Below are 144179 nucleotides of genomic sequence, written 5' to 3'. Positions count from 1 at the left end.
TTGCATTGATGCCCCAAAGGGGGAGATATTTTTTTTTTTTCTCCTAAGTAGTAGGTAAATTTTAAACAAAATATTGTATCATTTTATTATTGTCCAATGCATAGTATCCATGGTGATAAATACATCCCCATGTTAATAAGCCCCAGAAGTCAGTCGCCCTAGGAAAGGTCGCATATATAGTTTCACCTTCCGTGGTGCTCATATAAAAGGCTGATCGCACGGTGGAGTAAAGGAAAACTCTGAGAAAGCTTAGGATACCAACATCGCATTGAAATATCAATTGAGGGGAATATATATATTCATACTGTATGTTTCATCCAATAGGAAGAGATTAACCTTCCATGCCAGGTCGTTGATTGGTACAGACGATGATGTTTGCCAAAGACACCGCGATCGGATGGATCTCTCCCTAGAGCACAGCTCAGGACGGAACCTCTCATTGCATCAGGTCCCTCTTCAGGAATCAAGCTGCGAGACGCCACAGATTCTTGTTGAAGGAGAGGAAGATTTGTTTCTACAGATCTTTGTGCATTTGATCCGAGGAAATCCATTGAGAGAAATCGCACTACCTCCTGTATTCGGTTGAAGGAGATGTGAGAATGGTGCATTGCACATGTGAGCAAAACCTCAGTCTAGGTGTATGACACTCTAGACCATGCTGAAACCATTCATTATCCAACCAACATCCTAGGTTGAATGTCCAAACCGATTTCTCTGATTCCTGATTGCAAACATTGTTTTACTGCGCTTTGAATGGTAGTTGTCAATGCCATTGCAGCAGTTAATTTCTGTCTCCATCAAAACTTTGCAAGCTGGAGATGCAGATTTCAAGGAACATTTGAGTTTCTTTACCAGGAGATCAGAATTCAAAGAGACTAATAAGGAACAGTTTGTGACATAGCTAACACCAGCAAAGTCGCTACAAACTGACATTTTGAACTGATTTTTTTTTCCTCTCAAATTTTTTTTTTTATCGCTGTACTTAAGAGTTATGAACAATTCCCAATATGAACTATTCTCTTACAAAAAGAGAACAAGACATTTTTTTTTTCCACTACTCCTTAAAAAGCTTTCTTTCCAGATAGGCCTAAGTTGCTCACTTGTCTACTGGGAAGAAAGGGGGGGGGATATGTCGGGCCTGTTGGGGGTTGATTAAAATAATAATAGGTAAAAAGAAAAATGATTTTAAAAGCCATGTATATTTTGTACTATGCATATAAGAGATTCTGAACAGGACAGGATCCATCTTGTTTTTAAGGTGAAAGAAAGTTCATATATATTTGTTAAACAAAATGTCTCGTACAAGCTTACAAGAGAGCATAGAATTTCAACAATAGGGTCCTATACTTTCAGCAGACATTTCTATTTTCTTTTGTCATAAATAGGATTTCTTTTGACATCTCGATCAGATAAAACTTAGTCAGTCTGACGCTATGTTAAGGGGGGATATCTCAGTCTGTCTATAAGTATAGAACAATGGACAATACCCCAGTATATTCTAGCAGACATTTAAAGATGAACCATATAAGTTTTTATAGAAAACATCATCATATGTAAGATGTATATTAACGATAATACATTGTATTCTTATTAATATAGAAGTGTGAACTTGATACTTATATAATATTAGATATATAATATATATATATATATATAAGTATACTTTTCTATGATGTGTAAGGACTTGTGCGTCTTAAAAACAAATTACTTCATGTTAAGGCATGTGGTAGGAGTGTTTATATAAGGATTGCTTTGGACTGGTTTAGTGCTCAAGGTGTCGTAAATATTCCCAAACCTAGACTATGTCTGACAGCCCTATGTCACAATCCAAATAAGTAATTGCTTTTCACTAGCCGACAGGTCAATAGGTCATCAGATAACAAATTGTTTTAATTATATTAAATACAAAATCTAATGAACGGTACAATACTGCCCTCTGGAGACGAAATACCAGGTGCAGTCTTGAGATAATTTGAGATATTCCAATATAAAAATATTATATTGTGTTAAATAATATAATTATTGAAATGGCATTACTTGCCAAGATGAATAATGGAAATACAGGTGGACATTTATGTATGTACTGGGAGTCTGGAGAAAGTTTTATGTTGTGTTATATGATTAATCTCACATATAGAGAAATCATCCTTAATTTTATTAGACCAAATATGGGGTTAATTATAAAAAGGGGTGTGTCTCTGACCTCACCAGTTGAGGTATAGAATATCCCGACCAATTGGGATAATGTTTCATCCCTCTGGGTTTTACTTATGGTAATTTTTATAGCTCTTTGTTCTTACCATATAAAAGACCAACCCAGATGAGAGATGACACGACATCACTTTACACTACTGACAACACACCTCACACTTACACCACACACGCTATTACATTTTTCGAAAGACTCATACAGACATACTCCCTGGTCCATCATTCATCTGAAACTTGAAGGGAATCCACCATCTTAAGAAAGGCATCCATCTTAGGACTCTGGTAACGATTTGAAGCTAGCGGCTATCTTAAGTGTGGTAATTATGCCTTGCTATGTTATTTGATTTTATTCAACAATTGTTTATTCTTTCCTTATATATTTTATATTGCATATTTAAGGGTAATGAGATTACAATCCCAGCTGTATAAACCATGGTAGATTTTTCTCTAAAAAGCTGATTTTTGTTTTTATACATTTTTATTAATATCAGATTAAGTGCATTATTTGCAATTTTAAGTCTTCCGTTTTGCATGGCTTATTCTCATTCCTTCTGCAGTGGAATGACTTTGGGCCCTGTGATTACGCAGACCATTGTAGTCTGTTTATATAGAACATTAATTTATGGCTTATACTATACCTGGGAAGAAATGGTAATCTTGCTTTAGTTTTGCTTTCATTTTGTTTTGGTTTCACTTTGTTTCAGTTTCACTTTCATTACTGAGCTAAACATCACATTGCATTGATTATTTGAAGTTAGTATTTTTCTGTAGAAGTTATCTTTTTGTGTCATTTCATGTTTGATCATATATTGTGTTTACATGTCTGGCGAATAAATATTTTTATATATATTCCACACTGTAGACTGTACTCACTAAGATTGGTATATGCTTTTAAAAAGAAATTAATCAATTAAAAAGAATTCACGACATTGATTTATGGCATAAGTGGAGACTCTCCTTTCTCACAGATCTTTGCTTATTAACCATAAATAAATACACTGCTATATTCAGAGCAGTATAAATATTCTGACATAAGTACGAGCGCAAGATATTTATTATTAAATATTCTTACAGATAGTTGGTTCACAGAGAGACCTCAGGATGGAGGGGTGGACAGAGAGACCTCAGGATGGGATGGGGGGTGCACAGAGAGACTTTAGGGTGGGATGGGATAGTTGGTTCACAGAGAGACCTCAGGATGGAGGGGTGGACAGAGAGACCTCAGGATGGGATGGGATGGGGGGGTGCACAGAGAGACCTCAGAATGGAATGTCGAGGTTGCACACAGAGACCTCAGGAGGGAGGGGTGGACAGAGAGAGCTCAGGATGGAGGGGTGGACAGAGAGACCTCGGGATGGGGGGTGCACAGAGAGACCTCAGGATGGGATGGGAATAGGATGGGATGGGGGGGTGCACAGAGAGACCTCAGAATGGGATGTCGAGGGTGCACACAGAGACCTCAGGAGGGAGGGGTGGACAGAGAGAGCTCAGGATGGAGGGGTGGACAGAGAGACCTCGGGATGGGGGGTGCACAGAGAGACCTCAGGATGGGATGGGAATAGGATGGGATGGGGGGTGCACAGAGAGACTTCGGGATGGGATGGGATGGTTGGTACACAGAGAGACCTCAGTATGGGGGGTGGACAGAGAGACCTTAGGATGGGATGGGGAGGGTGCATAGCGAGACTTCAGGATGGAGGGTTGCACAGAGAGACCTCAGGAAGGGATGGGATGGGGGTGCACAGAGAGACCTTAGGATGGGATGCGATAGGGGATGCACAGAGATATGTCAGGATGAGGGGGGGGGCAGAGAGACCTCAGGAGGGGATGGGATGGGGGTGCACAGAGAGACGTTAGGATGGGGTGCACAGAGAGACCTCAGGTTGGGATGGGAGGGGGGGGTGCACAGAGAGACCTCAGGATGGGATGGGAATAGGATGGGATGGGGGGTGCACAGAGAGACTTCGGGATGGGATGGGATGGTTGGTACACAGAGAGACCTCAGTATGGGGGGTGGACAGAGAGACCTTAGGATGGGATGGGGAGGGTGCATAGCGAGACTTCAGGATGGAGGGTTGCACAGAGAGACCTCAGGAAGGGATGGGATGGGGGTGCACAGAGAGACCTTAGGATGGGATGCGATAGGGGATGCACAGAGATATGTCAGGATGAGGGGGGGGGCAGAGAGACCTCAGGAGGGGATGGGATGGGGGTGCACAGAGAGACGTTAGGATGGGGTGCACAGAGAGACCTCAGGTTGGGATGGGAGGGGGGGGGTGCACAGAGAGACCTCAGGATGGGATGGGATGGGATGGGGGGGTGCACAGAGAGACCTTAGGATGGGATTGGAAAGGATGGGGGTGTACAGAGAGACCTCAGGATGGGATGGGGGGTGCACAGAGAGACCTCAGGGTGGGATGGGATGGGGGGGGGGTGCACAGAGCGATGGAAGAAGGGGGGTGGACAGAAAGAGCCCAGGACTAAAGAGAATGCATAAACAGTGCAGCTCAGATTCAAACAATACAATATATTAGGCCCATTCTCAGCACACTCGCTGTTCTCATCCTGCTGCAGAGTCCTGTACAGATGAAGCAAACAGGAGAACGAGTGGTGCACTGTCTGTGACTGCAGCATCTGACTTCCAATGATCTGATCAGATTCTGGGCACAGACTAAGGCTGAGTTCACACTGGCATTAAAAGCAGACATTTGAGAGGCATTAAAAACGCCTCTAAAACGCCTATGCACAAGATACAATAGACAGCATATTGTGCTGTTCACCCTATCAAAAAATGAATCATTAGCATTGCTTCACTTCAAAATTAAAGTCTCATGTAAAGTCAGGAGGCATTTGAAGCCTTTCAATGCCTCCTATTCAAGATCTATGGTAACACTTCGCAAAGCTCTGGCAGGCCTTTGCGGCTAGCTTTTGGTGCCATTGCGGAGCAGTTTTAACACTTGTCAAATTATGCTGAAACCACGCATAGAGCATTTATAAAGCGTTTTTTAACGCTTGTAAAAGGCCTCATACTAAAGCTCATTGACGCCTATCTGATGCCCACACTAACACCATACAAACGCTATAGGAGTGTTTGTTAAGCATTAGAGATTTAATCAAGTGTGAACAAGCCCTAAGGCTGGCCATATATTATACAATTTTCTTATTCAATTTCCTTTAGATTTACCTTCAACTATGTAGTGAAAGGGCCTGCCTGATTACATATGAATTGAAAGTGTTTAGGTTTGACCTCATATTATATGGTTTTGGTAAATCTAAAGGAAAACTATAGAAGAAAATTGTATAATGTATGGCCAGCCTTAGTCTTCTCCTGAAATCATTCTGCCATCTGTCAGGGCACTGCCACAGTTTTCTATACTCCAGGCAACTTTTCTACCAGGCTCACTCACCTGCTCTCCTCCATTGGAAAGTGACTTCAGGACTTCAGCATAGATCTGCATCTGACCCCCCCCCCCCCCCCCCCCCCCACACACACACACACACAGTGAGTGGCCAGTGCAGGATGATTGCTTTGAAATTCAGCCAATCACCATGATGCAAATCAGCCAGAAGGTCCGATCAAAGAAGGTTTCCCACACAGTGAGAAAACCAGTCTGAGGGATTCTGCCTGCATCTACGGGACTGTGGGACAGTGGTCAGTTTCCGGGACGTTCCCGGTGGTTCAGGGACACTTGGCAGAAGTTTTTTTTATCCTAATGCATTCTATGCATTAAGATAAAAAAACCATCTGTGTGCAGCAGCCTCCTAATACTTACCCGAGCCCATCTCTATCCAGCGATGTTGCAGGAGAGACTGAGACACAGCAATGGCACCACTGGGTCCTGTTGCTGTTAAAGTCAGTTAGCCAATGAGGAGAGAGAGAAGGGTGGGCTGAACCGCAGCTCCGTGTCTGAATGGACATATGGAGCTGCAGCTTTGACAGGAGGGAGGGGCCAGGAGCGGCAGTGAGGGACCTGAGAAGAGGAGGATCAGGGCTGATCTGTGCAAAACCAACTGCACAGAGCAGGTAGGTATAATATGTCTGTTATTTTTAAATTTAAAAAAAAACAAGACTTTACAATCACTTTATTTGAACAAAATGAAGTTAGAAACCGATTGGCTACCATGCACAGCCGCACCAGATTTTGCACTCTCCAGTTTTACTAAATAAACCCCACTGTGCCCTGTATACTGTAATGCCACCTGCAGTGCCAGTCCACTTCTGTACTTCCTCAGATGAGCTATTTTGCATGCTTTCTGGAGGCTAAGCCAGAGGTCCCCGAGCCCAAGCAGGAGCTGGGACCCCAAAAAGAATTCCTTAAAGCTGCAGGTAGTCTCCTAAGAATGCCACAGCCCTCAGGCTAGGTCTTACTCCCTCAGGAACAAGAGGAAGCTGTTCTAGGCCCCAGCCTATTTATACACATTTCAGCCCCCTGCTGGTCACTCACTCTCCTGACTAGGGATGGGCTGAAGATTCATGAATATGCAGGCCAGGGTCAAAGCTCTCCCACCCACTATATCCCAGAGTTTAGTGGGATGCAGGGGAAAGTAGCTGAGCCGGCACTAGCAGAACCTAAAACAGACATTAACAAACAATAACTGCTCTCCCTGGTTACCTAATACTAGTAGCCTACTGAGGGCGCTACACTCCTTTCACTGTGTCCAAGTGGTTGCTTTTATAACATTATTTTTTTCATCTTCTTACTAATTATTTAGCTCTCCACTTACACTCCCTGCACATGATCGTTTAAAGGGGTGTGTTACTTTTTTGGTTTCTGCCCAGTGCTGAATGGCTCTGTCCATTCTTCTGTGTTTACCTATCATGTCTTAACACTGGGGTGCCACAAACGCTATGCCTGCCTATTCATTTGCAATGCTTAAAGTGATTGCAAAGCTTTGATTCATTTTTTTTAAATAGCAAACAGGTTTATACTTACCTGCACTGTGCAATGGAATTGCACAGAGCGGCCCAAATGTTCTCTTCTCGGGTCCCCCGCTAGTGCTCCTGGCACAGCAAGTGCCCCCATAGAAAGCCTCTTCTGATGGAGGCACTCATGTGGGCTTGCTCCCAAGCCTCGCTGTCTGAAAAAAGAAAAACACTTGAGCAAAGGAAATCGGTCAATTTCCTCATTAACACCTTCAGTGCTGATGGGGGGAATCCCTCCGGCTGCGCTATTTGTTTTCTGATGGCAAGAGGTTTCCCCGCTATCAGCATACAGTATTTACTGCTGCCGGCTGTACATAGATGGATCAAAATTTGTCTATGGCCAGCTTAAAGTAGGCCTCATCGCTGGTGATCATTGGGAATAGTAATAAACCCCAGCATTGATGATCAGTGGCAGTAACAGTAAAGCCTGGTACACACTAGTCGTTTGTTTTTTTTTTCATTCAACCTAGCGGGCTGAACAAAAAAAACTGAAGAGCTCAGGAGGAGTCACTTACTAACAATCTGATGTTAGTACAGTGATCTCCCCTGCTGAGCTATTGTGTTCTGACAGGGGGATAGCTACTCCGCCAGAACCCACCAGTCAGCGCTCTCAGCCAGCCTTTTTCGGTCATGCCCATCGACCGGACCAGCTACCATACATACATGCTGAATGCCAGCCAGTTTCTATTGCTGCCTGATATTCAGCCTGTGTGTACAGCCCTTTAAGCCCCCTTTAATTTGTTTTCAGTGGCAGTGTTATTAACGCCTTCTTTAATTGGTGGTCAGTAATAATTCCCTCTAACAATGATGATCAGTGGCAGTAAAATACAGACCCCCCCCCCCCCCCCACCTCCCTCCTGTCATTGGTGGTCAGTAAAATTTCCCTCTTTTAATGGTGGTTAGTTACAGTAATAATCCCCCCACCTCCCTCTTTTCATTGGTGGTCAGTAATAATTCCCTCTACCACCCCCTCATTTCATTGGTGGTCATTGGCAGTAGTAAACAACCCCTTCTCTTTTTATTGGTGGTAAATACTTTGTACTCCTTTCTCATTGACATAGTATGCTGGAGCAGGTATCTTGGGGCCCCCTTATTGTTGTAGTGACTTTCAGATTTCAATAAGCCCCCCCGACTCTCACAGCAACTGGGCCAGGGTTGTTGGGAAGTGGCCCTTGTCCTCATCATCATTCGGAGAAGGTCCTTTACCGGGGGGTCCCACCTGGCAAGGTACCCCCCTGCCATGTTGAAAGCATGTGGCCTGTTATGGTTTGGGGAGGGCTGCATGATCTCCCCCACCCTTCCTAGCCTACCAGGCTGCATGCTCAGATTAGGGTCTGGTATGGATTTATGGGAGAACCCCTCACTTTTTTTTCTTGATGTTTGCATAGGGCTTCCCCTAAAATCCATGCCAAACCCAAAGGGTATAGAATTTAAGGGGTTGGGGGACTGCAAACTGTTTGTTCTTGTTTTTTGGGTCCCACTCCATACTAGATCTGGGCAGCCTGGTACGAATTGTTGGGGAATTCTTTAGGTTCTTAGGTTCTACTTCATACCAGATCTGAAGGAATGTATATGAATTGTGGGGAACCCCCATGCTATTCTTTCCCACTGGGCCTAAAGGGTCTAGTATAGATCTCAGACCTTTTTTTCTTTTTCTTAAGGGCCTGGTATGAATTGTCAGGTAACCCCCATGCCCCCCCTTTGTTTACATACACCTGTTAGCTGAGAATCCTGTTTGACAGCTGAATGAGCTATGCATTAAAGTGGTTCAAGGCTGAAGGTTTTCACCTTCATGCATTCTATTTGCAGCAACCCTCCCCCCCCCCCCCCCCAGACCCCACTAATACTTACTTGAGATCGATCTTCTTCCAGCGATGTGCACGAGAGCCTTGGCTCTCCAGGGAATCTCCCTCCTCATTGGCTGAGCCATTGGCTCCTGCTGCTATCAATTACAGCCAGTGAGCCAATCAGGTTGGAGAGGGGGCGGGGCCATGTGAATAGACATGCAGAGCCACGGCAGGAGCCCACATTGGAAGCTGCTTGCTCTGGGGGCATTTAGCAAGAGGGAGGGGCCAGGAACTCGAGAGAAGGAGGATCAGGGCTGCTCTGTGCAAAACTGCTGCACAGAGCAGGTAAGTATAACATGTTTGTTTTTTATTTTTTTAATTGCTTTAATAATAAAAAACTTTCTGTGTGCAGCTCCTCCCAGCCCCCCTTTTTACTTACCTGAGCCCAATCTTGATCCAGCGCAGTGCCCGAGAGCTCTCTCCGCTCTCTCCTTTCTCGCAGAGAAGATCGGCTCCATAGATGCCTGCTGCTGTCAATCAGATCCGGTGATGAGGGAATGGGGGTGGGGCTTAGCCCCACTGTCTGTGTCTATAGACGCAGGGATTGTGGCTCGGGATTGAGCCCACCGGTGTGCCACAAAAGGAAATGGCTTCCTATAGTGGCACACCAAGAAGAGGAGAAGCCAGGAGAGGAGGAGCAGGGCGGCTCTGTGGAAAATGAATGCACAGAGCAGGCAAGTATAACATGTTTGGTATTTTATAATTAAGCTTATAATCATTATAAAAAATCATGTAGTATCTATCTCTTAGTGAATAGCACCCCCCAGTCACTGGGAGTCAATCACCAGAAACAGGATGACCACAGAGCTTTTACCTACCCCTATGGTGTTTCTCCTTGAAGGAAGCAGGACAGACGCTCCCTCATGAGCCAGAGAGCAGCCACAGGGCAATATTTCTCTATCCCAGCCAGCAATAGAGGACAGAAAGGGTAGATGAGCATTCCCGGTAACAATTTGCAAGCAACAGGGTCATTATCAAAAAAAGGTCTAAAGCTGGATACACACTATATAATTTTCTTTAGATTTTTTCCTTTAGACTAGTGGCGGCCGGTGCATTGGGGGCGCAGGGGCACCGGCCCCCCTATCCATGCATCCGGCCTCCTAATCTACATGCAGGGCGCCGGACGCATGGAGTTCAATGGGGTTTTTTTTTTTTTTGGCATGTGATTAGAGTCAGAGGCTCTAATAGGCTAAAAATAAGGGTGGACTCGGGGCGCAGAGCACTGCCCCCCGAGCCCACCCAGTTGTGTGACAATAGTGAATGAATATTCGCTATTGTCATGCAGATCCTCATCCTGGCCATTTAGGAAGTGGGTCTGAGACCTGTTTTCCGATTGGCCAAAAGGAGAAGCCATGCCATTGGCCATGGAGGAGGAGGGAGGAGATGCAGAAGACTGAGGGGGAAGAAGTAGAAGCCGCCGCTGCCATCTGCTGCTGCTGCCTACCCTCCCTCCACATATCCAGGCAGGGTGAGTGAGCCAGCGACTTGGGGAGGGGGGGAGTTGTGGGTATGATCTGCGGCCTGGTGTGGTCCGGGGGGGGTGGTATGATGCGGTCCGTCTGTCACCCCCCTGGCCCATGGAGCACCAGCCGCCACTGCTTTAAGCCTCGTACACACGCGTCGAAATTCGGCCGGGAATTTTCGTCCGATGACCGATCTGCCGATTTTCGGCTTGTTAGTATGATGCTTCCGACAACCGACTCCGACTTTTCGGTCGAAAAAATCCTGGTGTGCAGGCTATAAAATTTTTGTCCACCGTCAAAACACGTCCGATTTTCGTTAAGTCAGTACAGATTTCGACAGGGAAAAATCTTGTGAGCAAGACTGGGCATGCTCAGAGAAGAAAGAACACAAAGAAAGCAAACCAACACATGACATCACTTCTGAAGTAGAATTTTGTCATGCGGGAAAATTCGTGTGCAGTCTAGGCACATTCCAACCAACAAAACACCACTCTGGACAAAAGACGAACGACCGGTCGGCAGGAAATTCGTTGCGTATGTACTAGGCTTTAGACTCACCAAAACCATATAATATGAGGTCAGACCTAAACACATCCAATTTGTATGCAATCAGGCAGGCCCCTGCACTACATAATTGAAGGTAAAGCCCCATACACACGTACCGATCGTCGGCCGAACGATCGGCCGTCTTTTGTCCAGGGCTGTCTTGTCCGCTGAAAAGTGCAAAAGACTGCACACGAATTTTGTCGGCCAACAACAGCCGACTGCAGAAGTGATGTCATGTGATGGTTAACTTTCCGTGTCTTTTTTCTTCTCTGAGCATGCCCAGTCTTGCAAATCTGCTGATTGTCGGCCGAAATCTTTACTGACTGACGCACAATCGGCCGTTCTGTTGTCAGCCTACAAAAATTTTAATGCCAAATTTTCTACTAACATCTATCTACAAAAGCTCTTAAAAAAAAAAAAATTCTGAGAATGGTTGACTTGAAATCCCATCCCTTCAGACGACCATCTTACGTCTATTGCACCTAGCAGCTCTGTGATTTGGCCCATGGCCTTGTGCATTCATATGCTCACTGAGCTCTTTGGTGAATCCTTATTATTTACAGCAGGGGGGATGTTATCCCCTATAATATGTGCAGGGCTATTCGTTTGATGGTTTCCTATCTATTATAAAGCTATTAGACACCATGTACAGGTGATCGCTCAAGCTTGTTGCTGTTACAGGGTCACATTGGAGGCCACAGGTGCTCTTTAAATGATCATCTGAGGGCCTGGTACAGATATCAGCAGAGGAACTTCGGAGATAAACGAATCATCTCATTAAAAACAAGCTGCTCTTTGAGGAAGATTGATAACTTTCTTCCAGTGCCAGCACGGCGGGATCCCTGGATGGCGTTTCCGAGTGGCGCTCATCTCCGCAGAGAAGTGACAGTTGTTTCACTGGTAGTCATGGACAATTAAATCTTCTTCTCTTGTAGAAATAATTCTCAGCAGCTGAAGACAACAGCCACAATCTGGTGTGGAGCTGTCCCTATTAGAACCTTGCACATGCTATTTCCTGCGGTGTCACGCTTAACCCCTTCTTTGCTGGTGCAGTGGACGCAAGCTGCACCGTTTTATTCCCTACTGAGCAAAAGCTTCACGCTACCCAAAACTGACAGTTCGGTTTCAGACAAATGCTGACAGATTAAATCAGCCGCTGATTTCTTATATCTTCCAGGCAAGGTCTCTGCTTCTGAAGTCATAAATGTGTTAATCTGCCATAAGGAGGGTGATCTCACTTTCCTTTCTGGATTTTTGTATAGCAGGAAAAGCAGCATGAGGAGCGAGACTAAAGTGTTACTAAACCCAGGGCCCTGCATTCATTATATCTGGTCCCCCACAGTACACAGAACATGGAAATGCAATTATTTTAGTAAATATAAACTGCTAAATACCTTTTCCCATCAGCAGTATATAGCAGTCTTGTGACTTCTATCAGTGTCTGGTTAAAGCTTGTAGGAGGAGTTTTTATTCTCCTTGGACTGTCCTATGAGGCTGCATAGCCCCTGACCCTCTGTCTGGACAGTGCTGATTGGACTTGTGCTGATTACATGCATTCTCCCAAAAAAAAAAGACTCTCTAGCAATACACACCAAACTTAGCATGTGCAGAGTGCCCCTAAGGCTCTGTACTATCAGCAGATGTTCTGGGAACAGTAAAAGAAGGGGAGGATCAGAGAAGACAAGATCAAACAGCGTTTTTACACAATGTGCAGGATTAACCTCTTAGGTTCTACAGTGAGTTTAAAGCGGTGTTCCAGCCTCCAGCCTCCCCCCTCCAAAAATTAAAAGTCAGCAGCTACACATACTGTAGCTGCTAACTTTTAATATTAGGACATTTACCTGTCCTGGAGTCCAGCGATGTCGGCACCGCAGCCGATGTTTCCATTGGCTGTCGGGTGCTCCTTCCACCATTGCCGGTCAGGGAACCCGGCAGTGAAGCGGGGTGGTCCTCATTTCGCTGCTGCGCCGTTCCCAGAAGTGGGGAAGGGTACCTGTCAAAAACAGGTACCCGTTCCCCCCTCCCCCGAGAAAGGTGCCAAATGTGGCACTGGAGCGGGGGGGAGAAGCAAATGAGCGGAAGTTTCACATTTGGGTGGAACTCGGCTTTAACAAGCATGCTTTACTGCATATACAGACTGATTTTGCTGTTGTGGGTTTAGTAATAATTTAAAGTATAACTAAAGGCACATTTTTGTTTTTAATTTTGAACAGAGTAAGGGAGGGATATAACTCCTGTTTTTTTTTTTTTGCCATCCGTGTCCCATTTTTCCCTTAATTTCTTGTTCCATAGCTACAACAGGAAGTGAGAGGAAAGCCCTCCAAAGTGAGGGAATCCCTGGTTATCACCAGGGCCATCATTCAAAGATTTCCCCTCTATTGAGGCTCCTCTCTCACACTGGTTGATGGGGGACAGTAGAAAAAGGTGGCTGAGCCGTGGTTTTTACGCCCCCCTGGCAGCCCACCAGAATTCGAAGGCCCCTTTCACAAAGGTCGGGATCTGTTTTTTCTCAGCAGGGGGTCTGTCCGCTGATCCTCTGCTGAGCTGAGTGGAGCTGTCAGATGACGTGTCCGTTCCGGTTTTGCAGAGTTGACACAGCCCACTCTGCTCCATGGGCTATCGGATGTAAACAGACCGCCAGGCCATTTACACCTGACTGCCGTTCAATCTGATCCACCCAGAGTGAGGCGAACAAACCCCCCTTCTGTTGGTTTTTGCTGGATCAGATCAAATTGGAGGTAGCCGGGTGTAAACGGACACAAGTCCCTTTGCATTCAACTGCCTATAGAGAAGAATGGAGGGTCCGGTCAGGTCCGCCTGAAAAACAGACAGACAGACAGACCAGATCGGACGGCCTGCGTGAAAGGGGTCTAATATTTCAGCCTGACAGGGCTGTACATATACAAGAGAGGGCAGCGCCGATGCAATTTATGTATGACACAATGATAGTCCATATGAAAGGTCCATATGAAGGGTGAACAAGAAGAATTCTCCATACACCAGTGGGTAAAAAGCAGATGAAATCGTATCGCCAAGCACCACGTGAATATGAGGTAAACTGCTTACCAGATAGTGTTGATGCTCATGTTATAGAGAGGTCAACACCAACATATGACATAAGGATATACGTTGTTCCAGTAATGACCTAAAGAGGTCCGCCTCAATCAATGGGAATACAGTGATGATATCAAGAAACCGTCACACCTCCCCTCGGAAACAGGATCACCTCAGGATAGCAAACAGACTACAATGGTGCAGTATGTCCAAATAGGCCAATCATTTATTTAAAACATTATGCACTTACAGAATAAACAGATAAAAGGAGCGTGTGTACACCATTAAATTTGGGCTGCGGCTACGTCCAACATTCCATCCTGGCTTACGCGTTTCATCATCCAATGACATCTTTAGAGGGCTGTACATAAGCCACAGCCTCAACATTTTGCTTCACCACTGTGGCAATTTTGTGGCACTGTCAAACTCACCTGCATAGAGCAATAGGGCCATGCTGCAACCGTGGGTCAAAGACTTGGCTCAGCTGCACAGTTGCGGCGCAGCTGCACATAATGTAAAATTGGCAATTGAAAAAACAAAACACAAAAAGACAGGCACCAGGGGGTGGCAGTAGCTCCTCCTGAATGCCTGTCAGTCACTGCTCTACCACCTTGGGTTGTCCCCAGAACAGGAAGAGCTCTTTCAGACAGGAGGTAAGCTTACCGTCCTCTGAAAAGTGATCCACGGTGTCCAAAAGAGATCTTACTGTTCTGGGGACAACCCGAAATTTGGGATTTTCTTTCAGTTTAACGTTTGGTGATAATGGTAAAGAGGACAAATAGAGAGGGTGAATCTCTCCAATTGAGCATATACAGCAATAAATAACAAACTGATGTTTTATAGTTTTGGATAGTCTTGGGGAAGGTTAAAAATACTCTCCTCTCTGGTTTTACTAGAAATTCCTGGGTGTCAAAATGACAGCGGGGACTTGCTGAGTAAGGTTAATTCGAATGGTTAAACAAGTGCCGATCTCACCGCCACTGACCCGTCCCTCCCTTTGCTCTGGACAGTCTGTTCGCCACTTGCGGGGATTCCGGGAGGTAAGTCACCATTGGTTGCCTAGGTGGCCGCGTGATCACGCCCTGAGGCGTTTCATCATCTTCGGTTCGTTGGCTCCTACAAGCAAAATCACGTACCTGTACATTGCCTGTTATTTCTGGGTTTGCAGCACGCACGTGCGCTGCCGGCGACTAGCTCACGTAGTGATTGGACTCCGCCAGGACCCCCCCGATCTTTCCCAAGAGAGAAAAAACAGCAGTCTGCCTATATAAACAAGGCAGATTATCATTCTGTGGCAAGGAAAGACAGAGTCTTTCCACAGTACAAGCACCCCACACAGTTAGGAAGCATTCCCTAGGGACACATTTAACTCGTTGATCATCTCTGATGTTTACCCCTTTCCTGCCAGTGTCATTAGTACAGTGACATTTCTAATTTTTAGCAATGTATTGTGTGAGGGATTAGCTCGGTGGTAGGCGTATGGGTGACCCCTTTGGGGGTGCGTTTTCACAGAGATAGCCGATTAGAGGTTGAAAAACAAGACTGATTTATTCATGCAATTTACTTAACACAATTGCAAGCATCAAAACAGCCAAAATAAAATAAAAGACAAAATAAATCCTTGCCTCTGTGGGCGGCTACCTTCTCACAGCTGGAACCTACCTAAGAAGTCTTTCCAACCTACTGTTGGGCCGACACTGCTGATCCTACAGCAGACACTCAAATGTCCATTTGTTTGCTTTTCACACAGCACAAACATTGTCCATTGAACATGTCCCTTTGTTTTCTTTCACACAGCACATGTTCATTTATGACAGGATCCTTTACTCTTCAGATTCTTCACATGGAACACAGTTCATTTAACAGGTCCCTTTACTCTTCACACTCTTCACATGGAACACTTCTCTTCACACTCTTCACATGGAACACTTTGTCTTCTCACCTTTGAGACGTCTTCACTCGTGGTTACCCTCCTTAGCTTCACATCGCTTTAGGGGGTCTTCTCCCATGCTCACCAGCTTGTCGGGAGGCACACATCCGACTGTCCCCCTCTCCCAGCCCACACGGCGACAGGCGGCAGCAGTCCTTCTCCCATGCCCACACGGCGTCGGGAGGTACACGTATGTCTGTCCTCCTCTTCCCAGCTCACACAGCGACAGGAGGCAGCACTCAATAGATTTTCTCTGGACAAATTATAGAGTCCTTGATCTCCTCATTCTGAACAGCTGAATGGTTTTCAACTTCCTGCTGGCTCTCTCTGCAGCCAACACCCTATAGTATCAGTGAACTTTCAAAGCAGGTGGGAATGTGTCTCCTCTCAGTGACTACATTCCCAGATCCACCTGACTTCCTGTCACATACCCCCCCCTCTTGTTTCAACCCTAGGGTTGGGACACATATTTCCAGGCACGCATGTGTCAGGCACTGCTGACTCACTGATAAGCCTCCTATTATCCTCAAGCTTCCGGATGAAACTGTTTTGTCATCTTCATTGACAGATTTCTCATAAATGCCACACAGTTTGTCTCTCATCTCATATACACATTCTTCAACTGCATTTTTGGCATCATTTTGCTCCTTCTCGTTTCTGTCATCTTCATTGACAGCTTTCTCATAAATGTCAGACAGCTTGTCCCTCATAACCGTCTGTCCAATCCACCATGGAGGACCGTGATCCATAGGCAACTCAATTGGGCTAGTCTTAATGTCTTCAACATTCTTAAGACGCCTCTCTCTGCAATCCATAAATGTTTTCCACAAAACTTTGAGAACCTTTGCTTCACTAAGCTTTGTTCCAAGTAGGGACTCTTGACATCCCTCTGTGACTTGAGTTGCCTCTCCATACATCTGTACACAATCATTGACTTTTTGTTGTAAAAGGGAATGATCTTCCTTCTTGAGCTTTGCTTGCTCTAAGATGCTGTGCAGAGGATTTTCCAATTGAGACAACAGGCTGTCACACATTTCTTCAAAGTGACCCCTGTTCCTTTTCCCAGAGATATCAATATCATTCACCAAACATTTCATATTCATAGGCAGATCGGAAGCATTTGCACTCATCAACTTCTTAAACTTTTCGCCCTCCTGAGCGAGTCGCAGTAAAGGCCTACTATTTGATTTGATATTCAGTTTATATTTCTTGCCAAACTCTTCACAGAAGTAGTCAACCAGAACATCATCAACTTTCCTTACACCAACATAGGGGTTAAAGGCAACAACACAGTTGAACCCAGCGATCTGGGTGGTATCCATTATAGACCTCCTCTCTGCATCAGTGAAGAAGCATGGAACTGCAACACATTCTTTTACAGGTTTCTTCAATGCACTTTCTGCTGAACTATTTGACCGCTCAAGGTCACCTAGTTCTTTTTCTCTATCTGAATTCCACATGGAATGCATCTCAAGATCACGATCAAACTTCTGCCACCCGTCTTTCACCAGTTCCATTTTGGAAACACTCCCTGAAAGGCACTTATTCATTTGCTTCACGTTTTCACCAACAGCCTTAGTTTTCTCCACTAGGTTTTCAGCCTGAACTGAGAAATCACCACATTTCTTACTCAGCTCCTTTGTTTGCTGAAGTTCTAATGATACATTTTCCAATGCTTGAAGTTTTTGAAGGAACGGTTTATTCCAAAGGGGTGATTCAAGCCACATGTCATCACATTTCTGAGGCTCACTCAGGACAGACCCCAAAACACTGATCCTTTTAAAAACTGCATCAGGCACACTATCCCCTCTTTGGGACAGATCCTCTGTTGCCTGGAATTCCTCTTCCAGTTCCTGCAACGGAATCTTCATCTCTTCTACTTGCTGTTCTAAGGCTCGCTTAGACTTTTCTAGCTCCTGAACTCTTTTCACAACATCATCCTTGGAGCTGACCAATTCTTCCATTTCTGTACGCAGCTGTTTGTTAACACTTTCTAGTTCAGCCTTACACTCTAGAGCTTCCTCCAAAGAGCGAGCCAAGAACAGGGCTTTGCTCTCGTTATCACGCACCTCCGTTTCTGCACGGGCGCGTTCTTCTGCATATTTTGCAGACACAGTCTTCTCTTCACCAAGCATCTGATCAAACTTCTTTTTCACATCTTCAACACACTGTAATGAACCAACGCTTTCTTCCATGCGTTTTTTCATATCCGCTATCTGAGCTTGCAATGTTGCGACTTGCTCTGATAGGTTTTTCTTTGCTTCCGCCTCCTCTTTTAATTGTTCCAGGAAGCCATTTTTCTCATCTTCCATTTGTTTGAGCTTTGTGCTAAAACTCAGCCTTTGACACCTCTCTTCCTGTAAGAGTTCCTGCGTGTCTTGCAGCTGCGATTCCAAGATAGAAAAATCTTCCGCAATTTCTCTAGATTTTCTGTCTGCTTGAGAAAGCTGATTTGTAACATTGTCCAACTCAACCTGCAGTCGGTTTGCCTTCTCTGACAGCTTAGCACACAATCGGTCACCTTCTGACACCTTGACTTGCGATTCCAGAAGCTGTGCCTCTACTTTTTCCCTCTTATGTTCACAATCTTCTTTTCCCTGCATAAGAGCCTTCACCTCATTGGCTAGTTTCTGGGAATGAGACTGTAATTCTGCCACACAGGCTTCTTTCTCCTTTAACTGCTGCTGGAAACGTTGGGCTTCACCTTTCCAACTTTCACAGTCTGCACGTAATTCATCTACCACATTGCTCAAAGTGGTGAGCTCATACACAGTACTCAGTAATTTAGCCTCTCTTTCACTTTTCTCGTTGTCGCTGAGAGACAATGTCGCTTTCAGAGCAACATTCTGTTCCTGCGACTCCTGCAGGTCTATTTTTGTAACTTCCAAACACTGAAGACTTTTTTCCAGCTGATTACGCAACTCCAACATTTCACACATACTTTGCTTCTGCAAAGTCTGAATTTCAATTTCCTTTTCCATGAGGATGGTATCTTTCTCCTTTATAGTGTCTTGACATTTTTGCAACTCGACCAAAAGAAGAGCAGTGGATTCTTCCCACTGTAACACATGAGACTTGAGTAGTTCATTCATTTCCTGCAAGTTTCTATGCTCCATTTTAAGCAATTCCAAGGCTTGTTCCTTTTCTTCCATTTTCCGTTGCAAGGCATCCAACTCAGCCCTGCACACATACTCTGTTTCCTCCAAACCGATGGCCTCCATTGGCTGCTGGCGTCTCTGTTTCCAGCCTGCCATGCTCTCTTGATGAGCCTTTTGTTGAGCTGCAAAGCTCCGTTGTTTCAGCATCTCCCCCATTTTGGGTTTACTTTTCATCTGAGCACACTGCGTCTCCATAGCAGTTTCATCAGTGTTGCTAGGGACAACAACCTTCCTCTTTAGTAGACTCTCTTTAGGCATGGATGGGGCTGGTTCAGACGGTAACATCCCCTCCATCCATAGAATCCGGTCTCTCATTTCATCTATCTTTGCATTTTTCAGGCGTTTGGATCGCCCCATCTTCAATAACTCCACAAATTTTTCACAGTCCAGCAAAAAATTTTCAGACCACTGTCTCTTTAACACATGTAGTTTTTCTCTCTCTTGCAAGATCTCTTTTCCTGCACACACAGTTTGTGCAGTCACTTGCACCAGACACAACAAAGTTCATCAAATAATTTTGAGACCGCTGTCTCTTTAAAACACTTTTTTTTTTTTTTTTTTTTCTGTCAGGATCTTCTCTCCTGCACACATAGATTGTGCAATCTCATGCACCAGATAAAGTTCATCAAACATTTGCACTTCCTTGCAGGGATCTCTGCTTATGCCCGCATCCTCCACCATATGTGAGGGATTAGCTCGGTGGTAGGCGTATGGGTGACCCCTTTGGGGGTGCGTTTTCACAGAGATAGCCGATTAGAGGTTGAAAAACAAGACTGATTTATTCATGCAATTTACTTAACACAATTGCAAGCATCAAAACAGCCAAAATAAAATAAAAGACAAAATAAATCCTTGCCTCTGTGGGCGGCTACCTTCTCACAGCTGGAACCTACCTAAGAAGTCTTTCCAACCTACTGTTGGGCCGACACTGCTGATCCTACAGCAGACACTCAAATGTCCATTTGTTTGCTTTTCACACAGCACAAACATTGTCCATTGAACATGTCCCTTTGTTTTCTTTCACACAGCACATGTTCATTTATGACAGGATCCTTTACTCTTCAGATTCTTCACATGGAACACAGTTCATTTAACAGGTCCCTTTACTCTTCACACTCTTCACATGGAACACTTCTCTTCACACTCTTCACATGGAACACTTTGTCTTCTCACCTTTGAGACGTCTTCACTCGTGGTTACCCTCCTTAGCTTCACATCGCTTTAGGGGGTCTTCTCCCATGCTCACCAGCTTGTCGGGAGGCACACATCCGACTGTCCCCCTCTCCCAGCCCACACGGCGACAGGCGGCAGCAGTCCTTCTCCCATGCCCACACGGCGTCGGGAGGTACACGTATGTCTGTCCTCCTCTTCCCAGCTCACACAGCAACAGGAGGCAGCACTCAATAGATTTTCTCTGGACAAATTATAGAGTCCTTGATCTCCTCATTCTGAACAGCTGAATGGTTTTCAACTTCCTGCTGGCTCTCTCTGCAGCCAACACCCTATAGTATCAGTGAACTTTCAAAGCAGGTGGGAATGTGTCTCCTCTCAGTGACTACATTCCCAGATCCACCTGACTTCCTGTCACAATTGGTATTGTATCGTATTCTGTATTGGTGTTACTGGTCCTCAAAATGTGTCACTCGTGTCCGATTTGTCTGCCGCAATGTCGCAGTCCTGTTATAAGTCGCTTATTGGCGCCATTACTGGTAAAAAATAAATAAATAAATAAAAATTCCATAAAAATATCTCATAGTTTATAGACGCTATAACTTTTGCGCAAACCAATCAATATACGCTTATTGGCATTTTTTTTTTTTTACCAAAAACATGTAGCAGAAAACAAATTGGCCTAAAATGTTAAAAAATTTTGATTTTTCAATTTTTTTGGGGAATGTTATATAGCAGAATGTGAAAAATATTATTTTTTTTTTCTTTCAAAATTGTCGCTCTTTTTTAGTTTTTAGCGCAAAAAAAAAAAATCGCACAGGTGATCAAATACCACCAAAAGAAAGCTCTGTTTGTGGGAAAAAAAGGATGTCAATTTAATTTGGATACAGCGTCGCACGACTGTTCAATTGTCCATTAAAGTAACAAATTGCAAAATAGGGCCTGGTCATTAAGCAGCAAAATCCTCCGGGGCTAAAGTGGTTAAAGTAACACAGTGCCGTTTTACAAAAAATGGCCAGGTCATGAATAAACCTTTTGGAGCTGAAGTGGTTAAAATCATGCCACACCGAAACACATGATAGTTTAACCACTTTCCGACCGGCCCATTGTAAAAATACGGCCGCAAAGTGGTTGTATAGTTCTGAGAGGGCGTTCCTGAACGTCCTCCCAGAATCGCGCTCCTGCGCGCCCCCTGGGGTGCGCACATGGGAGTGTCCGTGCTCGCCGGGTCCCGGGGACCCGACACATCACGGATCGTGGTGAAGGGCCAATGAGAGCAGTCCTTTACCACGTGATTGCTCCGTCCAATGACGGAGCGATCACGTCACAACAAACCGGCGCATGTCCGGTTCATTTCTCTACTCTCCTCGGACGCTGTACACAGCAATCGGTACAGCGTGCGAGGAGAGGAGAGAAACTGCAGCTGCACTCCTCCTCTGCCTCAACTGTGCCCAATTAGTACCTCATCCGTGCCCTATCAGTGCCTCATCCGTGCCCCATCAGTGCCTCAGCCGTGCCCCATCCATGCATCATCCGTGCCTCATCCATGCATCATCCGTGCCTCATCCGTGTCACATCCGTGCCCACCCATGCCACCTCAGTGCTCATCAATGCCACATCCATGCCCACCCATGCCACCTCAGTGCTCATCCATGCCACATCCATGCTCATCCGTGCCACATCCGTGCTCATCCATGCCTCATCCATGCCTCATCCGTGCTCATCCATGCCTCATCCGTGCCTCATCCGTGCCTGCCCATGCTGTCTCAGTGCTCATCCATGCGACATCCATGCTCATCCATCCCCCATCTGTGCCCGCCCATGCCACCTCAGTGCTCATCCATGCCACACCCATGCTCATCCATCCCACATCTGTGCTCATCCATGCCACGTCAGTGCTCATCAGTGCCACATTCATGCCACTTTAGTGCTCATCCGTGTCTCATCCATGCCACCTCAGTGCTCATCCGTGCCACATCCATGCCACTTCAGTGGTCATCCGTGCCACGTCAGTGGTCATCCGTGCCACATCAATGCCACGTCAGTGCTCATCCATGCCATGTCAGTGCTCATCAATGCCACATCAGTGCACATCCGTGCCACATCAAAGCCACGTCAGTGCTCATCTGTGCCACATCCATGCCACGTCAGTGCTCATCCGTGCCACATCCATGCCACTTCAGTGCTCATCCGTGTCACGTCAGTGCTCATCCATGCCACATCCATTCCATGTCAGTGCTCACCAATGCCACATCAGTGCTCATCCGTGCCACATCAATGCCACGTCAGTGCTCATCCGTGCCACATCCATGCCACGTCAGTGTTACATCCGTGCCACATCAATGCCACGTCAGTGCTCATCCATGCAACACCCATGCCACTTCAGTGATCATCCGTGGCACGTCAGTGGTCATTCGTGCCACATCAATGCCACGTCAGTGCTCTTCCATGCCACGTCAGTGCTCATCCGTGCCACATCCATGCCATGTCAGTGCTCATCCGTGACACATCCATGCCACGTCAGTGCTCATCCGTGCCACATCAATGCCACATCAGTGCTCATCCATGCCACGCCAGTGCTCATCCGTGCCACATGAATGCCACATCCATGCCATGTCACTGCTCACCTGTGTCACATCCATGCCACGTCAGGGTGCTCATCTGTGCCTCATCAATGCCACGTCAGTGCTCATCCGTGCCACATCAATGCCACATCAGGGCTAATCAATGCCACATCAGTGCCACATCCATCCCACGTCAGTGCTCATCAGTGCCACATCCATGCCACGTCAGTGCTCATCCGTGCCACATCAGTGCTCATCAGTGCCACATCCATGCCACATCAGTGCTCATCAGTGCCACATCCATTCCACGTCAGTGCCACATCCATGCCACGTCAGTGCTCATCCGGGCCACATCCATGCCACATCAGTGCCACTACAATGCTTATCAGTGCCCTACAGTGTCTTACAAAATTGTAATGGGAAGTCAGGAAATGACAGTGCTCCCTGCATGTTGGGCCTCTGTATGTGGCCAGGCTGTGGAAAAGTGTCACATATGTGGTATCGCCATACTCAGGGGGAGTGGCAGAATGTATTTTGGGGTGCCATTTTCTGCTATGTACATGCTATGTGTTAGAAATGTCTAATAAATGGACAACCTTGTGTAAAAAAAAAAAATGCGTTTTGGTTTTCTTTCCACATTTTCCAAAAACTTGTGGAATAAAATGACATGTTCAAAAGACTCATTATGCCTCCTAGATCATGTGTTGGGGTGTTTGCTTTCCAAAATGGGGTAATTTTGTGGGTAATTCCATTGTCCAGGTGCTCCAGGACTTTCAAAAGTGTGATAGGTCGTCAGAAAATGATATGTGTAATTTTTGCTTCTAGAACGCCTGACGGTGCTCCTTTGATGTTGGGCCTCTGTATGTGGTCAGGCTGTGAAAAAGTGTCACACATGTGGTATCGCAATACTCAGGAGGAGTAGCAGAATGTATTTTGGGGTGTAGTTGTAAGTATGCCTATACAGTGTGTAAGAAATAACTTTGTAATATGACCATTTTGTGAAAAATAATTTTTTTTAAAAAAAATCTTCATTTTGCAAAGAATTGGGGGAAAAATTACAACTTCAAAAAACTCACCATGCCTCTTACTAAATACCTTGAAATGTCTACTTTCCAAAAAGGGGTCATTTGGGGGGTATTTGTACTGTCCTGACTTGTTAGGGTCTCAAGAAATGAGATGCCGTGCCCCATCCATGCATCATCCGTGCCTCATCCGTTTCACACCCATGCCCACCCATGCCACCTCAGTGCTCATCAATGCCACATCCATGCCCACCCATGCCACCTCAGTGCTCATCCATGCCACATCCATGCCTCATCCGTGCTCATCCATGCCTCATCTGTGCGACATCTGTGCCTGCCCATGCTGTCTCAGTGCTCATCCATGCCACATCCATGCTCATCCATCCCACATCTGTGCCCGCCCATGCCACCTCAGTGCTTATCCATGCCACATCCATGCTCATCCATCCCACATCTGTGCTCATCCATGCCACGTCAGTGCTCATCAGTGCCACATCCATCCCACGTCAGTGCTCATCAGTGCCACATCCATGCCACATCAGTGCTCATCCGTGCCACATCAGTGCTCATCAGTGCCACATCCATGCCACGTCAGTGCTCATCAGTGCTGCATCCATGCCACATCAGTGCTCATCAGTGCCACATCTATTCCACGTCAGTGCTCATCAGTGCCACTACAATGCTTATCAGTGCCCTACAGTGTCTTACAAAATTGTAATGGGAAGTCAGGAAATGACGGTGCTCCCTGCATGTTGGGCCTCTGTATGTGGCCAGGCTGTGGAAAAGTGTCACATATGTGGTATCGCCATACTCAGGAGGAGTGGCAGAATGTTTTTTGGGGTGTCATTTTTTGCTATGTACATGCTATGTGTTAGAAATGTCTAATAAATGGACAACTTTGTGTAAAAAAAAATACGTTTTGGTTTTCTTTCCACATTTTCCAAAAACTTGTGGAATAAAATGACATGTTCAAAGGACTCATTATGCCTCCTAGATCATGTGTTGGGGTATTTGCTTTCCAAAATGGGGTTATTTTGTGGGTAATTCCATTGTCCAGGTGCTCCAGGACTTTCAAAAGTGTGATAGGTCGTCAGAAAATTATATGTGTAATTTTTGCTTCTAGAACGCCTGACGGTGCTCCTTGGATGTTGGGCCTCTGTATGTGGTCAGGCTGTGGAAAAGTGTCACACATGTGGTATCGCCATACTCAGGAGGAGTAGCAGAATGTATTTTGGGGTGTAGTTGTAAGTATGCCTATACAGTGTGTAAGAAATAACTTCGTAATATGACCATTTTGTGAAAAATAATTTTTTTTTAAAAAAAATCTTCATTTTGCAAAGAATTGTGGGAAAAAATTACAACTTCAAAAAACTCACCATGCCTCTTACTAAATACCTTGGAACGTCTACTTTCCAAAAAGGGGTAATTTGGGGGGTATTTGTACTGTCCTGACTTGTTAGGGTCTCAAGAAATGAAATGCCGTGCCCCATCCATGCATCATCCGTGCCTCATCAATGCATCATCCGTGCCTCATCCGTTTCACACCCATGCCCACCCATGCCACCTCAGTGCTCATCAATGCCACATCCATGCCCACCCATGCCACCTCAGTGCTCATCCATGCCACATCCATGCTCATCCGTGCCACATCCGTGCTCATCCATGCCTCATCCGTGCTCATCCATGCCTCATCTGTGCGACATCTGTGCCTGCCCATGCCACCTCAGTGCTTATCCATGCCACATCCATGCTCATCCATCCCACATCTGTACTCATCCATGCCACGTCAGTGCTCATCCGTGCCACATCCATGCCACTTCAGTGCTCATCCGTGCCATATCCATGCCACCTCAGTGCTCATCCGTGCCAGATCCATGCCACTTCAGTGCTCATCCGTGCCACATCAGTGGTCATCCGTGCCACATCAATGCCACGTCAGTGCTCATCCATGCCATGTCAGTGCTCATCAATGCCACACCAGTGCACATCCGTGCCACATCAAAGCCACGTCAGTGCTCATCGGTGCCACATCCATGCCACGTCAGTGCTCATCCGTGCCACATCCATGCCACTTCAGTGCTCATCCATGTCACGTCAGTGCTCATCCATGCCACATCCATGGCATGTCAGTGCTCATCCATGCCACATCAGTGCTCATCCGTGCCACATCAATGCCACGTCAGTGCTCATCCGTGCCAGATCCATGCCACGTCAGTGCCACATCCATGCCACATCAATAGCATGTCAGTGCTCATCCATGCCACGTCAGTGCTCATCCGTGCCACACCCATGCCACTTCAGTGCTCATCCGTGCCACGTCAGTGGTCATCCGTGCCACGTCAGTGCTCATCCATGCCACGTCAGTGCTCATCCGTGCCACCTCAATGCCACGTCAGTGCTCATCTGTGCCACATCCATGCCAGGTCAGTGCTCATCCGTGCCACATCCATGCCACATCAGTGCTCATCCGTGCCACATCAATGCCACCTCAGTGCTCATCCGTGCTACATCCATGCCACGTCAATGCTCATCCGTGCCACATCAATGCCACATCCATGCCATGTCACTGCTCATCTGTGTCACATCCATGCCATATCAGGGTGCTCATCAGTGCCACATCCATGCCACGTCAGTGCTCATCCGTGCCACATCAGTGCTCATCAGTGCCACATCAATGCCACGTCAGTGCTCATCAGTGCCGCATCCATGCCACATCAGTGCTCATCAGTGCCACATCCATTCCACGTCAGTGCTCATCAGTGCCACATCCATGCCACGTCAGTGCTCATCCGGGCCACATCCATGCCACATCAGTGCCACTACAATGCTTATCAGTGCCCTACAGTGTCTCACAAAATTGTAATGGGAAGTCAGGAAATGACGGTGCTCCCTGCATGTTGGGCCTCTGTATGTGGCCAGGCTGTGGAAAAGTGTCACATATGTAGTATCGCCATACTCAGGAGGAGTGGCAGAATGTATTTTGGGGTGTCATTTTTTGCTATGTACATGCTATGTGCTAGAAATGTCTAATAAATGGACAACTTTGTGTAAAAAAAAAAAATGCGTTTTGGTTTTCTTTCCACATTTTCCAAAAACTTGTGGAAAAAAAATGACATGTTCAAAAGACTCATTATGCCTCCTAGATCATGTGTTGGGGTGTTTGCTTTCCAAAATGGGGTCATTTTGTGGGTAATTCCATTGTCCAGGTGCTCCAGGACTTTCAAAAGTGTGATAGGTCGTCAGAAAATTATATGTGTAATTTTTGCTTCTAGAACGCCTGACGGTGCTCCTTGGATGTTGGGCCTCTGTATGTGGTCAGGCTGTGAAAAAGTGTCACACATGTAGTATCGCCATACTCAGGAGGAGTAGCAGAATGTATTTTGGGGTGTAGTTGCAAGTATGCCTATACAGTGTATAAGAAATAACTTCGAAATATGACCATTTTGTGAAAAATAATTAAAAAAAAAATCTTCATTTTGCAAAGAATTGTGGGAAAAATTACAACTTCAAAAAATCTCACCATGCCTCTTACTAAATACCTTGGAATGTCTACTTTCCAAAAAGGGGTCATTTGGGGGGTATTTGTACTGTCCTGACTTGTTAGGGTCTCAAGAAATGAGATAGGCCGTCAGTACTTTAGGTGTGATCAATTTTCAATGATTGGCACCTTAGCTTGTAGACTCTATAACCTTCACAAAGACCAAAAAATTTATACTTATTTTGGTTATTTTTACTAAAGATATGTAGCAGTATAAATTTTAGTCAAAATTTATGAAGAAAAATGACTAAATTTGCAAAATTTAAAATCAAAACGAAGAAAAATGCATTTTTTTTTACAAAATTTTCGGACTTTTTTCATTTATAGCGCAAAAAATAAAAAACCCAATTATGATTAAATACCACCAAAAGAAAGATCTGTTTGTGTGAAAAAAAAGGATTAAAATTTCATATGGGGACAGTGTTGTCATTCAAAATGTGAGAGCACTGAAAGCTGAAAATTGGTCTGGTTAGGAAGGGGGTTTAAGTGCCCAGTGGGTAAGTGGTTAAAGAAGTACTGCCATCGTTCATGTCTGCACGATTTTGTGTGATTTTGTGCACGCTCCGCCACAAATGTGAATCCTGCCTATTAAAGCAAATGCTGCAGTGGCCGTTATCAAATATGGAACTTTTAAACAATGTTTGTAATTACAGTGCAGAAGAATGAAACAAAAATACAAAGTAACATTATTGTTGCATTCTATTAAATATGAAAGTCAATTAAGGTGATCTTTAGGCCTCTTTCACATGTCCAGTTACACATACTTGGGGCAGGAATGCCCGGGACATGCAATTAGCAGTTGTTCACAAGTAACCACACACAGAGTTAGGGAACAAATGTCCGAGCCAGGATGCAGCTGACTACATTCAGGCTCGGACAGCCATCTATAACTGGCTACATACAAACAGCAGCAGCCACTGTCAGACTGCTATTAGTTTAACCACTTTACCTCTGGAAGGTTTTACTCCTTCATGACCAGGCAATTTTTTGCCATTCAGCACTATGCCAATTTAACTGGCAATTGCACGGTTATGCAACACTGTGCGTAAATGAAATGTATACATATTTGTTACACAAATAGAGCCTTCTTTTGGTGATATTTGATCACCACTGTTTTTTTTTTTTTTTTTTTATATTATTATTATTATATTATTATTATTATTATTATTTTATATATATTATTATACAAAAGAATCCAATAAAATCACATTTCTTCATAAACTTAAGCCAAAATACACTCACTTCATTAGGTACACCTTGTTAGTACCAGGTTGAACCCCCCTTTGCCTTCTGAACTTCCCTAATTCTTTATGGAATGGATTCAATGCAAGGTGTTGGAAACATTCCTCAGAGATTTTGGTCCATATTGACATGATAGCATCACGCATTTGCTGCAGATTTGTCGGCTGCACATTCATGATGTGAATTCACAACATCCCAAAGGTGCTCTATTGGATTGAGATCTGGAGACACTGGAGGCTATTGGAGTTGAACCGTTGATACAAAGCATGATAGATCCATGCTTTCCGGTTTACACCAAAAGAGTCTGACCCTACCACGTGAATGTTGCAGATGAAATTGAGACTCATCAGAATAGGCAACATGTTTCCAATCTTCTATTGTCCAATTTTGGTGAGCATGTGCAAATTGTACCCTCAGTTTCCTGTTCTTAGCTGGCAGGAGTGGCACCCAGTGGGGTCTTCTGCTGCTGTAGGCCCATCTGCTTCAAGATTCAATGTTTTGTGCATTCAGAGATTATATTCTACATACCTTGGTTGTAACAAGTATTTATTTGAGTTACTGTTGCCTTTCTATCACATTGAACCAGTCTGCCCATTCTCCTCTGACATCAACAAGGCATTTTCATTCAAACAACTGCCGCTCACTGAATATTTTCTCTTTTTCGGACCATTCTCTGTAAACCATAGAGATGGTTGTTTGTGAAAATCCCAGTAGATCAGCAGTTTTTGAAATACTCAGACCAACCCCTCTGGCACCAACAACCATGCCACGTTCAAAGTCACTATAATCCCTTTTCTTCCCCATTCTGATGCTCGGTTTAAACTTCAGCAAGTCATCTTCACCAGGTGTAGTTGCCTGAATGCATTGAGTTGCTGCCGTGTGATTGGCTGATTAGCAATTTATGTTACCATGCAATTGAACAGGTGTACCTAATGAAGTGGCCGGTGAGTGTATATTCTGCTACATGTCTTTGGTAAAAACCAAACTGCTTTTTTGGGGGACACTGGTATAGTTCTGATTGTGATCAAGATACAGATCCATACAGACACTATACCATACCTCCTGTCTGGATTTCGGCCTCAACACTCCACTGAAACTGCTCTCCTAAAACTGACAAATGATCTACTAACGGCCAAAATCAATGGACACTATTCTGTACTCCTACTCCCGGACCTTTCTGCTGCCTTTGATACGGTTGACCATCCCCTCCTCCTCAAAATCTCCATGCCTTTGGTCTCCGTGACTGTACTCTTCACTGGTTATTTTCCTACTTATCCAACCGCACCTTTAGCGTTACTTACAATTCTACTTCCTCCTCTTCCCTTCTCTGTTGGGGTTCCCCAAGGCTCTGTTCTCGGACCCCTCCTGTTTTCAATTTACACCTCCTCTCTGGGTCAGCTGATAGCCTCCCACAGCTTCCAATACCATCTCTACGCTGACGATACCCAAATCTATCTATCCACCCCTCAGCTCTCTCCCTCCGTCTCTTCACGTATCACTAATTTACTATCAGATATATCGGTCTGGATGTCTCACCACTTCCTCAAACTCAATCCATCCAAAACCGAGCTTATAATTTTTCCTCCACCACGTGCCCCTTCCCCTGATTTCTCTGTCAATATCGATGGCATTACTATCAGCCCATCCCCGCATGCCAAGGTCTTAGGTGTTGTCCTGGACTCTGAACTCTCCTTCAAACCCCACATCCAATCGCTTTCCAAATCTTGCCGCCTCAGCCTCTGCAACATCTCCAAAATACGCCCCTTTCTAACCAAAGACACAACAAAACTCCTAGTTCACTCCCTGGTCATCTCGCGCTTCGACTACTGCAATTCCCTTCTCATTGGCTTACCTCTACACAGGCTATCCCCCCTTCAATCCATCATGAATGCTGCCGCCAGACTCATCCACCTCACCAATCGCTCAGTGTCTGCTACTCTTCTCTGTCAAGCCCTCCACTGGCTTCCGCTCACCCAACAAATTAAATTCAAAATACTAACATCATCTTACAAAGCAATCCACAGCTTAGCCCCCAACTACATCACTAGCCTAGTCTCAAAATACCAACCTAATCGCTCTCTTTGTTCCTCTCAAAACCTCCAGCTCCCTCGTCACCTCCTCCCATGCTCGCCTCCAGGACTTTACCAGAGTCTCTCCAATCCTATGGAACTCCTTACCCTTATCTGTCCGATTATCTCCTACTCTATTAGCTTTTAGGCGATCACCCTCCTCTTCAGAGAAGCCTATCCTACCCACACCTAACAACTAAACCTCCATTTTCTCCATCAGCTCATCCCCCACGGTTATTGCCTTTTGTTTCACTTGACCCTCCCTTCTAGATTGTAAGCTCTAACGAGCAGGGCTCTCAAATTCCTCCTGTATTGAATTGTATTGTAACTGTATTGTCTTCCCTCACATTGTAAAGTGCTGCGTAAACTGTTGACGCTTTATAAATCCTGTACAATAATAAAAATAATAATAATACCTCCCAACTTTCTGAGATGGGAATGAGTGACGCCTATTGACAAAAGTATGTAGGCATAGGAAAGACCTCTGCTAGTCGCCCCCCCCCCCCCCCCTTAAAGGAGAATTGAACAAACAACTATTTATTAAACCTACAAGTGCTTCCTTTATTATGGTGGATAGACGCTATTCCAGAGGGGTCTAAAAATACTAATGAAAATGAAGATGGTAGCTAAAAAAAAAAATATATATATATATATATATATATATCATTATAAAGTAGTCTTGATGAAAAACATAAAAATGCAATAATAAATCACATATATCCAAATAATGCGTCACATCTATAATAAAGTGCATATAGTAATTTGGAATCAATAAATGTGAATCATGCTGAGTGAAGAAACACAATTATAACATGCACAGCAAGTGCATAAAAAATATAATAACCCACATAAATAAAAAATCAGTATAAAAATAGAAAATAAAAAATATTAAATCTGTGCAAAAAAATCAAAAGTATTCAGCAAATCTTACTAATATAAAATGTCCATAGGGCACAGCGTGTGTCCATTACCAGAAATTCCAGTGTAAGGAACTGCAATAATAAAATATCAAAACATAGATATACTATACATAAAAAAGTGACAAAGTGCTTAATGTCCAATCCAAAGTGCAAAAAATTCCATAAACATAGATGAGTGGGTGTCTTCTGTGGAGTGGAGAGAAATCCGAGGAGGACCAGCGCAACTGTGAACACAAACTATGTGCAATGAACAGTTGGGAGGTATGCTATACTGGTAAAGGGGCAATTTGTGATAATTCTGTACAGTGACACTATACTAATGACACTGGCTGGGTGACAGGGCAATCAAAGGAATAACTGTGGAGGAAAATGAAGGGGTTGAATGTGCCTAACAAGTGTATGCAAGTGTATATGTGCTGCTTGTACCCATACTGAAGCTGGCTGGCTTCTTCCTCAGGGAGGAAGAAACAGGCCAGATCCTTTGTGCTCTGGTTACAAACACACAAAGGTCTGTTCTGTGATTGGCCACAGCCGATCAGCAGGTATACAGCCCAAATCATTGGCTGTAATCTGCTAAAAGACTCATGTTGTGCCCAGTCACAGCAGAGATCAGCAGGGGGCACACACACAGCACATCTGAAAACCATGAAGGAAGCCATGATGTACCTGTATGTTGCTTAGCCAGGAACTGCCGTCCGTCCACTGTAAATGTACTGTTGGCGAGTGGCAAGTGGTTAAATAGGCTGAGCGGCCGCTGATAAATGTATGCCCCAGTCATTCCAGCTGCAAGAATATGCTGATTCTTGATGCTAAAACCCAGTGGCCGCATGTAACCGGCCGTGTCAATGTGACCTTAATCTACTTTTACACTCCGTTCAGACAGGGGCGACACGACTTGCTGGGGCGACCTGTGAAGTCGCAGTGCACAGCGTGCACCGCGACTTGCACGGACTTCATATAATTGAAGTCAATGCAAGTCGCCTCCAGGTCGCCCCAAAGTAGTACAGGACCCTTTTTCTAAGTCGGAGCGATTTGTGTTGCTCCTATTAGAACGGGTCCTGTACTACTCAATGGCAGGCGAACGATTGCGACTTGTCAGGCGACCAAGTCGCCTGACAAGTCGCGCTAGTGTGAATGGGGTCTTAATGTCAGTTACAGCAACTTTACAAATTCAACTTTTTTTTTTAATACAATGTGTTCCTAATTAAGCTTTTTAACCCTTAGTTAACCCTAATCTGTCTTAAATGACTCCTCTTCATAGCAATTTTTTTTGCATATTTGTCACATTAATATTACAACTTTTTATAGTCTCAGTTCACACTATAGCGATGACAGACATTGTATGTGATTCGGAGCGCACTGCTCTGAAAATCAGATGTGATGTCTGTGTGATGCAAATTCAGCCATACAGATTGTATGGCTGAGTTCGCATCAGATTCGGACAGAACACGCACAGGACCCTTTTTTGTGTCCGCAGCAGAATCGGATTGCATGGTGGTTCACACCAATGCGATCCGATTCATGTCCGAACTGTCAGTTCACACTGCGATATGCGAACTGATCTGAGGATGTCGTTAACTTTGTACTGACACCTCCAGCGATTCGCATATGGAAGTGTGAATTTGAATGCGATGCGGGAAGCTGCAATGGATTCGCAGGGTTCCCCCATTGCATATATGTGAACTGGGAATAACAGTCCACACAGTCCTTTTTGTATCACTTGCTCCTTTCTTTTAGATTGTAAGCTCTCACAATCAGGCCCTACTAACCATGTGTCTTGCATTGTATTGTAAATGTATTGCCTACTTTTATTTTGTAGTGTGCTGCACATCCTGTTGGCGCCATATAATTTTGCTATATGAATAACAAAGTATTGTATGTTACAGAGGTTGGCTTTAAAGTGAACCTGCATGGGTTTGCTTTAATAACTGCAAAATAAGAAACAAATATGCTTTCAGTGAGTTTGTGAGCATCATATGGGGTTGGATCCAATTCCAAGCCATTTGTTGGCTGCCCTCGGTAACACAACACCTGCATAACAAGTCTTCTTTCAGTATACCTTCCTGTTTGTCTCTTCAAGGATGGAAATAAAGAAGTCCAGCAAAGTCCCTCAGCAGAAGCAGCACACAGATCCATCGTGGCGTCAATACAATAACCTTTCCAGTATTCATGGGTCAGCATTCATGGGCCCTTCCCCTTTCCTTCCCTCCTGTGATTCCGTCATCTTGCTGGACCAGCTTACTTCAATGTTTCTCACCACTTATTTTTGAGATTGAAGGAAAAAAATTGGAAAAATTCCATTTTCTTTGTCTTCTTTATCCGCTCCAGCTCTCCATTTTCCAAAAATACCTGGCGCGTGTCCTTTGCAGCTCCAGGAAAAGATGATAATAGTTTGGAGGAAGCAGAAAGATGGTTCCTGAGGTCAGGGGTCACTTCCTCACTCACCTGGTCTCTGATCACTCTTGGCGTTAACTGCCACTTTTTTTTCAGTTTCTCAAGCATTACGTCCCTCCCTTCCTCCCGCACAGGAAGGATGATTTTGCAAAATTCACGCTATGGTGGCTAGTTTCTGAAAACTGGACTATGCTATCCAATCAAATGTTAGTTTTTGTTTTCTTTCCAGCTCTGGAAAAGTGGAACATGGAATCTGATTGGTTGCTATAGCTAGCGGTAGCATGGACTGGTTATTAAACACCCTAAAATTACACAAGGAAAAGCAACAGGTCCAATTTAAAGAGTAACTCCACTTTTGTTAAGAAAAAACATTCCCCTCTGGGTGATCTCTGTACATTGCAGGTATTTTATCAAACTTTGTTTCAGATTCCTGCCTTTTGTTATGCTGTTTGTCTGTGCCCAGTGAATCTGTATGGGAGCAATTTTATATTTATTAATCAGCTGCTCCCGCAAGGCTCTAATGAGCAAAGTGTCAGGGTCTGCATCCCTTCAGACGTGGTTTTCTTTAGGAGTATTCCATCAACAATAAGCCAATCACAAGCAGGAAATTACATTTTCAGGGGGTGTTCTGGACGTAATCTGTGTGCAACACTAATTTGCTTTTTTATCCCCCACAAAAATGAAGTTACCCTTTAAAGCCACCCTCTGTGGCAGTTTATTATTACCATTCCATAGTGCTCCTGTGACTCAGTTTGTTGCTAGAAGTTAGGAAAACTAGCTCTGTGTAAGTTCTAAGTTGATCCCAGTCAGAGCTTAAATGGGGCTGAGGACTCTCTCCTTGCCCATATGTGATAGTACTGGGTGTCTGAGCAGCCAACTGTCATTCACCAGTGCTGTCACAATGAAAGGGACCGGAATGAGTCACATGATCCCCCATAGCTTGCATTTTCTTTGATGGGGCAGTATGTTTAAAAACTAAACTTTTGCTTTACAATGCAGGGGAAAAAGCACAGCCCCACTTTAAAGGAAACCCATAATGGCGAAGCATAGAGGCTGACATTGTTGAATCCTCCTTCTATTCCTTTTCTCCTTCTAAACATATAAGATATGTTTCCCTGTCATTCTTAGCCAATGGCATTAGTACTGGCCATACACCATGAGATTTTTTTTTTCCAGATTCCTCCATCCTTGCTATACAGTGAGCATGGAAGAATCCCCTGATTGTACTGATAACCCGAACAGCGGCTGCATCTGATTGCACGCCGAAAAAACAGCGTGAGGTCTCCCCCAAAATTCATACCAAACCCTTATCCGAGCATGCAGCCCGGCAGGCCAGGAAAGGGGAGGAGACAAGCGAGCGGCCCCACCCCCCCTGGACCATACCAGGCCACACGCCCTCAACATGGGGGGGTGTAGGTGCTTTGGGGCGGGGGGGGGGGCTGGGTGAATGGGTAGGGGTACAATGTACCGGTTGGCACTTAGATTCCGCACCTCGGGTTAGCCTGCATCTACTGCCTGGGTGACTCGTCTGTGCTCCATCCCTCAGTGAGCTAGAGGCTACCCTCTGCACGTCAGGCTCGCCTCCAGAGTGCTACACCCCACCAGCTGTAGAGTATAGCAGACAAATTTCTCTGCCCAGCTGCTGCAGCGAAAAAAAAAAATACAGTCCCTGCCACCCACATGCCCAGTGTCTAAATTCCAGCTTGTCCAAGCTACTTACATAGTTACATAGTAGGTGAGGTTGAATAAAGACAAGTCCATCCAGTTCAACCTGTGTAGGTGTGTGTGGCTGTAATCATCTCACATAGCCCTGAATGTTCTGATCCTTGAGATGTACGTCTAAGAGTCTTTTGAAAGCCACCATACTACCCGCAGAAACCACCTCTTGTGGTAGAGAATTCCATAATCTTGTAGCCCTAACAGTAAAGAACCCCCCACGTTGCCTGAGGTTAAAACGCTTCTCCTCTAATCGCATTGTATGCCCTCGAGTCCTCATGCAATCCCTTCGACTGAACAGCTTTTTTTCTAAGCTGAGATCCCCATTGAGATATTTATAAATTGCTATCATGTCCCCCCTCAGGCGTCTCTTTTCCAGGGTGAATAAATCAAGCGATTGCAGACGCTCTTCATAATTAAGGTCCTCCAATACCCTAATCAGTGTAGTTGCCCTTCTCTGGACTCTCTCCAGCTCCAACACATCCCTCCTGAGGACTGGCGACCAGAACTGGACAGAATACTCCAGATGCGGTCGGACCAGAGTTTTATAAAGTGGAAGGATTATAGTCTCTGGAATACATCCCTTTCTTTATGCATGTTAATATTCTGCTGGCTTTGGCAGCTGCCGCTTGACATTGCATGCTATTGCCTAATCTATCATCAACCAAGACTCCCAGATCTTTCTCCATTTTTGATTCCCCCAAGGGTTCCCCTCCTAACGTGTATGTGCTTTTATGTTTCTAGTCCCCAAGTGCAAAATCTTACACTTCTCCACATTAAACCTCATTTGCCAAGTTGTTGCCCACTCCGTTATTTTGTCCAGGTCATTCTGTAGGATATCTGCTTCATGCTGTGCAGTTATTGCCCTGGCCAATTTTGTGTCATCTGCAAAAACTGATATTGAACTCCTGATCCCGACCTCAATGCTGTTTATGAATAAATTGAACAAGGTTGGTCCCAGGACTGAGCCTTGGGGGACCCCGCTTACTACCTCAGACCAGTCTGAGTATGTGCTGTTTATTACCACGCTTTGGACACGCCCTTTTACCCAGTTCCATATCCAAGAGCAGACCTTGCGGTCGATGCCTGCAGACCTTATTTTATAAATTAAGCGCTTATGGGGAACTGTATCAAACGCCTTAGCGAAGTCCAAGTACACCACATCTATTGGTCTGCCCCTATCTAGCTCACAGCTCACCTCCTCATAGAATGTTAAGAGATTGGTTTGACAAGAACGCCCATTTGTAAACCCGTGCTGATTGCTGCTGATGATGTTGTTGTCTTTAGCACACTCTACGATATAGTCCCTTATCATCCCCTCCAGAAGTTTACATACTATTGATGTCAGACTGACAGGCCTATAATTTCCTGGGATATGCCTCTGGCCCTTTTTGAATATTGGAAGCTTTCCTCCAATCCCCTGGTACATCTCCTGTCCTAATGCTGTCAGCAAAGATCAGGAACAGTGGTCTAGATATAACCTTGAGTACTCTCGGATGTACGCCATCCGGGCCTGGTGATTTGTTTGTGTTAAGTTTATCCAGCCTTTCCCTGATTTCACCCTCTGTTAGCCATAGTGGCAAGTCCTGTGTATTACTACTAAGCATACAGTCATGGTCAGTGTACCCCTCTGTTTCCTGTGTAAAGACTGACGAGAAAAAAGCATTCAGCACGGTTGCTTTTTCAGTGTCCTCTGTAACCATCCTCCCATCATCGTTAATTATGTGTGCAATATGCTCTGCCCTAGTTTTTTTGCTGTTGATATATTTAAAGAATTTCTTTGGGTTTTTTTTACTATCCTCCGCTATTTGTCTCTCAAAATTGATTTTAGCCATCTTGATTTTGTGTTTACTTTTCTTATTTGCCTCCTTGTATTGCTCGAAAGCCGAGCTACTGCTACTGGCTTTGCGTCTCCTGCCTTTCGTGAATTAGCAGAATGTGCTGTACTACAATGGCAGGTTCCCAGTTGCTATTTTGAACGTAAGGCTATTCCAGCACTGGACCATCACCTGGAAGGCAATGTTGTGGCACAGTTGGGCAAGGCAGTCAGAAGCAAGGTCCACGTTACTGCTGACAGCTATTGGAGCCAGGAATGGTGGTGTGATAATGGCACTAACTTCCTGTCCGCCCTTCGACAGGGAAAGTCCTCAATTTGGTGGTGCAGCTTTTCTTAACCGGTTGCCGACTGCCGCAAGTACATATACTGCGGCGGTCAGCCCCGGCCAGGCAAAGTGACGTACCGGTATGTCACTAGCCTGGGAGCCAATAGCGGGTGGGCATGCGCCGCCGGCGGCGCGCTCCAGCCTCGGCTCGTTCACGGACACCTCCGTGCGTGTGACCGGCAGACCCGATGTCCGCCGGTCACTCGCGACCGTCTGCTTTGAAGGGAGAAAGGCAGGCGGCTAGTGTAAACAAAGCCACCTGTCATTCTTCCCTGTGTAAAAGCACTGATCTAACGGTCCTGCTATGTAGGACCGTAGATCTGTGCTGTTACACACACAGCCACATCCCTGCACAGTAAGAAGCACGCCCCTAGGGACACACATAGTCACTGCATCTCTAATAAAGTTAACCCCTTCCCTGACAGTGTAATTTTTACAGTAACAGTGCATATGTATAGCACTGATTACTGTAGTAATGTCACTGGTACCCCCAAAAGTGGCAAAAATGTCAGTCAAGGGTCCGATCTGTCCGCCGCAATGTCGCAGTCCCGCAAAAAAAACCGCAGATCGTCGCCATTACTCGTTAAAAAAAAAACAACAAAAATGACAAAAATCTTTCCCTTAGTTAGTAAACGCAATAACTTTTGCGCAAACCAATCAAAATACGCTTATTGTGATTTTTTTTACCAAACATAGGTAGCAGAAAACAAATTGGCCAAAAATTTTAAAACATTTTGATTTTTACATTTTTTTTGGGGGGAATTTCATATAAAAAAATGTGAAAAATATTGTTATTTTTGCAAAATTGTCGCTCTTTTTTTGATTACAGCGCATGATCAAAAAATCGCACAGGTGATCAAATACCACCAAAAGAAAGCCCTGTGTGTGGGAAAAAAAGGACGTCAAAATTCGTTTAGGTACAGCTTCGCACGACCGCGCAATTGTCCGTTAAATTCACGCAGTGCCGAATCGCAAAATACCCCCTGGTCAGAAAGGGGGTAAAATCTTCCGGGGCTTAAGTGGTTAAACAGGTACTCAGGGTTGCAAGATCTTATTAAGCAGGCCAGAAGAGTCTGTAGCTATTTCAGGTGGTCGTACACAGCCAGTGTTCGGTTGGCTGAAATTCAGCAGCAATTCCACCTGTCCATAAATTGCCTGATTTGTCACAGGCCCACCAGGTGAAACTCAACCTTGGCAATACTACAGTGGCTACACATGCAGCAGAGGGCCGTGTGTGAGCATGGCACAAGGACAGGCTCAGCGTGGCTCTGCTTTTTTTCCCCCACACCAATGGCTGCTGATAAAGGATGCATGCACTGTACTGTCACTATTTGAGGAGGCGACAAAGATGGTGAGCCGTAACAATGTATACATCAGTTACACAATCCCTGTTGTGTTCCTGCTGGAGCAGACTCTGCATGGCATTGTGGACAGGGCACCCGAGGCAGAGCAGCTGGAGGAAGAGGAGGACTTCCTCTCCTTCTAAGGCCCGCTTTATGCAGACACCATTCTTGCGATGCCACAGTACACACAAGAAGAGAGGGAAAAGGAGGAGGATTATGGCAGTTTTGGAGGCATTGAAACAGAGGAATACATAAGTCAAACCTGAAATGGTTTTCCATTTCAAGAAACCTTGGGAGTAGTATGTGGCTGGGAACAGGCAGTTCCAGATACTGTAACCCTCAGTGACCCAGAGGACTCTGCTTTTCATGCCTCCGCAAACTTGCGGTGCATGGGCTTACTTTGTTCTTCAAAGCCTGTGAAAGGACTCGAGAATTTGTGGCATCAAGGAAAAGGATCAATATTGGTTGGCAACCCTCCTTGACCACCGTTACAAGGGAAAAGTCTTAGAACTCATCCCATTCCCACAGAGGGAGCAGAGGATGCAATATCTTAAGGACACCTTAAAGAGGAGTTTATGTAACACCTTTACAGATTCTCATGGAAAAGCAAGTTTTGAGGCTTCTGTTGGTCAAAGGAGGAGTGTTGAAGAAGGGGGCCATCTCAGTGATGCATTTTAAAATGTTTTTAGTTCTCGGCGCCCAGGGCTCTCAGCTTCCACATCCCATCGGCATCTGCATCATATGGTGGAAGATTATCTAGGGGTGAAAACAGAGATGGAGAGCTTTCCAGTTGATGATCCACTGGGTCATGAGAATAGACCACTGGCCAGAACCTGCCCAGTATGCAATTGAGCTGCTGGGCTGCCTTGCATTCAGCATGCTTTCTGAACAAGCATTCAGTGCTGCCGGAGGTTTTGTGACAGTTAAAAGAGCACGTCTGTCCACAGACTCTGTTGACTGGCTGACATTTATCAAAATGAATCCTTTCCATTCCTGGATTAGCAGCAGCTTTGAAGCTCCTGATGCTGATGTTGCTGATTGTTTTTGGGATGTGGAATCTCTGCAAGACTGTCTAGGCTGCCTAGCTTTATGGTGTTAATTTTATTGTGAAGAAATTTTTTGGTGTAGGTTTCATGGGCACAATTAACAGCCAAGGACCAATTTGTCTGCACCTTTTTGACAGGTGCATATATTTAAATTGTTGATAGGAAGGCCAATTCTTGCTTTCATCAAGAGTACCTCTTTAGGGCTACGGTGTGAAGGCACCTCCGACACCCAAAACCCAATTTTTCCGCACCTGTTACTTCTATCCAAAGTCTACGAAACAGACACCAGAATTTATCCATAAAATCTCTAATCTTGTTCCGAGAGCACAGAATTGTGGACTCATCATACAGACTGGCTCCCCAAGCCGTTTACAAAATAAATGGCACTTTTGATTTCTCCAGTTCGGGTCCCATAGACTTTAATAGGATTCGTTGTTCGGCTCCGAACTTTTGCGATGTTTTAAAGTTCTGACCTGAACTGAACCAGGGGGTGTTCGGTCCATCTCTGTGGCCCAATCTGGGTGACAATAGCTGGACAAGGAATGGTATCATGGGCCTTTTAGGGACATGCTGCAAGAGAAATACCATTCCTTCTTCTTATCTGCAACTCATGAGATAAGGAAGCACTTCTACATTCCCTAATGTTTATATTTAGCCTGATACTAAGAGAACCTGTCCCTGCACCATCCAAGAACTTCCATACGGCGATCATACAGGACAGTGTGCAGTGCAGGTACATCCACCTGGGGGGCCCCTAATTTGGGGTGTTCTCACTATGGAGATGACAGAACTTATGTCCCCTACATCCATAATATCTGGGACCCCACCCAGTGACAGACATCTGTATCATAGGGGTGACATGAAGCCGTGATTTGATGCAGTGTCAACACTTTACACTGTATTGTATAGAGGAATTCCATGACAAGGAACAGTCAGGAACTTTTAACTGACCTTCCTGACTACTACACTGATTGCTCTACCTGACTACTAGACCTCCCTGGCTGACTCGTCCCCCCACCCTCGGTGCACAGGCACAGTGCAGTACACAGATTGCTCAGCAGGTGATGAGCCGGCACTAGGACCGCCCGGCCCCCCGCTCCTCCAGCTGTCTCCCTCTGTCTGTCTGTCTGTCTGTCCCGGGCAGACATTAATAGTCGCACACCGATCTCTCCGCACACACCGGTGTTCACAGCGGGCTCCCTTCTCCACAGCCATGGGACCTTCTGAAGGCATCGAGCGATTCGACAGCCCGGGGAAAGGCCGAGGCATGCGGGCCCTGCGGCACTTCGGTCTGGGAGAGCTTCTCTTCACCTGTCCGGCCTACACCTGTGTGCTGACCGCCCAGGAGCGAGGAAACCACTGCGAGCTCTGCTTCTGCAGGTACCCCGCCCCGGAGTGCGCCGCTATTCTGTGCTATACGGCCGGCACGTGGGGCCACTTCCTCACAGTCCTGAGAGAGATACATTGTATGTCAGGGGGAGGGGAGCGGGCCTCACACTCTGTATCACTGACCCAATGCAAGAGCTGGGCCCCTCGCTGCGCCCCCTGCTGTATTCCCTCCCCTGGAGCTGTGCCCCTCGCTGCGCCCCCCTGCCGCCGGAGCTGTGCCCCTCTCTGTGCCGCCGGAGCTGTGCCCCTCGCTGTGCCCCCCTGCCGACAGAGCTGTGCCCCTCGCTGTGCCGCCGGAGCTGTGCCCCTCGCTGCGCCCCCCTGCCGACAGAGCTGTGCCCCTCGCTGTGCCGCCGGAGCTGTGCCCCTCGCTGCGCCCCCCTGCCGCCGGAGCTGTGCCCCTCACTGCGCCGCCGGAGCTGGGCCCCTAGCTGCACCCCCCTGCCGACGGAGCTGTGCCGCCGGAGCTGTGCCCCTCGCTGCGCCCCCCTGCCGCCGGAGCTGGGCCCCTCACTGCGCCCCCCTGCCGACAGAGCTGTGCCGCCGGAGCTGTGCCCCTCGCTGCGCCCCCCTGCCGACGGAGCTGGGCCCCTCACTGCGCCGCCGGAGCTGGGCCCCTAGCTGCACCCCCCCCTGCCGCCGGAGCTATGCCCCTAGCCGTGCCCTCCTGCCGACAGAGCTGTGCCCCTCGCTGCGCCGCCGGAGCTGGGCCCCTAGCCGTGCCCTCCTGCCGACGGAGCTGGGCCTCTAGCTGCGCCGACGGAGCTGTGCCCCTCGCTGCGCCCCCCTGCCCCCAGAGCTGGGCCCCTCACTGTGCCTTCTCCCCTGCCTCACCGTCTAAACTGGGCCCCTCACTGTGCCTCATCCCTCGCTGTCGGCGCTGGGCCCTTTCCTCCTTTTTACTGCCAAAGCTGGACGCTTGCAGCCCCCCCCCCCTTCCCTTTCCTCTGCCAAAGCTGGACACTTACAGCAGCAGCCCCCCCCCCCCCCCATGCTTTCATTGCCATAGCTGGGCCTCTGGCTTTCTTTCCTTGGCTTTCCATGTGCTCCAGTCTCATGCCCAGTAGTATAGGAGGTCACATTGGTAGTAATCTCAGTGGAGTCCTCCTAGATCAGCCTTTCTCAACCTTTTAATCCCAGAGGAATGCTGTGAATAATATAGAACCCCCGCTAAAATGAATGGTGCCTCCCTAGCCCCCTCCCCTATAGTGATCTCCAGAATTATAAATTTCCTGACAGCTAAAAATACCATCGGTGTCATGCTGCTGGCTCTGGCATTGGACCCAAGGCTATCCAGGAATCATCAGATGGGTGGCCAATTGGCAACATCTCAAGGACCCCCCCCCAACCTCTTGATGAACCCTGTTTGAGAATGGTTGCCTTAGTTAGACCCTCATTATTTAAAAAGAAATGGTCACCATTTCTAACCTCCTGTATTGCAGACAGACAAACCTCATCCCAGTCTGATACTTCTATATCTGCCCAGGGTTTCCCCAGCTCTCACGCAAGGCCTCTGCCCCGTCCATTGGCAGGCTGTGAGGCAATGATTGGTGCTGCAGGAACAGGTGATATGAGACTGACATCCCCCACACCCAGAGGTGTCAGATTGGGGGGATTGTGATGGTATTTGCACCCCAGCAAAACGGGAGAACTTTGATTCACTGGAGAGGATAATTGTGGGGGTGATCCTTTCCATTTCCAAAGCACTGAACAAATACAGATGTTAGAAGTGGTGACGTGGTCTCTTCCAAAATGTACGATTTGTATAGAAGTGTGTGGAAGGCTGTGTGTGGGACTAATGCATGTGGTGGTGTAGCCCAGCATTCTTCTATCCAATAATTGAATGGGTCCTCTGGCCATGGTTTACTGTATTGTGGCCCCTCCACTGCTGGTATTTGTCTTCCATCAGAACTGCAAAACACCAACCCGTACCTCTGCCTATGGGGGGAACAGGACTTTGGTCTCATACAGACTAGGCATTTAGCCCTGGTGCATGAGATTCTGGTGTCTTGGTGCAGGCAGAGGGCACAGGCAATCTGTCTCTGAGAGGCTGGATGGTGCACCAAGTGGTACTAACATTTGGGCAGTATGGGCCCAGGGACAAATGACCTCAGTTGAACAGTCAGTTTTTTTATTTTTTTTTATTTTGGTCATCTGTACCTGGTTGCTTAGCTTCTGGCCTGGAAGGTTTTACACCCCCCCCCCCCTTAATGACCAGGCCATTTTTTTGCGATTTGGCACTGCTTTACTTTAACTGACCATTGCACGGTCGTGCAATGCTGTACCCAAGTAAAATTTTTGTCCTTTTTTTTTCCCCACAAATAGAGTTTTTTCTTTTGGTGGTATTTGATCACCTGTGCAAGACTGCGACATTGCAGGGGACAGATCGAACACCTAACTGATATTTTTGGGGGGACCAGTGACCTTATTACAGTAATCAGTGCTAAAAATATGCACTGTTACTATACTAATGACATGTACTAATGGCAGGGAAGGGGTTAACACCAGGGGTGATCAAAGGGTTAGATGTGTCCCTAGGGGGTGCTTTCTAACTGTGTGGGTGATGGGCTTGCTTGATAAAAACAGAGACCTGTGTTCCTAAATAGGAGGAACACAAGAGCCCTGTGGTCATTACTGACAAAACAGTGGTCTGCTGTATTTAGATCGGCAGACCGCCGTTCTGTCTCTACGGGGGAACAATCGTGGGTGCCTGGAGGACAACGCGGCTGCCGGACCCACTGATTTGCTCCCCCTGTTGCCAACGGCGTGTACACACGTGCCCCCACTAGCTGTCCCGTGAAACGACGTACATGTACGTTGTTTCGAGGGACAGAGCTGACCTGCCGCAGTATAAGTACGGCGGCTGGTTGGCAAGTGGTTAGAGTGATTGTAATGTCTTGTATTTTTTTTTTCCTTAAACATGTTCTACCTCCTCTGTGCAGTTGGTTTTGCACAAAGATGCTTCGATTCTCCTCTTCTGGGGTCCCTCTTCTGTGCTCCTGGCCCCTCCCTCCTCCATAGCAGCTTGCTATGGGGGCATCCGAGCTGAGTCACAGCTCCCTGTGTCCATTCAGACACGGAGCTGTGGCCTGGGCCCCACCCCCTTTCTCTCCTCATTGGCTGACTGACAGCAGAAGGAGGAGCCAAAGCTGCCGCTGCTGTCGTAGCCAATTTAGGAGGGAGAGTCCCAGGATGGCTGAGGCATTCATGGATAGAGATGGGACTCAGGTAAGTTTTAGGGACACACACACACACACACACACACTTTTTATCCTAATGCATAAGGATAAAAAAAAAACCTTCTGACTTTACAACCACCTTAGGGCCCTAAATGTTTGTACCACAAGGTGCTCGGTCCAGTAACAGCAGCTTTTAGCCTCTCGTAGCGTTTTGCAGGGTTGGATGGGTGTGCCTTCCGTCCGCACCGAACGTCCAGATCGTGTGCATTAGGCCTTGTTAACATGCATGCTCTGCTAAGAAATGGGAAAAGTAGGAGGACATCCCTGTCTTCTCTGTGGGGAAAACATAGCTGGCCTATGGCCCGCTTTGCCCAATTTCCTCCCCTCCATTCATTGTAATAGGAATAAAAGTAATTAAAAAAAAAAATGTTTAAGTGCGCCATCCATCTGCGCTCGCGTGCAGAAGCGCATGCTAATGTACACGGTATTTCGTGCATGCGTGCGTCATATTGATGATGCGCACATGCGCGAAAATGCTTTGAAGCGCAAGCTTGATATGCATATAATGGAGCCATACCTGCTGCGTCTTCCTTTGGGTGGAACGCACGCCGAGTCTGAGGGAATGACGGTGCCGGGACTCACTGACCGGGAAGTTGCACGTCTTATGCCTCTAATTCTGTGTTCATGTGAGTGTATAATTTTGTGAATTTTATTGTGCTGGTCTCATTGTAAACATACTACACTATAAACGCCCCTCTTGTGGTTCGCCCTGGAGCCTTTATTCACAGTACTCCAAGTGGGAGAGAGGAGTGAGGAAGCTCATTGGAGAAATTGCCCTATATCTATGAGAAGGGGAACTGGAGAGAGATAGGCTTGATGGTTGGCCGAGTTTCTGGTGGGCTCCTATCGATTTTTGGCACTTTGGGTGGAGCACTTTTTTTGGAGGTTGAAGCACTACTATCTTTCATAGAATCTCAGTGATTGGATACAGATTTCTGGATATGTTTTGTTTCTTTAGCATGGACTAACTTTAATATTATGGACTCTTGGTCATTGGAAGAATTTTTTATGTAATTATTTTATGTGCACTTCATTTGGAATTTTTCACGCATTTGTTTTGCTATTTAAAGGTAGCGCATATTTTTTCAATTACAATAGTTTGCACACCTTGACATCTTGCTTTTTGACAAACAAAATCTTCATTGCACAACCAAGAGCTTTAAAAACATTAGCCACATGGTTCGGGGCCTTATCACATTCTGCAGTTATATTCAAATTATCGGTCTTATTAGCGGTCCAGTTTAAGATTGGAATGTGCTCTTACACAGAGGGTATAGTGCAATCACATTGCAAATGCTAAGCTGGGTGAAGGACTGATTAGCTGACCACAGGGTCCTCTAATGCCGGAGCTTCATGTTCCCATATTGAGCTCATTTTGAGATTTGTGAGACCAAACATTACATTACTTGTGAGGCCCGGGAAAAGGATCAAGTTGCCTTCCACAGCCCAGCTCCTTTCTAAAGCCTCAGCAGACGTATCGGGTTTACCCTGGGCAGTCTGTAACTTCTGCTGGCATCCTGAAAAGCTGACAGATCAGGCCGGGCATTTCTTAGCTAATGCTTCAGCTGTCATTCTGGAGGAATTCTTGTAACTCTGGGAATCAGTTTGGGTACCTGGGGATAACAAGGGCCCTCCTGCAGCAAAATGTGTAAGGGTATCTACTAGTAACCACTGCAGTTCTTTCAAGATTCCAGTGTATATAAAAGGAAGAATGGGTCTGGTTGCCAAAGTAAGGACAGACATACTACACTGAATGCCAGGCAATCTGCTAAATGCAGCTTAAAAATACATAGCTGGTAGCTGATTTAGGCCCCTTTCACACAGGTGGACTGTTCAGATCCGCCTGTCGGGTTTTTTTGGCGAATCTGAACGGTCACCCCATGCATCTCTATGGGGCATCAGATGTCAGCGGAGACATGTCCACTGACATCCGATCCGTCAAATCTGGACGGATGGAAACCCTATTTTCCATCTGTCGATCGGATCGGATGAGAACAGACAGACGGTCCGTTCCCTTTCGATTCCCCCATAGAGATGCATGGGGACCTGACAGCTGTCTCCGCACACAGCGCAGAGACACAGCTGTCATCCTCTTGCTCGGCGGGGGATCTGCGGATCGATCCCCCCCGCTGAGAAAAACGGAGTCCGCCTGACAGACTCCGTGTGTGAAAGGGCCCTTACAGTCCTGGGATCTACACAGCCCTACCGAAATAATGAAGTTCACTGAGAAGTGGGTAATGTTGTTTATTCAATAAATACAGGCGTGTCTCAAAAATTAGAATATCATCAAAAAGTGAAACTCTACTATATTTTTATATAGATCCATTACACACAGTGATATATTTCAGGTATTTCTTTCTATTAATTTTGATTATTATGCCTTACAGCTAGTAAAAAAAAAAAAAAAAAAAAAAATCTCAGAAAACTAGACTATTGCATAAGGCAAAGGATTTTTAATACAGAAATGTTGACTTACTGAAAAGTATGTCCATGTACAGTATAGTATGCACTCAATACTTGGTCGGGCTCCTTTTGCATGAATTATTGCATCACTGCGGAGTGGCATGGAGGTGATCAGCCTGGCACTGCTGAGGTGTTATGGAAGCCCAGGTGGCTTTGATTTTTGCCCTTGAGGTTGTCTGCTTTGTTGGGTTTGGTGTCTCTCCTCTTCCTCTTGACAATACCCCACAGATACTCTATGGGATTTTGGCCAGCAAACTCCCCTGACCTATCAAGCACAGTGATGCCATAATCCTTAAACCAGGTATTGGTGTTTTTGGCAGTGTGAGCGGGTGTCAAGTCCTGCTGGACAATGAAATCGGCATCTCCATAAAGCTGGTCCGCATTGTAAGCATGAAGTGCTCTAGAATTTCCTGGTAGAGGGCTATCCTGACTTTGGCCTTGATAAAATCCAGTGGACCAACACCAGCAGATGACATGGCTCCCCAAACAATCGACTTTGGAAACCTCGCATTGGACCTCATGCAACTTTAATTCTGTGTCTCTCCACTCTTCCTCCAGACTCTGGGACTTTGATTTCCAAATGAAATGCAAAATGAATTTTGATCCGAAAAGAGGACTTTGGACCAGTGACAGTCAAGTCCCTTTTTTTTTTTTTTTTTTTTTCCCTTAGCCCAGGTAAGATGCTTCTGATGTCTTTGCTTCAGGAGTGGCTTGACACAAGGAATGCGGCAGTTGTAGCCCATGTCCTGGATACGTCTGTGTGTGGTGGCCCTTGAAGCACTGACACCAGCTGTAGTCCACTCCTTGTAAATCTCTCCCAAAATTCTTGAATGGCCTTTGCTTCACAATCTTCCCAAGGCTGTGGTTAGCCCTGTTGCTTGTGCACCTTCTTTTTTTCTTTTTTTTTTTTTTTTTTCTACCACACTTTTTCCTTCCACTCAACCTTCCATTAATATGCTTGGATACAGCACTCTGTGAACAGTCAGCTTCTTTAGCCACTTGACGTCTGCTCACTAGAGCACTACTGCGGCAAAGTGGCTCGATAACGTCTGGCGACGTAGACCTACGTCGCCTGACATTCCCCTTTCTCGGCCGCGCGCACCGCCGGAGGCTCGCTCCCGCTGCATTCAGTCGCAGCGGGAGTCGGGCCAGGGGAGGAGCAGCGGTGATCGCCGCTGCTCTTCCCCGATCGTCGGGGAATTTAGTGTGGAGATCCGCCTGCTTGTGTAAACAGAGCGGACGGATCTCCTAAGTGACAGGCAGGGTCAGATTGCAGGGTTCAGCATAGCTGAACATGCGATCTGTCCCTGTGTCACTCAGTCACCTCCCCCCCCCCCCACACACGTTAGTAAGCACCAGGCATACATTAACCCCTCCCTCTCCAATAAAATTAACCCCTTCCCTGCCAGTGTCATTTTTACAGTAATAGTGCATATTTATAGCACTGATTACTATAGAAATGTCACTGGTACCCTCCGTTAAAAAAAAAAAAAAAAAAGTGCCGGAGCGGATCAAAATACAATCCGCTCCCATGTGAAAAATAGGGTTCTGTTCCGTTCCAAAAAACAGAACAGAACTGAAAGGAAGAAAATTGGATGTCAGCGGATGGTATTCCGCTGATATCCGCAATGCCATTGACTTACATTATGTCCGCAAATCATCCGCAAAAAAATAGGAGGGCCTGTGTGAAAGGGCCCTTAGACTTTTAACCGCTTGCCGACCGCCACAAGTAAATTTACTGCGGCGGTCAGCCCCGGCCAGGCAGAGTGACGTTAATTAACGTCACTAGCCTGGGAGGGTCTGGGGAGCGATGTCCGTCGGTCACTCTGCGATCGGCGGGGGAGAGGGAGAAAGTCAGGCAGCTTGTGTAAACAAGCTGCCTGTCATTCTCCTTGGTGTAAAAACACTAATCACACGGTTCTACTATGTAGAACCGTTGATCAGTGTCCTTACAACTCAAGCCACAGCCAATCACAGTAAGAATCACGCCCCTAGGGACACACACAGCCCCTCTCTCTCAAATAAAGTTAACCCCTTCACTACCAGTGTATTTTTACAGTAACAGTGCATATGTATAGCACTGATTACTGTAGAAATGTCACTGGTAACCCCAAAAGTGTCAAAAATGTCAGTCAAGGGTCCGATCTGTCTGCCACAATGTCGCAGTACCGCAAAAAAAAACGCAGATCGCCGCCATTACGCGTTAAAAAAAAAAAACAACAAAAATGACAAAAATCTTTCCCTTTGTTAGTAAACGTGATAACTTTTGCGCAAACCAATAAAAATACGCTTTTTGCGTTTTTTTTTTTTTTTTTTTACCAAACATATGTAGCATAAAACAAATTGGCCGAAAATGTTAAAACATTTTGATTTTTACATTTTTTTTTTTTTTTTTTTGGGGAATTTCATATAAAAAAAAATGTGAAAAATATTGTTATTTTTGCAAAATTTACGCTCTTTTTTTTGTTTATAGCGTAAAAAGCGCACAGGTGATCAAATACCACCAAAAGAAAGCTCTGTTTGTGGGAAAAAAAATACGTCAAATTTGTTTAGGTACAGCGTCGCACGACCGCGCAATTGTCCGTTAAAGTCACGCAGTGCCGAATCGCAAAATACCCCCTGGTCGTTTAGCAGCCAAATCCTCCGGGGCTTAAGTGGTTAAACAAAGTGCCTCAGAAAAAGCCTGGTTGGCAAGTGGTTAAAGCGTTTTTTGTTCTTGGTCTGTGTACTATTGGTGACTTTTTTTTTTTTTTTCTTTTTTATCTTCGCTTCCTGTCCTAGAGACTCATCAAAAAGTGAGATCAAATCTTTACCAAAAAAAGGAGATTTCTCTTTGAAATCTAACTATTCATCATGCCGTCCAATGCCAATAGTTGACTTTCAGTTGACTTGTTACTTAAAGAGGAAGTAAACCCTCCTCAGGAAGTTGTACCTATAGGTAAGCCTATGATAAGGCTTACCTATAGGTACTGTAAATATCTCCTAAACTTGCACCGTTTAGGAGATATTTACCTTTAATGGAGCCAGTGACGTCACTGGCGCATGCGCTCTGAAGGAACGGCTGATCGTGCCGTTCCTTCAGAGCCCCGTGCCGTGACCGTCGGCTCCCGCGCGCGTGCGCGGGAGTGACGTCACCGCGGCTCCGGCCAATCAGATGGCCGGATGCCGCGATCCCGGAAGACGGGCGACATGTCATGTCGCCCGTCATACAGGTAAGAGAGCGGCACGGCGGGGGCTCGTTCTAAGGTAAGTATTTCATAATGAGCTAGTATGCGATGCATACTAGCTCATTATGTCTTTCTCCTGCAGGTTGTAAAAAAAAAAAAAAATTTTTTAAACAAGTTTACAACCTCTTTAAAGCCCATACACACTTGACGGAAATCAGACAAAATATCCTACGATTTTTCTCTCTTGCTCAGCCTTCATAACCGTTTTTAGTTGACAGTGCATAAATGTTCACGAAATTTCTCGTCTTTTTTTTTTTTTTTTTTTTTTTTTTGGGGACATTTGTTCCTAGACTTCCTGGTTGTCAGCAACTTCAGATCGTGCGCGGTCTTTCGTATCCGATTTTTCACGGACGTACTGCATACACCTTAAACGAAAATTGGTCGTCTGGGGACGGATGATAAAAATTTTGGTGTTTGTTCCTCCGTTTTTTTTTTCGTTGAAAATGTCGGTATCGGCTGCTGAAAGTTATGTACACACTTGCCGAAAATCGTACGATTTTCTACTACAGGGTTCGTACGGTCCTGGAAATCCTGGAAAAGTTTTGGAATTTTTAGATGACACTTTCCAGGCCTGGGAAAGTCATGGAAAATTAGGTAACATAGATAACACACTAGGTTTTGGAAAAGTCATGGAATTACTGTGGGGGAGCGGCGGGGAGCAGATGCTTAATTATTTTATGATAATTATATTGCCACATACTGTATTTGCATTTCGCTGTATTAGTGTCCTTCTGTGTCCACGGTATGCGCGTGCTGTCATTGGCCAGCAGCAGCCGAGGAGATGAACCAATCAGGCAGCGGGGAGGGCCGGCCGCGGTTTGCCTGGAGACACTGTGACTGGCCAGCAGCAGCAGTAACAGCCGGGAGATTACAAACCAATCAGGCAGCGGAAGCGTCACTGGAGGGTGGGCCGGCCGCATGAACGTGATGATGACGCGGAAGGGGGCGGTAACCGTTTCGGTTACCCCCGCGTCATCACGCCAGTGACTGACAGTAAGGGCAAACTGCGGACCCGGAAGGACACCTACCCGTACCAGTGCTATACGCTGAATGTAAAAAAAATAAATGTCAATAAAATTATTAAGCTTCCAATCCTGAGTGGCGCCTTTCTGTTATCTCTTTTCTGCCTGTTTGTGGGCTGTAGGTTCGGCCTAAGAGTAGTAAGCGCCGCATTTTGTGCATTTAACTGTGCCATCCATATCAGTGTCCAGCTGCACCTTCATGACTGCCTGAACTGCTTTATTCCGGCAAGCAGGAGCACCCATTACTGTTCTTTCTCCAAGAGTAAGTGCCGCATTTGTGCATCAGATCTGTGCCATCCATACCAGTCTGCCTGCACCTCATGACTGTGGCTTGGGCCTAAAAGATTAAGTGCTGCATTTTGTGCCCATACTGGAACCGCATTGATTCCAGAATCGCAATAGTGTGAACTAGTGATCGACCGATATTGTTTTAGTACCGATATTTTGGTAATCGGATATTGGTATTGTCCGATATTTTCGGACATTTAAAAAAAATATATATACATTTCTTTTTTTCACAGGTACAGTTGTGGAGGGATCTGGGGGTCGTTATGTCATGACATCACTTCCGAGTTTTTTACATGAAGACCCAATCGGAGCCGAATGCGGCTTTGATTGGATCTTCTCTTTGGCGGCCACGGAGTTAGGATACCCACATCGGTTGTCCATTACAAGACAGCCGACCGTCAAATATGGATGCCGGTACCGGGGTGATGCCTCTAGCTTCAGTCATCACTCCGGTATAAGCACTTTCCTGGAATATCGGTAACCTCCAGGGGCCGATTCCGATTTATCGGGGAAAGTGCATATCGGTGGAATTGCCGATAATCCGTCGATCCCTAGTAAGAACCCAGCCTCCCTGTTCACACCAGATGCAGTCCATTTTAGAACAATGCGGTGTGCAAAACAATGTCCTATGTACTACCACAAGACCCTGTGAGGTGCATCCAATGTCTTCTCGGTTACAACTGATGCAGCTGTTAGAAGTTCTCCAGGCCGGGTAGCAGTAAAAATAAACTGGTCTGCAAAGCGAAGCACTGCTATTCATATTCATCTTGATGTGACAGAATGCAAAGCTCTCCTATGTATTGAGTACTTCTTCTCAGTATGGGTTTTAACCACTTTTAAGACCGAAAGGAATTGCCCCCTTAATGACCAGGCCCTATTTTGTGATTCAGCATTGCGTTACTTTAATGGACCATTGCACGGTCGTGCGACGCTGTACACAAATAAAATTGATGTCCTTTTTTCCCCACAAATGGAGCTTTCTTTTGGTGTTATTTGATCACCTGTGCGTTTTTTTTTTTTTTTTTTTTTTTTTGCGCTATGAACAAAAAAAGAGCAACCAATTTTGAAGAAAAAAAACAATATTATTCACATTCTGCTATATGACATTCTCAAAAAAAAAAAATAAAAAAAAAAATATATATATATATATATATATATATATATATATATATATATATATATATATATATATATATATTATATATAAACAGGGTTCGTACGGTCATGGAAACTTTGTAAACCCCACTAGGTTTTGGAAAAGTCATGGAACTCGCCACTGTGAAGGAGCGGGGAGCGGATGTTTATTTATTTTATTGCTTAATTATTTTATTACACATATTTAATTTGGTGTAAGCGTCTGTCCTTCAGGGTCCGCGGTTTGCCTTACTGTCACTGGCCAGCCGCAGCCGAGGAGATGCACTAATCGGGCAGTGGGGAGGGCCGGCCACGGTTTGCCCTGAGACTGACCGGCCAGCAGCAGCCGGGAGATTACAACCAATCACGCAGCGGAAGCGCATAGTCACTGGAGGGCGGGCCGGTCGCATGAATGTGATGGCGGGGGGGTGCGGTAACCAGAACAGTTACTGCCCCCTTCCGCGTCATCACGTTCATCCAGCTGGCCCGCCCTCCAGTGACTATGCGACATAGACCTACTTTATGTCCGTTTATCATCCGTTAATGGATGGGATGATAAACGGACATACGGAACGGACACTACCAAAGTGTCATCCGTGTCCGTTTTTAAAATAAGTGCCTGAGCGGATGAAAAAATGGACCATGGCGTGTGAAAGGACCCTATATTTTGCTAGAAAATTACTTTTTTTTTTTTTTTTGTATAATGTAAAAGATGTTACACCGAGAATTGTGAGAGAATCGTGATCTTTATTCTAAGCAAAAAAATTGTGATTCTCATTTTATCCAGAATCGTGTAGCTCGTGTGTGTGTGTGTGTGTATAAATAGATAGAAAGGTGACCAGCAAAAATTACAGCATTTATAGCCCTGTATTGCCCACTAGTGATATAAAGTGCATATGCTAACTCGCTAAATATTATACTTTAACAAATATAAGGTACAAACTATTAAAAGAAAAATAATCTTGTCAAGAAATAAAGTAGTGGAGATTCCTCCTAAAGTCTAGACAGACCACATGCATTGGGGGCGGAGCCTGGTGATGTCACAGTTGAGGTTGAGATCACGCACATGAGCCACAATGTGCTGTACCCTGGGAAAAATGTTGCCAGGAGATCAGCAGAGAGCATGCAGGTGGGGAGCTCTAATTTGCCTTCCGCTTGTATAGGAAAGGGCTAAATTTCTTACGTGTCACATTTTGTATCACGAGGACTTGACAGGATTCATTGTAGCAGCTCAAGATTTAGTACACGTATTTTTAAGTTTTTTTTTTTTTTTTTTTTTTTTTTTTTTTTTTTTTTTGTGGGCAATTTTTATGATTGTGTAATATAAAAAAAAAAAATAGTGTGTGTGTGTGTGTGTATATGTATGTGTGTATATATATATATATATATATATATATATATATATATATATATATATATATATCCTATGTTTCTCTTTCGTTCATTGACAGACACCGCTCCTGATTCTTCTTAACCATTGGGTTATACTGCCCCCTACAGGAGTAGGACACTAGGCAGGAAAAAGCTTAAAGCGGAGTTCGGGCACAAAAACATTTTTTCAATGAACATACCCCCGGGACAGTCAGGGCTAGTACATTCCACAATGGCTAGCCTCTGATCTGTCCCGGTTCGCACTTTACCTGCAAGAAGAAATACTCACTTATAAAATTTCTTCTACAGCGTTGCCATCTCTGTTGTGGGCAGCTGAAGCCAGCACACGGAAGTGACGAGCGGGGCCGGTGCCGTCGCATTGATTCCTGGGAGCGATGACGTTCAGCTCCCAGGAATCATTGCAAACCGGAAGGGCCGCGGCCACAGAGGGAGGAAGTGGAAAATAGGTGAGTATTTCTTTCTACAATTACAAGGTGAGTAAAAAAAAAAAATAATCCTAACTATCCAATTCCTTTTCAGGTGAAGAAGAGCAAGCGGATGGCCACAAAATCGATTAGGTCGATTTTGTGCCCGGAACTCCGCTTTAACTACGCCTATAGGCAGTCCCAGGGGGTATACACCCACTCTCAACTATAGACACTTTGTTTTTTTTATCTGCCTTGTCAGGAGTAAGGACCTAGTTCCTTCTTTTTTTTTATTATATTGTTCCTGTGAGAACTACAAGTGCCGGACTGGGCAGCGAACTGGATAAAATAGATCTTTAAGGTCCCCCCAGTCCAGACCAGTGAGTGCGGGCAGACGGCAGCTCCGCGCTAGGTCAGCCTCGAAATAGCCCCACCGGACAGGGGCTTGCCTGCGAGTTAAACGTCTCCTGAGGACGCATACGTACTGGCTTTGGCCTGAGTCGCAGCGTTTCCTCCTGGCCGACAGCACCCACGTTACAAGTGGAGTGGTGTCCTGTTCAGAGTGGTGCCCACCCTGTTCCTGGTATGATAAGTAGCTGCCCCCCCCCCCCCCAACTTTTTGCACTATAAACAAAAAAAGAGCGACAATTTTGGAAAAAAAAAAAAACATTTTTCATTTTATTTTATTTATTTTTTTATATGAAATTTCCAAAAAGGGAACGAGCGGGGGCGGGAGAGTGCCGGCAGGCGCTCGCCCCCCCCACAGGCGACTGAGCGAGCGACGTTTTAAATGTACGGTGGGCGGGGCTGAAGTGGTTAAGAATACATACTTAAACAGAATTATCTTAGTTTTAAACCCAAATTTAGTGTCGCTTTAAGAACCTACATTATAGAGTAAACCTCGAGCACACTGATCAGTCAGATACATAGGGAAGCTATATATGTTCCTGGTAAACAATTAACCAACCGACTGGTGATATGGTGTGATGTTCCCAAAATAATATTTTATTCAATCATTTTCTTTCTAGTGAAAGCTGTTTCAGCTGTTCACACCCTGGAAAGCAGTTGACTTATTTAGGGTGGACACCTGTTGTCACTTAACTACAGAGTCATGGCCCACATGTCATAGCGTCTTTTTATAACCCGCCCCAGTGAGTGATTTGTTAGCCCTACAACAATTATCTGCATGGCACATTAGCTCTTCTAAGTGCTAATCCAATTCATGTAAACGTCTCCGTCTATCCTCACCAGGCTAATTATTGTACACTGGTCTATTTATGGAGCCATTCTTCAGGGTACCATATTCCTTAGAATATTAGTGCTTGGGAATTGGTGGGTATACTGAAAGGGATATCAGAGACATTTGTTAGGGTGGCATATATTTTAACCACAAGATAGCCCACTAACCCTAAAACTTCAACAGAATTCTTCATTATCATGGCAAACGCGTGCTGTCACAGCAATACTAGCAGCAAAAATACATCATGTCCACATATTTATCAAAAACTAAACCATTTTTTAATGTTTACATATGCAGCATTTATTTTGCTGCCCATATTTATCATCGCAGTTGGTGCTAAAACCCCGCTCCAAAATTAAGATTTTCCTAGTGATGGCACCATCTGGGGAGCTCCTGGTGCTTAGGCCTCCCTGTAGGGACAGGCTACCTTTGCTGGCCATTGGAAGATACCTTGGGGGTATGGGAAGCCCACTGTGTTTATAGCCAGGACTGAAAGAACACATGTACCAACCTTTGTCTTGCAGCCAAAGCGATTACTATTTATGTACTATACAGGCACTCCCTCACCCCGAATAATGAAAAGGTTCTAGAGCCCTGCTATAAAAGTCGGGGGGGGGGGGGGTTGGCATTTGGTTTCCCCCTCTACCCATAGTCTCCTTTCAGGGAAGCCCTTGCCTCAACAAGTCCCTGAGGAAAAGGGTCTGCCTTCTTTTGCCCAGTGGTCCAAGAGTACTCTGCCCCTGTCTGGAATCTTGTACCCCAGGGTTCAGGTTTTAAGGCCCTTTTTTTGGGAAGAAGGACCAACTGATACTCTGTGCAATATATATTATTTATTTTGGTTTGTGTGTGCCCTGCAGTGTGGAGGGAAAAAATGGCTTTATAATATTAGATGGTACTATAAACTTGCCCCAAGGGGGTGTGCTATTGCCACAAGCAGATGCTTTCTAGGAACACCAAGGTACAAACAAAAGGAACTGGGCTAAACAGGTGCAGTACAGAAATATCTGGCTTAGAAAACCAGACTCCCTAAATATATCTCAAATATTCAAATTAAAATTTTGACTTGTGTATTTGGCTGTTTGTAAACAAGTGTATTAAAATAATCCCTTTGGCCCCGTTCACACTGGGGCGATCCGACTTGCTTGGGCGACCTCATAGGTCGGTGCGCTGCTCGCACCGCGACCTCGGAGGGGCCGGCACGGACTTCATGACATTGAAGTCTATGCAGGTCACTCCGGGTCGCCCCAAAGAAGCTCCGGACCCTTTTTCTAAGTCGGAGCGACTTGTGTCGCTCCTATTAGAACGGGTCCATAGCTTCTCTATGGCGAGTGACCTACGGCGACCTGTCAGGCGACCAGGTCGCCCCAGTGTGAACGGGGTCTTGCGCTGGATCTTTCTGCCAGATGCTAGCAGGAAAAAAACATTAAAAAAAAAAAAAAAAAAGCTTGATCTGGCCCGTATTTACACATGTTAATATGTGTAAAGCAGGAGAGGCATGTCCAAGATGGCGCTTTGAGAAGATGCTCTGTAATGGGGCTCCCTGAGACCAGATTTTTATCCTGCTGTTTATTGGGTGTGGCTCTTTGACTCCCCTGCCTTCACGCTGCCTCCAGGACATTACTAGGGGGAAATCAGTCTCTTTCTTGCAGTACGGCTGACTCCGCAGATTTGATGGGAGACTCTGACTCCGGCGCCATTACCATTCATATGGCTACACAGAGGAGTTGGAACATTTCTCCCACCACGGAGGTGGATCTTGCTGCAGTCACGCAAGCCACCACTACATGCCAGTCTGCCCTGACTGAAAAAATCAACCATATACAAACTAATATTGAATTTATTTGAAAGGATCTGGATTCCTCCAGTGGCCACGAAACTGAGGTGAAGCAACGGGTCTCTAATGCTGAAGATACTCTGCAGGACCATAATGGAGACCTTCACACTGTAAATTTTAAAGGGAAATACCTGGAGGCCTTGGCTGAAGATGTGGAGAACCACAGTAGGCAAAACAACCGGATCCTGGGTCTCTGAGGACACTGAAGGTCTACTGCCCTACTGCCTTTACTAAACAACTATTGACAAAGTTATTTCTTAATGCCTGCTTTTCGCCATTCTTCAGTTGACGAGGCGCATCATATACCAGCTACCAGGGGAGCCCCCTCTAACCTTTAACCTCTTTCACTTCCGGGATTGGGATTTAGTTCTGAGGGAAGACAGGGCCCTAGATGAGTGTTTGTGAAAAACGCTAAATTATTGATATTTCCAGATTACTTAGTGGTAACCCAACGTCAACGCACGTCCTTCGACTCAGTCCAAGCCAGGCTTCGGGTGAAAGGCCTCTAGTATGCTCTTCCTGGCCAGGCTCAAGGTTGAAGATGGTAAGACTGTCTGGTTCTTTACATCACTTGAAGACTCCTCTGCCTGGTTGGACACTATAGGTCACCTCTAACCTGAGCCTCCACTGCAACTACTAACCTAGTGTTGTGCCTACTTTCCTGGTCTGACCTCTGGAACTGCTCCTATAGATATGGATTTAGGCCCTTGTTGCTCCTGTATCCTGGAATGTCCACCCACTGTGGCCTGTTGTTTGCTAATGTAACCTGGGCCAGTATATTTGCTTTTGCTTTGTTCTGGTGGATTTTTGTAACTGGGCCGGTATGACTTCCTATAAGTTACCTTACCTAGACTTCTTCTTTATCATCGCCTGAACATTTTTGATGGGTCGTATTGCTGTTTTACCTTTTTGTGCCTGCCTCTCCTTGGGGTCAATATTACATTTTTTTTTTTTTTTTTTTTTTTTTGCCCCCGCTGCTGGGTGACCGCACCTACACTTATCCCTGGACTCCTGGATAGTTGAATGTGTATTTGATTTTTTTTTTTTTTTTTTTTTTATACTGTTTATGCTTTTTGCACACTGTGCCCCCTAGTTGGTTTTTCCTTTTTGTTATGGTTTAGATCTGAGACCTCCTCAGATTTGGGGGTTTGGTGGGGGGGGCGGGGGATCTTTTTGGGTTTTATATTTATATAATTTATTAGGGATCGACCGATTATCGGCAAAGCCAATATATTGCGGGGCGATCAGCACTTTCCCCAATATATCTGAAACGGCCCCTGAGCTTACCGATATTGCAGATATTTCGGGAAAGTGCTGTACCGGAGTGATGCCTGCAGCTAGAGGCATCCCCCCGGTACCGGCGTCCATAGCCGAAGGTTGGCTGTCTTGTAATGACAGCCGATGCGGCTGAGAAGCCGCTCGGCTGTCATTACAGGGAGCGGGAGAGGACATTCCCCCCCCGCCTCCTGCGTTTCGCCCGGGTCTCCCATCTCACCAGGAGGACCCAGGCAACCAGCCTGAACGGCCGCCGAAGACCCGATCAAAGCAGCATTCGGCTCTGATCCGGTCTCCATGTAAAAACCCGGAAGTGATGTCATGACATCACTTCCGGGTACTCGGCGCCAAATTAAAAAAAAATGACCGCATTCAAAACAGCCAAACTTGGCATTTTGCATGCTTTTAAGTGCAGAGGAGGGGTTTGGGGGTCTTTTAGACCCCCAAATCCTTCCACAAGAGTACCTATGTTAATTTTTTTTTTTTATTAAATGTCTGAAACTATCGGCAGATATTGACCGATACGTGATGACCAAAATATCGGTATCGGCAATAAAAAAAAAAAAAAAAATATCGGTCGATCACGAATATATAATTTTTTTTTTTTTTAACTTGTTTTCTGTTTTTTAACAGGCGGAGTAGTGGTGGTGTCCATGTGGTGCTGGTTATTGTTTCTTGTGTACATGCGGTGGTCCGGGTCCCACTTCTGCCTCTCCTTCCCCCTCCTGAATTCATGTCCCTAGGCAGTCCATAATAACTAATTGTACAATGTTGGCATGAAGTATCTTGGGTTAAGTCACTGGTTTTTTAATTCCTTAAACAGTATCACCCTGAGATTTTCAATAGACCCATCTGATTGGGTTTGAATCTCACTTCTGACACTATTTTGAAAGGTAACGACAACTATCATATAACAAGTTAATAGTACCTTTCTATCCTAAATATGTACTCCCTATATATTACCCCTATACTAACTAAAATGTTATCCCATATTTGTAATTAATGGTACCCATCTGTCTAAGGAATGTATTCCTTCCATATACTAACCTATGCTGGCACTCTCCATTCCACACGCCCAGACACACACATAAGGTCCAAGTCAAAACACGGACACAGGATGATACACTACTAGTCTTTATTTCCTCGTTAAGTATCTTAAATACAATATATTATCAGGATATGACCAGGTAATGTTTACAACGTTAAACCAGTAGAAAAATGTCCACCCATTGCTTGTCATCATTAACCACTTCCCGCCCGCCGTATGCAGAATGACAGCCGATGGGTGGGTTGTATTATCCTGACTAGGCATGTCATCCAGCAGGATAAGCCACATCTCCAATCTAGGTAAAGAGCCTATGACTTGGGCTCTTTACCACGTGTTCAGCTGTGTCCAATCACTGCTGATCACATGGTACCCAGGAAGTGCAGTATACCGGCTTTCCTTCATTCTCGCTGACAAGGTGTGGGTAGAGGAGAGCCTATCAGTGGCTCTCCTGGGGGGGGTCTGCGCTGATAATTAGTGCAGACTCATCAGTGATGTACATCAGCGCCCCATCAGTGATGCCCACCTGTGCCCATAAAGGATGCCGGTCAGGACCCACCTGTACCCATAAAGGATATTCCAAAAACAGTATCTCTCCTGCACTCAAGTGGTATGCGAGAAGGTGAGTGATCTGAATCGTCTTTTTGCACAAAACTAGCGGTCTTGCTGCCCCCTCAGGACCAAGGGTATCCAATTACACTGAAAAAAAAAAAACACCCCACAAGAGAAGGGTGCATCAACCTTGCGCATACATTCTACTCACAAACGTAAGATATTTATATATATATATATATATATATATATATATACACACACGCGTAGGAAATAGGGACCAATCGCCTCCAGGACACTTCTATGCTGCTGGATGGTGTCCGCAATTACCTGGTTGACACGTTTCGAGAGAGAGCCCTTTTCTTCAGAGCCAAAACTGCCACAGACCCACCATCAATTCCCAGAATGTTATGTAGCCGGTCTACACCGCCCACATTACCTTGCCCCACAAGGCGCAAAAGTCAGGAATGTGGGTCAACAAGTTGGGGTATATACAGTATCTCACAAGTGAGTACACCCCTCACATTTTTGAAAATATTTTATTATATCTTTTCATGTGACTACATTGTAGCAAAGTGTAATTTCTTCAGTGTTAAGTAGTGAGTGTACAGCTTGTATAAATTTGCTGTCCCCCCTCAAAATAATTCAACACGCGCCATTAATGTGTAAACCGCTGGCAACAAAAATGAGTACACCCCTAAGTGGAAGTGTCCAAATTGGGCCCAAAGTGTCAATATTTTGTGGGGCCACCATTATTTTCCAGCACTGCTTTAACCCTTTTGGACATGGAGTTCACCAAAGCTTCACAGGTTTCCACTGGAATCCTCTTCCACTCCTCCATGACAACATCACGGAGCTGGTGGATGTTAGAGACCTTGCGTTCCTCCACCTTCCGTTTGAGGATGCCTCACATATGCTCAATAGGGTTTAGGTCTGGAGACATGCTTGGCCAGTCCATCACCTTTACCCTCAGCTTCTTTAGCAAGGCAGTGGTCGTCTTGGAGGTGTGTTTTGGGGTCATTAACATGTTGGAATACTGCCCTGCGGCCCAGTCTCTGAAAGAAGGGGGATCATGCTCTGCTTCAGTATGTCACATTACATGTTGGCATTCATGGTTCCCCTCAATGAACTGTAGCTCCCCAGTGACGGCAGCACTCATGCAGCCCCAGACCATAACACTCCCACCACCATGCTTGACTGTAAGGCAAGACCTATTTGTCTTTGTACTCTCCACCTGTATGCCGACACACACGCTTGACACCATCTGAACCAAATAAGTTTATCTTGGTCTCATCAGACCACAGGACATGGTTCCAGTCATTCATGTCCTTAGTCTGCTTGTCTTCAGAAAACTATTTGCGGGCTTTCTTGTGCATCATCTTTAGAAGAGGCTTCCTTCTGGGACGTCAACCATGCAGACCAATTTAAAGCAGTGTGCGGTGCATGGTCTGATCACTGACAGGCTGACCCCCTCACCCCTTCAACCTCTGCAGCAATGCTGGCAGCACTCCTAAATCTATTTCCCAGAAAGACCACCTCTGGATGTGACGCTGAGCACCTGCACTCAACATATTTTGTTGACCAAGGTGAGGCCTATTCTGAGTGGAACCTGTCCTGTTAAACTGCTGTATGGTCTTGGCCACCGTGCTGCAGCTCAATTCCAGGGTCTTGGCAAACTTCTTATAGCCTAGGCCATCTTTATGTAGAGCAACAATTTAGTTTTTTTTAGATCCTCAGAGTTCTTTGCCTTGAGGTGCCAAGTTGAACTTCCAGTGACCAGTATGAAAGGGTGAGAATAACACCAAATTTAACACACCTGCTCCCCATTCACACCTGAGACCTAGTAACACTAACTAGTCACATGACACCGGGGAGGGAAAATTGCTAATTGGGCCCAATTTGGCCATGTTCACTTAGGGGTGTACTCACTTTTGTTGCCAGCGGTTTAGACATTAATGGCTGTGTGTTGAGTTATGTTGAGGTAACAGCAAATTTACACTGTTATAAGCTGTACACTCACTACTTTACATTGTAACAAAGTGTCATTTTCTTAATGTTGCCACATGAAAGGATATAATATATTTACAAAAATGTGAGGGGTGTACTCAGTTTTGTGAGATACTGTATATCCTAGTGTACAATATCCAGCTGATAGACTGCCCCTCAGTGGCAGCAATTGTCGCTTGATGTGAATACTGGCCACAAACAACTGCGAGTGGTAATAGTGACACAGAGATAATGAGAGAGAAATATATTTTATATAAATATATGTATAATATAGTATTTATAGTAATGATAAAAATGTTAAATAGCACTAGAGCCTGAAGAATCAAAGACAGGCATTAGAACTCATTAATTATACCATCAGACAAACACAATGCCCCAGACTCATGAGCAGCCTCTCATGTCTCAGGTTTGTCACTCAGAATAACCCCTGTTAATAAGTAACACACTTCCGCTGATCCCCGCTGAGCAGGCAGGTGACTGCACCCTCTCCGCTCTGTGTGCGGAGAGGGAGGTGTCAGAGCCCAGCTGCTCTCTATGGGGGAATCGGATGAGAGTAGACCGCCTTTCCGCTCTCATCCGATCCCCTGGACAGATGGAAAATAGGGTTTCAAACCTTCCAGATTTGACGGACAGGATCGGATGCAGATGGCAGTGGTGTCAGCGAACATGTCACCGCTGACATCTGCTGACCCATAGGGATGCATGGAGGATCCGATCCGGTCTGCCTATAAAAAAACTGACTGGCGGATCTGATCTGATCGTTCGTGTGAAAGGGGCCTAAAAGTATACATTTTGTGTATTATTGTACAATCTTAAAGTCTGTGCCGGTTCACACTATTGAGATGACAGACATCGCATGTGATTCAGAGCGCATTGCTCCTAAAATTACATGCGATGTCTGTGCGGTGCGAATTCAGATATACAGTTTGTATGGCTGAATTCGCACCGCAAGCGCAGTGAACTCGCGCAGGACCCTTTTTATTTGGTCCGCAGCAGAATCGGATCGCATGGTGATTCACACCAGTGCGATCCAATTCATGTGCGAACTGTCAGATCGCACTGCGATATGCGATCGGTTTGGGGGGTGTCGTTAACTTTGAATTGACACCCCCAACGATTCGCATATGGCAGTGAACTGCCTGTGCTGAGAATGCGATGCGGGAACACGCAGCAGATTTGCAGCGTTCCCGCATCGCAATAGTGTGAACCGGTGTTCCGTGAAAATTCCCTACCCTGTTCACTTCCGATGCACCTACGTCATGGAACAGCTGAGCAGCTTAGCAGTGCGCATGCTCGAAGCTCCGGAGGGTAGGGAATTTTCACGGTAGTGTGTTGTAACGTTACACCGCATCAGCTGTTGCCGCGGTTACATTAAAACATCTCAGCTGCAACATGAAATCATCTCCGCTCCTACCCCTGTGACTTCCCTGATCTTGGCTACAAAATGTAAAAGCGGCGGCGGGTGTATGAAAATATAAATCATGGAGATCTCGGCTCTGTGATTTATATTTTCATACACCTGCTGCCGCTTTTACATTTAGTAGCCGAGATCAGGGAAGTCACAGTGGTAGGAGTGGAGATGATTTCATGTTGGGGTGGAGATGTTTTAATGTAACCGCGGCAACAGCTGATGCGGTGTAACGTTATAACACACTACCGTGAAAATTCCCTACCCTCCGAGCCTGCGCACTAGTAAGCTCCTCAGCTGTTCCATGACGTAGGTGCATCGGAAGTGACGAGGGTAGGGAATTTTCACGAGGTAGAGTTTTCAACGTTACACCGGGACTCGGTTCCAATTATATTCCACACATATTTATCAGTATTTACAATTATATACTATAAACATTTTCTGGGCAAATTGCCAAACTATCTACAATTCTCTTTTTTCTCAGGCTTCTCAGTATCATAACATAGGAAATTCCTCTGTCTTGTCACAAAGACTTGTCAGCTAAAAAGCCAATGTTTAAAGAATCACTCTTAAAGCGGAGTTCCACCCAAAAGTGGAACTTCCGCTTTAGGGAGTCCTGACCCCCTGACATGCCACATTTGGCATGTCATTTTTTTTGGGGGGGGAGCGGTTACCTAGTTTTGACAGGTACCACTCCCACTTCCGCTCGGAGCGCCGCGGCGCCCTGAACGGAAGTTCTCCTCTCCCCCCTCCCTCCCTGCAATCTTCTGGGACACGTCAGAGGTCCCAGAAGATTGCCGGCCAATCACGGCGCGCAGCGCGACTCGCGCATGTGCAGTGGGTACCCGGGGGTGAAGCCGCAAACTGTTACAGCCGGGTGCCCACAGCAGTGATGCCGGGGCCGAGGGAGAGGATCGAGGCTTCGGGCGGCCGCATCGCTGGACCGTTGGACAGGTGAGTGAATGGCTGGAACTCCGCTTTAAGTTAAATTATAGCAAAGAACATACTGAAGCCAATATTTAGGGGTGCATCCTTACAGTGGGTAAGCTCCTTGGCCTGAAAAAGCCCTGGGTGGGTCATCCTCACTCCACCCATACAAATCCCGTGGAGTCAGGGTTCCGGTGCCTACTTGGAGGGTATTGACCTTCCATGCCTGACCGCTTCTTACAGAGATAGCTTGGCTAGCCCTATTACATTGAAGGAGCTGCAAGTGGCTTTGACTTCTCTCCAAATGGGGAAATCCCCCTGGCCTTATGGCCTCCCTGCTGAGTTTTTAAATCTTATGCAGAGGAGCGGCTTTCCATGTTTCATACTATGTTGATGAAGTCTTTAGAAGCGGGTTCTCCCTCTATGGCTGAGGCAGTGGTGGTAGTCCTTCCTAAACCTGGCAAGGATCCGGATATTTGCTCCTCATATAGGCCCATATCACTTATAAATGTGGATGCAAAAATTTTAGCTAAAGTATTGGCCGGCCGCTTAAACAGGTTTTTTTTTTTTTACTGCCTTGGTTTATGCTGACCAATCCGAGTTCATGCGGGTAGAAGAATGGATGTTAACATGCGCAGACTTCTTACTTACATTGCCACAGTGGAAGTGGACAGTCCTTGGTCCCCGCTTTTTTTTTTTTTTTTCCCTTACCTGGATTAATGTGCAAACTCACTCTGTCCTTTCTGTAGTATCTCAGACTCCTAAGTTTGGGCATCTAGGGTGGTGGTGGGACTAAAGCACATTGTTACTGCTGGTAAACTGCGTACATTCTTTGACCTTAAGTCTGCTTTTGCCCTTCCAGATTGTATTTTTTTTTTTTTGGGATATTTGCAGTTACGACATGTTTCATAAACCGTTTTTTCTTCCCCACTTACCCTGGAGTCTGTTCCTGTGGAGCGCTTACTGACTTCTAAGATGTTAGATACAGTTACACTATTATCTCTCCTTAGCTTATAGTGGTTAGCAGCACTTTCACCTAGCAGCAAGAGGGACGCTGGTTCGAATCCCAACCACGACACTACCTGCCTGGAGTTTGTATGTTTTCCCTGTACCCGCGTGGGTTTCCTCCCACACTCCAAAGACATGCTGATAGGTTAATTGGATCCTGTAAAAAAAAAAAAAAAAAAATTGGCCCTACTATGTATGTATGAATGTGAGTTAGGGACCTTAGATTGTAAGCTCCTTGAGGGCAGGGACTGATGTGAATGTGCAATGTATATGTAAAGCGCTGCGTAAATTGACAGCGATATATAAGTACCTAAAATAAATAAATATACTTCCAAGCTCCCTAGAACTTTTTGTAAATGGCAGACTGACCTTCCAGACCTGTCAGAGGATTGAGATGGTTGCCTGTCATCTTATTTTCCTACTGTGATCCCTGCCAGAGATCGTTTCATCCAGCTTAAAGGGTAACGCCGTGGGGGAAAAAATTGCAAACCGCTACTACTGTGTGTGTGTGTGTGTGTATATATATATATATATATATATATATATATATATATATATATATATATATATATATATATATATATATATATATATATATATATATATATAAACAGTGAGTACCATACCGATACCTATCGCCTAGGGAGGAAGGGCAGTAGAACGGTAAGTGAGGGTGGGGTACAATAGGGATTGTGGGCAGGGAGAGTTGGAATAGAAAAGGCTGTTATCGCTGGGGGGGGGGGGGGAGGAGCTGAGGATGGGCGAGTCATTGGGAGACACTGGGTCAGAGGTGACAGCTGGTGGAGGGAAGGAGGAGGCAACGGGCAGAAGTGACATTCAGACTGCAGACATGGCACAAGGGTTGTGGTAAGCTCTAGGGAAGCCTGTCCTCCCTCCCTCTGGAATACACCTGTGATCCCTGCCCCCTCCTCCCTCCTCAGTGTGCAGCCATTTGCTGGAGTTCTGCTCACTTACATTAGCATCGGCCTGTCCAGATTGCACTCGGGTCGTCTCAAACTCCTGGCCATCCAGCTCCACAGCAATGTCCCAGTCCAGATAGAAATTACCTGAAAGCAGACACTCGAGAAAATTGTTGTAGTTCCAATTTTTTTTTTTTTGTCACGCAATATTTGCACAACAATTTAAACTTTCAGAAAACATACACTCAGTGCCGGTTCACACTTGTGCGGATGCGCTGATCGCATGTAATTCGGAGCGCACTGCTCCTTCATTACATGCGATCTCCTGTGCGGATGTGAGTTCAGCCATACACCTTGTATGGCTGAATTCGCAGCGCATCCACAGCAAACTCGCACATGAGGCATTTTTTGAGCCGCCTCAGAATCGGATCGCACAGTGGTTCACACTTGTGCGATCCGATCCTGTGCGAACTGTCAGATCGCACTGCGATATGCAATCAAACTGGGGGTGTCGTTAACATTTAATTGACCCCCCCCTGCGTATCGCATATGGCAGTGTGAACTGCCAGATGTGCGGATGCGGGATCACGCTGCATATTCGCAGCGTTCCCGCATCGCACAAGTGTGAACCGAGCCTTAAAGTATAACTAAAGGCAAAGCTTTTATTTTAGTTTTTGACAGAATGCAGAGGGTTAGAACGATTGTCAGGTTTTTGTGTCCACATTAAGAAGATTCCCCCTCTCTATCTGTTCTATTTTTACTTTCGCTTTCAATGACCATGGTAAAAGAAAATCCCAAATTTTTGGGTTGTCCCCAGAAAAGTAATAGAGGGGAAATCGTCCAATGGGTACACTAGTTTCCGGTGACCTGGGGTCCACAAGAAATTCCCCTAATTTGCAATGATTTTCTCTCACTTTGTTTGGCTATGGGGCAGGAAGTGAAGGAAAATCTCCGCAATGGGACTCAGATGGTAGGGAAAAAAAAAACCATCTGGGTTAACTTAAACCCTCCCTTATGCTATCCAAAATGGGGGGGGGGGGGGTTTGCCTATAGTTTTACTTTTAACCACTTGCCGACCAGCCGCCGCAGTTACACAGTGGCAGGTCGGCAGGTTCCCTCCAATTGCCGTTCCTGTACGGCGGTTCGCAGAAGCGCTCCTGTGGGTGCGCCCATTCGACAGCGGAGAATCCCAAGCGCGGGGCTGCGATTGCCGCCAGGCACCTGCGATTGCTCCCCGTGAAGAGAGAACTTCGGTCTGCTGTTGTAAACACAGCAAACCATTGTTCTCTCTGGTATCAACACAGAGCCCCTGTGTTCCCACTATTTTGGAACACAGGTCTCTGTTTGTGATATTAAAAGCTCACCCCTCACAGTTAGAAAACACCCCCTAGGCTCACACTTAACCTTTTGATTGCCCCTGAGTTAACCCCCTCCCTGTCAGTGTCATTATTACAGTAACAGTGCATATTTTTAGCACTTATTACTGAAGTAATGTCACTGGTCCCCCCAAAAGTGTCAATGTCAGTTAGGAGTCCAATCTGTCCGCCACACTGTTTCAGTCCTGCTAAAAATCACTGATCGCCGCCATTACTAGTAAAAAAATGAATAAATAAACAAAATTACAAATCTTTCCCCTAGTTTGTCGATGTGATAAACTTTTACGCAAACCAATCCAAATTGGGATTTTTTTTTTTACCAGAATACAAATTGGCCTAAAATGATGAAAAAATTAGATTTTTACTTTTTTTTTTTTTTCTTTTTTTTTGGGGGGGGGGGGGGGGGAGGAGAATGTTCGTTTTATATAGCAGAAGGTAAAAATATTATTTATTATTTTTTTTTTTTTTTTGTTTATAGCGCAAAAAAAAAAAAAATCGCACATGTGATCAAATACTGCCAAAAGAAAGCTCTATTTGTGGGGAAAAAAGGACATCAATTTAATTTGGGTACAGCGTCGCACGACCGTGCAATTGTCTGTTAAAGTAACGCGGTGCCAAATCGCAACAAATGGCCTGGTCATTAAGGGGGAAAATCTTCCGGTCCAGAATTGGTTAGGTTGATTTTAGGGCACACAAATGCAATATAACAAATACACTATATATTACTGAAAACAAAACATTTTAGACAATACTCCATTGAACTTTGTATTGCTTTGGACATTTTGTTGAATTTTTTTTTTTTTTTTAGCAAATTTTTGATGGTGTATTCTTTTGTGATTGTGATATGCATTTGATATGCTTTCATTTGAGTGAACTATGATAGCACTGATTTTATTTAATATGTTTTCAACACTGTATTTTGTGTCTTTGATACTAAATTGTGGGATTTTTTTTAGACATACAGCAGCTGTGTCTCTTTTCACTTTTTTCTTTTCCTTTTTTTTTTTTTTTTTTCACAGTGCAGAAGGGTAAATTCAGTTAGGGTGTGTGTGGTATGTTTTTTTTCTTAATGTAATATATTGGTAAAATGTATAAAAGATGAGCTTGTGCTGAGTAAATAGACCCTTGATGTCTCCCCTGCCCTCCATTGAAGCTAAAGAGCAGATCGCGCTCCATTATCTTCTTCCCTGGCCCTTCACCAGAAACTTGAAGTGACATTTTACATGTGACTTGCCTGTTCCTTCGGGAATCAGTGAATGGACACTCGCTGGTCTCCCTCCCCTCCACCCAACAACACCCGCCATGCAAGTCATGGGCCTGCAGGTGGGACAACAGAGCCTGGAAAGCATGGTGGAGGAGCCGTCCCAGGTAAAGTGCACTCTGAGGGTCACAGAAAGCTGACCTTGTTTTATAATGCTACCATTCGGAATTGTTGCATCTGTATTAGCACTTTAAATGACACATGGGTCCACAGAATGGAGCAGTGCCAGAATGGGTCAGCACAAACCTTTACCTACCTGAAAACCTGCCATGCTCTTTTGCTTTTTGACTATAATTTTTGTTATTCCCCACAAACTTACTATTCATTAATTTGTTTTGATTTTAGGAAGGAAGGTCTTGCAAAATGCGGCAAATGCAAACAGGCCTTTTACTGCAATGTGGAATGCCAGGTAAGATCCTAAAGTTCTTTGTTTTATGTGATGATTAACAGGCAATAGGCAGCAGATACATTCTGCAAAATAATTTACAGCCAAAAAAGTACCAATCCTATATATTTTACATGTCTTTCACTGTGGGAAATTATTCAGATGTTTTCTTCTCAGCATATTATAAATAAGTAGGTCTGAGCCAGCTAAGAGTATTGTTCAAAGTGAAAAATCTCGTAGTAAACTAGAGCAGCCAAACGGATTTTAGTGTATTGCAGTCACTATTACAGTGAAATATGTATTCCGATTGGCTGTTGTAGGTATTAAGTATATTTAAACCCAAGAACAAAAAAATGTAACGGCTAATTGAACCCCTGGCATTTAATAATAATAATAATAATAATGCAAATAATAAATATTCAAGGCAAACCCTTACTCGTTTTGAAAATGCTCTCCTCACCCCCAACACCCATACTGACAAATGTAAAAATATGTATATCCTTATTTTCAGTCCGCTCCAGTCTGGTCTTATGATCCCCTCTGTCATTCAGTGGCAGCTGCAGGAGAAAGGAGAAAGTGCTACATAAGGATTGGAATGCCTGGGAATGTTGACGTCACCCATAGGCTCCTATGGCCTATCTGTTTTCAGTGCTCCATCCTTTCCCCTGCAGCCGCTGCTGGCTAACACAGGTGAGCTGGGTCAAGTGACCGAACCAGAGCAGGCAGAAAATAGGCAGGTATATACATCTTACACAGGTTGGTCAGCATAGGTGTTAGGAGGAGGTAGGGAGCAGTTTTAAGGCTTTTTAGGTTTTGCCTGGAATTCTATTTGAAGGGTAATCAGGCCACATATACAGTAATATATATGGAGCCCTTGTACTTTTGAGCTTTCTATATTGCAGCATACCAGTCCTTAGATGTGGTGTCTGCATTGGTTTCCTTTTTTCATATACATTTTCTGCAGGTTCTGAACAAACCTGTTTGTACTGCTGGAGATTCAGTGTCCTTGTAATTTCCTCTGCACTGAGCTGAACTTTCACACAGTGTTTGTCAGCCTTTCCTGTTCTCCTCTGTGGTCAATAGAACACCTCCCTCACTGTGCAATGGACATGAGGAAGGTGTTTGTCATCCACATTAAAAGGGAAATCTAGGGTGACAATGCTGTTCCTCCATAGCTACAAGTGGTGATCCTGCGTTATTGGCACAATCACCAGTTGAAAATGTAGGAAACAAAAGCCTGGCAGAAGCAGACTAATGCAGCCACCACATCTAAGAACTGGTAAGCTGCAACTTTTTTGTTTGTGGGTTTAGGTTATAAAGTGGTTCTAAAGTCAAAAGATTTTTTATACTAATGCATTCTATGCATTAAAATAAAAAGCCTTCTGTGTGCAGCAGCCCCCCTAATACTTACCTGAGCCCCATCTCTATCGACAGATGTTGTACGATAATCTAGGCTGTCCAGGACTCCCCTCCTCATTGGCTGAGTCAATGCCAGTCAGCCAATGAGGAGAGGGAGCGGAGTCAAACCTCAGGCTCCGTGTCTGAATAGACACACAGCAGCAGCAGCCGGGCACGGGTGCCGCCATAGCAGGTTGCTTGCTGTGGGGGCACTCTGCAGGAGGGAGGGACCAGGAGTGTGAGAAGAGGAGGATCTGCACAGAGCAGGTAAGTATAACAGGTTTGTTTTTTCTAAATAAAAAAAAAAAACGAGACTTTACAATCACTTTAATGCTTGTTGCACATCACTGGATATCTTGGGTTTCTTTCCAACTGGGTGGCTGAGGGAGTGGTAAAAACAGGCAGTGGAGCCATGCTTTTACCATCCCCTGACCTCCCACCTAAATTCTACAATACAGCTAAAGGCGATGTTCACATGCTGCGCCCGCAGTGAAATGAACGCAGCATGCTGGCAGGCGTCATCGGCATTTATGTTTTTATGGGGCCAAACAGCAACTGCAAGCTAATGATTGCGGCTCATTGGTGCCATTGAAAACTTGTTTCGCAAAAAGGAAGAGTAATCGGAAGTCACCAGGGCCGCCTCCTGAATGCCTGACAGTGACTGCTTAGCCACTCTGAAAAGTAATCCTTCACTGATTGCTTTTCAGAGAAGCGTCAAATGTGAACTTAGACTTATTGAATAAGCATATTTGGTGTAAAAACTTCATTTCCTATACGTCAAATCAATTGGCAGATAAAAACATGAATTAAAGCCGGTCATTAATCCTTAAAAAAAAAAAAAGAAAAATTGAAATGCTGGTCACTTTTCTTCCACTTAGCGTGATCCTGCCTCAGGATAGGTTTTAATTAGCAGTGCCTACAGGGAGGCAAATTTAGCTATAAACTGTGATGCAGGTTTTTTTTTTTTTTTTTTCCTCACTCTTCCCAAAGTTCTAATCTTACAGATAAAATTATACAAGGACAAATATAATGTGCTGAGATAGGTGTTTACTGTTCATATAATGTCAAGTTTACATTCTCTGACTGGAGAGTAGAGTCCTCAGTGCTCTGTAATCATTTTCCTCTGTTAGACCAAAACACCGATCCTTGTTCTCATCATGAAAATTCAGGCTTTGTGTGTGTGGTGTTCATGGGTTGTTTTGTTTTTTTGTTTGTAGAAGCTCTTGAAAGTATCCACCAAAGTGCCGGTTCACACTTTTGCGAGTGCGCCGATCGCATGTAATTTGGAGCGCACTGCTCCTTCATTAGTGCCGGTTCACACTTTTGCGAGTGCGCCGATCGCATGTAATTTTGGAGCGCACTGCTCCTTCATTACATGCGATCGGAGGTGCGGATGCGAATTCAGCCATACACTTTGTATGGCTGAATTCGCACTGTATCCGCACCAAAGACGCACATGACCCTTTTTTCCAGCCGCATCAGGATCGGATCGCACAGTGGTTCACACTTGTGCGATCCGATCCTGTGCGAACTGTCAGATCGCACTGCGATATGCCATCAAACTGGGGGGTGTCGTTAACATTTCATTGACACCCCCAGCGTATCGCATATGGCAGTGTGAACTGCCAGGGGTGCGTTTGCGATGCGGGAACAGGCTGCGAATTCGCAGCCTCCCCGCATCGCACAAGTGTGAACCGGCACTTGGATGTGATCAGGCTCTGCATTTTATAAAATAAACAAAGTAAGCACATGTGGGGGAGTTTAATAAAACTGGAGCAGACCGAATCTGTGAATAGTAATTAATAAGCTTCTAACTTCACCTTCTGCAGTTCAGCTTTTAAAATTAAAACTAGAAGCTGGTTGGTTGCCATGAACATTTTCCTGAATTTTCCTTATGGAATGTTGAATTTATATAAATACTCCATCAGTAATTGTACAACACTGTAGACCCACCTTTTCTCAGCCAGAATTTCATGGAACCCTTTGGATCCTCCAGAGGTTGGTAAGGATTCTGTGAGCAAGGGACAATTTCTGCCTCTGATAAGTCGTGACTGAAACCAATTCTCTTTTTAGCTACTGTATCTGTAAAAGGGGAATTTTTCCTACTGACCACAAATGTAGCGGGCATGCTTCTCCTTGACCATCACTGTAATGTACATTGAGCTGTAGTTGCGTGTTGTGTGTTTTTTTTTTTTTTTTCCCCAGGGTTTTCTTGAGGCTGAAACATTGTTTCAAGGGTTCACCTGTATTAAAATATTTGGTAAAGGCTGCTATAGACAGTTAAAGCTCAACTCAAGATTCTATGGTCGTCATTGACCCTCCCCGCCCCAAGTGATACACCCTCCCCTTGTCTGTAAGATATCCTCTTTGGCTAGTTCTCGTAGATGCAAAGAGCAGCGCTGACATATATATATATATATATATATATATATATATATATATATATATATATATATATATATATATATATATATATATAATGTGTGTGTGTGTGTGTATATAATATGATCCTTAGCTTTGTGAATTGTGCATAATGTTAGTTTTTACGGAGATTGAGACCATTATTTTACCACTCATGCGCTTTCTTGTAGATTTTTTTTTTTTTTTTTTTATTTAGCTTAAACTTGTCATGGCTACATGTGTGCATCACAAAAAAACAGTGCTGCCCCAGATATCTACAATAATCAATTAAACAGTGCAAAATGAAGTGAAATATAAAATAAGTGTATATGTATGTATGTACAGTGCCTTGCGAAAGTATTCGGCCCCCTTGAACTTTTCGACCTTTTGCCACATTTCAGGCTTCAAACATAAAGATATAAAACTGTAATTTTTTGTGAAGAATCAACAACAAGTAGGACACAATCATGAAATGGAACGAAATTTATTGGATATTTCAAACTTTTTTAACAAAAAACTGAAAAATTGGGCGTAAAATTATTCAGCCCCCCTTAAGTTAATACTTTGTAGTGCCACCTTTTGCTGCGATTACAGCTGTAAGTCGCTTGGGGTATGTCTCTATCAGTTTTGCACATCGAGAGACTGAAATTTTTGCCCATTCCTCCTTACAAAACAGCTCAATCTCAGTGAGGTTGGATGGAGAGCATTTGTGAACAGCAGTTTTCAGTTCTTTCCACAGATTCTCGATTGGATTCAGGTCTGGACTTTGACTTGGCCATTCTAACACCTGGATATGTTTATTTGTGAACCATTCCATTGTAGATTTTGCTTTGTTTTGGATCATTGTCTTTTTGGAAGACAAATCTCCGTCCCAGTCTTAGGTCTTTTGCAGACTCCATCAGGTTTTCTTCCAGAATGGTCCTGTATTTGGCTCCATCCATCTTCCCATCAATTTTAACCATCTTCCCTGTCCCTGCTGAAGAAAACCAGGCCCAAACCATGATGCTGCCACCACCACCATGTTTGACAGTGGGGATGGTATGTTCAGGGTGATGAGCTGTGTTGCTTTTACGCCAAACATAACGTTTTGCATTGTTGCCAAAAAGTTTGATTTTGGTTTCATCTGACCAGAGCACCTTCTTCCACATGTTTGGTGTGTCTCCCAGGTGGCTTGTGGCAAACTTTAAACGACACTTTTTATGGATATCTTTAAGAAATGGCTTTCTTCTTGCCACTCTTCCATAAAGGCCAGATTTGTGCAGTATACGACTGATTGTTGTCCTATGGACAGAGTCTCCCACCTCAGCTGTAGATCTCTGCAGTTCATCCAGAGTGATCATGGGCCTCTTGGTTGCATCTCTGATCAGTCTTCTCCTTGTATGAGCTGAAAGTTTAGAGGGACGGCCAGGTCTTCGTAGATTTGCAGTGGTCTGATACTCCTTCCATTTCAATATTGCTTGCACAGTGCTCCTTGGGATGTTTAAAGCTTGGGAAATCTTTTTTGTATCCAAATCCGGCTTTAAACTTCTCCACAACAGTATCTCAGACCTGCCTGGTGTGTTCCTTGTTCTTCATGATGGATCTCTGCGCTTTAAACGGACCTCTGAGACTATCACAGTGCAGGTGCATTTATACGGAGACTTGATTACACACAGGTGGATTCTATTTATCATCATTAGTCATTTAGGTCAACATTGGATCATTCAGAGATCCTCACTGAACTTCTGGAGAGAGTTTGCTGCACTGAAAGTAAAGGGGTTGAATAAATTTGCACGCCCAATTTTTCAGTTTTTTTATTTGTTAAAGTTTGAAATGTCCAATAAATTTCGTTCCACTTCATGATTGAAAATTACATTTTTATATCTTTGTTTGAAGCCTGAAATGTGGCAAAAGGTCGAAAAGTTCAAGGGGGCCGAATACTTTCGCAAGGCACTGTATATATGTGTGTGTGTGATATATATATATATATATATATATATATATATATATATATATATATATATATATATATATATATATATATATATATATTATAGTGGGTCAGAATTGACAATTGACACACTAGAATCCTCCACCTTCAGTGCTTTTAAACAAAAATTCAGTGCTTCTCTGCCAGCCGTGCAATTAAGCCTCTCACCTTACATTCTGACCCCTCTCTCACCAGCGGGTCAGAATAACCAGTTCCCCTCTGGGGATAATAGCAGTCTAGTGGGAATCTTTAGCTGTATACTCTAAAGCTGGCCATACACTAGCAGAAAAATCGTTCTAATTTATTTTCGAAAAACAAAAAATTGGCTGTGAGAGCAGACGATCGTGCCATCGTGTAATGACCGAATTTCAAATGATAAATTGTTCAATGGACATTTTTCGTTCAGTTTCTCACATATGCCGAGTGCAAACAGTTTGGGCGAGAAACTCATTAACCTTTTAAATTTATTGTTCATTCGGCAGAATTTAACTGTTTCGGCTCTGAAAAGTTAAAACTGATTTTCTATTTGTGCCCATTAACTGGACCAAAAACGAACGAAGTGACCAAATGACAGATTTTCGAACGAGTTTTCGGCTAGCGTATGGCCAGCATATTAGGCAGGGTCATCAAGGAATCCATCTCAATTCATATTGTGCCATTAATACATTAGAAAGGATAAAAAGACAAATCTAGTGCTCTCCATTTGGGATCCAAAAAGTTTATTAAAGTCAGCAACTTACACTGCTGAAGTGCTTGTCTTGTAAGCTGCTGACTTTAATAGACTTTATAGATCCCAAATGGAGCGCACTAGATTTGTCTTTTTATATTTCTAACCTATTTTATGGCACAATATAGATTGAGATTGATTCCTCGATGGCCCTGCCTAAAGAAGAGTATACTGCTAAAGATTCCCACCAGACTGCTATTATCCCCAGAGGAGAACTGCTTATTCTGACCCGCTGGTGAGAATGTGAGGTGAGAAGCTATATATATATATATATATATATATATATATATATATATATATATATATATATATATATATATATATATATATATATATATATATATATATATATATATACATACATACATACATACATACATACATACATACATACATACATACATACATACATACATACATACATACATACATACATACATACATACATACATACATACATACATACATACATACTTTTTTTTTTTTTCATTTCTGATTCTCTTGCTTAGAGGGTTGCGCTGATTGATTATTTTTTGGTACACTATTTGCACATGTGTGCATCACCTGTATCTTTTTTTGCTAATTTTTAATTCTGTGTATGAAAATGAGCTTGAGTTTTGCTCTGAATATTTCTATTTAAGTATAACAAAAGAAAACCTATGTAATCCAATGAATTCAGCTTTTCATTGTCCAGCTGGAGAGCTTCATTCTTGGATTTGCAGCGATTTTTTTATATTTTTTTTCCCTCTCTCGGGATCCTTTTGTGTCTTCCCCCTATGTAGAAAGGAAACACATTTTACTCGACCTTTGTGTGCCGAGAAGGCAGTTGTATCCTCATTTTAATGCCTCTGCTGTTTTTCTGCCCATACAGAAAGGCGACTGGCCCATGCACAAACTAGAGTGTTCTTCCATGTGTGCCTACGGAGAGAAATGGAATCCTTCGGAAACTGTAAGACTGACCGCAAGGATAATAGCCAAACAGGTGAGGGTGGGGAGGAAACCAAAATGATACATCTCTGACTCTTTCCTGCTTGTCCATAATGATAGGCATTTATCTATTATCAGGATTCTTTTTTTATTTTTAGTGAAGTATGAAAAAAGTATTTAAAATTACTGGGCTCTATAGTGAGGCAAATGTGTCCGTCTGTGATGGTATATGGGTGTAGTACTTGGCAAAGTGCACCCAGGATTTTACATTAATTGGGGTATGAACATGACCAGTAATCCCAATGTTGATGATCCTTGCATTTATGCTGTCAGACAAATGCATTGTTCTTTCAGGTGCATTCAACTTTTATATGAGATCAGTTTCAGATGCTTTTATTATTTTTTTTTTTTCCAAATATTCTTTATTGAAATTTTAGCAAATAACAGACAACAAACAATTGAGCGTTAACAGTCGCTCGCTCGCATAATGCACAAAGGGATGAAAGAAATTGAGCAATGGAGTACATACAACAGAATTTCAGTAGCATACGGAATCTATACAGACTTATTTAAGTATACCATACAGCTTCCTAGTATTAAGTAACAAGGCTTCCAATAGCAGATGCTCATTAAATTGGGTTTTTAGGATACCAGGACACCCCCGCTGCCCACTGCTTGTCGAAAGAGTCAATAGACGACGACGTCCTTGCCGCTAACAGACGTTCATATTGGTGATTGAGGTTCACCTGGATCAATACCTCACTATGACTAGGGGCTGAGCTGTCTTTCCAATGCCTCGCTATAATCGGCTTTGCTGCAAGTAGGATGTGGGTAATTATGTTACGGTATTCTCTCGGATAGTCTTGAATCCCTATTTGAAGAACCGCGAGAGAGGGAGACGGTTGTTTAAGTATTCCTGAGACTTCCGCCATAATTTGGAAGATCTTTTTCCAGTAACTAGAAATACCCACGCAAGACCAGAACACGTGGTAAATGTTTGCCGCTTGGCCACAGCCACGCCAGCAAAGAGGTGAACAACCAGGTATACATTTTGCCAGTATGACTGGGGTTTTGTATCATCTGGCTACTATCTTTTGGGATAGGTCCCAGTGGTTCACACAGTGCGTCGCGGTTGCAACCGCCAGGAACGCTTGTGTCCATTGTCGCGGTGAAAATTGTATACAGAGGTCCTGTTCCCACCACGCCATCGGATGAGTTTTAGTGAATGTGGACTTATCACCTAAGATGTTGTAGAACAAAGATATACCTTTGCTTGTTTCTGCCGGGGAGGTGAAGAAATTCCGAACCCGGTCGTCTACTGTTATTGTTGGGGGAGGGTATTTTATTAAGAATGTTCAGATTTGTAAGTATGAGTAGAGGGTTGAAGGGGGCAATGCGTATTTTTCGGCTAGATCCGCCTAAGGTATTACCTTCTGGTTGGAGACTATTTCACCATCCAGCAGATACTGTGGTCCTTCCAAACCTGAGATTTCAGTTAGGGGATTAAAATTTAGAGGGTTTGTATGGGAATTCGTAACGCACCGGAGTGTTGCATATTAGTAGATGAGGTGGTTATCTTTCTCCAAGCCAACATTCCTCCAGGAGCAGTAGGTGCAAGGAAGGAGCTTGGGACATCGCTGCCTCAAGATGTACCCAAAGTGCCTCTGGGGACTCAAGAAACCACTTCTCCGCTTGCGACAGGAGTGAAGCAGTATAGTAGTCTTCTATCACCGGCCAGCAGGAACCGCCAACCTTTTTGTGCTTAACTAAGTGGGACATGGAGCATCTGGGTTTCTTTCCCAGCCAGACTAAATTTTTTAGGATAGTGGTTAGTTCCTTCAGGTGTTTATTATGGATAGGGAGGGGAATGGTTCTAAAAAGGTATAATATTTTGGGCAGTTCCATCATTTTAAACTATGTAATCCTGCCTATCCAGGAGAGGATTTGCCATGCGTTGTAGGTTCTGGCGAATCTTTGCAGTAAGGGGTTTGAAATTGAGGTCAATGATTTTGGAGATGTCGGCCGCCAAGTTGATGCCCAAGTAAGGGATCGATTCCTCAGCCCATGTGTAGGTGAAACTGCTTCATCAGGTGAGATTTTGTATGGGTGTTGACCCCAGTTTCAGATGCTTTTGAGATTGAGTTCATTAACAGGTGAATTTGACCTGCAGTTGATGTCCTCCTAAGCTCCATCGACCTCCTGCATGACATTTTTACATTTCCATCAACGTGTTTGTAGAGAAGCAGTCTTGATGCAAACGGAAGCCGTTAACACAGCCCGTAGTCTGATACATTTTGCATTTTCTCACATTTATTTTATTATATTTTTTACGAAAGCTAGGATTTGTTTTCATAATGCAGTATTAACATGAAGCTATCGATGTTGCCTAAAGTTTTTTTTTTTTTTTTTTTTTTTGGTTAAAGAAAACCTGCTGTGAAAAATTTGACCATCCTAAATTCATGGCTCAGGGGCCGCAATATGTAACCGACCTAAAAAAAAGTATGTGACTCCAGTTATCAGAATAAAGGGAGAATTCTTGATTGTTCCACTAGCTCCAAAGCACTGAATCCATAGAATAGTCGTGACAGCCAGGCAATGAGCATTTTCAGTAACAGCTGTGGCAACTACATACTTGCTGCTTCCGTCTCTTGCACTGCAGTGCTCTTTATTGGCATAGCTGAGTAACAGCCATACCCCTCATCATAGGACAAATGGCCTCACACAGACCTTTTTTTGCAGAGAAAGGTGGAGAGACATGTTTGTCCTGATCTGTTGCTAAGTACTGAGTGCAAGGGGCTAACTCTGGTTCCTATTGAACAGTGCAGTCACTCTGTACAGCTTCTATAACAGGATAGCAAAGATATGACTCTGAAAATGAAATTTGACAGTACAAAGTCTACCTGATTGCATATCTATTTCTGTGACTTCATTAAAGCAATGTGTTTTTAAGGGTGAGGAAATGTAGATTAACTAGTACTTTTAGTACTTCTTCCCCCCCCCCTTTTTTTTTTTATTTTTATGGTCGGGGCAAAAAGTTAGTTTTTCCAGTCGGGTGACGTTAATATTATGCAGTCTGCTAGCCACCCAGCAGGTGGAGCTGTAGTCTCATTATTCCCTACATTAGCATGATTTCTTTTCAGCTATGCTGAAAGAGGCCCTTGTCAACAAAACTCACTTGGACAAAGGGAGCTGAATCCTACTTCCGTAGGTGGATCCCACACCAGCTCTAAGTCTGAGAACTGAATAATCAAACACCACTCAGTGCTAAATTACCAGAGAGCTGGTAACTCAGTCACCACTGTCTGCTCTGAATCCCCAACCCAGCCCCCCACCCCTCCACACTCGCCTGAGTGCTGGGCTGTGGAGGGGGCGGGAGTGACTTGCTCAGGCTCCCAGCGGCTCGCTGAGAGGCTGAGCCAGGTGCTGGTCCAGGTTCCTGGGTGGATCCCAACCATATGGTTGCATTCTTTCTTGAGCCTGGACTGGCTCAGTGATGTTACCCAACAGTGGGCTTTGGCTCACTGTCTGCTGAAAACGGGTCACAGGAATGCAGAATGAACTGCACTCCTGTGATGCACAGCAGAAGTACAGCTAAACGAGCTTTGGCTGTACTTCTCCTTTTTAAGTTAAACTTGAACAGACTGGAGGAAGCACAGAATGTTTGGGTCAGCAGTGGGGTCCTCCTGGGTCTCCTATCAGTGGCGTCCCATCCATACAGGGTGCAGGGGCGCCACCCCCCTAATCCATGTGCCCGGCCCCTAATCTACATGCAGTGCGCCGGACGCATGGATTACAATGGGTTTTTTTTTTTTTTTTTTTTTTTTTTAAGCACATTAGAGCCTGAGGCTCTAATTGGCTTAAAAAAGGGTGGGCTTCGGGCACGGCTCACAATGCCCACCCAGTTGTTTGACATTAGCAAATTAATATTCGCTAATGTCTCTCTGTTTTTCCTCAGGGCCAATTGGGAAGCGGGTCCTGAGTCCCGATTGGCCACAGGTTTTAACTCCTGATTGGCCAGGAGGAGAATTGACTGCCAGGACTCCAGAGGAGACGCAGGGGTGAAGACACCACCTGCATGGGGTAAGTGCAGGGGCTGGCGAGGGGGCCTGACAGACGATCAATCAAGCGATGGGGGATTATGTGGTTGGCTGGCTGGGGGGGGCTGTGCCCCCCCCCCCCCCCCCCAAGTAAATTAAGCACCAGCTGCCACTGCCTAATATAGCGTCCTTTTTTCATTGAGATGGCAAAGTTTAGTGCGATCTAACACAGTTGTACCCTGTGCCTAAAGGTCAGCTTGAATTTGTCTGGAAGTTGATCAAGGTTTTTTTAGCCACCATTCAAAAAAACCTTTGTTGCAATCTTTGATCAATTTATCCTCTTTCATGCATGTCCCTGGAGATTATTTACAGTGCCATGGGCTGTAAACTTCTTGCCAATGCTGCGCACAGTGGATACAGGAACATTAGGATCTCTGGAAATGGACGTGTAACCTTGAGATTGTCCATGCTTTTCCACAATTTTTGTTCTCAAATCTTTAGACAATTCTTTTCTGCTCTTTCTCTTCTCCATGCTCTGTGTGGCACACAGACATGCATCAAAAAGGTTGAGTCAGTTTTTCACCATTTTAACTGGTTGCCGGTGTGATTTCTATATTGTCAGCACCTGTTAATTGATACAGACGAGTTTAATTACAAATTACAGGAGCATCACAAACTTGGAATGCAATTATTTCTTACAGTTTTGAGAAGGTGTCAATTTTGTCCAGTCTATATTTTTGAATTTTTGCGTGCAATGTGTCTGTGCTTTTTTGTGTCCTGCAATACAAACAAAAGAAACAAACCTGAGAATGCCTAAACATTTGTAACTGCAGCAATTTTCTGGGGGAAGTGCTGCAGTGTCTGACAGAAATGCAGGGGTGCCAATATTTTTTGTGTATGTGTTTATATTTATATATATATATATATATATATATATATATATATATATATATATATATATATATATATATATATATATATAATATATATATATATATAGTGGGTACGGAAAGTATTCAAAGTATTCAGACCCCCTTAAATTTTTCACTCTTTGCTATATTGCAGCCATTTGCTAAAATCCATTTAGGTTCATTCTTCTTCCTCATGAATGTACACATAGCACCCCCATACTGACAGAAAAACACAGAATTGTTGACATTGTTGCAGATTTATTAAAAAAGAAAAACTGAAATATCACATGGTCCTAAGTATTCAGACCCTTTGCTGTGACACTCATATATTTAACTCAGGTGCTTTCCATTTCTTCTGATCATCCTTGAGATGGTTCTACACCTTCATTTGAGTCCAGCTGTGTTTAAATATACTGATTGGACTTGATTAGGAAAGCCACACACCTGTCTATATAAGACCTTCCAGATCACAATGCATGTCAGAGCAAATGAGAATCATGAGGTCAAAGGAACTGCCTGAAGAGCTCAGAGACAGAATTGTGGCAAGGCACAGATCTGGCCAAGGTTACAAAAAGATTTCTGCTGGACGGAAGACGTTTGGGACGACCAGAACCCTTCCTAGAGCTGGCCGTCCGGCCAAACTGAGCTATCGGGGGAGAAGAGCCTTGGTGAGAGAGGTAAAGAAGAACCCAAAGATCACTGTGGCTGAGCTCCAGAGATGCAGTCAGGAGATGGGAGAAAGTTGTAGAAAGTCAACCATCACTGCAGCCCTCCACCAGTCGGGGCTTTATGGCAGAGTGGCCCGATGGAAGCCTCTCCTCAGTGTAAGACACATGAAAGCCCGCATGGAGTTTGCTAAAAAAACACCTGAAGGACTCCAAGATGGTGAGAAATAAGATTCTCTGGTCTGATGAGACCAAAATTGAACTCTTTGGCCTTAATTCTAAGCGGTATGTGTGGAGAAAACCAGGCACTGCTCATCACCTGTCCAATACAGTCCCAACAGTGAAGCATTGTGGTGGTGGCAGCATCATGCTGTGGGGGTGTTTTTCAGCTGCAGGGACAGGACGACTGGTTGCAATCGAGGGAAAGATGAATGCGGCCAAGTACAGGGATATCCTGGACAAAAACCTTCTCCAGAGTGCTCTGGACCTCAGACTGGGCCGAAGGTTTACCTTCCAACAAGACAATGACCCTAAGCACACAGCTAAAATAACGAAGGAGTGGCTTCACAACAACTCCGTGACTGTTCTTGAATGGCCCAGCCAGAGCCCTGACTTAAACCCAATTGAGCATCTCTGGAGAGACCTAAAAATGGCTGTCCACCAATGTTTACCATCCAACCTGACAGAACTGGAGAGGATCTGCAAGGAGGAATGGCAGAGGATCCCCCAAATCCAGGTGTGAAAGACTTGTTGCATCTTTCCCAAAAAGACTCCTGGCTGTATTAGATCAAAAGGGGGCTTCTACTAAATACTGAGCAAAGGGTCTGAATACTTAGGACCATGTGATATTTCAGTTTTTTTTTTTAATAAATCTGCAACAATGTCAACAATTCTGTGTTTTTCTGTCAGTATGGGGTGCTATGTGTACATTCATGAGGAAGAAGAATGAACCTAAATGATTTTAGCAAATGGCTGCAATATAACAAAGAGTGAAAAATTTAAGGGGGTCTGAATACTTTCCGTACCCACTATATATGTGTATGTATGTATGTATATGTGTGTGTATATATATATATATATATATATATATATATATATATATATATATATATATATATATATATATATATATATATATTATGTGTGTGTGTGTATATGTATATGTATGTATATGTATGTATGTGTGTATATATATATATATATAATATACGCACACACTTTGGTAACAGGGTCTCTCCTTTAAATTTCTGCATGTCTTAACCTTCCAGCAGCACCATTGTGCAGGTATCTTTATTTTTCCCCACCTCCATTCATGAACAGAAATTTAGCACATTGTCAAGGTTACATAAAAGACATCACTTTGCCATAGATATATTGCACGCCTATTACAGTTAACATTTTGAATCTGATTTCTAAAGCACTGTTGGACAGTGGAAGCCTTAAGATTTTTTTTTTTTTTTTTTAAATCTTTCAACAAAAGACACGGCCGTGGAAAGACTTTAGTTGGTCTGCCTGAAGCTCTATCTGAAATAATAAAGGAGAAAAAGCCTAACGGAGCACAAACAAACGCTGTTCTTTTAAACATCGCAAAACTGACTGGCAAGAATGTATAATGGCTAGCTTGTAGGAATAGATAAACACCCTATACTCTATGAAAGCTTAGTATGCAAAATACAGTCCTCTTAACCTCAGCTGCTGGGCCACCTGCAAACCCATATTTAATGGCCAAGATTACAAAGTAGTGGCCCCAGGCCAACAGCTGAGCTATGCGTTTTATACTCTGTCAACAGCGAACGGATCCACTTACCTCAAAGTCCAACTTGCATGTCTGCCTTATTTGGATGCGAGAGAAACAAAGGGAAATTACATATTTAAATGAACCCTGCTATTTTTCTGATCTTATGCTACATGCAGATGGAGGATGTTCAAGATAGAGCCTTATGGCAATGTGGGTTTAAAAGAGAGAGAGCGAGAAAAAAAAAAAAAGCAGAAACTTAAACGGACAACCACTAAGCTAGATGGTAATTAGAAATGGTGATCTTTGTCTTTCTCTGTTCAGTGTTTATTCACCATTTGGTGTGTTTTTTTTTTATTTATTTTTTGGTTTTTCTTTCCCCTCCAGAAAACTTGCAAAGAAAGAACACCGTCGGAGAGGTTCTTGACTGTTCAAGAGTTTGAATCTCGTAAGTATTGTTTTCATTGAAGCCAGTTCTAGTTGTGTGTTAAAATAAATAATAATAATAATATATATAAATAAATATATGCCAGTATGGTGGCCTGAATTTATGTGAGGAGCTTGGGGGAGGTGGGGGTAGTTCCTTGTCGGTTCCAGTGCACGATACTATACGTCACGAGGCCGACTCTCCGCAGCTCACTCTGTGTTTGTGAGTCTGTGCATTCAATTACAAGTGTGTTGCGGCTTCTCAGTTCGTGGTCTTCGTCAGTGGTTCTCGCTCGCTGTTACAGGTAGGATTTTTCGTTTCATATGCAATGTTACGATTCGTTATGTTTCCTATCCTGCATCCCTTCGTTCTTAGCTGCCTCCGAGTTTTTGTCGGTCGTGTCCCGACATCGTTCGGCACAGGCGTAGTAAATTTGTAGGTTCCCTCTGCCTTGCTTGTCATCCAATCCACAAACATATGATTCGTTCATAGATCCAAGCCTCTGAGCTGCTGTCGGTCGTTGTCCGATATCACTTGACACAGGCTTCACTGGTTATGAGGTTCCTGACAGAGGCTATCGGTTACCTCATTACCACTCCTTACCCGTTTACAGGCACCACAAAGCTTCTGCTACATGGCCTGCTTCTTGAGGTTCTTTGCCACAAGCTCTGTCGCCACTCATACCACTCATCTGTTTACAGGCACTACAAGCTTCCACAAAACTGCCCCCCCACCCCACGAGGTCCCTGCCACAAGCTCTTAGTCGCCACTCATACCACTCCCTACTCATTCACAGGCACCATGAGCTTCTGCTACAAGGCCTCCTTCTCAAGGTGCTTTGCCACAAGCTTTGTTGCCACTCATACCACTCATTTGCCTGTTCACACTTACAATTCATGCGACTTCTTAGGTCCCAAACGCTGACATGCAACATTCTTACTTGGTCCACTACCAGACTGCAGCTTCCTACCATAGTACGCCCTGGGGCTCTGGTTCACAGGTCCATGCATGACACTGACCAGGCACCCGAGCTATTGGGTATTTGGACAGTGACCACCTGGCTAACCTCGTTGCCCCGCACTCTTCGAACTTTCAAAATTTCCACTCTTAGCATTCGCCAAAACGCATTGTGTTCTTCACTACGCCCGTTTTCTTTTTTTTCTGTTCTTTCTCTCCCTTGCTTCTTATTCTTACGTACTCTCATTTTCCAAAACTCTTCCTGAACATACACACTCCCTCCCTCTCCCCCCTCTTTTCTCATTCCAGCTGGAGTCCTGTCACGGTCCGGCAGTGAGGACCTTGCCTCCGCCCCTCTGTCGCCCACCACGGGTTCAGAGCCAGGCAGCACTCAGTCCCTCAGGGGATGGACTAACCCCAAGCTCACGGCGGAGCTTGGGGTTAGTCCATTCCCCACCCTGCCAGGGCCAGGAAAGCCGATTGATTTACTTGCAATACGTTTTTTTTATTGAAATTTTCAGAAAACAAAAAATAAACCAACAAAATTAGTTTAACGTATGAGCCGTACAGGGTAAAACATGTGAACAGTATATATAGATGAACATATAAACAAGTGGGTAAATGCCACATGAACATTGTCAGAAGTTGACCAAGGAATTACAATAACATTAACATTAACATTAATATTAGCCGGGTGTTGAAAAGTATGTAACCAAACTTGCCAATCTTTGTGGAATTTATGTCCTTGGGACGTCGAGTAAGCAAAAGCCTTTGCTAAGGAACACTGCAAATTCACCAGACGGACAGCTTCCATATGGGAAGGCACAGTGGACTGCTTCCAATATCTTGCAATTATAGTTCTAGCAGCTGTCAGGATATGCACAGAAACTGTCCTCATAAAGGGTGGTACTATTTCCAAACCTAGTGAAAGGAGGGGTAAAGCAGGATTGGGTGGGATGAGTATACCAGTAGTGGTAGATATAACCTCAAATATCCTTCTCCAGAAGCTAGATAGTCCTTTGCAGGACCATAAATTGTGAATGAGAGATCGGACTTGATCACAGTTGCGCCAACAGAGAGGGCTCTGAGAGTCCTAAAGTTTAGATAGGCTGTATGGCGTTAGATACCAACGTGTAAGGATTTTTTGTGCCTGCTCCCAATGATTAACACATTGAGTAGATTTGTAGGCGCTACGAATGGCCAATTTCCACTGTGCTTCGGAGAAGGATGAGTGAAGCTCCCCTTCCCACGCGATCATGTGTGGTGACTTATAAAACGACAATTTTTGTCCAAAGAGATTATAGAATAAGGAAATGCCTTTTTCGTAGATGGAGAGGGAGTCGCAAGGAATTTCCATATCTGCAAGGGAAAACATACTGCGTGTGGAGGTTGTTTGTTGAGAAAACAGGACACACCGTTTATATGTATATACTGCTTATGCAGGAAGTGTAAATTCGCGTCTCAGTGCCTCGAAAGGTTTAATGGAGTTGTCATGGTAAAGTTGTTCCACTGTAACAATGCCGGCCGACCTGAATCTGGATAGGTTGATACATGGGAGTAGAATTGATAGTGTGGTAAGCGGGAGTGGAATCGGCTTAGATAGAGGGGCTGTAGAAAAGTGAGCAGTGATGAGTCTCCATGATAACAGGGTAGCTTGCGTGGGTAATGGCAGAGAGTGTAGGATCAATGGTCTCCACATGTCTGCCTATAATAGGGCAGAGAGGTCATTTGCTTTTGATAAGGTGGATTCTATAGGAAGCCATGGTAGGGTAGGGTGTTCAGAAAACCAGTGTTGTAAGGGGGCTAGGCGAGACGCGTTATAGTAGTCGGTGAGATCAGGAAGTCCTAGGCCGCCTACTGACTTATGTCGACTCATGTGGAGATAGGCGCATCTTGCCCGTTTTTTTTTTTTTGCCAGACAAACTCGCGTAGTAATTTAGCAGTAGGAAGTACGTATTTCTTGGGGATATGTATTGGTAAAGTGCAATTTATATATATATATATGCTTTTCGGTAAGCATACCATCTTGAATGCAGCAATCCTACCCGTCCAAGACAGTTCGGACGCGATTGTCGATTTGAAGAGGTTTCATGTTTGCGGCTACCATGTTGGAGGTAGGAAAGGTCAGGTTTATGCCTAAGTAGTGTAAAAGTTGTGTGGTCCACGTGTAAGGCAAAAGCGTCTGTAGGTGTGTGTGAGCAGTTGAGTGGACTCCCATATTGAGTATTACCGATTTGCTAAAATTGACCTTCTAGTACGAAATGTTGCTAAAGGATTGAAGGATGTTATGGGCTGCCGGTAAAGAGACTGTAGGGCTAGTGAGACTAAGAACAACATCGTCTGCAAAGAGTGTAATGATATGTTGGGAGTTGGAGAACTTAAAACCAGAGATTAAGGGACTTTGTCGGAATGTCGCAGCAAGGGGTTCGATTAGGAGATTGAATACAAGGGGGGAAAGCGGGCAACCCTGACGCGTACCATTAGAAATGGAGAAAGGTTTAGACATTGTTCCCGCCAACAGAACCCTAGCGGAGGGGTTGGAATATAAAGTGAGGATGGCAGACAGAATGTGACCAGAGAAGCCAAACCCCTCCAGAACGGCTCGCATATAACCCCAATGGACGCGGTCGAATGCCTTCTCTGCATCAGTAGACCGAAGCAGAGAAGGCGTTCTAGTGCGCTCTACATAGTGTATCAGGTTGATTACACGTCTAGTGGTGTCAGGAGCCTGGCGGCCCTGGACAAAACCCATCTGATCTTCACCAACTAAGGTTGGTAGGATTGTAGCAAGACGGTTGGCGATGATTTTAGCATAAATTTTAACGTCAGTGTTTAATAGAGAAATGGGTCTAAAAGTTGGCTGGGGTGTCTGGGGGCTTACCAGGTTTAGGGAGGGTAGTGATGTTGGCTTGAAGCATTTCATTGGGGAAGGTACCTACAGTGACGGATTGAGAAAAGAGGCCCAACATGTGGGGGGGACAGTATATCCTGCATGGCACCATAATATTCATTTGTCAAACCGTCGGGGCCCGGTGATTTGTTCAAGGGTTTGCTTTAAGAGTTTTAGACAATTCTGGAAGGGTAAAGGGACCATTAAGATAGGATAGCGATTCGGTAGATAGGGACAGTAGACGGAGATGTTTAAGGAAATCTTGAATGTCATTGTTGGGGGGGTGGAACTGTCTTGATTCAGATTATAGAGAGCACTATAATAGTCCGCGAATGCGTCCGCGATTTTTTGGGGATGGGTAAGTTTCTCGTTAGTGTGCGGGTGAGTGATAGTCTATTTTGGTTTTGATTCTTCTGGCTTTAAGACGGGAGGCTAAGAATTTGCCCGCCTTGTTATGAGAGTAATAGTATTTCAAGCGGAGGCGTGCTAACATTTTATCGTGTTGTTCAACTAACAGCCTGCGGAGGTCCGCACGGAGAGATGTAAGTTTGGAAGCCTGTGCAGGGGATGGGGAAGTTCTGTTGATCTCATCAAGAGAGTGTATCTCCTTAGTGAGGTTCTGAAATTTACTATTATGTTTCCTTTTGAGGCGGGAGCCTAACTGAATAAGAAGGCCCCTGATATATGCCTTCTGTGTGTTCCATAAGATGGAGGGGGAGGTCTCTGAGGTATTATTGATTTGAAAGAAATCCCGCAAGCAGGTTCGCAGGTGGGTTAGAGACTCTGTGTCAGACAGGATAGAATTATTACACCGCCAAATAAAGGAGGATGGGGCAGACGGGCTAGTAGAAATTGTCATATAGATCGCAGCGTGGTCTGACCACATAATAAGGGATATGGAGGTATCAACAAGAAGTGGTAAGGTAATGGAGTCTACTAGGAACATGTCAATCCTGGTGTAGGTATTATGGCTTGCAGAGAAGAAAGCGTAATCCCTCTCCTCCGCGTGTTGGTACCGCCATACATCGTGGAGCCCCCTCAGAGTGTAGGAGTGCTGCCAGAGAGGGCACGTTAGATTTGATCCTAGCTTAGAAGTCCAAGGCATGGTTTGCTACTAGATTTAAGTCCCCACATATGATCAGTCTACCCGTTTTGAATTTCGTGATTTTTGAACAGTTTTCGCATAAACCGTAGTTGGTGTGCATTGGGGGCATACACATTTACAATCGTGTAAGGACATTGATCAATAACACAGTTAATGATATAACGGCCCTCCGCGTCTTCCACCACCCTAGAGTAGGAGAAAGACACAGAGTTCCGAAACGCCAACATTACTCCACGCTTTTTAGCAGTAAAGGAAGCCTGAAAAACATGCGGGTAGTCTGGATGAGAACAACGGGGGGTATGTCCTTGCTCAAAATGAGTCTCCTGTATTGCCAAAACGTCTGCCTTGGCGGAGCCAGCTTCTTTGCACATTGAGTAGCGTTTCGCGGGGTGGTTAAGCCCCTTAACATTTAAGGATAAAAATTTAAGAGACATGACAACAAAGGACTATAAGGATGCAAGGACACCCCAATAGGGGGGAATTTGGGCTGGTAGAGCCTGAAGAGGGGAGAACACTGTTCTGACTTGAGCAGTGCATGTCAGTTCTGGTGGGAGGTCATGGGGTAAAGAAGAGTACCTGTTGGATATTCTATGCAAAGCAGGGAAGGTGTGGATTCCAAGTCTATAATGTGAAGGTTGGTGGAAGTCCTGTTGGTTACCTGGATGGAAGAGCATTCGGAGCCTCGAAAGTAGCACAGGGGATGGTCCCGGCACTAAAGTAGAGGGTACATACTGCGGAGGAAGTAGGAGAGAGTAAAAACATATGTACGGCAAAAAAGGGGAAAAGGGAATAAAAAGAAAAAAAAAAAGAAGAAACGTTCAAGAGATAAAAAAAACATGGTCCTCCAGGACCAGTTGAGCAGCTGGAGCTACAAAGGCAGCGGAGGGTAAGGAGCACGGTGGAATGTGCTTCTTCAAAGTAGCGAGGGCCGGGCGAACCCGGTGAAGGCTTGTGGTGATTGTCACTTAGGACGGTTAGAGGATTTGGAAGGCCTGGACACGACTTGCCAGTCTGGGTGCACACGAGGAGGCGACAGCGGAGGCATCTCTCTACTGTGGGGAGGGTCAGAGGCTTCAGGAACAATACCCCACTGTCGAAGCATACGTATCCCTTGGTCAATATTAGTCATTTGAGTTGAGGTGCCCTGGTGTGTTGCACAAAGTTTTGCAGGGTACTTCCACTTGTACACAATTTTGTTGTTGTGAAGTGCCTTGGTGATTGAGTTGAGATTACGTCTCTGTTGCAGGGTATACTGAGAGTAATCTGGTAGGACCTGTATTGTCATGGCATGTTCTGGTAGGCGATCCCTACGTCTAAAGGTGTCAAGAATTTTTTCTTTTGCCTGAAAGAAGTGGATTCTGAGCAAAATGTCCCTAGGTATTTCTTGCGGAAGGAACGACAGTTTAGGGATCCGGTGGATCCTATCAATGGTCAGATCCGCATTTGTAAGTTCAGGAACTACCTGCTGGAACAAGTCCTGTACATAGCCTGGAAGCTGGTTGGGCTGGACAGATTCTGGTATGCCACGAATTTTCAAATTGTTACGCCTAGACCTATCCTCCAGCTCTGCCAATTTTGCCTGTATGCGGCGAATATCATCCCGTTAAGTCTGGGAGTCTACCAGTGTGTTGTATGAGACCGTAAACTGTCACCTAGGCCATGCAATTCTTTCTGACAATAGGCTATAGAAACTGCAACATTAGCTTGCATTGATTTGTGTAGCATGGACATCCTGTCCTTCAGGGTGGTGTCCGAGACAGGCTGTCCCGTGGTGGTGAGGGAGGCAAAGGGGTCAGTTGGGGGATATAGGCCCAATCAGCAGAGTTGGCAGAATCAGGGTCGCTCACCTCCATGGAAGAGTGTTGGGGCAAAGTGCGTCCTTCCTCCCACCTAGGCCGTGATTTGGCTGGGCTCTGGGTAGATGGTGTGGAGGGAGAGGAGTCTGCAGATCTGGACCGCCTCATCTAGAGTGTCTGTTCGGAGCGGTCGGGGCACGCCGATGATGTAAATTCCACGACAGGCTGGGCGGGCGCTAGAGGGCGGGCGTGCTGCGGAGGATTGCAGACACCGGCGCCATTTTGCTGGAGCCCCGAGGCGGGCGAAAGAAATCAGAGAGTTTGCGGACCACGGGTGGCTCTGGTTTCTTCCTTGTCATGGTAGCTAGAGGCGGTTCCCCTGTCCGATGCACAGGGTTGGAGACGGTGACAATCACTGTGGTAGGCTGTGGATGTAGAAGCCGGGTGCACTCCGGAGCTCCCTGGTTATGCGGCCATAGTTCTCGGCGGTCGCCACGCCCCCCAAAAGCCGATTTATTTAGGCTGCTGTTCCCAACACCAGCAGCAGCTGCACTTGGCACCCCTGCAGTTCATCTCCTCAGCTCTCTCCCAGCTGCACACCACGTGCAGGTGAGAGTAGGAGTCTTAGAGGTGCGCCCATCGGTGGAACCCCCCGACATGGTTGCAACGTGCAACGCCTGTCTTGGCACTACCACCCACAGGTAAGCCAGACACTAGTTCCAGTATTTTTCTTGCACACCTCGTCCCTGCCAGCATCAGGAAGGACATCCTGGAGGGAAAAGATGTTAATCTGGCCTCCCTGCTCATCTCGTTCCACTATCTGGCCGAGAATAAGTCCTACGCCTGGGGGGACATGTCCGTGGTTCTGAAGGTCAAAGCCCCCAGGCTCAATTGCAGACTGTCAATCACCGAGTTTGAGCTGGCCTTCGGCATGTTTAGGGATGTGTCGTGCTCTGCCAACCCGGCAGAAGGGAAGAGAACTGTTTTTCCCTTCTTTACCATAGAGCACAACAGGAGGAGTAGGCGGATCACTTGCTGCAGTATATAGATGTTTAAATGCCTTCAGTTATTTGACAGGACCCATACATTTAAGAGTTTTTGCAGAATGCTGTAGTTTTGTTTGTTTCCTCAGACTTGAGCAAGCTGGACAATGAGAAGAAAGAGCTCATTCAGAATGATATTGAAGCCTTACACCATTTTTACTCCAAGAATTTGCACTATTCCGACAACGCATCTCTAGAATTCCTCTTCGCACAGGTGAGAATCTTCACATTTGTTTATCGGTCTATTTATGTGGCACTTGTAATTACACTCAGGGGAAGACCTTCAACGCCTTCTGCAAGAGTTTAGTCCACTGCATGCTTTCCTTTTCAAAACATGAATCAGGACAAAGGAAAAATCACGTTTCAAATGACCAGTGGCAGTTTGTGAGAGATCACATGGACCTTGTGCATTCTTGCTTCTCTTTGTTTTGTAGATTAGCTTATGCACCTATATGGTTTTTAGGGAAATGGAGTTTTAGAACGGAGCCACGTCATGTGACACGGTCAGCCAGTTTATTTTAAACTTCTCAGTAGAGCTGCACTATTCTGGATAAAGATCAGGATTCTCTCACCATTCTCTGCGTAACCTCATCTTTCACATTGTATAAAAAAATTGGGTTAGCTTTATGTTTTTTTTTTTTTTTTTTTTTCATTAAAGTGTATTTTTTCGCAAAAAATTGCGTTTGAAAGACCTAAATGGGGAGGGAGGAGCACGGAGGTGGAAACATTATGCTATGGGGCTGTTTCTCTGATAAAGGTACAGGCTAGAGCTGCATGATTAATCTTTTAAAAAATTGCAATCTCGATTCACCCCCCCCCCCCCCCCCCCCCCCATGATCTTATAACAGCATGTCCTCAATTCTTACAGAGCTGTTCTATGCTTGCTCACAGCTGTCAAAAAATAAAAATAAAAGGCCACTGTTTTTAAAAGGCTGCTAGATAACAGTGTTTTACAATGTATCATTTCCTTATTTTAGAGCAAAGGAATAAACTTCCGCCTGTACGTATTTAACCTCTTAAAGACTAAACCTTTTTCTGACACTTGTTGCTTACAAGTTAAAATCCGTATTTTTTTTTTTTTGCTAGAAAACTACTTAAAACCCCCAAACATTATATCTATATATATATATATATATATATATATATATATATATATATATATAATATAAAAATTAGAATATCATTTATTTTTTTTTTGGCAGAGACCCTAGAGAATAAAATGGCAATCGTTGCAATCTTTTATGTCACACTGTACTTGCGCAGAAGTCTTTCAAAGGCAGTTTTTTGGGAAAAAATACACTTTTATAAATTTAAAACTCTAAACAGTAAAGTTAGCCCAATTTTTTTTTTTTTTTTTTTTTGTATAATGTTAAGGATGTTACGCCGAGAATTGTGATCCTTATTCTCAGCAAAAATCGTGATTCTCATTTTATCCAGAATCGTGCAGCTTTAGTACAAGGCTAACTTTGTCGCATTGAGGAGCCAATGGACGGAGACATATATATTGTAAATTCTTGAATGAGAACCTTCTTTCCTCAGCCAGGACACTGAAGATGGGTCATGGATGGGTCTTCCAGAATGACAATGACCCTAAAACATACTACCAAGGCAACAAAGGAGTGACTCAAGAAGCACATTGGGGTCATGGAGTGGCCTAGCCAGTCTCCAGACCTTAATCCTATAGAAAATGTATGGAGGGAGCTGAAACTTTGAGTTGCCAAGCGACAGCTAAGAAACCTTAAGGATTTAGAGAAGATCTGTAAAGGGGGACAAAATCCCTCCTGAGATGTGTGCAAACCTGGTAACCACCTACAAGAAACGTCTTACCTCTGTGCTTGCCAACAAGGGTTTCTCTACCAGGTAGAAAGCCATGTTTTGCTTGGTGATCTGTATTTTTGTTTAAATTTTCTGTCACTAATTTTAATTTATTTTTTTCACGTTTACATCCACAGGGAAGTTCCTAGTTATTATAATTATTTTGGAAATAGATTGCTGAAATTTTCTTTTTCTTTCAATCTTCTTTTTGTTTTGTTTTTTAACATCTAGTATAATTGGTTATGGCAAGTGACCCCTTTTTCACCCTCCCAGTCACACATTCTCATATCTCCCACTTCCCAAAGCTGTCAGATAACTCTGGCTAATGTGAGGACAGAAGTCACCAGGGGACTCTTCAATTAGTTAGGCAGCTGTTATTGTTTAGAAACAGAGAGGCACTGTGTTCTAATTTGGGGGATTCTGTTTCTGAAAACATAACTGCAGAGAAGTAGAGGATCCAATGGACCTGTCATTGTGGCTTGCATTGCTATGGTTGTGATGTACTAGGTAGTCCTTCTATACCATACAGAATGAAAAAGTTTTTCTTAATCCTTATATGTGCAGGCTTCAATTTGTATCAGAGCAGTGTGTACAGTAAGCTTTTACAAAGCATTTGCAAAGCCTTCAGCTAGGTTCCGTTTTGAAAATATTAAATACAGATCTAATAAGAAACCAAGGCTGTCACTTTAAAGTGAACCTGTGCTCAGACTATGCACATTAAAATATTTTTATATCTCAAATCGGTATGGCGCCCCCATTAAGCGGCCGCACTGCTGCCAGTACGATAATACTGGCCTGCGGCCAATGACTGGTGTGACGTTTGGACAGACTTAATACACTTAATACACCTGGCGGCCACCAATACTAGTAAGTGTGGCACTGGCAGCGGGTCTTAGCAGCCTAATGCTCCGCCTACCCTCCTCTGCAGAATGCCAGGCTTTTGTAGTCTTCTGGATGAGAAGTAAAGCTGAAACAAATACTTTTTTTGCTCATGGTTTTTGAAACCTGCTGATTTGTCTTAGGTTTTTCTCTATAGGAACATCTTAATGCCAGTTAATCCTGTTCTGTTCAGCAAAATGTATTGTAATTAAGCATACACAGGTAAAAGGTCTTTCAGTCTATGTGTTGACATAATTTGGGGTCATTTGTGGCCTGATTGAGTCCTAATGCTTTGACTATTAAACTGGTTTGTGAATGTCACATGATCACCTTCAAATGGAACTGTAGTTGAGCAGGTCCCCATCCCCAGTGTTCCTCCTGGGATAAGTGACACTGATAGCCAAGAGCAGTACCTGTGTTTTCCGATCAGCATTGTATGTTCAATAATCCACAAATATGGATTTAGACCAACCCTATCTGCTGGCCCAATGTGATGTCATTTAGGGGTATTTTAACAGGTGAATATGAGCACTTCCACCACTGGAAGTGGTTTTGTTATCACTTAGCACTGGCATTTGTTCTGACATCAGTTTGAAATGTTTCAGTGGTCATTTAGAATTAATTGAAAGGTGCACTTGACCTCCTTCTGACCTGCATTTACCTGTGCTTAATGCAGAATTTGCATTCCAATAGACTTGCATAGGTATGAAAAACCTACTTGAAGGAAGCAAAAGCCTCTCAACACAGATTGGGGTCCATTCACACCAGCCTCTGCGCTGGTGAAGCCTAAAGAGGGAAGGGGTGTGGTTTGCAGATGGCAGGGGTCCTAAACAGGAAGAGGTGTGGCCTTGACAGGAAGGGGTGTGTCCTATTTTTAAAGGAAGGGGTGTGTCATATTTAAATTAGGGGGTGTATGAGTTTAGTCATGCCTTGGGCAGCACAAAACCTAAATACAACACTGATGCGGACACAGCAACAGGGACATAACTTGCATCTAATGATGCCATTCCGTATCCTGCTTGTTGCAGCATACTGTTCTGTGATTGGAGGAGACAGATCCTACCATTGAGCTCCCTCCCTCATTCACAGAATGCTTCTCATTCTGGGGGAACACTGTGGATGGGTGAGAGAGGAGGAAGTGAGGGCAAGTGGTGCCAATGCTTCAGTTGCAGTCATTCTTAACCTCCGTAGTGCCAGAAAATCACTGATGTAAGGAGTATCTGGCGTCAGTGAGGGAAGGCTTTCAGCAGTAAGCATCAACCAGCAGGACATGAGATTTCATTAGAAGCAAGCAGTGGCGGCTGGTGCTCAAAATTTTTTTGGGGGAGGGGGGCGCAAACAGAAAAATGTAATAGGCATTGCTTTGCGGCAAAAAACGCTGTAAAAAATTGCGTGACTTTGAGGTCGCAAAAGTGTGAAAGGGGCCTTCAGTAATTAAGGTATAGTGTGCCCCCTTTCAATGCACAGTGACCAGCGTGCCCCCTTTCAATGCACAGTGACCAGCGTGCCCCCTTTCAATGCACAGTGACCAGCGTGCCCCCTTTCAATGCACAGTGACCAGCGTGCCCCCTTTCAATGCACAGTGACCAGCGTGCCCCCTTTCAATGCACAGATCAGCGTACATGCCCCCTTCAATGCAGTGACCAGCATACCATTCCCCCAATGCAGAGATGAGCGTGCGTGCCCCCAATGCAGTGACCAGCGTACATGCCCCCAATGCAGTGACCAGCGTACATGCCCCCAATGCAGAGATCAGCGTGCGTGCATGCCCCCAATGCAGTGACTAGCATACATGCCCCCAATGCAGAGATCAGCGTGCGTGCCCCCAATGTAGTGACCAGCATACATGCCCCCAATGCAGAGATCAGCGTGCATGCCCCCAATGCAGTGACCAGCATACATGCTCTCAATGCAGATCTCAGCGTGTGTGCCCCCTTACTTACCTGGAGCAGCAGCAGCGGCGAACGGCTTCTCCTCAGTCCCGGTGACCGGCGCCGCGTCTCCTCCAGTCCTTCTGCTCCCGCCTCCTCCTCGGCCAATGGCATGGGGTTTGCCTTGCGGCCAATCGGGAAGCGCGTATCGGACGCGCTTCCTGATTGGCCAGGAGGAGGATTGGTGTGACAATAGCGAATTTTCATTCGCTATTGTCACACAATGGGTGGGCTCGGGACGCACTGCTCTGTGCCCCGGGTCCACTCTTTGCATCGCCCTATTAGAGCCTCTGGCTCTAATCAGGTGATGCAAAAAAAAAAAAAAATTCCCATTGAACTTCATGCGTCCGGTGCCCCTGCATGCAGATTAGGGGGCCGGATGCATGGATGGGGGGGGCGGCGCACCTGCCCTCTCAGTACACCGGCTGCCACTGGAAGCAAGTTATGTCCCTGGTGCTTTATACACAACATTTTTAACTAGATTTTAGCTTAAACTTCAGGTTCTACTGCTGCCTACAGGAGGATTGAACAGTCAATAAAAATTTAGGCTAGCTCAGGATAACCCCTCTTACAACCAGCCTGCCTTAGTTTTTTTTTTTTTCCTAGTTTCCTGGGAAGATGGACATCCTTTTCTTCAGCTCTTCTGTGGTTTTTATTTATTTATTTTTTTTTTATTCTTTTGTTTTTTTTATTTCCGAAGACTTTGTTTACATTGTTGCTGGAGTTTCCTCTCTGATTGCAGCTATCTGGCATGGTTATCCTCAGCCTGGCAAAAGGTTCCTTATGGGGTGCTTTCAAGACTGCCTTAGAGTTAACTGTGGTGCACTTTCTGGGCCCAGAGCTGCTGGCATTGCCTCAGCGCTTGCCCTGTTTCTGCAGACATACTTGGTGAGTAAGCTGGTCAGGCCAAGCACCAGGCGCTATCACATTCTTATAATTTGCCAGACACCATTATTCCCAGAATTCGGTCTGCTTTGCAGTTGAGGATGTTAACACTGTGGGACTGAGCGCTGATGTTGTCTGCTGTGTGGACTGTTGTGTGCGCTCCATGCCCTTTTTCCCACCATACAGCGTTGAGGAAAACTTGTCCCTACTGATACTCTTTTGTGCAAAGAGCTACATGGAATTTCGGTCTTCAAACTGTTCATGCTGCCTGTCTTTGGTTACCAGCCACCCAGCCTTCAACTACTACCAGCTGTCTAGCTTTCGTGAGTACTTGCGGCATTGCCTCTTACCCTAAGCTTATAAATTGCCTAACCATACTGTGGCTGCAACATGTTTTATTTTAGACACAGCATGGGGTCAGTTCTGCTGTTCCCATGGCCCCCAGCAAACTTTCTACTAATGGATTTGGGTCTGCTTGAAGTGCACCTAGTGATGTGCCAACAATTGCAACCTGGAGTCATGCTGTCCTCTGATGTTCAATTCCAGCCCAGGAGCACTACTTTGCTCAATCAGGGGTGAATGAACTTCTGCTCTTACGCTAGAGTTTTTACAATAGTCCTGCAAGACTATTACCCAATTCACCCAGTTATTTACTGATTAGAAGCAACAACCACATTCCTGCTTCCTCTCAGCACACTCTGCATTTGATTGGGGGAGTCAATGTGTTCACTGCTTTTACTGTTTTGGTCCTTACTGATGCAGTGCACACTACTTTGAAATTGGAGAATCAGTCTATTAATTCTACTAGTGCTGAACATTTGAAGCACCCTGATAACTTGTTTGCCGCATCCAAGCACTTGTTAGCCTTTACCGTTTTGAGGCGTTTATGTGCTAGTGGTCCATTTCCACTGGATCTGGCCATGTCTCCCCATTTAACAAGGTGCTTACTTACTGGTGCAGGATCCACCTGTGATAAGGTCCTAACAGATAATCTGTTGGAGGTCCTTTTTTGTAAAGCTTTGGTTTTGCTTTCGTGGGTCTGCCCTACAACTTTTGCTGTGACTTTACATTGTCCTACCTTGTCTAAAATGGTCAAAATCCCTTTTTAATTGAATTACTACTGAGGTTGAACCTTTGCTCATTAAATATGTAGAGTAGATGGCTGGGGTGTTAAATTTTAGCTGTGACATTTTGCTGAAATCCTCCTGTCTCATTTCTCGCACATACCTCATTTCATTGCAAATACATAGAGCACTTCGACTTGAGTGCTGGACTGCGGAATCTTTGTGCCTGAAGCATCTGATCCCCATGGCCTCTGAGGGACAATGCTTCTTTGGACTGGCTTTTGATAACACTATCAGGGATCTCACTGGTGGCGAGAGCATCCAACTTTCTTAGCAGAAGAAGCCTACAAAAAAATTACATCTAGAGATGTCTTTGTAAAAGAACAGAGAGGGCAGAAGTCTGATCCTTGATTGTGCTAGGAGCCCAAATGCTGGTTCATACTCCAGTGTGTAAAGCAGAGGAATCCCCCCATAGACTCAGGTGGAAGACCTGAGACTCACTAAGGCAAGTACGTCTTACTTGACTGACTGACTGGGATTATGGTTTTCTAGCTTTGAGCATTGTAGGAATTGCAAATTCAGATGCCCTTTTCCCTCAGAATGGGGGCTTCGAAAGCCATGCCGTTTAAAGCCAGACACCAGGAAGCGGGTTGGAAAATTGGTTCTTGGGACAGAAAATCCAGATGGTCTATCAGTACCCACAAACTGTCTTCCGGAAGCCTTACCAGATTGGCATACCATATTCACCTGAGCCAATCTGTAGCAGTGTGGATAACCAAAATGCCCTTGATCTTGTGGAGCAAATAAGTTGTTTCAGGGAAAACATGCATAGATGAGGGATATACTGATCCCCAGATACCACCACGGCATTCACTGCTTCCACCAGAGGATCACTGATACAGGATATAAAACTTATCCAGTTTGTTGTTGAACCTGGAGGTCAAGAGGGCCACATCATGACTACTCCCCAGCCTGGCAGTCTAGTGTCTGTTGTGAGAATCTTCCAAAAGATGTGAAGAAAGCAAGCCAGGGAAAATTTGGTCTTTGGGGTCAAGTGAATCATTCTGTCCCAATACTAGACAAACTTGTCCTAAAGCCCCGTACACACGTACCGATGGTCGGCTTACAAATGTTCCTCTTTTCTCCCCGGGATGTCGGTGTCTGCTGAAAAGTGCAAAGACAGCACAAGGACAGCACAAGAATTTTGTCCGCCGACTGCAGAAGTGATGTCATGTAATGGTTAACTTTCCCTGTGTTTTCTATTTTCTGAGCATGCCCAGTCTTGCAAATCTGCGGTCTGTCGGCCGAATTGTGTACTGACAGGCGAACAATCGTCCGTTCTGGTGTCGGCATACAAATATTTTCATGTTTGCACGAAAGACTTTTGTCCGCGGATTGTGCGCAGACATCTGTCGGAGGCACCATACTAACACGCGTACAATCGGCAGATCCTTCGTCCACCGACGTTTGTATGCCGACGATCGGTACGTGTGTATGGGCCTTCAGACTACAAAAGATTGTGTTACAGAAGTCTGGGGTGAAGCTGTGCATGGGGGGAAATGCCTAACAGCAGGTTACCGTCTACCCCAAGTATCTTCTAGAATTAAGAGTTCAAAGCTCTGAAAATTATTCTGTGGAAAGAACACCCTGGCCTGAAATGTGCACAGGACTAGACCCAGATACTTCAGTTATCGCTGGGACTGGTTAGTTTCTTGAAGTTGGGGACCCACTTGGACCACTACATTGCCTTGTCCAACAGAGCCCTGGCTAGCTGTTCCCTCAACAGCAGGTCATCCAAATACCCCACATTAGAGATGCCACAACAAGGCTACAGGGTCAGCACCTTGGTGAACACCCAAGCAGCTGACAAGAAGCTAAAGGGCAGAGTCATGAACTGGTAGTGCAGGGGCCCTACGGCAAAGTGTAGAATATCACTGGCGGTGCTGGAAGATGATGAGCATATGCAAATATCACTTAAATGTCCATAGAAGTCAGTCTCCCTGGTGGACAGAGGTAATAAACGATATTGCGAATTCCATTCAGAATTTAGGACTCAAACATAAACCTTTTTAAAGCCTTAAGATCCAAGTTGAGGTGACTGCCCCTTTTTTGGTTTGGGAACAAGTAACAAGAAACCCTCGGCACCATTCTGCCACAGAGACTGGGGCATGGACACATCAATCAAGAAGACCCAAGAGAGCTTGGTGATGTGCCAGTGTGTGAAGACACAGGATGGTTGAACATGAGAAAACAGAGGGGGCATAAAGTGAAACTCCATGTTAAAGCCTTTGGATACCATTGCCTACATCCACTCATCTGGAATGCAAGTTGCCCTCATCTGGAAGTTGCCCAAGTGTCTGCAAAAGATCAACAGAAGCTGAGCACACCCTCCTGCCTGCAAGCCTGATTGATTCCAGGAAGTAAAAGCTAAATAATTATCTACCCTTATTCATAATGGCCATGGCTAGACATGCTAGAGGTTATTTTTTTAGGTGATTTTATCAGCAAAATAAATAATGGAGACATGGATAGATGGATGAGTTTGCTTTGAATGCTAAAAATAAATGAAATGGCACTTTTTTGGTTTTTGGTGCTCAGATGCAGTGTAGTTCTGCTTTAACCTACTTTCAGGTGGTGGTATTTGTTGGGCTTTTGTACCTTTATGATTAACACTAGGAAAAGGTCCTTGCAGAAAATGCAGCCCCAGAGAAACTGCATAGTACAGTGCAATTTCCAGTCCATGTGGGTGCCATTAGGATTGGTACCCCCCATGCATCTTTGTGGATGTGGGAAGGTGTGTGATTACACAGCTTCCCGTACCCGCTCAGATGTGAACCTAGCCGAAAGATCCACTTTAAATACCAAGTACACCAATGATAACGAACAATTTTCATCATGTGTACCAAACCTGTATACGGAGGCTGGTTTATGAAAATTTGAGCAAATTGGAGCAAGTCTCTGTAGAATTTTAAAGTCCTGTGAGATTTAAGGGTTAGTTCACATTTTCCAGAAAACAGCCCATGCTCTCTAAAAAGCAAAAACAAAAATGTTATGATCACTTTCAGCAATGCACAGATAAGGATATTACCATTGCAGTCACATCCTACTAATGAAGTTTTACTGCACATTAATTTTTGGTGTCCTTCTATGTACCAGCTAATATCTCTGCTTCTCGAATCATATCTCCCTGGGTTTTAACATCCTTCTCTAGTCTTCTCATACGTTTTTTCCTATTTGGGGGGGAAATGTGCTACCATAGCTGCCTGTAGCACTGCATAAGGTGGTGGTGAAGCAGAGGATTGTACTTCTTCCTGAGGACATGCATGGCACACAAGTGCCTTCTTGGTGTTAAAAACCTTCTTCAGTCTTTTTTTTTTCCTTGGCATACTGACTCTTCGCCAAGTTCTAGTCATTTCCCAGGTCCCACTGCTTGTTAAGGCAAGGCCATAGTCTAAAAGAAATCTGTCCCAGAACTTTGGGTACATTTTGAGTGTTAATGGATATATTTGGTGTGGTGTCCATTGTACCCATTTTCTTAGTGGAGTTCCGGCTTATTTTGCAACTTTAGTGATTCCTGGAGTGCTCGCTATGCTGATCAACAATTGGACATTTTCAATTTTTTTTCGGGGGTCCCTTACCTTATTTTCAGGGCATTTTTGATTGTACTTCCTCCTTCTTCCCCCTCTGTGGCCACAGCCACCGACCTCACTTCCGCCTTTGCATTGCATCCTGGGAGCTGTTTGTCATCACTCCCAGGAGGCTGGAATCAGGAAGAACTCCCAGAACACTCCCTGGAATCAGGAAGAAGGACACAGCAGATTACACTGCGGCTTCAGATGCCCACATCTACTAAGATGGCTGCGCCCAGACAGTATTTTTAAATGTAAGATTTTGACTAAAATCCAATACTGTACACCTTGTAAGTATGAGAATAGTAGTTCTGTAAAGGGCGATGGATTAGTATTATAGGGGTATTTTTAGTTAAAGGTATTTGAGGCCGGAACTCCGCTTTAAGGGCACTGGGCCAATTTCCAAGTAGTGTGTTGCAGTCAAAGTGGCTGTCCCTGGAGGTCCTGGACCCCTTGGAGAATACACCTAAATGCTTCCCCATATTGTGCAGTTACTCCTAGACTATTAATCTGGGCACCCACTCAACCCAGCAGGCTGAACGAAAAAAACCTTACAGATCTCTGTACTAACACAAGCGATGTTAGTACAGCGATCTCCCCCGCTGAGCTATATTGTGTTCTGACAAGGGGGCTGTCCCCCACGCCAGAACACATAGATGGATCAATGGCTGTGGGTTTTCCAGCATGCTTGTTCGACCGAAGCTGGCTGTGAGACCGGCTTCTATCACAGAGGAAGCTGTACACATGGGCAAAAAGTCGGCTCTTTTCGGTCCGTGTGTACCCAGCCTTACACTATACTGGCCAGTTTTATCTGCACGCCATTCCTCTATTGGACACCAGCCACCATACAACTTTTCTACACCCTATACATTTATTTCTAATCCAAATAGCCCGAAAAGGTCAGCGTGGATGCAAAGTGCAAGGACTTAGACCTAGCACACACACTCTACCTATGAGGTAGGGGGAGGGGTGCTGACAAAGAGACAAAAAAAATCTCCAAGAACAAGTGGATTCAATAGTGGCGCATGTATTTTCCCCCACCTCAACTCTTAAACTTATAAGGAAGACAGAAAATTATGTAAGCAAGAAAAGGTTGCTTACCTGCTGGCAGTTTCTAATCTGCGTTCCTGAAAGGTCCCTGAATGTATTCAGCTGCCCAGGAATATCTTTCACCCCCCTCCTGGCTAGGGCTCGCCAAGCTCTTGTAGAAATTGTAAGGTCCTGTTAGGAAAAGAAGCCCATGAATGCAGTTGTATGACAAATAGATTGCACAGACATCAAGCAGTGAACAGAACTGTTTAAATACAAGAAGCATAGCTGTTTTTTATTTTAAATTTAGGAATGGATTACTACTTAAGTCAATAAGAGAGAAGGACCGCAAAAGTATCTGTCTCACAAACCTATGAGTGTACAAATAACAATTGTTTCAAGCAGTTTTTGCAAGAGACCCTTAGGACAGTAGAACAATTAGACTATATTACCAAAAGTAGAATTTACTGCTTTTACACACATAACTTTAATGACATCCCAGTCTTAGTCCGTAGGGTTCAATATTGAGTTGGCCCACCCTTTGCAGCTATAACAGCTTCAACTTTTTTTGGGGAGACAGTCCACAAGGTTTAGGAGTGTGTCTATGGGAATGTTTGACCATTCTTCCAGAAGCATATTTGTGAGGTCAGGCACTGATGTGGATGAGAAGACCTGGTTCGCAGTCTCTGCTCTATTGCCTCCCAAAGGTGTTCTATCGGGTTGAGGTCAGGGCTCTGTGTAGGCCAGTCAAGTTCTTCCACCCCAAACTCGCTCATTCATGCCTTCATGGCCTTTCTTTTTGCACTGGTGCGCAGTCATAGAACAGGAAGGGGCCATCCCCAAACTGTTCCCCCAAAACTGGGAACATGAAATTGTCCAAAATATCTTAGTATGCTGATACCTTAAGAGTTTCCTTCACTGGAACTAAGGGGCCAAGCCCAACCCCTGAAAAACAACCCCACACTATAATCTCCCCATCCACCAAATTATTTGGCCCAATGCACAAAGCAAAGTCCATAAATACATGGATGAGCGAGTTTGGGGTGGAGGAACTTGACTGGTCTACACAGAGTCCTGACCTCAACCCGACAGAACACCTTTGGGATGAATAAGAGTGGAGACTACGAGGCAGGCCTTCTCGTCCACATCAGTGCCTGACCTCACAAATGCGCTTCTGGAAGAATAGTCAAACATTCCCAAAGACACACTCCTAAACCTTGTGGAGAGTCTTAACAGAAGAGTTGAAGCTGTTTATAGGTGCAAAGGATGGGCTAACTCCATATTGAACCCTACGGACAAAAACTGGGATGCCATTAAAGTTCATGTGTGTGTAAAAGCTGGCGTCCCAATACATTTGGTAATTGTGTGTGTGTGTGTGTGTGTACTGCAAACTACTTTATGAAAAAGAACACAACGTATTTGCAATTTTTTCTATTTTAATACAGAAAACATTAGAGCCAAACATTCCTAGAATATTGTAACAATAGCCCTGGCCTTGCTTTCCAGACAAGAGCACATATCATTGTTAGAGATGCTTTTCAGGACAATAGTCTGACTTTGTCATCTGCCTAAACCTTTTATACCAAGCAACAAGATGGAGACTTAAAGCCATACATGGCTTGAAATGTGACCGTTTCAGCAGGGAGCCGCCAAATTTTAATTCATGTATGGGCAGGCTGGTTGAGCACAAGTTGATCTATTGAGAGTAAAACAAGCCTGTTGGCAATGTTTCCATTGATCAGCACTAACAGCTACAGGGGGCGCTGCTGATCGGTGTATTCTGATGGCTGGAAAGTCTCCCTGCAGTCAGAATACAATAGCTCAGTTAGAGGGATTCACCCATCCACATTGAGTGTGTGAATGAGGGAATCGGGTCATTTTTTGGGCCAACCAGTGGGTTGAATAAAAGAAAAATGACTTGAGTGGCCAGCCTAAATTTCACAAATTCCTAAAAAGATTTTAATTATTTGTGTGTGTATATGTGTGTGTGTGTATGTGTGTGTGTATATGTATATATATATATATGTATATATATATATATATATATATATATATATATATATATATATATATATATATATATATATATATATATATATATATATTTATATATTTATATATTTTTTTTTTTTTTTTCATCTCACTCGTGATATATATTTATTCTTTAAAGAAAATTATGCATCAAAAATAAGTAATATGCAATATAAAATAGCTAAAGGATTATGGAATACAGTGATCCCCATTAATCTCTTTGTGTTTCTCTAGGTTAACTGTAATGGCTTTACCATTGAAGATGAGGAGCTGTCTCACTTAGGATCAGCTATTTTCCCAGAGTATGTTATTTTAATTGTGAATGTTGTTATTGTTAATAAAATTATATTTATATTTTATTTTTTTTACAATCACAGATGGAGCAAATATTATGATACATTCATATTTCCTTTTTGTCCTATGATGTAGCTGTATATTTAAAGTGTCAATCCATCTGAAACTCCTAAATTGTCGATATTGGTGGCATTAAAGTATAGTTAAAGGCTAATTTTTAGTTTTGTTTTGTCTGTGCCCCCATTAGGGAGATTCACCCTCTCCATTTGTCTTGTTTACTGTTGTCACCAAGAGTAAAATAAAATCTCAAAGAACATCCCAAATTTTAGGCTTTCACCGGGACAGGGTTAGAGGGGAAATCTTCCAATGGGGACATTCTGGTGACAAGCAGGGATTTCCTCTCACTTCCTGTTTTGGCCATGGGATAGGACCTGAAGGGAGATCGCTCTAATGGGACACAGACATCAATTACAGGCTGATGGGTATTAACCCTCCATTGCTCCATCCGAAACTTAAAAGAAAAATTGCCTTGTACTGCAATCATGGACTGGCCTTTTTTAAAATTCATTAGTGAAATTTCCTTACCTTAGTTCCCAGGTCTGTTCTGAGAGAAATCTGCATGGATTCTCCGAAAGATAACATTCCTCCCTGGTTTCCACTCTGGCAGTTACAGTAGATCTGGGGAAGCTATGGACAAAAAGCTTGAGGTGGGCTCTTCAGACCATAGACAAAAAGAAGGGGGGGGGGGGTTTCCTGGCAAGGGACAAAAAGATGAAAAATGGTGAAAGTTCACCAACAGCCATTTAGATTCTGGCGTCTCTGCTTACAGTGCGGTATGTAAAAATCAAAGCAGACATGAAACCAAATTCTAGTAGAGATAAATTACATTTGCTAAATTCTAATATAAAATTTAGCATGTAGTTTTTTTTTTAAATCTATAGCTTTATAAAAAAAAAAAAAAAAAAAAAAAAAAAAAAACCTGTGTTTTCTGACTTTTTAAAGGTCTTTGATCAGGCACTTCCTGTTATAGGGTGCTCTGTCCTAGGTCCCCCCAGTGTGCACTTACACAGGCTTCCAGTATAGATTGCAAGGGGCCCTTTTAGCACACGTTGCACAGGCATGATCCATTCTTATCACCATTAGGGATATCCAGCCTGAGAAATGCCTAGGAGTACATGTAGACAGAAAGTGGCTACAGGAGATGACAAAGAAAGTTACAAATATACAGTGTCCTAGGAAATTGTCAATCAGTTAAGGTTTAGTCCCGGTTCACATATGTGCGATGACAGACATTGCATGTAATTCGGAGGGCACTGCTCTGATAATCACCTGCAATGTTTGTGCGATGCAAATTCAGCCCTACAGATTATATGGCTGAATTCACATCGCATTTGGACACAACTCCCACAGGACCCTTTTTTGGGTCCGCATCAGAATCTGATTGCATGGGTGTCCAACACCTATGCCATCCGATTCATGTCCGAACTGACAGTTCGCACTGCGATATGTGAACTGACCTGGAGGTGGTGCTAACTTGGTATTGATACCCCCAGTGATTTGCATATGGCAGTGTGAACTGCCTGCGAGTTGAATGCGATGTGGGAACCCGCAGTGGATTCGCAAGGGTTCCTGCATTGCATAGGTGTGAACCGGCACTTACATCCACATATTTAGCCCATCCCCATCCTGACCATGCTGCTACTTTAAAAAAACAAATCTTAAAGTGATAAAGAGGGAGAAAAAAAAAAACCTGAACATGTCTATACTTACCTGCTATGTGCACAGAGAGCAGTTTCAAACCTTCTCTTCACAGTTTCCCCACTAGCGCTCCTAGCCTCTCCTTTCTGTACAGTGCCGCCAAGTAAAGCTGCTTCTCATCGGGGCACTTTTGCATGCTCGCTCCCAAGCCCTTCTGCTACTTCTATTGATCCTGATCGCAGGCTTCCCCTGCTCCCCTCTTTATTTGCGTTGATTGACAACAGCGGGAGCCAATGGCTCCCAGTGCCACAGCAAAGCCAGTGAGACATGGAAGTAAGGGGAGAGCTGCAGACATGCACAGGCACAGAGCTGGATCGAATGAGGGTGGAGGTAAGTAAAAGGGGGGGGGGGGTGAGGGGCAATACTGATGCCTAACCATTTTTTTATCTTAATGCAAAGAATGCATTAAGGTAAAAATGTTTAGGCTTTAAAACCACTATACTGCTTACTTCGGAATTCACTGCCCCAGGATCATGTGAACCAATGCCGGTCTTAAAGGGGAGGATCTGCGTTCAGTTGATGAGCCGCTGTCCCTATACATAAGCCCTTCAGCTACTCTATTTTAGGCATATGCTGTGGGTCACTTGGTCCATACCTTGGCATCGGTCATGTGTCTGGCAGACAAGGGTTCCTGGGGAACGGCATCTTTTATTGATTACTTATGGAAATGATTGGGCTACCACAATCCTAATTGAATTTATAGATTCCCTTCAGTCATCAGGATGCTCTATTTGCTCAGACATAAGTTTAATGGATCTGGCTAATTTATGACTGGTTGATGTTATGTGACAAGTTATATTATTGTGGGGACCCTGTAATGGCCTAGCGCACTGCCTTATTACAGATGAAAGCAATGGCATGTGTGGACATATGGCCTTGTGCAAGGTTAAAGGCAAGGAGTTCTGAGGGAAATAACTGGAGATGGAAGGATTAAGACTAATCTAGAGACCAGCATGATAATTCTTTTATGTCCAGCTCACATAGCTTTTATTTCTAGCTATTAATTTTTTTCCCCCCCTTATAGTGGAAGAGCGACTTTCAGAATTATATGCGCTACATTATTCCTCCTTGTTGACCTCTGGCGCTAATCCGTTTAATGCAGCATTTAAACAATGGATTAGAGAGGCTTGTGTGATCTGCAAATTAAGGCATGACAGTCTTCCTTGCATCATGGCTCGCTTATAATAAGGGATCACTGACTAAGATATGGAAATCATTGTACAGTGGGATCTGCAGCACGGGCGGTACACCCGTATCAGTTCCAGAATCATTAGAGGTCTGTTATAATCTGAACCTTAAAGTTTATCTAAACCCTAAAACAAAACTGTAATATATTGCAGATTATTGTTCCTGGTGGCTGCATTAGTTTTTGTTTATTTAGGCCAGGAACATTTTTTACTAAGTAGAGCATACCTGTTGATCGCGCTGGAGCTATAATGTATAATTGTGTTCTGTGAGCTGAAAACGCAAACTTGTTATATCTGTAGTGTGAACTTAGCCCCATCAATCACCATGTAATGGATATGAACAAAAGCAGATATGTTTTAAGTTCAGCCCGTGTAAAAAGCCTGGCTCCCTCCATAGATACAAAGGAGAAATAGGTGTAGACCCAAAGGGGCAAGATCACCAGGATAAAATAGCCTGAAAAACAGAAAACTAATGCAGCCTCCACATATAAGGATTGGTGAGCTGAGATAAATGGAGCTATAGATACATATTCTGTAAAGTATATATGTACAACCCCAATCTCAAAATGTTGGGACAATGTGTAATGTTTACATAAAAACAGAATGCAAATATCTGCAAATTTTTAAACCTGGATTTTATTACTAATAGAAAACCTTTCAAATGTTTGAACTGAGAAAATGTGCCCTTTTAAGAAAGAAATGAGGTCATTTTTAAATGGATGGCAGCAACATATCTAAAAAGTTGGGGCAGGGCAAGAAAAAGCTGTCAAAATGGTACTAACAAGAGCTAGAAGAACATTTTGCAACTAATTGTATTAATTGGCAAATGGTCAATAACATGGTTGGGTATAAAAAGAGCATCTTAGAGAGTCAGTGTCTCAGAGGTGAAGATAGGCAGAGGTTCATCAATCTCTAAAAGCTGCATCTAAAAATTGTCAAACAATTTCATAATGTTACGTAAAATTGCAAAGACATTTTAGAGCCGGTTCACACTGCAGCAATGACAGACATCGAATGTGATTCGCACCGTACTGCTGTGCAAATCTCATGCGATGTCTGTGTGATGCAAATTCAGCCATACAGATTGTATGGCTGAATTTGCATCGCATTCAGACCAAAGGTGTGCAGGACTTTTTTTTTTTTTGGTCTGCGCTAGAATCGGATTGCATGGGTGTTCACACCCGTGCGATCTGATTCCTGTCCGAATTGTTAGTTCGCACTGCGATATGCGAACTGAACTGGGGGTGTCATTAACTTTGTAATGACAGTCCCAGCGGTTCGCATATGGCAGTGTGAACTGTCTGCGAGTCGGGTACGATGCAGGAATAGTGGATTCGCAGAGTACTCGAATCGCACCAATGTGAACCAAGCCTAAAGGAGTTGTAAAGGCAGAAGGTTTTTTTTTTTTATCTTAATGCATTCTTTGCATTAGGATAAAAAGCCTTCTGTGTGTAGCAGCCTCCCCAGCACTCCCTCATACCTGAACCCCATCTCTGCCCAGCATTGGCTGTCCGGGACCCCCCTTCCTGACTGGCTGAGGCACAGCAGTGTCGCCATTGGCTCCCACAAGTGTCAGTCAGAATCAGTCAGCCAATTGGGGTGGGGAATGCAGAACAGTAGCTTTGTGTCTGAATGGACGCGGAGCTGAAGCTCGGCCCAGGTTCCCCCATAGCAAGCTGCTTGCTGTGGGGGCACTTGACTGAAGGGTGGGGCTAGAAGCAGCAAAGAGGGAGCGAGTAGAGGAGGATTCAAACTGCCCTGTGCAAAACCACTTCACAGGGCAGGTAGGTATAACATGTTTGTAAAGTCCCTTTGTTATAAAAAATCAATCATATACAGTATATAATATCAAAAGATTCTGAAATCTGGAGAAATCTCTGTGCGCAAGGTACAAGGATGAAATGCAATATTGAATGCCCTTGATCTTTAGGCCCTCAGAAGGCATTGCATTAAAACAGGCATGATTCTGTGATGGACAACACTGCATGGGCTCAGGAATACTTCCAAAAATCACTGTCTGTAAACACGTTTGCAGTGCCGTCCAAAAATGCAAGGTAAAGCTCTATCATGCAAAGAAGAAGCCATATCTGACCATGATCCAGAAACGCTGCTGTCTTCTCTGGACCAAAGCTCATTTAAAATGGTCTGTTGCAAAGTGGAAAACTGTTCTGTGGTCTGACAAATCGAAATTTTGACATCTTTTTTGGCAGCCTTGGGTGCCGCGTCCTCCGGACTAAAGCGGAGAAAAACCTTCCAGCTTGTTATCAGTACACTGTTCAAAAACCTGCATCTCTGATTGTATGGGGGTGCATTAGTATTTATGGAATGGGCAGTTTGCATATCTGGAAAGGCATCATCGATGCTGAAAGATATATCCAGGTTTTTTACTGCAGCATATGCTCAAGCAAAAATAGGACGACATTCCTCTCCCAAAACTCCAGCAACTGGTCTCCTCAGTTCCCAGAGTGTTAAAAGCAGAGGGGATGCTACATTGTGCTAAACATTGCCCTGTCCCAACCTTTTGAGCCATGTTGCTGCCATCAGTTTCAAAATTATCTTATTTTTTTCCTTGAAATAGAACATTTTCTCAGTTTAAACATTTGATGCGTTTTCTGTTGTGGATAAAAATGTTTACGATTTGCAAATCTTTGCATTCTGTTTATGTAGATTTTACACCACGTCCCAACCTCTATCTATATATATATATATATATATATAATATAATCTGTGTGTGTGTGTATACAGTGCATTGAAAAAGTATTCATACCCCTTGAAATTTTCCACGTTTTGTCCTGTTTCAACCAAAAACATGTATTTTATTGGGATAGATCTACACAAAGTGGCACATAATTGTGAAGTGAAAGAAAAATGATATGTAATATAAATAGAAGAGAAATTTCCGCGCTAGATGTGACAGAAAACCAAATGATTAAGAACAATAGTGAGCAGCTGGCACAAAATCAACTAACAGTGATACAATAAAAACCAAAAAGTGCAGCGCTGAAATCAGTATACAATTATATAGCTGAAAAGCTCATATAAAGAAAACAAAAAAGGAGAGGGGATAATGTCCAAATGAATAGTCCCAATATTAAGTGCAGAGGTGTGAATCCATGTGCAAAATAACTTTCTTCCAGTGACACCAGGGAAAAGTGTAGGAAGGGGACACCCTTGTGCTCAGGTATAACAAGCAGCTTACCGAAATTCCGTGGCTGCTCAATTTAATGAGACAGCCTCTCCCAGCTAGTAGTAAACCAGTAGGTCAACCGATATCAAGCTCAGGTGCTTCGAAAGCCGTTTCCGGTGTGTTGTTAAACCGATCACATTAATATGTGGCACACTTGGAACTTCTCATATACTCCATTGAACGTAAAGCCATATGTAGAAAGAAACAGAGGCCCATAGCGTAATCCCGTAAACCAATAGGTAAATTTATTAAAAAAACTACTTACAATTTAAAAGACAAAAACAGGCATGTAGTATGTGCCGGTCATGGATCTAACCGCGGCGTCCCGCAAGTCTCCAGATCCGCATATGGATAAACAGCCGGCTTTGTTGGGGGGCGTGTGGACGTTTATGTCTGGGATCCCCTTTTTTTTTTTTTTTTTTTTGGCGATCCCAGACATAAACGTCCACACGCCCCCCAACGGTTTAACAACACACCGGAAGCGGCTTTCGGCTTTTGGAGTCTTTCGAAGCACCTGAGCTTGATATCGGTTGACCTACTGGTTTACTACTAGCTGGGAGAGGCTGTCTCATTAAATTGAGCAGCCACGGAATTTCGGTAAGCTGCTTGTTATACCTGAGCACAAGGGTGTCCCCTTCCTACACTTTTCCCTGGTGTCACTGGAAGAAAGTTATTTTGCACGTGGATTCACATCTCTGCACTTAATATTGGGACTATTCATTTGGACATTATCCCCTCTCCTTTTTTGTTTTCTTTTATATGAGCTTTTCAGCTATATAATTGTATACTGATTTCAGCGCTGCACTTTTTGGTTTTTAAAGAAAAATGATAAATGGTTTTTTCACAAATAACTGAAAAGTGTGGCGTGCATTTGTATTCAACCCCCTTTACTGATACCCTTAACTTTAATCTAGTGAAACCAATTGCCTTCAGAAGTCACCTTAATAGTAAATAGAATCTACCTGTGTGTGTAATTTAATCTCAGTATAAATACAGCTGTTCTGTGAAGCCCTCAGAGGTTTGTTAGAGAACCTTAGTGCACAAAAAGCATTATGAAGGCCAAGGAACACATCAGACAGGCCAGGGATAAAGCAGGGTTAGGTTATAAAAGAAAAAAAAAAATCCCAAACTTTAACTATCTCATCATCCGAAAACGGAAAGGCTATGGCACAACTACAAACCTACCAAGACATGGCCCTCCACCTAAACTGACAGGCCGGGCAAGGAGAACATTAATCATAGAAGCAGCCAAGAGGCCCATGGTAACTCTGGAGGAGCTGCAGAGATCCACAGCTCAGGTGGGAGAATCTGTCCACAGGACAACCATTAGTTGTGCACTCCACAAATCTGGCCTTTGTGGAAGAGTGGCAAGAAGAAAGCCATTGTTGAAAGAAAGCCATGAGAAGTTTGTAGTTTGTGAGAAGCCATGTGGGAGACACAGCAAACATGTAGAAGAAGGTGCTCTGGTCAGATGAGACCAAAATTTAACTTTTTGGCCTAAAAGCAAAACTCTGTGGCAGAAAACTAACACTGCACATCACCCTGAACACACCATCCCCACTGGGAAACATGGTTTCAGCATCATGTTGTGGGGATGCATTTCCTAATCAGGGACAGAGAAGCTGGTCAGAACTAATGGGAAGATGGATGAAGCCAAATACAGGGCAATCTTAGAAGAAAATCTGCAAAAGACTTGAGACTGGCGTGGGGGTTGAACTTCCAGCAGGACAACGACCCTAAACATACAGCTAGAGATGCAATGTAATGGTTTAGATCAAAGCATATTCATGTGTTACTTAGAATGGCCCAGTCAAAGTCCAGACCTAAATCCAATTGAGAATCTGTGGCATGACTTGAAATTGCTCTTCAGACTCTCTCCATCCAATCTGACAGAGCTTGAGATATTTTGCAAAGGAGAATGGGCAAAAATGTCACTCTCTAGATATGCAAAGCTGGTAGAGACATCCCAAAAAGACTTGCAGCTGTAATTGGTGGTTCTACAAAGTATTGACTGAACACAAATGCACACCACACTTTTCACATATTTATTTGTAAAAAATGTTGAAAACCATTTATCCTTTTGCTTCCACTTCACAATTATGTGCCACTTTGTGTTGGTCTATCACATTAAAACCCAATAAAATACATTTGTTTTTTGGTTGTAACATGACAAAATGTGGAAAATTGCAAGGGGTATGAATACTTTTTCAAGGCAGTCTATATTATATTTTGGGGTTTGAATATGCTTTTGTTACCCTAAAAAAAAAAAAAAAAAAATGGATCCTGTTCCCTTAACCGGTTGCCGACCGCCGCACGACTATATACTGCGGCGGTCAGCCCCGGCCAGGCAGAGTGACGTATCGGTACGTCACTCGCCTGTCACTGACTTGCGAGCCTATTGCGGGCGGGATGCGCGCCCGCCGAGGCGCGCGCCCGCCGCGGCTCGTTCACAGACAAGTCAGTGCGTGTGACCGGCGGACTCGATGTCCGCCAGTCACACTACGATCGCTCCTGTGAAGGGAGAAAGACAGAGCGGCTTGTGTAAACAAGCTGCCTGTCAGTTCTCCCTGTGTAAAAGTGAAGATCTGTCCGTTCTACTATGTAGAACGGTTGATCTTTGCTTTTACACCAATAGGAATGTCCCTGCACAGTTAGAATCACGCCCCTAGGACACACTTAACCCCTCCCTGTCCAATAAAGTTAACCCCTTCCCTGCCAGTGTCATTTTTGCAGTAACAGTGCATATGTATAGCACTGATTACTGCAGTAATATCACTGGTAACCCCAAAAGTGTCAAAAATGTCAGTCAAGGGTCCGATCTGTCCGCCGCAATGTCGCAATACCGAAAAAAAAAATCGCAGATCGCCGCCATTACGCGTTAAAAAAAAAAAACCAAAAATGACAAAAATCTTTCCCTTTGTTAGTAAACGTGATAACTTTTGCACAAACCAATCAAAATACGCTTTTTGCGATTTTTTTTTTTTTTTTTTTTTTTTTTTTTGGTTAAAAAAAAAAAAAAAAAAAAAAAAAAACATAGGTAGCATAAAACAAATTGGCGGAAAAATGTTAAAAAATTTTGATTCTTACATTTTTTTTTGGGGAATTTCATATAAAAAAAATGTGAAAAATATTGTTATTTTTGCAAAATTTACGCTCTTTTTTTGTTTATAGCGCGTGATCAAAAAATCGCACAGGTGATCAAATACCACCAAAAGAAAGCTCTGTTTGTGGGGAAAAAAAGGACGTCAAATTCGTTTAGGTACAGCGTCGCACGACCGCGCAATTGTCCGTTAAAGTCACGCAGTAAAAAATCGCAAAAAAACCCCTGGTCCTTTTAGCAGCCAAATCCTCCGGGGCTTAAGTGGTTAAAGCATGTTATACAGCACAGTGCGTGTGCTGTGTAATTTACCCCACCCCAACATTTTCTAACCCACCCCAACATTGTCCAATGTTATAACAGAATTACCCATTTTGGGTGATGGGATCCTTGAGAGTAGAACTCCAGTCAACTGTTAAAGTTACTTTGTCATGGGAAAAGCTATGGGACCACCATTGCTGGCTTTTCCTTTGAGAATGGAACTTCCCTGGATGTTAGAGGATTTGTTGTCTTCAATAGTTTGAATATCTGACCTGAACCAACTTTAGAGAGGACTCCATCTTTTACAGCATGCATCTGGATTGGTGACTCAAATATTGGGGCCAGGCAACTAGCATTTTCAAGAGACCTTGCAATGGCAGCCACCATCATTTTTTAAATAAGAGTCACTTTGAGCTGCTTCTTGCTGTGGGCTCACTGGTGAAATGGCAGCTCAGAAAAGTCTGGAAGTAGCTGGCGGGAACGGGGAAAGTGAAGGATTTAGACGAGAGGGATAAGAAATCGCTCTTTGTATTCCTCATAAGTCTTCACTTCAGACTCTACTACAGGAGCCGGTGTCAGGCTGAGATATAAAGACATCAAAAAAATCTGTTATTGGCCATTAGAAAAGAAAATTGTAATCAGAGAAGACTTTACTAATGATTTGCTTTCTCCGCTCTGTTGCAGCGTCGCACTAATGAACCACAGCTGCTGTCCCAATGTAATTGTCACTTACAAGGGCACCGTCGCCGAGGTCCGAGCTGTACAAGAGATTAACCCTGGAGACGAGGTGAGAATTAAGCCCAACTAACTCCTGTAAATATGATATTATGTCTGACTCCATGCTTCTTCCCTCGTAATACCTTTATGACTTTATAATGTAGATTCCTCCTAATCTTGAATCCCCACTAAGCAGTAAAACAGACACGAGAAATACATGTATTGATAAAACAGTTTTATCTGTCTAAAGCTGCCCATACACTAAACAATCTGATTGTACAATCTAATTTATGTAATGAGGACAAACCAAAACAAGGCACTCCATTTGTATCCAATCAGGCAGGCCCTAACATTACATGGCTGATAGTAGATCTAAAAAAGATTGTAAACCCAGACTGTAAAGTGAATGGGGACCCTAAAGGCCCGTACACACTTGACGGAAATCGGACGAAATATCCTCCGATTTTTCTCTCTCTTGCTCAGTGTTCATAACCGTTTTTAGTTGACAGTGTATAAAAGTGCACGAAATTTCTCGTCCGGTGTTTGTTTGTTTTTTTTTGGGACATTTGTTCCTAGACTTCCGGGTTGTCAGCAACTTCAGATCATGCACGGTCCTTAATATCCAATTTTTCACAGACGTGCTGCATACACATTAAATGAAAATTGGTCGTCTGGGGACAGATGATAAAAAATTTTGGTGTTTGTCCCTCAGTTTTTTTTTCTTTGAAAATGTCGGCATCGGCTGCTGAAAGCTGTGTACACACTAGCCGAAAAATCGGACGATTTTACCTCGGATGGGAATTTTTGGCAGATTTTCTACTAGTGTGTACCCCACTTAAGATTTTGTATTTGTCTTTTCAGTCCTGAGATTTACTCAGCTCTGCCACACGCCATAGTCCTGTCTGGTAGGAGACCTGGTTTTTCTCTGCTCCAGTTAAGTAACATTTTGGGATCTAGTCCCTCCCCCAGCCTGTGACTGGACAGATATAAAGAAACGGCAGACTGATGATCTCATTTGTCATGCTGCTCTCTTCTCTTATGAGCATCCACCTTCTTAATACAAGCACTACAGAACTGATCGGCTTCTCCCTCTCCATGTCTGAGCTCTGTCACACAGGGTCTCGGAAGAGATATACACAATTCATAAATACAGGGCTGCACACTGCTTTTGTGTCCTTTTTGTTTATATCTTTCTGGAGGCTCACTTTATTTTAATATGATCTATACATTGTCAACTTAGCTTTGTTGTCGGTGAAGTAAACCCCATTCATTAAAATATCAACAATCTTTAATACATAGGAATTACAAGAATCCAGCAACTGTCAATCACTGTATCGTATCTTTGTTGTGCATAGCTTTATATTATGTCAGTACAAATTATCAATGAAATGGCCCTGGAAATCTTCTGGTCGTTGCATGATCCATTTCTGCAATCTAAACATATGCACTTTAAAATAATGTATTAAAAATATCCTGATTTTTTGGAATTTAACTAAAGGAATAAAAACTTCTCACTTAGAATAATGCAAAGCAGTGTTTACTTTAATTATTCGATCCTGTTGCACACATTTTTATTTCCTTTTGGAAGTTATTGTGAACACAGCATTCTCAAGTGAACACAGCATTCCTTTTATTTGCTAAGCATAAAAAGATTTAAACTGGGTACACATTGGCCGACTTTTGGAAAACCAGCATCCGCGCTTGCAGCCTATGACTGCTTCAGCTTTAAAGCATAACTCCACTTTTGTTGAGAAAAAACATTCCCCCTCTGGGTGATCTATATACAGTACGTGCCGGTTCACATTTGTGCGATGACCGAGATCGCATGTAATTCGGAGCACACTGCTCCTAAAATTACATGCGATCTCTGTGCGGTGCAAATTCAGCCATACAGTTTGCTCCGCAATCGCACTAAAAGACGCACAGGACCCTTTTTTTGGTCCGCAGCAGAATCAGATCGCATGGTGGTTCACACTAGTGCGATCCAATTCTGTGCAAACTTACAGATCACACTGCGATATGCGATCTTATCTGGGGTTGTTGTAAACCCTTTACTTGACACCCCCAGCGTATCACATATGGCAGTGTGACCTGCCAGGGGTGCGGATGCGATGCGGGAACACTCTGTACTTTCGCAGCATTCCCGCATCGCAGAAATGTGAACCGGCACTACATTGCAAAGATTTTAACAAACTTTGTTGCAGATTCCTACTTTTTGTTATTCTGAAGATACCCCTGTTTGTTCCTCTGTGCCCCTGTGCTAAGTGAGTCTAATGGGAGTGGTTTCAGAATTCTCAACCAGCTGCTGCAGAATTAGGGCTCGGAGGAAAGCTGCAGAGTCTGCATCCCTTTAGACGTGTTCCTATTGGGAGTATCTCACCAAAAATGACATTTTTGTGGCAGCGGATGCCAAAAAATCTGACTTTTATGGGAAAATCAGTGAGCCAATTAAACAAGCAGGAAAGGTTTTTTCTAGGGGGTGTTCTGTATACATTCTGTGTACAGAACACCTCCAGGTTGCCATATTGCATTGCACAGAAAATGACAGAGCTGCAGATTGAAAAGGAAAGGTCATTTTTAATACATTTAATTACAATATAACGTGTGTTGCAATTGTATATGCTAAATTATTTTTATTTTTTTATTGCTATTTTTTTTTCTCTCATTAAAGTGGCGTTACCCTTTAAGGCACGCTGATGAGTTTATCTTCTGTTGAACTGATTATTACTGCATTTGAAATATTAAAATGATAAAGCCTATATTTGGCCTTTTAATTCAGGGGTACATAGAGAATGATCCCCATGAAGTTTCATCCTATTCTGTCACTAGGACGGTCTTTGTCCAGGAACACTGTGGAACCGCAGTGGCTGTGAGCAAATGTCAGACCTTCCCTGCCCACGCCAAGAAATACTTGTGCTATACCGTACCTTGCTGACATTCTACATGTGGAATTCGGGAGACTGGGAAAGAGCCTTAAGAGCCTCAGACCTCAATAGACACGACTTTAAATAGATCTGACCTATAGACGTTTCAGGTCCTGGTGTGTGGTATGGCCCATTGGAAGCCAGCCAACATGTAAGATGGGAGCAGCAAGTCTTGCTGTGAAGCTTTACTAACACAAGAAGCCACAACTAGCTGGAAGATTATCAGGATAAGCATGGCTGCATGGGGGAGCATAGTCTGGCAGCGGCCCATTTTTCTTTATGGAAGTCCGCTTACTGCTTGGAATCTTGATAAGATTACAAGGAAGGGTCTAAACATATAATCAAATCGACCCCTTGAATAAATGTATGCGTGCCACAGGCTCCACGAATAGATTTACACTGAGTAGCGGGGTTGTACCAGCTGTTGCTGTATAGGATTATGCTGTCCTCTAGTGCCCCCTTGTGGCTTTTAGGGATTATTACAGCAACCATTCCAATTCTAAAGATTCAAAGATTATTCAAATGTTTTATAAAGAAAAAAAAGGACTTTAGGACAAATGCCTTCCACAACCCAGTCACAAAATTAAGAGGCCTAAAGAAGTTTGCCTGTAAAAAGACATTACACTTGCCTATTGCTTCGCCAGCGCCAACTTTCGTTGTCCCTTTTTTAAAAGCTACAGTGAACGAGAAATCCTCTTCATCTGACACTTCCGTGAGTGTCAGATTTATGGTTCCCCACCAGGAGTTGTGGTCCCTTCGGCTAGTCCTTAGGTCAGTACTGTGTCCTGCAGGTCTTGTAAAAGGGACATTTATCGACACTGTTACTTGGTGTCCATTCTGGTCCCCAACATCACTGTGTTGCATCCAGCTCTAAAATAGGCAATGTTGGCTGATGTCTGAGAATAGGTGGAACTGTGACATCACTCCTTTTTGTCATGTGTTCTCGACTAGCCATGCAATGCTTGACCTGAAGGCTGTCACATAGGAGGAGGTCATTTACTTCCACCATACTAGAAGCACATGCTTTAATGGAGGTAGGAGCAGTGCAAAGTACTTGCTAAGCATTTGGGTGGGTGGGTGTGTGTGTGGGGGGGGGGGGGATGGAGGGGGTGCTCGGGTTCAAGCTCTGCACATCATAATGCAGTAAGAGCTGGTGCAATGTTCTGGGGCTATGCAGACAAAGTCACGATAAAGGGGCCTTGCGTGGCCCCAGCAAATTACACTATCTCTTATTGCATTGTGAAGCGATTGTTTGTTTGTTTTAATAATTGTCTGAACTATTAGAGATGGCTCCTTGGTGTGCTGGAAACATATATATTTTCTTACATTTTCTTTATTAGTATTGTTCTGGATGCAGATTGCATGAATGCTACATTGTTAATGGGTGCGTGTGACCGGTGCATTAACTGTCACTGTCCTTCCTGTTCCTAGGTGTTCACCAGCTACATTGATCTACTCTACCCCACAGAAGATCGGAATGACAGACTGCTAGATTCTTACTTCTTCACTTGTGAATGCAGGGAGTGCACAACAAGAGAGAAGGTGAAGATACAATCGTGTTATACATTGCTTAAAGTCTAGATGTGCCTACTAGAAACTACTAAAGAGAATGAAAATCTTGTAGGTAGAGGGAACGGTGCGTCTATAGTAGTATTCACCTCAGGGGACCCTGATTGCTGCTTAGTGGCTGAAGGATATGTAATCTACATGCAGGGCGCCGGACGCATGGATTCCAGTGTTTTTTTTTGTTTTTTTTTGTTTTTTTTTGAAGTACGTGATTAGAGCCAGAGGCTCCAATAGGCTTCAAAAAAGCGTCTCGGGGCACAGAGCCCACCCAGTTGTGTGACAATAGCGAACGCTATTATTACACTGATTCTCTGAGACCCGTTTCCCGCTTGGCCGAAAGGAGAAGCCATGCCATTAGCCGAGGAGGGAGGAGACACAGGAGACCGAGCGAGGGGGAAGCCGTCGCTGCTGACTGCCGAGACGCAGGAGACTGAGCGAGGGCGAAGCCGCTGCTGCTGCTGACTGCCGACTGCCTTCCACTTGTCCAGGGTGAGTGAGCCAGCGGCCGGTGTGCGGGCTGGTGTGGTCCGAGGGGGTATAGTGTGGTCCGTCTGCCGGGGCCTTACCCCCCCCCCCCCCCCCCCCGGCCCATGGAGCACCAGCTGCCACTGATATATGTTTAGCCGAACTACAGAAACTAGATCAGTTACTAGATAAGCTGTCTATAAAGTTTCAGCTGGACCCATAGACCCAAACAAAAAATGAAATCCATTTCAGCTTATCATTCTTCTGGTTGTAGTGGCTGCAAACGTTTCCTTGGTTGCTGGTGAGATTAAATCTTTGCCAGGGGTTCAGTTTTTTTTTTTTTTTATTACTAGTTGTATTCCCATCACATCCCTTCCTAAGAAAGGCTTAGGGTTTGGGGAGTGCTGCAGTGCACACTACTTGTGCTAGGGCGACAACACTTGGTCCCTGTAATGTACAGGAGAGCCGTATTGTTGCCCTATCCTGCACCTCTGATTTCGACTATAGAAACCCCCACTCTCAGCATCCCCCATTACATAGGGAGGAGATATTCTGCAGTTCACAAATTATGGCTGTAAAAGCTGATAACATTGCTTGACATGAATCCAGTGCACAGAAAGTTGCAGTGTATGAATATTGGAATTCTGGCAGGATTACCAGAATTTTGTTTTGTACCTGAGAAGATGTACTTACCCTGAGAATGACTGACTACAGCCAGCACAGCGACGGACTAGTGAAGTTCAATATACCATATTACATTCCTGTTCTTGGGTTTAGATACACTTTAAGGTGTACAGAAAAGACTAAGCCCTGTGTAATGCTGGTCCTCTGCAAGTCTAGTCTCTATTGTTAGAGATACAATAAAGAAAAGCTTTACATTGATGTCTGTGACCCCCTCCCCTATGTGGGAAATTCTCCTAACTTGATGATTGGTGTCCTTGGAACATAACATTGATGGAAATCTAATCTGAATATTATAGTGCTCACCAAAGTAAAGGAGGGAATTTCCCAATGGAGTCAACTTTTCTGATAATTGTCAAAGAGAACATTTTAAAATGTATTTTAATTTTTGTTTGTTCCTTTTCTGTTATGTTTCCAAAACAGGAAGAGTGTAAATCTTAAGGACCTGGTCAGCAATGAAAAGATGAGAGGCTTTAAAGCTGGCTATACAATATACGATTTCCCTTATTCAATCTCTTTTAGATTTACCTTCAACTATGTAGTGGAAAGGCCTGCCTGATTGCATACAAATTGAAAGTGTTTAGGTTGGATCCCCAATTTTATATGGTTTTGGTAAATCGAAAAGGAAAATTATACAAGAAAATTTGTATAATGTATGGCCAGTCTAACCCTCCCCCCCTCCCCCCTTTCAATCTAAGACTAGCAAAAAATAGCCTGGCGTTCCACTTCCACTCAGTTTTGTATCCAGTCATGCAGGCCCTGGCATAAATATAAATTTAGTAGAGCTAATTGTACCATCAGATAGTAATATATATGGAAGGGTGCCTGGTACAAAAGTTAATCTTGCTTTAAAGGACTTTTTAAGATATCTAATGGTTAAGAGCATCAGATAAAGTCAATGCGTTTCGGGGGAAAACAAAGCCACCCTCTTCTTCAGGGATAAAAACAAAGAAGAACAGAGGCGCCTCTAAGTGTAGACTTTATATGTATATTTAATTGATAAAAATATTCACTCACATCTGCAAGCATGTACTCATGTAAAGAAACCCATTTAGATAGTTCCGATGTGGATGGGTGGTGAGAACTGTCATCCAATCCTATGCAGCCATCCCGCTGGAGCCGAAGTCTCCTCGCCGCAGCCGGCAAGTACGGCGGAGCTGGAAACCGGCTCGATGGTAGTCACTGAAAACGAGGCTTGGTTGGCAGTCGGATAAGGATGACGTCATGTATGTGCGACGCGTTTCCGAGCGTGCGTACTGGGGAGGGCAGCCACGCTCCTTCACGGCAAAAAGCCTGTTTCCAGCTCCGCCGTACTTGCCGGCTGCGGCGAGGAGACTTCGGCTTCAGCGGGATGGCTGCATAGGATTGGATGACAGTTCTCACCACCCATTCACATCGGAACTATCTAAATGGGTTTCTTTACACGATTACATGCTTGCAGATGTGAGTGCATATTTTTATCAATTAAATTATACATATAAAGTCTACACTTAGAGGGGCCTCTGTTCTTCTTTGTTTTTAACCCTGGGGAACCCCTGGTTTTGGTTTCTGGACGGCTGCCTATTTTTCTCCCTATGCCATTTATGACTCTATTGACCACCATGGACTTTGGCCTATATGTATGATCAATGCGCCTGTTACAATTTTTGTATTTTTGCTCTTCTTCTGTGAGGTAGCAGCCTAGGACCAGAACAGTGTCCACCCATACTGAATTTCAATCCTTCACTGTAGAGCCATTGGAACCAGTTTTTACATCTATCAGTCCAACGCTATGACACATGCCATGTACCATTTTCAGTCAGCTTTTTGTAAATAGTAGCAGATGATATTTTTTGAATGACCAGCGCTCTGTGTGTGCGTGTACAAATTTTACATTCAAAGCTGATAACACAACACCTCTTTATTTTTTATTTTTTTCTGCCAGGACAAGGCAAAGCTGGAGATCAGGAAACTCAGTGACCCACCCAACCCTAAGGATGTACGAGACATGATCAAATATGCCCGGAATGTGGTGGAAGATTTCAGGAGAGCCAAGCACTTCAAGAATATCCTTTTTTTTATTTTGTGTGTGTGTGTGTGTGTGCACCTCTAGGCCATCACTTTTATGTCCTCTCTTCTGCAAAATATTTAAAACAGCAACATTTGGTTGTATGTTTGTGCACGCCTCCTCAGATACATCACACTTGTCAGTACAACAAACACAGGGGCAGAACATGGCAATCTCCCAGTGCATCATGGGAGCTGACAGATCTATTCAGCCATGACATGTGGAGTTTACATACAGTGAGCTTTAAAATGGGGTTCTGATGTTTTGATAGAAGTTATATGGCCAGATCTCATGTAAATGCATAGCGTTGCTGTTCAGCCCATTCACTCCACACCATTGATTGGAATTGTCCCTTTAGGCCTCATGCATGCTGGACGTTAAACACCTGTATCATTAGCTGAAGAATGAGTTTTTGCAGCGTTTTTCAGTGTTTAACTGTAGCTCAAAAATGCTGATAAATATAGTTTTTCTGTGTTTTTCACCTTTTATCAGAGTTAGAGCATTTTACAGCTGAAACACTCCCCTTAAAACCCACTGGTTCTGTTTTTTTTTTTTTTTTTTCCCCCAGCCAGAAAACGCTCTTGCCAAAAACTGCTGCTAACAGCCTATATGTGCATGGACACATAGGATAACATGCTGAGGAGTTTATTGGCTGCAAAAAAACGTATAAAGCCAAAAACAGCCGCTGTAAAAATGTCCAGTATGTATGAGACCGAAAAGTGCACTCCAGTAAGGCATTAAAGGGCATAATTGACGTGGGCATGCTCATCTGTACCCTCCTGGAAAAGATCTGTCTTAATGCACATGGGATTTACAGGTGTTCTACAATCCTACTGCCCATATACGATTTGAATATTGACTGGTCCTGCTAAAATGGCTAAGATTCAAACCAACTATGGGCTGGCACTTAGTGCGGTACTCACCCCCGCTGTGCTATTGTGTTCTGAAAATGGGGCTAAATATTCATCCCTTATGGGATTACTCCAGTGGTGTATTTTGGTTTTGTGCTGCCCTAGGCAAGACTAAAATTGGGCGCCCCCCCCCTCCTATGTAAATTTGCCCCACTCCTTCCTTTTTAACGGATGTGACTCCCTCCAAAATTTAAGGACTACAAGTCTCAGCATGAACCCCTGAGATCTCACGAGAGGGGGGTAAGTGAGGGAGGGAGGTGTGAGAGAGAAAGAGGGGGGATGAGAGAGAGAGAGAGGGGGGGTGAGAGAGAGCGGGGGATGAGAGAGAGGGGGGTGAGAGAGAGAGATAGAGGGGGATGGGAAAGAGGGGGTGATGGGAGAGAGAGGGGGGTGAGAGAGAGGGGGGTGAGAGGGAGAGAGAGGGGGGGATGGGAGAGGGGGGATAACAGAAAGAGGGAGGAGGGGGGTGCGAGAGGCAGCTCTAGCAACCACTGGCCAAAAAGATTCTCAGGTGGAGGGGGGGGGACTTTTTTGCTGCCCCCCTGCAAAGTGCTGCCCTAGGCCTGGGCCTTGTTGGCCTAGGCCAAAATACAGCACTGGATTACCCCTTAACCCCACCCCACCAGAGCACACTGATCAGCACTCACAAGTGCTGATCAGATGCTGGTTTTCCAGCATGCCGTTCGACAGAAGCTATTCATAAGACCGGCTTCTGTAAAACCGTCAGCTATACACACGGCCCAAAAGGTGTACCCCAACTAACAAAACCTAGCAGTAGCTAGAAATCATAGGAAAGAAGACTGTCCATACAATACAATCTGGGGGATCGCCCATTAACTGTAGAAAAAGAAGCACTTGGTCCTTGTGTTCCATAAGCTTTTTGACCCTAAAGGTGGCCATAGATTTTTTTTTTTTTTTTTTGATCAGCCAACCAGGTGATCAAGGTAGAAAAAAAAAAACTTAAGGATCCCCCCCAATCCCCACTTTTAAGGTGGATAAAGTAATCCTCCCTATTTCTATTGTACAATATTTCTATTGTATTCTTACAGCTGGGACTCCTCCAACTGTCAGAATACACTAATCCGTGCAGCCACAAACAAAAGTCAATCATTAGATCAGCTTCTGTCGAGTGGGAATGGCCATAGATGGTTTGAAGTTCAGCAGGGACTGGCCAAATTTTAATCCAGCTATGGCCAGCTTTAGAGCCAGTGGTCCTTAATGTGATTGTAAATTCTTTATATAAAAATAAAACCTTTAAAGGAAAAGGGAATTATAAAGAAATGGGAGACAATAATGCAACAGAGAAATAAAAAGGAGTTGAGGGTGAGCGAGTGGCAAAGTGGCTCTCAAGTCTTTGCAGATACTCCTTGTTGATGGTAGTATGAGGGGAGTACTCCAACAAGGAGTATCTGCAAAGATTTGAGAGCCACTTTGCCACTCGCTCACCCTCAACTCCTTTTTATTTCTCGCTCACCCTCAACTCTTATTTCTCTGTTGCATTATTGTCTCCATTTCTTTGTAATTCCCTTTTCCTGTAAATGTTTTTATATATATATATATATATATATATATATATATATATATATATATATATATATATATATCGGGGGGGGGGGGTACAGCTCTTTAAAGGTGCTTTTTGTTAAATTACTGAATAAATCTACATAAATATATAAATCGTGTACATTTGCTATATAAAGTGCCTAAGTGCTTCCATTTATATGGTGTATATCATGAAATCATATGTACATCAAAACATTAATTGATAAATAATAGATCATTGCAATAATAAAATATTTTCTTAAATACACAATAGATTATCAATAATAGGTGATATATAAATAAATTGTAGTCCTCTTGAATCCACAATAAAATACAAAATTAGGTGGTATGAATATAAATATTAAAGTGCCAAAGTGTCCTTAAAGATTAATAAACTGTGATCAAACAAATCTTCCTCTCAAAATTGCATGCAGGTGCTCTTCCGTGCAGTGACCACTAGGTGTCCTAAGCGCTCACCTCCATTCCTTTTATAATACACCTTATGATATGTGCCTCAGCGATGTGTTCCTTACTCCTCTATGACGTTTGGGTACAGCTGTTGGTAACCGAATTTCCTCCTTGTTTAGGGATCGGTATGCCAGGAGATGTATAGCGGACCTTTAGATCTGCCGTACAAAGCTGTTTGAGGTAGTGTCAGAAGACGTACTGCCATCCGATCCTTTGAATCTATTTTTCCTTCTTGCTCCTTTTCCAAAAGTCAGCGATGCTGTGTTTAGCAGATGCAAGTTTTACTGCAACATGTGCTCTGATAGCTGTTCCTTCTTTCAATCTCTAAGATGGAGTATATATATATATATAGTGATTAAGTGGTCCTTAATGACATTAAAGACCACTGCCTCTAAAGCTGGCCATAGCTGGATTTTCAGTGCAGCCTTTTTTTTTTCTTGTCCGTGAGAGGAATGTTGTCAGAAATGATCTGACCAATCAAGAGGCTGAGGGGAAGCCATGAGATGTTTCCGTGTTTACGTTCATGCCAGAGATTCAGTTTTGGATAAGTATTAAGAGCTCTCTACCTACAGGTTACAGTCTGCAAACCAGCATTGAATTACCTTTGAAATGGATATAAATGACAGGTTTCAGATGTCTACTTCACCCAGCAATGTTAATGTGCCCCATTGGCTTCCCATATTGTCTAATGTAGGTGTGTTTGGACTTATGTTACCAATTACCTGAGGTTAATCTGGCTGTACTGTTATTTCAGAAGTTATAAAATTCACTTAAAGTGGAGTTCCAGCCTAAACACACTCACCTGTCCAACGGTCCAGCGATGCGGCCGCCCGAAGCCTCGCTCTTCTCCCTCTCTCCTCTGCGGCGCCGGCATCATTGGTGTGGGCACCCGGCTGTGACAGTTTGCGGATTCACAGCCGGGTACGCACTGCGCATGCGCGAGTTGCGCTACACGTCGTGATTGGCCGGCAATCTTCTGGGACCTCTGACATGTTCCAGAAGATTGCAGGGAGGGAGGGGGAGAGGATAACTTCCGCTCAGGGCGCGGCGGCGCTCCGAGCGGAAGTAGGAGCGGGTACATGTCAAAACTAGGTACCCGCTCCCCCCCCCCCCAAAAAATGACATGCCAAATGTGGCATGTCAGGGGGTTAGAACTATCTAAATCGGAAGTTCCACTTTTGGGTGGAACTCCGCTTTAAAGTGGAACTTTACCTATAACATGCCTCTTGCTGGAGGCTGCCATTTGCTGAAGCCCAGAGCCCCCAAACAGTAGTAAATCATAAAGTGGAAGTAACCCCACTGATTTAAATGTTTAAAAAAAAAACCACTACATTCCTGGAATGCTGTAATTGCTAACTAAAAGGTAGAAAATCCGCGCTTAGGATAATTATAGATTTCTAGTGTTTGATATTGGCTGCAGCCTACCTTTATACTATATTCCTAAGAATATAGTGAGAATAAAGGAAAAGAAGAGGGAAGGTGTATGGCGCTGCCAAAAGGTGCTGATGGTTCTGTATGTCCAAAATAGGTGCTAAAGGTATATACGATATAAATCACCACTATGAATAATAATTAAAGTGTCAAGTGCATCATATGTGTATCTTTAATAAATATGTGTAATACTGTAGGATATTCCACTCTGTGGCTAATGAATATTGTGCTATGAGGAAAGGTTGATACAAAATGGGTGTGAATTGGTGTAGATACAGTTTGATAAGAAAATTAAAAATAAATAAAGTGTATGAAATATAAAAAATATAAAAAACAGTGGGATCCACTTAAATCTATAGCCTTATAATCGTAAAATACAAAGCATCAAGTATGGCATAAATAAGGTGCACAGTAGGTATATAAATATTGTGGCAGCAATGGTACAAGAATAAATAAGTCCGTAACACCTAAAACAGACATAGTCCCACAATGCTAAAAAAACTTTTCCTAAAATACAGGGCAAAGGGTGACTTGAGTGCAGGTGCTCTGATGATAAATATTGAAGGTGCTCAGGTATATGGTGACCATTCAGTGCTCCCCGCACCCCTTGGACCGCACTCACCAGAGCTATATACCCCTACAGGGGTGTCAGGCCTTGAATCTATAATCCTGAGGTCTCCTCCACTGACCATCAAAGTGGTTGGGTGGTCCAATTATCTGCCCGAATCTTGTAAACCCGGCTCCAGAGCTATATACCCCTACAGGGGTGTCAGGCCTTGAATCTATAATCCTGGGTCTCCTCCACTGACCATCAAAGTGGTTGGGTGGTCCAATTATCTGCCCGAATCTTGTAAACCCGGCTCATTCTATGCAGTGATGAATGGCACTATATACCTGCCGGGATGTATTAAAATCAGATGCTGTCTATGCTCCTCCGAACCTGCACTCTGGCTGAATCACAACATAAAAATGGGGTACTCAGACCTCATACACATATGTTGTGAAGGAAAAGATTATGCCATTCTCTCGTGGGTGGCTCTCAGGAAGCACCAGGTAAGGATAGCTGGATCCCAGATTAGTGGCTGATCAGCTTGTTCAGATGGTAAACGGCCTGGATCATGCCAGACAAACAACCCTCGGTGTTCACAGCAAGCGAGCAATTGTGCAGGTTCGGAGGAGCATAGACAGCATCTGATTTTAATACATCCCGGCAGGTATATAGTGCCATTCATCACTGCATAGAATGAGCCGGGTTTACAAGATTCGGGCAGATAATTGGACCACCCAACCACTTTGATGGTCAGTGGAGGAGACCCAGGATTATAGATTCAAGGCCTGACACCCCTGTAGGGGTATATAGCTCTGGTGAGTGCGGTCCAAGGGGTGCGGGGAGCACTGAATGGTCACCATATACCTGAGCACCTTCAATATTTATCATCAGAGCACCTGCACTCAAGTCACCCTTTGCCCTGTATTTTAGGAAAAGTTTTTTTAGCATTGTGGGACTATCTGTCTGTTTTAGGTGTTACGGACTTATTTATTCTTGTACCATTGCTGCCACAATATTTATATACCTACTGTGCACCTTATTTATGCCATACTTGATGCTTTGTATTTTACGATTATAAGGCTATAGATTTAAGTGGATCCCACTGTTTTTTATATTTTTTATATTTCATACACTTTATTTATTTTTAATTTTCTTATCAAACTGTATCTACACCAATTCACACCCATTTTGTATCAACCTTTCCTCATAGCACAATATTCATCAGCCACAGAGTGGAATATCCTACAGTATTACACATATTTATTAGAGATACACATATGATGCACTTGACACTTTAATTATTATTCATAGTGGTGATTTATATCGTATATACCTTTAGCACCTATTTTGGGATTGCTAACTGTCACATTTGCTTGTCTACCAAAATTGTGGAACCATCAAATGACTGGCGCTATAACTGATCACATGTGCAGCACCATGGCAGTTGCAGTTTAAACAGAAGCAGCTTTCTTGGCTGTAAAGGAAAAGAGGGTTTAATTCTGCTCTAAGGCTGTCAGCAGATCGGCCTCTACAAACTCAGCATGTGCCTACAAATGCCTAAAATGGAGAGCAACTCAGCATGTGCAGAGCAGGCTGAGACAGGGGTAATACTGGATTTTAAACAGTATAGACACTTATTTTTAATGTTATATCTACAAAAGGGGCCAGCCTGACGTGATCTAGCAGGGCGTAATTTTCTGACTAAAGTTCCACTTTAAGTTTTTCAGTCTTTGCTAATAACCAGTCAATTAGGAATGTGTTTTGGCCATTTTTATCAGCTGAGCTATTTATGACTGTTAAATGACTGACAGGCCTGAGACCAGGCAGGTATGTGTTAAAACTCTACTTACTCAGGCTTTCAAGTCTGATGTTTTTAGTAGGTCATTGAGCCATGTATTGGGGTTAGTCTGCTAATCCTAACACAGTACTCATAAGCGGTGTTTGGCGTGCAGCTAAGAGTTTGTGTATTGAATAAAGTGGAGGAAGGGGGAAGGTCACTGCAGCTATGTCAAAATGGCATGGGGGACTTGTGACCTGAACAACATTGCCGCCGCATACAGTTTTTCATGTGCCCATTGACCAATGCATTAACTACTGTCAGTTTTTTTGTAATCTGTGTCCCCTTAGGAAGAATTTTCTTTCTGTCCCATAACCAAAACAGGAAATGAGAGGAAATCCCTCCAAACTGAGGACTCGCTGGTTGTCACTAGGGACACCGGAACTGGTGTCCCATTGGAAGACGTCCCTTCTATTTTTGTTCTGGTGCCAGCCCAAAATGGGATTTTTGTTTCACATTCACTCTTGGTGACAAAAACATTTTCATCTTTTTAGTTCTATTTTAAGGGGTGCCTGCGAATGAAGCCTGACTATCCTGCCCAGCTTCTCTTCTAATGGCATCTTTCTGAACCATTTTCAGATCCCTCAGGTGCCAATCAATCTGCTCAGGGTGTAATTTAAACCAGAGTTTAAACCAGAACTTTAATTCATTATAAGTAGTAGTACCCTGGATTTCTCGGTGACTGAACAGGGGGCCCACTAGAGAATCCTGTGAGCCTCCGGGGGGGCAGTCCAAGCCTGGTGTGTCCGACCTGGTACTGAGAAAATACTGGCAGGGTTACTTCTCTGAAGGGTCTGTGATTTTTCTTAACGATACCACCTCCTAGCGAACTGCTGGAGATGTGTGAGCTCAGTATGGAGAAGATGGGAACATTATTTGCAGAGACTAACATTTATATGTTACACATGACATATCAGTCCATGGGAATCTGCCTGTATATGCAGGACTGGGAAGGAGCCTTGAAGTATGGAGGGAAAATCATCCAGCCGTACCGGTAAGTCTCAACAGCCATGCCCATTCTGGTAACATCTGAATTGGCATTAAAGCGCACCTGTAGTTTTTCATAAGGTGAAGGGTGGCCAAGGTTTACCAAGTACTTGGGTCATTACAGCGATGGAGGATTTAGTGTATTCTGAAAGAGTTTTAAAGGTAACCTCCCTTTACACCACTATTAAAACTGCCACTGATGACCACCTCAAAATCTTAGTTGGTTGTCATGCATATTTTGTGACTGCAGTACCCCCATAGGCATTGACAACAAGAACAACAAGCATGCAGCAAATGAAGTTGTAACTTTGATCTGCATGCTCGGTCTGGGTCAGTGACTCACTTTGCAGACATTGAAGCCATACGTTCAGCCAGATACCTTCTACATTTTCAGAATGATGGGTTACTAATTGCAGCCTGTGTTTTATTTTGTAGTAGGGAGAAGGTGGCTTATATTAAACCCTCATGTATACTTTATTTTAAATCCTAACGTTTTCCTAGTGAAGTGACGAGCCTCAGAGAATGAAGCAAATCCTCCTACATAAAGTTGTACCTGTTTATTTGCAGTCTTCTCTACATCCTTGCACATAATTTCTGATCATCAGCAAGCACTGGGTAGGGATTCGATGTCTCACACTGCACAGCATAGAAAGGAGAGCTGAATGTAATCTGAGACCTGAGTGGGGGGATCGGGAACCCCTCCACACCGACTCATAGGGAAACATGTGTAGCCCCCTCTACACTGACTCATAAGAAAACATGCACAGCTCAGGCTGTCAATCACCTGCTGTGTGCTGGAATCAATGTGTTCTCTTAGGATTGCTTGGTGTTGGAATAGACTGCCAGAGCCAACTTATGCAGTTAGTAGGGGACTGACCGAGCAGGCAGTATTTACACTGTGCTTTGGATTGAGGCAAGTACACATTATAGAAGGATATGCTGCGTTCATTTTTAATGTCAAATGTTTACAACCATCTTTAAAGTGTTACTAAACCCAGGACAGGCTGCCATTTTGCGTAAGCACCGAGCCCATGAACGGCAGTAAATCATAAAGCGGAACTAAACCCACTGATTTAAAATGTTACTAAACCCAGGACCCTGCAGTCACTATATCTGCTCTCCCACAGTACACAGAACATGGAAATGCAATTATTGTAGGAAATATAAACTGCTAAATACCTTTTCTCATCAGCCATATATAGCAGTCCTGTGACTTCTGTCAGTGTCTGGTTAAATCTTGTAGGAGGAATTTTCATTCTCCTCTGAATGTCCTATGAAGTTACATGACCCCTAACCCTCTGTCTGGACAGTGCTGATTGGCTCTGTGCTGATAACATGCACCTTCCCCCCCAAAAAAAACAGGGGACAGTGGAAGAAGGGGAGGATCAGAGGAAACAGGATCAAACAGCCTTTTTACACAATGCAGAGGATTAACCCCTTGGGTTCCACGAGTATAACAAGCATGCTTTACTGAATATACACACTGATTTTACTGTTGTGGGTTTAGTAATACTTTATGTGAATAGTCTGAAAATGAGATTAGACATTCAGAAGAGTCTATTTCAAGACTCGCTTATATATTGGCATCTTAACACAGTAACATTTTGATATCCAATGTGCTGATATCAATAGCGACTAATCAGAAATCATCTCTACTAACCAGTCGTGAGCAGGCTCCCCAGGTACATGCTTCCATAGAAATACATATATTGTATCTTTTTATAATTTGTTCTGTTTTTTTCCAGTAAGCACTATCCACCCTATTCTCCAAATGTGGCCTCCATGTGGCTGAAGCTGGGGAGACTTTACATGGGCCTGGAGAAGAAGACCGCTGGTATTAAGGCCCTGAAAAAGGTATGCAAGGCACTGTGAGAAGTCTACATTTGTGTACATTTTCCTTTGTTTACTTATTATTAGCAAAATAGAAGCTGATATGCAATAGTTGGTTGTCTTCCAGCCTAGGTACTCCACCACAGTACATATACTGTGATGGGATGTCTCCTACAGGCATAGGTACCTGTGCGTCGCTGCCTGTTTCTGCGTTTTTGGTGTGTGCACACCCCCCCCCCCCCACCTGCCTACTCCCCTGTGATAGGCAACAATTTTTTCTGAATGAAAACCATTCAGTGTTTACAATTGTGATTGGCCACAGCTAATCACAAGGTACAGAAGGGCCCTGTCTGTACCATGTGCTTACTATGAGCAATCACAGAGCTCATCCCAATATTACACAATGAAAGGCATCAAGCAAAGCTTTTTATGGTGTCAAATTGTCATGTAATCTGCTGTGATTGGCACACCAATCACATGGTATCGGCAGCGGGCTGGTACAGTGATCTGTCAACGGCTGTGTCCGCTGGATACAGCGGGTGACAGATCGCACCTGGAGCGCAGATAAATCCTAGGATAATAAGGAAATATTTGAAAAATGATGAAAAAATGTTTCTCCCATGCAATTGGGCTATGCCCGCACTATTTGGGTTACCAGGTAATTTTTTCCAGGGGCGCACCAAAAGGCTATACTTACCTCCGGAAAACTGTGCTCCCTCGCGTCCAGCGGTGGACTGCTCCTGCCTCCTTCAAATCCAGAGCTAGTCTATGAATGTGATGACCTCAGGAACAGTCCATTCTCAAGACTGCTAGAGGGAAGGGGCAGTGGAGAGCAGTCTTGCGCTTGGAGGATCAGCGGATTAGGTAAGTATATCTCCGTTCTGCAATCACCTATACACAAACGAACATTTAACCAATGCAATGCGGGCACAGCCCCACTACATGGGGAAAAATTGGATTTTTGACTTGCCATAAAATCCTTTTTTCTGATCATTGACAGACACAGTTCCTGATCTTCTTAACCATTGGGTTATACTGCCCCCTACAGGAGTAGGACACTAGGCAGAAAGTCTGGCTACGCCTATGGGCAGTCCCAGGGGGTATACTCCCTCTCTCTGCTATAGGTTTTGTTACAAGCAGTGTCAGAAGAATTAAAACTCCACAGAGAGGTGGGTGCTGTGTCAGTCAATGAACATCAGAGAAATGGGTTTTACAGTACTGTATTTTCTGGCGTATAAGACTACTTTTGAACCTCAAAAAAATCCCCCAAAAATGGGAGGTCGTCTTATACGCCGAGTATAATATCTCCCAGGTAACCTAAGTATAAGTATTACCAGTAGATCATGTAATGGGGGGGTCCTCTTATACGCCCAGTCGTCTTATACGCCGTAAAATACGGTAAGTCAAAAATCCCATTTCTCTGCCTTTCATTGACTGACAGACGCAGCTTTATATCTTCTTAGCCATTTGGGTTATGCTCCTCCCATCAGGAATAGGACACTAGGCAGGAAAAAGCTTTCACTAGGATCTTCCATCCTGGTATTGAAGGATAGAGGTATTTCTGACTCTGTGACTCCTACACTGTTGGAAGGCCAGGAAGTCTACTTCCAGGAAGATCTATCATCGTACGTGGAAATCATACATTTCATGGTGTGAATCGTTGAAAGTGCACCCTCGCTTGTTTTCGGCAGCTAGGGTTTTGAATTTTCTTCAAAAAGGGGTTGAACAGCATTTGGCTTTGGGCACTATCAAAGGCCAAATGTTGGCTCCGGCTGTGTTTTTCCAACACCCTTTAGTTACGCATGCACTGATTCGTGCTTTTATTCAGGGGTGCGTCATTTGGCGCCTTTTAGACGATCCCCGCTACCTCCGTGGGAATTTGAATTTGGTGTTATCGGTTCTTCAAAAACCTCCTTTTGAGAACATTAGAGAGATTCCCCTGCTTACATTATCTCAGAAGGTTGCCTTTTTGTTGGCTATCACTTCTGCCCGCAGGCTGTCTGAGCTGGCGGTGTTGTGTCTGAGCTGGCGGTGTTGTTTTGCCGTTCGCCTTATCCGTTCGTCCACAGAGATAATGTGGTACTTCGACCTAATCAGTCGTTTCTTCATAGGGTGGATTCTGATTTCCATTTGAATGAAGACATTGTGCTGCCTTCACTCTGTCCTAAGCCCAAGCATCCCTAGGAAATTGCTTTGCATTTTTTGGATGTGGTTTGGGCAATTCGAGTTTACCTGGCGGCGGCTACAGAATCCTTCAGGAAATCAGACTCTTTGTCCTTACCGACAGACCTCGAAAAGGATTGACTGCCCCTGCTGTGACCATATCCAGATGGCTCAGGCAGACGGTGGTTCAGACTTATACACTGAAGGGTCACGTTCCTCCTTTCCCGGTGAAGGCGCCTTCTACAAGAGCGCTGAGTGCCTCTTGGGCTTTTCGCCATCCGGCGTCAGTGATGCAAGTTTGCAAGGCGGCAACTTTGGTCGTCAGTTCACAAAATTCTACAAGGTAGATGTGTTGGCATCTTCGGATGCCTCTTTTGGCCGCAAGGTTTTGCAGGCTGCTGTTTAAAAGAGATCTTTGTCTCTTTGAGGGTGTATATTTCTTTTTCTGGGTGAGCTCCAGTTTCTGGTTGAGCTCCTTGTTACCTGGTTGGCTAGGTTTAGCCTTTGGGGAACTACGTTCTTCTTTGCGTTGTTTTTACGACCCCTCATGATAATATTGCTTTGGGACATCCCAATGTCTAAGAAGATATGAAGCTGCGTCTGTCAAACGATAGAGAAAACTGGATTTTTGACTTGCCGTAAAATAATTTTCTCTGCAGCTCATTGACAGATTCAGCACCAGCCCCTCTAACTATGAGTGGAATGGGGTTATTGTCTTCTAAACACTGCTTGCAACGAAACAACGAAACTGAGGGCTGTAACAGAGTGTGTGGGGTGATGCCTGCAGGGACAGCCTCATAAGCGTGGTGAAAGCTTTTTCCTGCCTAATGTCCTATTCCTGATGGGAGGAGCATAGCCCAATGGCTAGGAAGATATGAAGCTGCATCTGTCGGTGAACTTCAGAGAAAAGGATTTTATCCTTAAAATCCAGTTTTTCTCTTTCGTTCATTGACGGACACAACCCCAAACCAGTGTTAAACATAAGGGGTGGGAACAGCGAAAAATAAATTCCCAAGGCTAACTATAGCCAACCAGGTAAACAAGAGTTCAACTAAAACAACTGGAGCTCACCTGAAAAAAAAAATACACCCTCAAAGAGGACCAGGTCCTCTAAACAGCAGCCTGCAAAACCTTGCAGCCAAAGGAAGCATCCGCAGATGCCAACGCATCCACTTTATAGAACTTTGTGAAAAAACGTGCACCGATGACCAGGTGGCTGCCTTGCAGACCTGCGTCCTGATCACTGTGGCCTGATGACAGAAAGCCCAGGAGGCACTGATTGCCCGAGTAGAGTGCGCCTTGACAGGGAAAGGAGGAACCTCACCCTTGATGGAATAGGCCTGAATCACCGTCTGTTTGATCCATCTGGAAATGGTCGCAGAGGAAGCAGACCACCCTTTCCAAGGCCCATCCGTGAGCACAAATAGTGAGTCTGACTTCTTTTAAGACTCTGTAGCTGCCAAGTACAACCTAATTGCCCAGACTGCATCCAAGGCATGCAAAACAATTTCCTTCGGATGTTTTGGCCTGGGACACAGGGAAAGGAAACTCAATGTCTTCATTCAAATGAAAATCAGAGACAACCTTTGGAAGGAACGACGGACAGGATAACGCCGCCAAATCCGACACTGCGCGCAGAGGTAACAGCCACCAAGAAGGCCACCTTCTGGGACAGCGTAAGCAGGGGAATCTCCCGAAGATTCTCAAAAGGGGGCTTCTAGAGGACTGAGAGCACCAAATTGAGGTCCCAAGGTGGCAATGGAGACTGCACTGGAGGGGCCAAGTGCCTAACTCCCTGAAGAAAAGTAGGCACCAGGGAGTATGTGGCCAAGGGCTGTTGAAAGAAGACTGCTAAGGCTGACACCTGACCTGATACTACTCAAGGCCAGTTTCTGCTCAACCCCCCCCCCCCATTGAAGGAAGGTCGAGATCTGAGCCACCGAGAAAGCAAGCAAGGATAAAACCCAAGAGACTCACACCACACAATGCAAGTCGTCTTCCATGTACAATAGTAGATTTCCTACCTTTAACAGCGTTTGAATCACCAACTCAGACCTCTATCCATCAGCTCCTGGCATTCAAAAGCCAAGCCGTCAAAGCCAGCAACTGTAAAACAAGATGGAAGATTGGTCTTTGGGACAGCAAATCCTCCCCGAGAGGAAGCTTCCAAGGAACTTCGGCGACCAGCTGGACCAGATCAGCATACCAAGCCCAGCGAGGCCAGTCCGGGCCACTAAGATGACTGGAATCCCTTCTGCTTCAATCCTGCGTAGAAGGCTTGGCAGAAACGTGAGAGGGAAGGCGTAAATCAGATGATACTGACCCCACGGGGCCACCAGCACATCTGTGGCGTCTGCAAGAGAATCCCGTGACCTAGCCACAAACCCCTGCACCTTTTGTTGAGCCGAGCTGCCAACAGATCCACCTTGGGGATGCCCCACCAGAGACACCACTAATAAAATACCTCCAGATGAAGGGACCATTCCACTTGGTCTGACGCCTGCCAACTGAGGTAATCCGCCTGCCAGTTTTCTATCCCATGAATGTGTACGGCAGAGAGGGCTGGAATGAACCATTCTGCCCACCTTAGAATTGCCATCTACCTTCAGAGGTACCAGGACACTTCTTGTGCCCCCCCCCTGGTGATTGACATAAGCCACGGCCGGGCATTATCCGATTTGAATGTGCACTGGACATCCCTGAAGATGATCCATCCAATGTTCCAGGCACAGTTTGATCACACAGTTCCAAGACCTTGATCGGAAGTCTGGACTCTTCCAGCATCCAGATCCCCGGAGTATAAATTTTGCTGAGGATGCCTCCCCAGTCGGACAGGCTGGCATCCTTGGTGACCACCGTCCAATACGGGGTGGGGGGGGGGGAAATTTGCCCAGCTGAAGCACCGGAGAACGAAGCCACCATATCGGGGACTCTTTCGTTCCCCTGATTGTCCAGAGACTGCGGATTCTTGTCCCATTTGGCCAGAATCTCCCTTTGTAGGGACCTCGTATGGAACTGTGCAAACGGAACCAGGTTGAAGGTAGACGCCATCAGGCCCAGGACCCAGATGCAAGTCCTGAGGGATGACCATCTGCCATCTGCTAAATAGCAGGGGATGAATTTCAGCCTGCAGTTTCTGGTGTTTGTCCAGAGGAAGGAGCACTCTTGCTAAGGCCGAGTCCAGAGTCCGAATCCAGCCGAACTCCAGAGTTTGTATGGTCATCTCCTCCAGAGCAGTAGGAGAATCCGCTCACAGAAGAAGGTCGTCAAAGTAGCCCAGTACCAGGATCCCCAGTTGGCGTAACAATGCTAGCACCGAGGCTAACCCTTTTGTGAAGACCCAAAGAGCAGAGGTGAGACCAAAGGGTAACGCCACAAACTGAGAATGTTCTTCTCCCACGAAAAAACTTCTTATGAGTCGAGAAGGATGGCCCACGTCTATGACAAGGGTCATTGCCATTACTAGCCTGCAGAAGAAATGTACTCCCCCCTCCCCCCCCCCCCCCGCTTCCAATCCCGTGAGACCCTTAATGAGGTCATCCAGGGTAGCTCCAAATAGGCAATCTCCCTGAAAAGGAAGATCAGTCAAGACCTTTTTAGAAGTCTGGTCCGCAGACCAGCATTTGAGCCAAAAAATATGCAAAGGACCACTGCTGAGCCTAGCGACTAGGGGAGCCATATCCAGAGAAGCATCACAGATAAACTGTAGCCCCTGGACCAACTAGTCCATCAGCTCAGCAAAGGCAGGGGGGAGCTGCTCCCCCTCCAGGTCACAGCGCAAAAGCTTAGCCCACTCCGTCAGTTTGTGACACCAGTGCAATGGTAAATACGGGCCTCAGTGCCGAACCAACCACAGTGTACATATGGTGGGCAACAGCCTCCGCCTTCCTGTCAGCTGGGTCCTTAAAAGCCGGGGACTCCTCAACCGGAATCATGGTTGCCTTGTTCAATCTGGAGACCAGATGGTCCACCACTGGTGGAACAGTCCACTTTTTTAGAAGGGACTCCTCATAGGGGTACCACATAGCAAATCGCTTAGGGACCACAAGGGGACGTTCTGGCCGTTCTCACTCTTTAGCGACAATTCTGTCAAAATAGCCAGGGAAAGGAAACACCTTTTGCCGCTCTGGATGGCTTGTGAGTACCAAAGGGAACCAATGCCTCTGTCGCAGCTTCAGCTGCGTCCTCCATTTTTAAGGTCTCGCGCACAGATATAATCAGTGCATCCACCAGCGCCTTTTTATGCGTGGCTACAGGAGTGGAGGCATCATCCTCACTATCTGAGAACTAAGGATGCGTGGTCACAGACCCAGCAGACTGACCCACGTCCACTGCAGCCAAATCAGATTCAGGATCTGAGGATACAGATGAGGCAGGGGAAGGCGGGGGGTGTTTTTTGCCCGTCGCCCAATAACCACCTCCATCCAGGATACAAAGGACTCCAGGACCGCCGTCAGTGCATCAATGGATGGTTGGGACCCGGAGGGCCCCACAGCCCCCGAGAGGGGATCAGGTGGGGAAATGTGCTCCAAAGACTCCATGAGTCACTAGGGGAACCCCACAAAAAGGTGAGGATGCCGTCCACAACTTGTAAACAAAGGAAGGGAGAGGACCGTCTGGAGACCGCCCAGTCGAGTTTGCACCGCGGACGACTTTCAGGTTACCAGAGCCCTCACCCCCACAAACGGAGTCATGTGTATTTGTTTTAATATAATGGGAGTGTGACATTTGGAAGCTTTAATAAATTTGGGATTATAAACGGTATCACGCTATGGTAGTGTTTTATCTTCCTCATATATTCTATGAGAGGAGTGTTTGCAGTACAGGGAATGATCCAGATGAATTTTGCCTTTGTGTCTAATGCTGTGATAGCCTAGTCCATGAGAATGGTTAGGCATTGAGGTCTGGTGAGTTTGCAATTTAAACATTCATCCCGGCACTGAAGGTGGTGGCAAGTTATGGTGGCCCTTTTAATATATACCAGTGATCCTGCATGTTTGCACCCTGCACTTTGGACTCCTCATCTATGCACCTTACATGCTCTATGCACTGTATTAATGGACTCTATGGACTTTGATGGATGTCAATTTTATATGATTTTATTTAGCTATCTCATATATATGCATCTTATCAAGATTTTAATCATCGCATTGGATTGACAGTGTGTTTTGATTGGGAGGTCATCACCATCCCTGCGCTACTAAAATTCCAGTTTTTTTGTTGGTGAATTTTACTGATCTACATTTATACCCCTTTAAAGTAGCTGCAACATATTTATTAATTTTATACCATATTGAATTATATATCATCTTGGTTCAAGGAGATTTTGTCTTCTGGTCATCCTGAAGCGCAGTGGATCACAATATTGACTATTGATCTAGTTTTATTTCAGTGATAATTTTATTTATTTATATATATATATATATATATATATATATATATATATATATATATATATATATATATATATATATATATATATACATACATGCAGTCGCTCGGCGGGTGGACCTTTTAAAATTGAGTTTATTTTTTCTTCTAAATGATTTTTATCTTCTGGAGCACTTCCAGCTCCCTCCGCCTAGGTGATTTATGTCATTAGGCGCTTCCCATGGACACCTGGAATATTGTCGTCCTGTATCCCAGCAGTCCATGGAACTGGTCGCCTAATACCGAAATCTCACACTTTTTCCTGACTTGAAATGACGCGAACGGGAGGAGTTGCTATGGCAACATGTCAGGAGGAGGGAGTGCCACGCGGTAGCATTACCGCGCAGGCGTGAGTTTGGGAGGTGTATGCTGGGTAGCCAGCTGCACCTATTCCCGGAAAGAGATACAGGAGGGCTTCAGATGCCCACAGTGGTCATGGACCCTGCCAACTTCTGAGATTAAGGTATTTATTTTTCATTTAAATGTAAATTGGAAGGAGTACACTATATATACATACTATAGTAATGTTACAGATGAAGTGACTAAAAAAAAAAAAAAAAAAAAAAAAATGACTTGGGGGACTGAAACTCCGCTTTAAGACCGAGTGGCTTGTAGTTGTTACACGTAACTGAGATCGTCCAGTCCCCTTGTGTTAGCTTTGTTGCCTTTCTCTGGACCCTCTACAGTTCAAGCACATCTTTCCTGAGGACTGGTGACCAGAACTGGACAGTATACTCCCTCTTAGATCGTAAACGCTAATGACCAGGGCCCCCTATTTCCTACTGTCTGCCCTTTTGTTGTAAAGCGCTGCATAAACTGTTGGCACTCTAAAAAAATTTGGAGACCCCTGTTATACAGGTTTTATAAACAAAGGGCCAGTTTACTGTCCTTCAGGCTTTAGAGGGGCCAGACTGTGGGCATTGTAAGTGAAAAATAGCCTGGCATCAGTGGGAGTAAACAATGCCCCATCATTGGTTTTAACAGGAGGAATCGTGCCCCATGATTTGTTTTAGCAGGAGGAATAATTCCCCATCAATGGTGTCAGTGGGATGAAGAGTGCCCCATTAATGGTGTCAGTGGGAGGAATGGTGCCTCATCATTGGTGTCAGTTGGAGGAATAGTGCCCCGAGGGCCAGATATATATATATATATATATATATATATATATATATATATATATATATATATATATATATATATATATATATATATACTATATTTTGTACATATAGTTTTATCTCTGCAGTATAAAAAAGTGTTTAACATTTTTGTATTTTTCTGTTCTTCTCAGGCCGTCGCTATAATGGAGGTGGCTTATGGACCAGATCACCATTATATAGAAGAAGTCAAGAAAGAGATGGAGCAATAACACCAAAGGCGTACTGTACACGCTTCTATTTAAATGTGTGTCAGAAATGCCAGTGTATGTCAGTGTGGCATTGCTGGACATGGAAAGATGCTTCGCCCTATGGGAACAATAGATTCTCCTCTGCACTGGCTGATAAAACATCCATAACTTGTAGCACTCAGAACGCCTCTAGGTTCTTGTGTATGTACTAAAATTCCACTAGGGGGCAACATAACACCGTTGCTCTTCACACCATGAAGTGAACCTGTGCTCAAATGTTAACATTGAATTCTATGAGCGGAGTTGCTAATGAGTAACAAAAGAGCAGAAATACCTTTTTTGTGGTGAAAAGGCTGTCCATATATCTGAATGCCAAGGCACTTGGTCACATAATCTGAACTGCAGAGGAAGAACAGAATGCAGATTAGTTCAATGCTCCCCTTCAGCAGAGATCATGTGACAAAATCCCATGGCTTTTGCATATGTGAGCAACCCTGGAGCGAACCTTGAAGCACTTTCTCCAGGTAAGTATTCCACCACATCTGTTACGCTTTATGTACCCATCTCAGCAGGACTGGTAATGTTTACATTTGATTATAGATTCATTTTTATGTGAATTGTTGGCCTGTACGTACAGGCTGTAGGATGTTAAATCGCCCCCTATAGCCAATACACCAACTGCTTTGTATAAAGATGCTATTCTGTACTAGTCACGCTTTTTAAATATATTTCATATAGTATTACATTTGCTGTGTACATGTGAGGAGTGTTGGTTGTGCTGTGAACACTTCAAGGGACATTTCTTTACTTTCAGAGCTGAGGCACTTAAAGGGATTGTAAAGGATTTTTTATTTTTTTTTAAGTTTGAGAATGGTGAGAGGTTACCGCTGTATTTCTTGAAAAAAAGAAAAAGCCTTTTTTTTGTTGTATAAAAACAAACATGTTATAGGGTTTTGCACAGAGCATCCCTGTTCCTCGTCCTCGGGGGTCCCCTGCCGGCGCTCCTGGCTCCTCCCCTTCATCAGATGCCCCCATGGAAAGTCGCTCCTGAGTACTGATGCTTCGTCCATTGACACAGACAACGGGACTCAGCCCTGCCCCCAGCATCGCTGGATTTGATTGATAGCAGCGGG

The 144179-nt window shown here is 44.3% G+C and overlaps 1 protein-coding gene across 1 annotated transcript; it reads left to right on the top strand.

Annotated features, from left to right (window-relative positions):
• Positions 1–41407: 41407 nt before the first annotated feature.
• On the top strand, positions 41408–143887 carry SMYD2 (SET and MYND domain containing 2). Its single transcript, XM_082249759.1, has 12 exons — positions 41408–41699; positions 70076–70139; positions 77481–77591; positions 85272–85332; positions 93192–93316; positions 106600–106667; positions 116834–116936; positions 121222–121332; positions 124427–124566; positions 132115–132282; positions 134021–134129; positions 142990–143887. Exons 1-12 carry the CDS (start codon positions 41533–41535, stop codon positions 143065–143067), a joined length of 1305 nt encoding a protein of 434 aa, XP_082105885.1. The 5' UTR covers positions 41408–41532; the 3' UTR covers positions 143068–143887.
• The last annotated feature ends 292 nt before the right edge of the window (positions 143888–144179 follow it).

The sequence above is a fragment of the Pelophylax lessonae genome (assembly GCF_965119305.1).
Source record: "Pelophylax lessonae genome assembly, chromosome: 3".
NCBI lineage: Eukaryota > Metazoa > Chordata > Amphibia > Anura > Ranidae > Pelophylax > Pelophylax lessonae.
The sequence above is the reverse complement of the archived record's forward strand: the minus strand, read 5'-3'. Positions and strand labels throughout refer to the sequence as shown.

Bases quoted from the DNA above. Each gene is read 5' to 3' on its own strand.
- SMYD2 (XM_082249759.1), top strand. From the start codon at position 41,533: ATGGGACCTTCTGAAGGCATCGAGCGATTCGACAGCCCGGGGAAAGGC. The intron at 41,700-70,075 runs GTACCCCGCCCC...TTTTGATTTTAG, and splicing joins TGCGAGCTCTGCTTCTGCAG to GAAGGAAGGTCTTGCAAAAT. The intron at 124,567-132,114 runs GTGTGTGTGTGT...ACCACCTCCTAG, and splicing joins AATATCCTTTTTTTTATTTT to CGAACTGCTGGAGATGTGTG.